Source organism: Calliphora vicina, chromosome 1, assembly GCF_958450345.1.
Source record: "Calliphora vicina chromosome 1, idCalVici1.1, whole genome shotgun sequence".
Taxonomy (NCBI): Eukaryota; Metazoa; Arthropoda; class Insecta; order Diptera; family Calliphoridae; genus Calliphora; species Calliphora vicina.
The window spans coordinates 148,928,254-149,047,542 of NC_088780.1; the positions used below are offsets into that span (position 1 = coordinate 148,928,254).

General features: G+C 29.8%; 8 protein-coding genes across 10 annotated transcripts; 4 read left to right on the forward strand and 4 right to left on the reverse strand.

Moving 5' to 3' along the window:
* Positions 1-221: 221 nt before the first annotated feature.
* On the forward strand, positions 222-88,219 carry spg (dedicator of cytokinesis spg). Of its 2 annotated transcripts, XM_065516122.1 has the most exons (13): positions 222-1,390; positions 45,540-45,781; positions 45,865-46,013; positions 80,018-80,138; positions 80,200-80,440; positions 80,543-82,285; positions 82,361-83,181; positions 83,254-83,363; positions 83,592-83,609; positions 85,501-85,707; positions 85,785-85,959; positions 86,021-86,242; positions 86,306-88,219. In XM_065516122.1, exons 1-13 carry the CDS (start codon positions 1,357-1,359, stop codon positions 88,217-88,219), a joined length of 5,997 nt encoding a protein of 1,998 aa, XP_065372194.1. In that variant the 5' UTR covers positions 222-1,356. The 2 variants fall into 2 exon arrangements, with proteins under 2 accessions (XP_065372194.1, XP_065372195.1); XM_065516123.1 differs by lacking the exon at positions 83,592-83,609.
* Positions 46,027-55,223, reverse strand: Inx3 (innexin 3). Its single transcript, XM_065516125.1, has 5 exons — positions 54,940-55,223; positions 49,354-49,562; positions 48,825-49,285; positions 47,216-47,369; positions 46,027-47,147 (listed from the first exon to the last, which is right to left on the reverse strand). Exons 1-5 carry the CDS (start codon positions 55,100-55,102, stop codon positions 46,938-46,940), a joined length of 1,197 nt encoding a protein of 398 aa, XP_065372197.1. The 5' UTR covers positions 55,103-55,223; the 3' UTR covers positions 46,027-46,937.
* Positions 88,220-88,330: 111 nt separating the features above from the next.
* LOC135964065 (uncharacterized histidine-rich protein DDB_G0274557-like) lies at positions 88,331-92,531 on the forward strand. The gene has a single exon (XM_065516126.1). It carries the CDS (start codon positions 88,331-88,333, stop codon positions 89,207-89,209), a length of 879 nt encoding a protein of 292 aa, XP_065372198.1. The 3' UTR covers positions 89,210-92,531.
* Positions 92,532-92,983: 452 nt separating this feature from the next.
* On the reverse strand, positions 92,984-98,629 carry RpA-70 (replication protein A 70). Its single transcript, XM_065516124.1, has 6 exons — positions 98,433-98,629; positions 98,130-98,365; positions 93,999-94,955; positions 93,679-93,934; positions 93,300-93,494; positions 92,984-93,234 (listed from the first exon to the last, which is right to left on the reverse strand). Exons 1-6 carry the CDS (start codon positions 98,469-98,471, stop codon positions 93,121-93,123), a joined length of 1,797 nt encoding a protein of 598 aa, XP_065372196.1. The 5' UTR covers positions 98,472-98,629; the 3' UTR covers positions 92,984-93,120.
* Positions 97,721-100,706, forward strand: LOC135964066 (pre-mRNA-splicing factor ISY1 homolog). Of its 2 annotated transcripts, none has more exons than XM_065516127.1 (4): positions 97,721-97,729; positions 99,697-99,720; positions 99,781-99,941; positions 100,004-100,706. In XM_065516127.1, coding segments are annotated over exons 1-4 (822 nt in total). In that variant the 5' UTR covers positions 97,721-97,727; the 3' UTR covers positions 100,639-100,706. The 2 variants fall into 2 exon arrangements, with proteins under 2 accessions (XP_065372199.1, XP_065372200.1); XM_065516128.1 differs by lacking the exon at positions 97,721-97,729 and adding an exon at positions 99,621-99,638 and having other exon boundaries at positions 99,698-99,720.
* A 1,964-nt stretch (positions 100,707-102,670) lies between these two features.
* On the forward strand, positions 102,671-106,497 carry LOC135964058 (BTB/POZ domain-containing protein KCTD3). Its single transcript, XM_065516119.1, has 4 exons — positions 102,671-102,919; positions 103,198-104,435; positions 104,877-104,996; positions 105,076-106,497. The coding sequence occupies exons 1-4, from the start codon at positions 102,864-102,866 to the stop codon at positions 106,014-106,016; spliced, it is 2,355 nt and encodes a 784-aa protein (XP_065372191.1). The 5' UTR covers positions 102,671-102,863; the 3' UTR covers positions 106,017-106,497.
* A 210-nt stretch (positions 106,498-106,707) lies between these two features.
* Positions 106,708-108,663, reverse strand: LOC135964059 (uncharacterized). Its single transcript, XM_065516120.1, has one exon. It carries the CDS (start codon positions 108,514-108,516, stop codon positions 106,723-106,725), a length of 1,794 nt encoding a protein of 597 aa, XP_065372192.1. The 5' UTR covers positions 108,517-108,663; the 3' UTR covers positions 106,708-106,722.
* Positions 108,664-110,592: 1,929 nt separating this feature from the next.
* LOC135964060 (serine-rich adhesin for platelets) lies at positions 110,593-117,841 on the reverse strand. The gene is made up of 9 exons (XM_065516121.1): positions 117,425-117,841; positions 116,922-117,059; positions 116,734-116,864; positions 115,872-115,987; positions 115,482-115,806; positions 115,255-115,395; positions 114,502-115,181; positions 114,104-114,437; positions 110,593-112,693 (listed from the first exon to the last, which is right to left on the reverse strand). The coding sequence occupies exons 1-9, from the start codon at positions 117,550-117,552 to the stop codon at positions 111,678-111,680; spliced, it is 3,009 nt and encodes a 1,002-aa protein (XP_065372193.1). The 5' UTR covers positions 117,553-117,841; the 3' UTR covers positions 110,593-111,677.
* Positions 117,842-119,289: the final 1,448 nt, after the last annotated feature.

Below are 119,289 nucleotides of genomic sequence, written 5' to 3' on the forward strand. Positions count from 1 at the left end.
TTCCTTATAATAAAAAAAGTTAAAACGGATATGATAATAATTATAATCCTTAAAAACTCAACCCTGCAAATGTTTTTTACGGTTTTCTTTTCTTATTAGAATTCTTTTTTGTTTACATTTCTCCTTAACTTGACATTTGGCAAATTGGAATTAGTTGTGCTGCCCTTATATGTTGTTGTTTCCACGAATGAAAAAAACGGCAATAAACAAAATATTGCTGCTCCCCAATCAGTTATATTTCTCAGCTCGTGGTGTATAGACGTGGAAAGCGCTAGTGTGGAGTCAAATTAGTAATAAAAAATTATACACAACTCTGTCAAGTGCAATATAAATATTTTACTCACATACAATGAGAAATCAGTGATTCTTGTTCAAAAAAAAAAGGAAGTTAAAAGTGTTGGAGTGGAAGAAGGCAGACGGAACGACAAACACAACAAAGAAATACGAATAAAAATAATAATAACAATAACAACAAGCTGAAAAAGAGGAAGTGTGCTGTAATAGCGGCAGCAGCTAAACTGCACAGCAACGTTCAAAAGATATTATTTATTACCAGAGACAAAAACAACAACGACAAAAACGACAACGAACACAACTGAAAAAAAGCTGACTGCTGCAATCGACTGCTAACTAAAGTGAAATATAAATGAAAGAAAAACGCAAAAAAACAACAACTATAACTAAATCCTTATAGGAAAATTAAAGGAGAAAAGACATTCATTTATCGATTTTGCGCGTTTCGCGCAACGCAGTAGTTATAGTCAACTAAACGACAGAAGCGGTTGTGAAAAATTTGTATAAATACAGTATTTTTAGCAACTCACTAAACAAATCAAAAAAATATATGCAAAAATGCTAAAATTAAACCAAACAAATTCTATATTAAATAAAAAAATCAAAATTCTTAAATAAGCAATAAAAATAAATTAAAAACAAAATCAAAGTGAATTTTTCAAACAAACAAAAAATAAGTCTGCTAAAATATTAAAAAAAAATAAGGAAAAAATTTCATTGTAAGAGAAAAAAGGCGTGTAGTAGTAGTATATAATATAAGTAAAGTGAAAAGTAAAAGTGCTAAAATAGTGTAAAAAAAAGGTGAAACAACCAAAAAATGTAGTTTGTCTTTTTTTGAAGTAAAAAATAACAGTTTTTCCTTAAATTAAGAAAAACTGTCAGCTAAATTGAATATGAAATGAAGTCTTTTAGAGTTAAATAAATTATTAAACAGTAATTACAAAAAAAATTTATGTGTAACCTTTTGCACATTGTTTAATTGATAGAAAACAACAACAATAATATTACTTCACATACATAATTTTTAATAGAAATACAGAAGAACAACAACAAATAAACAAAATGTGGATACCATCAAACAACAAATACGGTGTCGGTAAGTATCATGATGATGATTCTCCTCTATCTCTCTTACAAGAAATACAATAAAAACATCGTCATTATTATTGGCATCATTATTGTCAATATAGTATAGTTTATAATAAACAAGCATTTTATAGCGCACGATAACTAACCATGAAATTATGACAAATGGGAATTTAATATTCATATTTTTTTCCCTTATTTTATTCATCAAGTCGACTAAGCAAATATTTAATTTGTATAACAAATTGTTGATAAAGCCTATTTTTTTGCAACTGCAATTCGACGTTTGAATACTAAAAATTAAAAACATTTAATTTTGTGGACGAGATTAGTGTGCTAAAATATGGTCACTGATAATGAACTAAAGCAGAGTATAAAGAGAGGGTTTCCAACGTTATTTCGTCAGCTTTTTATAATTTTGCCAACCGACTTTTAACTCCTCAATACTATACTCAATAAATTTTTTTGGGTACTCGATACTATTCAATACTTTGAAAAGCTGAATTTAACATTAAATTTTCTTTTTTTAAAAACAGGGTTGCATTTTATAATTGGCAAGTATTAAAGTTTTGGTGTTGAAAATACCATCTACAAACCATTTTGGAAGCTATCAACGCAACTTTAGTTCGGTTAACATCCATAATAGACCCATTAAAGTCCACATTTTTAATGAATTTGTGGGCTTTTTATTGGAGCTATGATCAATTATGGACCAATCGACATAAAATTGGTAGGATTTTTTAGGTATTTATAAAAGTTATTTGAGTGGAGTCTATTTCAATAACATTTTATAAGATACATTTTTATAAGAGATTTATTCACGTAAAAGTGATGCGGGCCTTATATGGGCGCTATGTTCAATTATGGACCAATTTTTACAAGATTTGGTGGTGTAATTATTACTAACATAAGACTTATTTACGTTGAATTTTATTTCAATACTGTCATATTTTTTTTTACCAGCACTCAGGGATGACCCTACTCATACATTGCATTGTGGTGAAATTAGGAAAATAGGTAATGGGATGGAGGACTAGTATTTGTGGACATTTGATTTGAATTTTCCTATATTGAAAGTGACAGGGAGGACTTCTGGAGGAATTCTTATTATTCCAAATACGGACAGTAGGGGTAAAGAAAGAATTTTCCCTTTAATGTGTGATCCACTGTCCAGTCGACAACGAGTTCATAAGCCCTTGCTGAGGTACGTGTGTTGCGTACAAAACTACGGGTTTCGGGAACAAGTTCCCTAATTTCAGCAGAGCACATACCATTGTAGGGGTAAAAAAATAATTTTTTTCCCTGTAATGTGTGATCCACTGTACAGTCGACAACGTGTTCATAAGCCCTTGCTGAGGTACGTGTGTTGCGTACAAAACTATGGGTTTCGGGAACAAGTTCCCTAATTTCAGCAGAGCACATACCATTGTATTATCGGTAGAACAGTGAAATACAAACTACATTGCGACGATGTTCCAGTGAGTCAATAGAGGTGTGTACTCTACTGTCACCAATAAGCACCTACGCCCTCTTCTGTACGCGGTCGAGAGACTCCAAAATAAACTTGGAAGCAACGGCCCACACATGAGAGTTGTATTCCATTTTGGGCCGGATATTAGTGGTGTAAATAGTATGGATATCAGATAGAGTGAAGTGTTATGTCCGGCGGACATCGCACTGAATACTTTGTGTCATTAAAATCGACTCTATTCACACAACCCCATTCAGAGATTGTCACAATATCTTGTTAAAGGCTCGGTCTATAATTGAATATATAAGAATGGCAAATGCGCGTCCGCGAAAGAATATATTCGGCATAGTAACTGATACTCTTTCGAGCTCGGGTAGTGGTTGGTTGCTTTCCGGTAAGTTCGAATTATTTGCAAATAATTCAGCCAGAAGGTTAGCTTTAAGAACCGGGTCAGTGATTGAGTAGCCATCTCTTAAAAGAGTAGCATTATTATCCTTTTCTCTATTAATGACCAAAAGCTTTTACTGCCTTGATACTTACTTTGGCTCGGAGGCGCACAAAGATCTCACCCTTTTGCGCAGCGAATCAGTTTCGGCATAATTTCTATCTACCTTTAATTTATATAATCGATATTTCACGTTATTCAGAAAATGATAACTGAAACCCATATTTCAAAACTCTAATTTCAGACGAATCTTGCTATGGTCTGAATTAAATAGTGTTGTACTGTTTGCACTCAACATCGTACACATTTTTTACAATCATTTTTTGGTTCGTTTTTTTTTTCTCTTTACAAGAGTGTTTGCATTTCGAATGTGTATCTTGCTGAATGATGCACATGTTTTTCGATTTTTTTCCTACTTTTTGCCAATTTTTATATGTATTTATTTAGTCTTTCCCATATGTAGTATATCACCACTACTAACATCATATATATTTCAAGAGTCTATAATAATTTAATGAGCTTCTTTTTTATCTTGAAATTTAATATTTGCATTAATAATTTAAATTGTTTATAGTTTTTACTACTGTTTCTGTTTGTTTGTTTGTTTATGTACATTTGTTTATATTTTTACATGCTGTTTAAACAACTACCCTTATTATAATCACTTTTAATAATTACTTTTTATGATTCATATAATTTTCTTGGTCACTCATTATAGATACGTATAGTCAGTGTATTTTATGGCGATAATTTTATCTGCCCACTAAGGTTTGTGTTGCTTTGAGATAAATATAGTAAATAAAAGTTTTATTATTTACAATAAAGACCTTCCAGTTGTATTAAAATTTCATAAAAATCCCATGCTGGAATAAACAATAAACTGTACGTACTTAGTTTTATAAATCATTATATTTGAATATTTTTAATAATATAGATATAGTTAATTCTACATGATACTTACTTTTGAAATGGTCAAAAATAAAGTTGTAACCACAATTAATTCGATTGGAAAAGAAAATCATTCGAATTTGTATGCTTTATACATCGAAATAATAGAATTAACAAAAGTCATGAATATCCTGCCTTTGGACATGCGGAAGAGGTTTTACCTGTGGTATATGTCGAAAAGCGACTTCGCATAATAATTTTTGTCTTAATATCCAGTCATCGGCCTATCTTACAATTGAACAATTTCACAAAGTTATTCGTTTTGTTTTATACCTATTTTTTTCTTGTAGATGTTTAAAAGTTTCCATTGTTTTGCCAATGCTAATAAGTATATCCACATTAGGGCGGGTCGATTTAAAAATCGACCAAATGACACCGAAAATCGTACTCTAGTGATCAAAATAAGAAACTATGCCCAAGGAACCATACCATACATGAATTCTGATGTTTCTTATTTTGACCCAAAGGTCAAATTTTGAAAAATCCCACTTTGACCCATTTAAAGTGCCCCAATCGAGTCTAAAAGTATGACCGACCCCCACTAACTTTGGAGAGCCGACCCACCCATGCTAGTGGCACACCCCTTGCAATCCCCTGGGGGGTTCCCCATACAAAAATTTAAAAAAATCACCATTTTTGTCACTTTACATGAAGTATGTATTGTGTATAAATTTTGTTTTAGAGCGTATGATAAATATAACTGTGATGTGGTAATAAATAAATAATATTAATCATGCGTCTATGAGAATCAGTATAGCTTTATTTTTAACTTTAAACTAACATAACTATTGCTCGCAATGAGCGAAATGATTAACGCGAATAGTTTTAGCGTGCTTAAGTAGTGGAGTATTCAACAAGCACAAAATGGCGTCCGTGCTACCAGATGAATTTGGGAAAAAATCGTCAATATCCCGATAAAAAAGAAAAAAATCGTCATTTTGAATTTTAGAAAACTTCAAAAAAATCGGAAAATTAAAAAGGTCAAGATTTCTAACAGGAATTTAAAATTTCTATTTAAAAACTGAACGAAAACATATTACATTTATCAAAAAATATTTCTTAAAATTTAAGTTTATAAATAAGGGATCACTAAAATAAAAAAGTAAAGCTAAATTTAATTATAATATAAGATTTCATTCAGAAGTTTTTTTTAAATAAAACACATAAAATAGAATTTAATGTCTAAATCTTTATTATGACCCGAAAGAACAATCTCTGACATTACTTTTTAAAGATAATTTCATTAAAATATAGCACCACGCAATAGGTGGTCAATTCGAAAGGTATTAATGCCTGAGATTAAAGCATAAATTCGAGCTTGGCGGCTTCAATTGAAATGTCATTATATTCTGAATAAATTTTGTCAAGATAGAAAAAGTTGTATTAGAATTTTTTCGTTTTATTTCAGTAATTTATTTACAAAAATTGGTTTAAAATCTAAAAATTTTAATTGACAAAATTCAAAATCTAAATATTCACCAACAAAATGAGAAAATTCTTTACCTATTTCATAAAATAGTACCATATTTTCATAATGCAGAAAATCGTCATATTCGAGAAAGAAATCGTCAAATCGTCAAATTGCTATTTTTGAAACCAAAAATCGTTAAATCTGGCAGCTATGCGTCCGTGTCATAATAAATCAAATTTTTTTAAATGTTCTTATGTTCTTATTCACCTAAATTATTTTACCATAATTTTAAATGTTAAAAATTAATACCCAAAAAAAACCTACAACCTACACAAGGTCATCTTAGAAGCATATTTTCTATGTCACACCATGTTATTAACATAGATCATGTTTAAGCAATTTATTTTACCAACGTTTTATTTTAATAGTCTTGGCCCCTTTCCCACAAAGGGTTAATCGCAAAGAAAAAAACGTGAAAGTCTTGCTTTTTTATTGTTTGGTCAGTACCAAAGAATATAAAGTATAAAGAATGTGCATTTTAACATAATTTGGAATATTTTTCAAAAATATTTCATGATGCGGGGGGAAAGATAGAAGGAAAGGATAGAGAAACAATGAGCGTAAGAATTCGTGGCTCTCATCGTTCGTACTTCTGTATATTTGTGAATACTTTAGTATGCGTGTGTGTATATGCATTGATAATTTTCGTTGCTTGATCAAATATTTATTTCTTTTTGTAAACTTAGTCTGTCGTCAGCTTTTAACAAAGAAGGGTGATAGCGGATGTTTTAAACTTTTGTGAACGCAGATGAATTATATACATATGTATATTTTTTTTAATGCATTTTTATGTATGAAATTTTTTGTCTTACTATTAGCTTCATTAATATATTTATTAAATATAAGTATTTATACAATATTTGTATTATTTTGTAATAAAAATTTATACAAAATATTTCGCAATGGATGCGAATAAAAAAAAAAAAAATTCTTTGCCATCAGGCGTAAAATGTTGCATAAAAACATGCCAAAAATCTAAACGACAATTTAAAGGTTTAAAAATGTTTAAATTTCCTTCTTCAGACAGGATGCTAGGACAAATTTGGCGGGAGAAATGTCGAATTCCTGAGAAGGATTTCGATAAAAATCTTTACATATGCGATAATCATTTTTCGAGTACATATGTTGGGAGAAAAAAATTAAAGGCGGATGCCATTCCAACTGAAAACATGGACGCAAATGACGAGGAATCGGAAGATCTTACCTTAGAGTTTCGTTTTTCCCCAAAAAATGTAGAATGTAAAAGTGTTGAAGCCCCCTTTTGCACAAATTGCGAAAAACAAATGCAACTAGTAAATCAGTATAGAAAAAAATATTCCAATCTCCTAAAATCTCTTTTAATTACTAAAATTTTTATTTCTTAAAACACAAATAATAATTAAAAAAAAAAGAAAAAAAAACAAACTTAAAAATGAAAACATTTCTAAAATAATTTTTTTTCATTTTTTATAAAAAAAATCTCTATCAAAACTATGTTTTAAAAAAAATGAATTTTTTTTATTTACTTTAATTTTTTTAAAAACTCCATTTTTTTTCTAAAAACACAAATAATAATTAATTAAAAAAAAACAAACTTAAAAATGAATATACAGTACGGGCTCGATTTGCGCAACCGAAAGGAAATCGGGCTGGTTGCAATCTTCAAAATGTTGCAATAACCGACCACCAAATATAGTACTATTTTGATATATTTTTACCAAAAACATGCACTTTTCTTGATGATTAAGTAATCAATTATTTTAATTAAAAAGAAAAAGTTCAAATAATACAATAAAATTAATAAATAACTCAAAAAAATATTTGATATCAAATTTAAGGCAAAATTTCATAAAATAATAAACAAAGTCAAAATTAAAATTTCCCAGTATTCAGTATAAAAATTTTATATTTAAAGAAAAAAGGGAATAAAATGAAAAGAGAACAAAAAATAAGTTCTAAATAATGTTTTATTTGAAATAAAAAAATTAAAGTTGCACTTATCACGACTTTTTTTTTGAAAAAAGTTGCAGTTATAAAGACTGTAATGTTAAAAAATAGGCTGTTGCGCTAATCGGTCAGTTGCAATAATAGGTAGTTGCACAAATCGAGCCCGTACTGTATTTCTAAAATAATTTTTTTTTATTTTTTATAAAAAAAATCTCTATCAAAACTATGTTTAAAAAAAAATGAATTTTTTTATTTACTTTAATTTTTTTAAAAACTCCATTTTTTTACTTTAATAAGCCTTTATGTGTTTTGAACACTTTTTTAAAAAAAGGATTGTTGATAAATAAACAATTTTTCAAAGATTTCCATTGAAGCAGAAAATTTTCTATTAAAATAAAAAAATTATCAAAAATTGTTCTATTAAAGAAGAAAATTTTTCAACAATTTTCTATTAAAATAATGAATTTATCAAAAAAAATATATAAAATAGAACATTTTCTATTAAAATAAAAAATTATCAAAAATTTTCCATTTAAGAAAATAGAAAATTTATCAAAAAGTTTCCATTAAAATGGAAAATTTATCAAAAATGTTCTTTTAAAATAATGAATTATCAAAAAAATTCTTTAAATAGAAAATTTATCAAAAAATTTCCATTTAAATAAAAAATTCATCAAAAAGTTTGCATTAAAATGAACATTTTTTAAAATAAAAAATTTATCAAAAATTTTCTATTAAAATAAAAAATTATTAAAAATTTTTCATTTAAATAGAAAATTCATCAAAAACTTTCCATTAAATGGAAAATTAAAGTAGAAAATTTATCAAAAATTTTGCATCAAAAAGAAAATTTCCATTAAAAAAGAAAATTTTTCAAAAATTTTCTATTAAAATTTATCAAAACTTTTCCATTAAAATATAAAATTTATCAAAAATTGTTAAAATATAAAATTGATCAATAATTTTACATTTAAGTAAATAGAAAATTCATCAATAATTTACCATTAAAATTGAAAATTTATCAAAAAATTTATACCTATTACAATAAAAAAGTATCAAAAAATTTTCAATTAAAAAGGGAAATTTCTCAAAAATTTTCTATTAAAATAGAAAAATTATCAAAAAAGTAAAATAATAAAAAAGAATTTGTCAAAGATTTTTTATTAAAATGGATAATTTATAGATCTTTTTAATTAAAATTGTTTAAAAGTTAAAATAATGAAATTAAAAATTTATCAAAAATTTTCTAATAAAATGTAGAATGTATGTGTCTATAGTTTTTACAGAAAATTTTCGAAAAATTTATTTTTTTATAGAACAGTTTTTTTTATTTAAAGAATATTAATATTTTTAAATTGTTGTTCAAAGTTCTTTTAGACAGAAATACAAATTTTTCAAATACTAAAAGAAGTTATTTTTTTCAGCAACCAAAATGATCAAAGAATATACACATACAAATATACTGACATAAACAAATACGTACGATGAGAGCCACACATTGTTACGCTCATTGTTTTGGCTTCTTTTCCTTCTGTCTTCCCTCCCGCCAGGAGAATTGTTTTTAAAAATATTCATATAACATACATAATCGTACAAACGTACGATGAGGCAACACATTGTTACGCTCTTTGTTTGTGTTTATTTTCCTTCTGTCTTCCCCCCCTAATCAAGAAATGATTTTTAAAAAAGATTTTGGTGAGAGCGTCGTAATGGTCGTAAAGTTAAAACCGGCCATAAGAAATTTTACTTCTACATAATGCGCATTCTTTATATCCATATTCTTTGTCAGTACCTATGTATTTAAAATTTCTCTTGTTTTTTATGTTTTTGCATCTATCTATCCCCAGCATCATTATGATGTCTTATTTTATTTATATTTTGTTTTTGTTTGCCAATTTATCACTTGAATAAACATAAGAATAAGCAAAAGAAATGACAACACAGAAAAAACATAAAACCCAAAGAAATCACACAAATCAACCAACTAAAAACATCAATTCTCTTGAATAAACACATGACACTCTTCTCGAACAGCAGCCAGTTGCGCTCCAATTTGAACCGAAAAGAAAACAAATGAAGAATTAGACGATGATGATGATGAAGATGATGGTACGGGTAGAGTTGAGATGGAAAATAAATGCCATGAAAAGAAAACAAAAAGCTAAAACATCATCAGCGACAAGAATAAAAACAAATGAAAACGTAAGTCAAATGTATGATAAAATGAAATGACAATGAAAATACTATACGACAATTACAACCAACAACTTTAACTTCAACAATGATACAAGAACAACAATAACAATAGCAACAACAAATAAAAGAAACAAATACATAATGTAAATGTGTCCACAGGCATATCAAAACGTTGATGGAGATTTACGAGTTCGTACATATGAGGATTTCGAGGGAAACTTTTATATTTTCAAAAGAATGTATTTATTTATTAATTGTCCTCATGCCTATTTACAAAATCCAACAGTTTGATTATTCACAGAATAAAATTAAGACAACGATTTCAAAAGTTCGTTCACTTGACATGAAATCCCCCATATATAAAAATGAAATGGTCCATGTATGTAATGGAATCACGTGAGAACGGCTGGAACGATTTGGCTGATTTTTTTTAAATTAGATTCGAAATTTAAAAAATTCGGAAATTTTAATTTTTTAATATATTGTCTCCTTTTCACTTCTCATTTTTCTTAAGAGACATTTTTTGGAGAAACTTGAAGAACTAACATTAGTAAAAAGCTACCGAGCGAAGCTAGTTTTGAATAACAATTGATTCGATAAAAGTAATTGTCAAATACTTTTTCTTTCATTCTGTTTACAATAGAATTGTCATCCGAATATTTGGAGCTAACATGTAAATATTGTTTTGGATCGAACAATTTTATAATATTCAATATAAATGCCAAAGAAATGCAGATATAATGTCAAAAACTTTCAATCTCATTAAAAATCTCTATTTTCCATTCTATATATATGAAATATGTTACAGATATTGGTATTTATACTCTACACCACTGTATACCACCTTAAAGTATATCAATATGCTCAGAATCTGTCCGTCTGTCTGTCTGGCTGGCTGGTCATGTAAACCTTGTGCGCAAAGTACAGGTCCCAATTTTTAAGATATTGCGAATAAATTTGGCATATATAATTTGTTCGGCCCAAAAACCTAGCCCTCATACAAATGTCTTCCCGAAATTGGACTTTATCGGTCATAAATGTTAAATTTATATCGATATCTACACAAATTTCACTCCAAATAAGTTTTATATATATGGAACTCATGTCACCTAATTGTATGATGATCGGACCGTAATTAGTCATAGATCCCATATAAGGCCCACTTCCGAAAATCATTCGCGAAAATAAGTTACTGAAATTTTAAACGAAAAATGTTTTTGCTAATTTACTTAGTGTAGGGTATCACATGGTTGGGCTTAACCTACCAAACTTTCTTACTTGTTTTCTTTATAAACTACGTTGTTCTAAATATGTTATACCCATTAAATCCCAAAGATACTTTAAATATCGCCAAGGAAATTATCTCCAAACGCAATTTGTTCAAAAGCCTTATAAATCCTCAAGACTGGCTACTGTTTATTTTGAACTCATTTCTGAGAATTTATTGGCGTTGGTGTTGTGTTTGTGTAAAAAGCCGATTAATGTTCGTGCATCGAGGCTGTGTTTGGTTTTTATTGATTTTCATAAAAATGTTAGACATTCGTTGTTCAAACTTTATTGGTGTTGTGAATAAACTAAAGGTAGGGTCACACATGACAAATATTTGATGAAAAAGACGTAACCACTAAATAAATTACATTCGAATTCTTTGATTTATTTTAAAAACATATTTTAGGATGATTCAAAACAAAAAATTTAGTTTTATTTTATTTGATGCTGTTTGATCTTACAAAACACTTGTAAGAGTAAACACGTCAAACAAATTTGTGCTAAAGAAAGTGGTTACGGTTTTTTGAGCAAATATTTGCCAAGCGTGACCCTGCCTAAGAGCCTTATACGAAGTTGAAATACATTGGAAACTTATTCGATCAAATTAAACTCGAATAATTTCCAAATTAAAAAAAAAAAAACTCCTCCTTTCTGTTTAATCGATTTTATTTCGATACTTCTCTCTATCTAAATATGTTGTTCATGATTATGGATATTTATTGGTTTTTATTAATTCAGTTATAAAATGGAACTGTAGTGGAAAATTTTTTTTTTAAATTTCATAGCCAATTTGTCATTACTAGCAAAATTTAATTAGTTTCTTTAGTGTTTCCATATGTTATCAATGAAATGATGGAGAGTGCCAGGTGATTTTGTCACATAAAACATAAGTAAATATGTCCTCATGATAAAATTGTAAAATTAAAGTTGAAAGCATATAATAGCAACAATGTACATACCCACAAACCTTGTTTGCACATGTGTGACTAACTAATGCATTTAGAACAATTGTGTTCTAGACTATTTGCCATTTTACCAATGTTTGATTAGTTGGGTTAGTTGTCACACACCCAAATCCAAAACATTTTTTAGTCATCGTCATCATCAACATCATCTGTTAAAACAACTTTAGTTCTTCAGTATCATTATACAACTGCACGTTTTACATCACAGCGGGTAAAATAGATAGGGCTTCACTTTGTAGGCCTTATAAAAGACGTATATACCAAAAGATGTTCTTATAGGAATTTACTCCTCCTTCTTAAATCAAGTTTAGTCTTTAATAAAATGTTGTATTGTAAAGTCGCGTGATGTAGTTTGTTTTTTATACTTCTATAAAAATGCACAGGTGATTTAATGCCCTTAATGCCCTGTTAAAAGTATTATTGTTGTTGGGTAGAATATAAGCCATATTTGGCAATGGGCTTGGTTTTGAATTTAAATAAATAAATAAAAAAAAAAATAATGCCCTTGTTTAAAGTGAATACTGAATTCATTAAGAATATTGTCCCTTATAGCCATTTTGAAAGGTTTCCTTCAGCATACCTTCAATTAGGCTTTCCTTTTCTGTTCTTTATTAGGAGATTCCGTGGACAGCCACTCTTCAAACAGCTCTCTTGGGTTCATTCATAATGCTGATTCCGTTGTGATACCCAAGAAGTAAACAACATTTCCCTCATTCGACGAGAAGGAGAGGAAGCTTTCAAGTATACGCATGTTGTCCAGAGCCGGGCAAAGGCAGAATAGGTGGGTCACAGTATCCTCCTCCTCTTCGCTCTGAAAGCTTCTACAGTAATCGTTTATTAGACATTCTACGAGGCATACAAATGGCAAAATCTTCATAAAAGTTGACCTTCTATCAGCCATCTAACACGTAACAAAGCTTTGTACTCAATGACACGGGTGTGCCTTTGTCTCCAAATTAAGGCATTTAAGAAGGCCGCTTCACTGCATATATTTCCCGCTGGAATACTCGTACACACACACACATTGCCTTCCATGTCATCTTGACTGCTGAGTGACTTGCCTTCTATGTGACTGTGACTGTGGTATGTCACATTATGCCTCGGGGTTTTGACATTGTACAATTTGCACATTTTATTCAAACATACTGGATAAATGTTGATCTATGTTGTCACATTTGTGGCACAAGTTGTACTCGCTTCGTTAGCTTTTTATTCAACATTTCTTTATTTTGCTTCTATGGCTTGGAATTTGGAAAAAACGATTTTGTGGTAAAAGGGATTTACTTTAAACCAATTTTAACTTTTTCCCTTTTTTTTCTATTATTTTAAACGCAATTTTAGGGTTGTTCAAACTTTGCAATCTGGCTGTCTGTCTGTTGTGTAAAGTGAAATGAAGTATTTAACAAATAGACTGTTTACACTACACAAAATATAATGGCTTCATTTTGATAGCTTTAAATTTTGAATTATGAAAGATTTTGTATATGCTGAAAATCTAAATAAAGAAATATGGAATATGCTGAAAATCTAAATAAAGAAACTAATGATATATGAGTATTGCATTCCTACTTTATGCTAGTGTGCACAAGTTATACATAAATTCGTTTTGAATGTGAAACTCATTTAATTTAAACTATTGTTCAATTCCATTATTCTCTGAAAATTAAGCTTTTACATTTAATTGCCTTTAACTCATCCACCATCAAACACGTTCCCGTCATTTTTGAACCCCCATGTAAAGCGGAAGTCTATTTTGTTCTCCCACTCTCTGAAAATTCTATTAAATACAATCAATACGCTCCAACTTATTCATTCAAAAGTTTTTCGCTGCACTTTTTTTTTTCAATTTTATTTTAAAAATCTTTGTGTGTTTTTTTAGTTGCACCCTTGATTGTCCATGCCGCAGTTGCTGATGATGCTGATTCCAACAGTTGCTATTGTTGTCTTCATTCATTTGGGAATTTTCACTATTTAAGCTGATTATGTTGAACATGACAAATGTTCATTGTTCGTTTGTTCATATTTACTTAGATGAACAGAAAAGAGTAGTATTAGTAGATAATCGTATAAAGATATTTTTAGTGTTTTTTTTCCCATTTGGGGTTGTTGGTTGGTTGCTTGGTTGGATGGGCCGATTTGTTGTGGTGGGTTGGTGTTAAGTACGTGATATTAAATGCATTCAGTTTTTTATTGTTTCAATTTAAATTGATTTATGTTTAATGCCATTCATACACATATCACAGTGCATTATGTACAAATTTATATCTACATACATATGTATGTATTTATTTATAGGGAGAACATGTTAATACATACATCCATGCGTACGCATGAAACTGTCATCAGTCTTGCAACAGTTTCCTTGTTTTATAACTTTATTATGGAGTAGCTGGAGGTTCAAACTGTCAGGTCAGGGTTAAAATTATTACTCAATTATATTTATGTGAATAATAAAGTAATAAAATTGTAATAACATTTTATTGTGAAATGAATACTACATTTTAACAATATGAATATTTAGTAATCTTGAAATAAATAAAGTGCTAAAATCATATTTAAGAAGCAATCGTGGTTGAAAGTTGAAATTAATATTATCTATAGCTTTTTTGGGGATTGCAGGGTCGACTTAACGATCTTGATTATGCAGACGACATTTGTCTACTGGCTCACAGCTACTCAGATCTCGCGACGAACTTACGAAGCGTAAAGCTGGCAGCGGAATCAGAAGGATTGAAAATAAATGTCATGAAGGCAAAAACTTTACGTATTAATGCAACCTGCAGAGATGTTTTTGCAATAGATGCAAGTCTAATGTAAGATGTCAGGAAATTCTGCTATCTTGGGATCGGCTGAGGACATCGAAAAATTGCTTGTAGAGCTTGTAGCTTGAGTCACGTCAAACATTCGGCCGCCTAAAACCTATTTGAAAATCACCCTCTTTATCTCTGCGTACGAAAATTGAAATATTCAATGCCAATGTAAAATCTACCCTTCTGTACGGCTGCGCAACTTGGAACGCTATAGAAAACGATATAAGAAAAATGCAAGTATGTACTTATTTGTGAACCGCTATTTTCGCAAAATCATATTCTGAAAGGAGAGGGTAAGAACAAGCTAACAAATCCTTGCGATTAAAATATGGAGACGAAAATGGCGTTGGATCGGCCACACCCTTAGATGGCAGACTAACGACATCACTAGAATTGCTATAGACTGGTACCAACAATGGAACAGAAAAAGGAGGAAGACAAATTAAGGCCGAAGTAAATATCAGTGGCAAGAGTTGGGCTGAAGTGAAAGCATTAGCTCAAAATAGCGAGATGTTCATTTTATTGAGGCCCTATGCTCCTTGTAGGAACGACGTGAACTTGCGGACACAGTGATGCCCGTAGAACAAGTGAGATTGCAAAAATCAAAAATTTCCTATTAAATAAAATAAATAAACCTATTTTACAGTAAATTGTCCAACGATTTCAAATATGCTACTCTTATTACTTTTTGGTTCAGAAGATATAGCCCTTCAAAGTTGACCGATTTTCAGTTTTCAATAAAAACAGACCATTTTTAGGTAATTTGGTCCGCTTTCAGATAAAATATATCGAAAACTATGTAACGGATCGTCATTATTTTTGATTCTATTGATAGATCTATTTATTAAGAAAAGAATAAAAAATTGTACTGTTTGCTTTGTATTTGTCCATGTAAATCGAAAATAAAAAAACTACCAATTTCTATATTTGCCATATTTTCCAAATAAGTTCTTTGATTATTCTTTTACCTAATGCAAAAATTTCCTGCTGCCCGTCCTTGCCCCATTTTCGACAGGAGGTAAAATTTTGGAAAAAGACCTGGTTCCAAACGATATTTACCAACTATACATTTTTACAATATTTCTCAACTTTGATGGAAAATAAAAAAATAACTATTGATAAAGATACATAAAAAATCAAAAATTTTAAAAAAATATTTTATTATACTTCCCATAAAATATATTTTTTCACAAATTTCTCATTTGGTTCAAAATTTATGATTTTTGCAACGAAAAAACTCAAATGGCGCAACTGTGCAACGGTGCGGTTTGGTTAAGGGCCGCAATAAAGGTGGACAAAACTTTAATTTTTTTCTAAATTCTTTCTTTTGCAACTACTGTATTAAAAAAGGAAAATTTAAAACAAATCCCATTTAATGTGATAATTTTTCACATTTAGAAATGTTTGGCAAAAGATTGAATTTACCAACTGGGATAACAATATAACGCAGTAATTGATACGTTCGAATATACAAATATTTATTTTTAGTTTAAAATAAATTAATTTTAGAACCTATTCACAGTAATATATACCTATAAAAGAAGAAATAAATAAAAATAGAAAAAATCAAGAGTTTTGGTATTTGCTAATGTTTGTTATTTCCGCCACTACTCACACTCCGAGAATTTAAATAATTGTTTGTTTATTTTTTATAAACATGTGTTCAAATTAAAATTCCAACTAATTTTCGTATGCCATTTAAGGGTCGCTGTTTGAAGACCCCCTCCTAAATTAAATAAACAATATTTTAGAAATTTTGAATTCTTTCAGTCAGATAAGTACGAGTATGAGTATCAAAATGAAACTCTTTTTCTTTAAGCGGAGTTTTTTATTTATTTTGTTTTACTCGCAAGAAAGACTATAGAAGTAAATAGTTTATAAATAAATAGTAATAAAAAAGAAGAATTGATTCATTATTTAATATTCTTGGCGGTATTATTTTATAAATACACAATTTCATTCATTTAAATATAAATAATTTTTTTTTAAAGTCACTTTAAAATACATACATACTTCATGCCATTGGGGTACAAATGTACTTCACGGGTATTCTTTTAATGGACAAGTATGTACATAACTATGTATGTACATAAGTATCTGTGTATATTATATATATATGTATGTACTATATTGCAGTATGTATGTAGATGGTAAGGAGTTCCTGTGTATTTTACATATGGAATTGTTTTTTATTATTTTTATTTCTTTTTTTTATATTAAGTTGTGAAAACAAGTAGTATAGTGTAGGTAGGTAGAGTTAGTTACTCGTATTGAAAAATATTGAAATGTCCATGAGTTTTGTGTTGCGGTTGTAGATACTACTACTAAAAGTTGTGTGTGGAAATGCCGGACGTACATACATATGTATGGTGCTGTACACACTCTTCTTCTCAGAAGGTCTATAGAAATTTATATTTTACTTTTTTATTTTTCTGACTTTGAATAATTTTACATAAGTACATACTTTGATACTCAAACTCACAAATGCTGAAACCAACAAAGAAATAAAATCATTAGTGATTATTGAAGCTACCGGATGAAGTATATAAAAACAAAGAATGAATAAAATTTCTATAAAAATGTTTTCTTTAAATACAGGGTTCTTTATTGATAGAAAATTAAGCTGTACGATTTAATTGGCCATGATGAATTTAACTTTGTATTATAGAAGGACTAATAGAAATCTTACTTTCTAAAATTATAATTTATAATAATAAGAGTTTATCAACAAACATAATCATAACACATTTAAAAATCTTTACAATATTAAGTACTTTTTGCTCGTGTATTTAAAATGATATCTTATAAGATCACCCTGTATTTGCAATATCTACGAGTTACTATTTATTTATGGTTATTACATGCACTTGCCTATTTGTCAAATATAAATATTTGAGATTTTTTCGATAACACCGTAAATAAATATAACTATACATGTGCGATAACAATTTTGATATAAATATTAATGCATATAGTATGTACTTAAACTGCAGTTGAGTTGAGTTATTTGAACATTAAGTCGACTTACTAACGTAAAATTCTTGAACTTTAATTACATACTACAGTTTCATAATTTTTCAGATGTGAAAGTATCGGTAGTAAAACTTTTTAACTCTTTGCGATTTAGTGGTTACTTTACTAACCACCTTTTCTATAGTCTTTAAGACATAGTTTATTGGCAACTTTTTCCGGAGGATTTCCGGATAAAGTGGATAAATTTATAAATACCGAGAACAAATTTATTAAATATTAATATTTAATAAATTTGTACAATATTTGAATGAATTTACATATTTTTGAGAATTTTTATATTGAACGGTTTTATTTAACTTAATGCAAGTAAACGATTTTTTTTTGGCTCACTCATTATACTATGAAATCAAAGTATATACAACTTATAGCTTTGAAGCTAATTTTATAATTTTTGGGACATTTTATTATTTTCCACAATTTCTTTATGATATCGGTATCCCCACAAAGTTAACTATAAAATTGTGTAAAGATCGTATAAGTCCCCTAGGTCATACATAAGGCCCACTTCCGAAAATCACTGAATCAGAATCAAATTTAGCTTTGTATGTTTTATGAGATGCTGTTTAACCAGAGATCGAAAATAACTCGTCCATATAGCAAAAAACCCAAATTGTAATTTATATTTTTGTGATAAAAATAAATCACTGAAAATAACAGTTATAAAATGATTTTTATTTAAATGGTTTGGTATGTCTTTTATTTGTTTTTGTTGTTTTTTAATGTTTTGATGTGAGATAAACAATTCAATTATTCTTGTTCTTAATAACTGTTACTTTCTCTTTTATTTACATACAATAACATATTATTAGTAATTTTTTAAAAAATTATGGAAATAATATGATAAATATGAAGTAATGAAGTCTGAGTAACAGAAATGAGAATTTTTATTAATCTTTTGATAAATTATATATATTTAAGCGTTGATTTGCATCAAATCCATTTTTGCCATTTATTTTTCATGTTCGCAAATAAAAGTCACAAGCTGACCTTTACGAAAAAAATAAATTATAAATCACTCATCCAGATTATTTGTGTTTGTTTCTTTTCTGTTTCTCTCAATTCCAAACCTAAAATGTTCTCGAATAAATCACTCTCTCAGTGATATATCACAAAAAATTAATTTTAAATGGCTGCGAATAAGAATTTACCATTGAAATGAAAGTGAACCCGTTATTTTCGGTCTCTGATGTAAACACAAATTATCGGACCATAATTAGCTCTTATAAAAAACACTTCCGATTTTGGGTGTTTTAAATACAGTGAGACCTCGATTATCCGTAATGGTCGGTACCGGGAGCATTCTGGATAATCAATTTCCCCGGTTAATTGAGTACAAATTTTAAGTAGTTTTTTAATACATATAGTTTTTCGATAATGACATTTACGGCTCTATATTGCACCCTGATCCATCAGTTGGATCAATATCGTCCAATTTGTTGGACAAACTTTCACATAACGTTTTCAACATTAAGGCAAACTGCTCTCAGGTAAACAATTTAAAAAAATGTATGTTTTATCTCCATTAACTCATTGGTGAGTTTTTTTATTGATATGAATTCATTTAATTTTTTCACGAAAATTGTAGCAGCTATATAAGCAGCTGAATATTTTTCTCCTGCTGCATTAAGTTTGTCAATACAATGTCGCTTTTTTATTTAATTTTGAGTGAAATATTTTAGCCTTTTCTTCGCTGTTAATCCAGAAATTGGAGTTCCTTTAAATCTTTCCTTCCGGGACCATTCATAAACAGCAAAATCTACTTTTGGTTATTCAGCAGTCTTTAAAGATGTTCGGTTTCGGTAATGTATAATACTATTAATCCGTATATACAGTGAGACCTCGATTATCTGTAATGGTCGGGACCGGGGGCATTCTGGTTTCCCGGTTAATTGAGTACCAAATTTGAGTAGGTTTTTAATACATATAGTTTTGATAATGACATTTAAAGCTTCATATTGCACCCTGATCCATCGGTTGGATCAAAGTCGTCCATTGTGGAAAAAAATGTACAATAACGTTTTCAGCATTGAAATCCTGCACGTCTGGATGTGCTGGGATATTGTCCAATAGCAAAATGATTTTACTATCATCTTTTAGACCGATTTTCTTAAAATTCTCTCTCACTTCTGGAACAAAATTATTGTTAAACCATTCTAAAAATATTTGCTGTGTTACCCAAGCTTTTGTATTGGCATTACGGAAATCTCATGGACATTTTTGAAGCCCTTGCACTTAGCACGTTTTCCAATAACTAATGCCTTGCACGTGTTTGTATCAGCAGTATTAACGCAAACTAATGTGGTTAGTCTCTCCATTGAGACCTTGAACCATTCAATGAAATTTCCATTATGGCAAGCCAAAATGCTCTCAAGTAAACACTTCCAAAAAATGTCTGTTTGTGGTTGATTGTTCAAAAATAATCGAAAAAAATGTTGCTTATAATCCCGGATAATAGAGGTAATCGATGCAAAAAAAATTAAAACGATCCAAAAATATTTTGTTTTTCTTTCCCGGATAATTGGTGTTGCTGGTTAATCGAATCACGGATAAACGAGGCCTCACTGTATATGTATATGCTTCCGAATCATCGTATGCAATAGAGGGAATTCCCCTTTTTCGTTTTATTCACATTGTTCAAATTGATTGTTCAAAAATAATCGAAAAAAATTATGCTTATAATCCCGGATAATAGAGGTAATTACGGTTAATCGATGCAAAAAAATTAAATCGATCCAAAAATATTTAAATTTTCTTTCCCGGTTAATTGATGTTGCCGGTTAATCGAATCACGGATAATCGAGGCCTCACTGTATAAGTATATTTATTTCTTTTACTTCTGCAACAAGCTTTGGGCCACAACAAGATTTTTCAAATAAATACGATCATCCTCCATACAAATTGACCGGGCTTAATATACATATTAGAGTGTCCCTTATAAGCCCAACATTTTTTGGGGAATTTTGGAACGGGTACCCTATATTTTTTTATATACATATATAAAACTATAGTTAAATATGAAATTTTGTCTTTCTATCATGATTGCAACCCGTGCCGACTTGCGATTTAGTTTTGAGGTGCATTTACAAGGGGACAAAAATTAAATTTTTTCAGTTTTTGTAAAAATTTTGCCATTAAATAATTACTTTTGCAATTTAATTTAAAAGAATCGAAATGTGTACGTAATTGTCATTCCAATAAGATACAAAAGACAAAAATTGGTTAAAAAATGTTAAAGTTATTAAAAAATCACCAGGCCATTAACATGTCTCAGGCCACTAGAACAAGAAATGTAGGAACAAAATTAACATATTTTGAGAAATATTAAAACAAAAGTTTATTTTTACTTAAAATATATCCATATTTACTTGTATAAGAATTTTTATCTTCATATGATACAGTTAACCTATTCGCAGGTATAACCAAAAAAAAATATTTTTTTTAACGGCAGTTTCAAAACTCCAATTTAAAATTTTCAAAAATTATGCTAAACAAATTTCAGAAATTTTTTGAAAAAAGTATGACAATATCCCCTATAGTTTTTCCGTAACTGCGATTTAAATTTTGCGATTTTCGAGAAAAACAATTTTTTTGGCCATATTTTACCAATTTCCTTACTGTTATTAATTTTAAGTTAAATCTGTTCAGAATATTATAGTCCAGGAAATTTTAAATACCTAAAATCGGAAAATCGCACAATACTTGTGCGTGTGTTTTAGGTATCTATAAAGATTTATTACATTTTATATAGTGTAATGACTCTTAAGTATTGTTAAATAACTATAAATTTCGAATAAAATAAGTAAGTTTTTATGTATTTTGGCAGTAAGATCATAAAATAATATTGTCTCACATATTCCAATAATGTAGCACATTTGTTAAGATGTAATGTTTATCTAGCAATAGTTTTATGCCAAATAATGATTTAGAAAATGCACATAATTACATAAACATACATATGTATGTAAGTATGTAGAACATAAATATACATTATTAAATACAAACATGCATGCATACATATTATTTACTCTTAATATTTATTGTATTATCATTATTATTTATTGTTGTTTGTATGTAATACACAATTATTTATGTTCATATATACAAACATATAAATTAATAAATATTTTATTAGGCACGTGTTAGTGAATATTATAATGAATGTACTAGTATGTCTGGTATATGTATCAAATATCACAGATACTTTTGCATAAACAAACTATAATGGAACTTTGTAGATATATTCATACATATGTATGTAAATAAATACTTATAAATTTCTATACATACAAACAAACATACATACAATATTAATAATAAATAACATTCGCATAAACAAAAGAAATATGAGATGATAAATAAATATTTTTAAAATGTGGGTCAGTAGGACAAAAATTAGATAAGTTTATAATATGTATATTAAGTATATGAAATCCTTTTTGTAAACGCACACACGTTCCAAAATACATTGGCACTGGCACTCCTTTTTACTCCACTTATACACACATTAATATCAAGAGTTGTTTCTATTTTATTGTAATTTGGCAAAATTCCCAAATTAATTTTACTAGGAACATTTCGTTTTAATATTAAAAAAAAAACTATTCAACATTTAATAATGACAACAATATTGTTCCTTTCCTTTTTACTTTTATCTACACTTAAAAAAATGCCTTCGAGTAAAATATGGATTTAGGTTAAAATACAGTGGTTAACAATACAATGGAAACTTTTCCAAATATTTACCTAATCGAACAAAATTCTTATGAAATTTTTATTTTTTTTAGTATTTAATTAATATGAAGTTTTATTGGCTATCCCGAATTTTATATAACAAATTGTAGTACTTTAAAATAAAATTTTTAAATAATTTTTGGTAACAAAATTTAATTTTTTTTTCAAAAAGATTTTTTTTAATTTTTTTTTAAATCTATAAGAATTTTTTTTGGTGAAAAAAAATCGGGATAAAAACTATTTTTCCCGATTTTGGTCTATTGTAGGTCCAACTTACTAATATACGTCGTTGCAGAGGACTTTGAAATATCTGTCATTAGATATCGATATTGTCTATATTAATGAATGAGTAATCCAGATATAGATAAAAAATAAGGCAAAAATCAAGGTTGTCCTAGATATCTCAGTCATTTCGATTTTCTCGATTTTAAATAGCAACCGAACCGGTTATATATCTGATATATTGATGTATGAATCATGTATGTAAGTTACAATATACAGACGGATATGGCTATATCGACTCCGCTATCTATAACGATCCAGAATATATATACTTTGTGGGGTCGCAAATGAAAAATGTAGAAATTATAAATGGAATGACAAACTTATATATACCCTTGGCACTCATGGTGAAGGTTTTTGCTTGTCTGCAGATACACCAAGAGCCTCTGGCAGGAATCGAACCCGCAACACTCAGATTGATAGTCCAGCACAATAACGCCTAGTCTATCGAGACACCCATCCAGTCTATCGACCATTGTCGTGATGGAATCTTCAAACTAGAGGCATATTTACCTCAGCGTATAGATACATAACATCGTTTAAAATGGATATGTATCCAATTCCAGTCATAGTATATTTTATGATATGAATTGGACCAATAGCTGCCCTGAAAGACAGGCCTATACGATAATATTGCCCTCGCCAAACTTGACTGTCTTACTTGTGTAGTTAGGTGCCAATATCTTTACATTCGACCGTTTTACACATGATATCCCATCGCTGCATCTAAATTGTAATTGGATTCGTCCAAAAAGAGAACAGTATTCCACTTTTGTCTCGATCAGTTTAAATATTTCTTGGCAAATTGTATACGAGCTGTCCAGTTTTTTGAAATAAGACGCTTTATCGCGGCAGTAATTTTTGGGACTTTCTTAAACTCCTTTGCAATTAAATTATCTTGTCTTAGAGTAGTGTTACGATGTCTTCATCCCATATATGAGTTGTACAGTATCTGTCTCACGAAATTTTTTAAAATTTTTGCAACTGCTGATTTATTAATTGAATATTTATCACAAATAGTTTTTTGCTTTAATGTGGCATTAAAATCGTTTTTATTTTGGTAAAATTTTGTATGATAAATTCTTAATTTTATTGATAAATTCACTGAAATTTATTGTTGGAGGATAATCTAGTTCCTATGCGCATTTCACTGGTTGCTTAGGCTAGATCATCAGGAAACCTTTTCCCAAAAGGCTTTAGAAAAACTAAAGATATTATACAAATAAAACTATAGAATGATTAAGAATTACAGACACTCAAGCTTTATTTGTAAAAATATCAAAGCTATTTTGGTTTTTAAATTTTCGCAAATCTTGAATCTAGCCATTTTTACTAACTATTTAAATAAATATGCATTGAAACGAGGGTAAAACATGATGTTTTTTACATCGTTTTTATACATATTGTTACGAATTTGCATTAGTGATTTGAATTTATCGGTCTGTAACGGCTGCTTGCAACATTCATCATATTTACAAACATTTCCATCAGTAGAAGCTTCTACTTATTAACCCTCCGTTAGTCGCTATCATTTTCAATCGAAACTAGTCACAATGTATCAAATTGATATCAATAAAAAAATGCGCGTTTGAAAATAATCTCTTTTTATTTCGAAAACATAAAAACAATATTAAATTCAAAGTATTTAAAAAAAAAATGCAGTAAAAATATATTTTTATCAAAAAATAGCTTAAAATTTAGAGTGTTTCAAAAAATTTACAATAAAAATTGTTTTGCCTGTCAATTAAATCTGTTGCGAGTAAAGGAGAGTTAACAATGTTGATAGCACGCAGTTATTAGCATTGTTTTAACATTAACATTGAAGCTGCCAAAAGCTCTAGAATTCGAATATTGTAGTTTTGTTCGTTAAGATCATTCTTGAAGCTACTAGAAGAAAGATGACGCTGTATAAATAGTGGCAGCGGTTGCAATCGGTAGTCAGTTTATCATAGGCGCTGTTAGAATTAGCATTAACTGTATTTACATTGTAAAGTGTAATTTAAGTGTATATATATGTATAAGTTTATGCAAAGTCTTTACATTTACAAAATTTTAGTACTACCGTAAAACATGGCTGTGGGTCTTTGATGGTGTGAGCTGTATGTCAGCTGCAGGACCTGGCAATCTGACAGTATATAGAAAACAATTATGGTTTTAGTATAGGCTGGCCGTTTTTGACATTGACTCCCCAGAGTCAATTTCTGACTTTATTTAAATATGATAACCGGTATATCCCCAGAAAGCTTGTCGAAAGTACATAATTAAATAATTCCTAAATTTTGTGTAAAAACCATAATATTTATATGCATTCAAGATATATAAAAGTAACTCAAAAACACCATTATTTTGATACCAACAGAATCAGACTTTTTACATATAAATCATATAAATTCCATAAAATTTAATAATAAAATTATTTGCTTGAGTGTACATACCATATATTATTATTTGTTTTTTGCCATCAGAACTTGTAAATTTTAATTAACCTAATTTATGCGGCTCGTTCTACTACGACTTTAACTAAATTTAAATTGGCATGCCCCTTAAGTAATATTGTTGTCAGTCCATGTCATTGCTCATTAGTCAGACAGTCAGTTCGTCTGTCCGTGTCTATGAGTGTATGTCAGTCAGACCCTTCTTCGTGTAAATACACTTGTATTTTTGGTTGTTGTTTGCCGTTGGTTTTTCGAGTGCAAACTTTGTGTGCGTTCCTAATTAAAAAACTAAAAGAAACCGCAGTAACATCAGTGCGGCATAGTTTTCCTTTATTGCTGTTGTTCTTTTGCCATTTGCAGCTTACTGAACGTTATTTATTACATCAACACATTTGTAGTGAAATTCTATGATGACAAATTAACATTGTTTTAATGCCAACAAATGACCGACTTTCTTAGCTTTGAAGCAAAATTAAATAAAAAAAAAACAACAGCTTTCAGAAGTTCAAATGTTATTTAAGCATTACAGAAGCAACTTTAATTAATGTATGTATGTTGATTTTATAAAACTTGTTTATTTCCTCTTTTATTTAAGTAACAAATTTTAAATGATTATTTATATGAAGACGATTATATTATGTGGACCGATATATGGATGTAATAAATGGGTATCTTAATTATCACAGACGTAGATCAGAGTTGAACAGAATTCCCGATCTATAAGGATCGAAAATTTATATTGTGAAAATCTCAAACAATTTATGGAATTACCACACAACTCAATGAGTGTGATCACGACATCCTGTCCCGTGTCTCATATAAATAATTCAGTATTTGTATAATTAGAATTCCGTATGTCAATAAATGAAAAGTGCATTCACAAATCTTTTTTCTTTTCGCGGTCCAGTGGGCTGCGACAGTAAGCGTTGATGGGAAGACAGAGTCTGATTACATATTAACACTTCTATTAGCTTTGATATGTCCTTTAGATTCCTATTCAAAATTTGTATACTCGGTTTCTCATCGAATATTGCGCCACCTGCTGTAAGCCTTCTAAAGTAATGACTGATGATTTCCCTTTTAATGGTTTCAAGCACTATTGCAATAGATAATGCATCTGCGACATTTAAAGCGGATTCTTCAGGACAGCTTGCCTATCTGATCATTACCATATTAGTCCCAATGCTCAGGGATCTTACCTAGAGTGATATCAGATAGACGACCTAGTCATTTCAGATCTTCCTTATACTGTCTAACTGAGGTAGATATCGTAGTATACGACAGAAGTGTCTACTGTCTGTCGCAAAAAACTCAGTTCTTCCACGAATATTCCTTTCGTGTAAAATGCCTTTCTGATCGGAAATATCTCAGCCTGAACAAGCTGACTTTACTTCTCTTGGAACTATCAGTGTTACACTCTTAAGTAATATCCATAAATCATGTTAAACCCATTTAAACATCCTATCAAAGTCCGCGAGGAATCTCATGTAATCAATGTATTGGTTTTGGAGCAAAATAAACAAACTTTATGTTCATACGTTTTGGATCTCCAACATTCAGTGGCAGATAGTCTTATAGTGTTCAGAGCCTCTGAATGACTAGTGATACCGATGCAAGCAGATTTCTGAATTCTGTACAGTTGGTTCATGACGTAATTCCTATTCATTGTGGTCCACCAAACAGATATCCATTAGTCAGTGTACATCCTTTTAACCGGCTCAAACTCCATTTAACATCTAACATAAAATTCATAGGTAGAATCTTACAACAATTTCTAGTCATTAGCTGTAGATAAGCTAAAATAGAATTTATATAGGAATTTATAATATAGATATTTCAGATAGCGAATACAATATGCCGACCTCATTTAAATACAATTGAAACTATTCTAATTATACTCTATTATGCTTTTAAAATTCCATTTTATGTTAAATTTATTATAACCCAATTTTTATTAGTTTTTAATTACAAAATTATTTATTAAATTTCTAAATTACATCATATTAATGTAAGAAAATAATATGTACTTATAAAAATGTGTTATGTCAACTTAGCGTGCACGTGCTCTTGCAAAAGATGTCTGTAAATTGTTTGCTTTTAATATTATTTCTTATTATAATCCTGTAAAATGTTCCTAGTTTATTGTGCAGTAAAACATTGTACTCATATCCTGCTCATGAAGTACTATACGTGTGCTAAATAGAAACATAAAAAAATTTTATAATAAAATTATAAAAGCAATTATTTTATAGATTAATAGTAAATTGTGACCTACAATTTCATAAAAGTGCATGAAATACAAAAATTTTATTAAAATAAGAAATTAATTTTTATAATCTCAATCATTTCCATTTGGGAGAAGTACGGTGGGACGGAAATCTCATTTTTCCATTTCCGATGTCCAACAATTGTTTTGAGAATATCTTGCAAATGCACACGCATGTTCATCGATAAAGTTCGGCTTCTGTAGCTTCATTTCCAGTGAAATGATGCAATTCTGTGGTACATTTGGCCTTGAACTTAAAAGGTGGTTATGAAGCCGACATTGTTTACGATATAAGGTGTCCCGAATTTGAACGTCATTTGAAAGCATGAGTTGTACTTTCGGATATTTTGAAGGAACTGCTTGGAAATAGGAGTGGCGCCGGAAATGAAATTTTTAAGCGACTCAGGCAGAACAGCTTTACCATTCGAATATATATATGATGAATTCATATCGTTATTATACCCTTCACCTTCGTGAGAAGGGTATATAAAGTTTGTCATTCCGTTTGTAATTTCTACATTTTTCATTTCCGACCCTATAAAGTATATATATAGATAGCGGAGTCGATTAAGCCATGTCTGTCTGTCCGTCTGTCTGTTGAAATCAATTTTCTGAAGACCCCAGATATCTTCGGGATCCAAATCTTCAATAATTCTGTCAGACATGCTTTCGAGAATTTTGCTATTTAAAATCAGCAAAATCGGTCCACAAATGGCTGAGATATGAGGAAAAAACCAAGACAACCTCGATTTTTGACCTATTTTGACCTATATCTGGATTACTAAGACATTAATATAGACAATATGGATATCTAATGATAGATATTTCAAAGACATTTGCAACGACGTATATAAGACCATAGTAAGTTGGACCTACAATGGGTCAAAATCGGAAAAAAAAATTTTAACCCGAATTTTTTTTAACAAAAAAAATTGAAAAAAACAAAAAAACATTTTTAAAATTTTAAATTTAAAAAAAAAAAATTAAAAAATTTTAAATAACAATCGAAAATTTTTTTTTTCCAAAAAATGAAAAAAACAACTGGAAAAAAAATAAAATTTTGTTTACCTAAAAATATTTAAAATTTTGAAGTATAATTTGGTGAAGGGTATATAAGATTCGGCACAGCCGAATATAGCACTCTTACTTGTTTTTTATTAAAAGTGGAATGCGGAGAGTTATTCAACATATTTTTTTTATGGATTTAAAATTTCCACTTGATGTTTTTTTCCTTGAGTGGGGCTCTAGAAAATCAATTCTTCACTTTTTTGTAAGTTGTCTAATAAAACTCAATTTAAATCCTCTTCAAATGAAATAGATTTTATTTTCAGATGTGGAGCTCGAACAAAATGAAAATATTTCGATTGCTAAAAGGCTAATAAAAGATAAGGTACTGTTTGTAAATTAGGCGGGGTCGATTTGTATAGACGATCAAAAAGTAAAAAATCGTATAGCAGAAACGCAATCTACGGAAAATTCTAAGAAAGTTTCCTCAAGAAACCATAGATCTTAAATCAAATCGTATCTTGCGCATTTCGTCTTTTATCCAATAAAAAAACTATTAAATTAAAAAATAAATACTGAAATATCATTGAATAAAAGACGAAATGCTCAAGATAGGATTTGATTTTAGACCTATGGTTTCTTGGGGAAAATTTCTTAGAATTTTCTGAAGAATGCGTTTCTGCTAACTAACCAAATCCCGAACCCCGGGATTTTCAAAAATCAGTCCCGCTTAGCATCTCTATTCAGAGTACACCAATGTGAAATAAAATTTCTAGAATGATGTTAAGCAACGAAATGAAAATTCGAATTTCAACTACCACCCGATCCTAGTATATAAGATAGATGAAGAGAGCCATACGACTGTCAAATTTGCATCCGCATTTTCTCTCAATGGCAAATGATTTCATTACAAATTACGTTGAGACGATCACATTTGTATCCATCTACACAACAATTCGACAAATCGTGGGACAATGTAAACGGGGCTTAAATATTCACACTTGTGAGGTGATAAAGAACCACTTCTTTTTGAATTTGCTGGTTAATAAATACGTAACCACTATTGCTATTTACACAAACTTATTGAAAATTATAAAGAAAGTCAGCAAAGTACATACTTCAATTGGCTTACAACTTAAAATTGCAACATTAACTTTTCCTCAACACCAGAAAACATAACTGTTTCACAAATAGAAAAGATATGCAGTTTTTTTGTTTTAATTTTAAAAATTAAATATGCAAAAAACAAACCATAATCTACTCAAAAACAATTAGCCTAATTCAAACTCCTCCTATTCATGTATTTAAACTTCGCCAAAAGGTTAACTTCCATAAACACATCCACGCACACCACACCACACACAGAGATACAAAACACACCGCAGCACTGAGAGAGTGCCTCGAGTATTAATTGCATAAGTTTTATTATTTATTTTTTCACTTTTTTTCCATTTTTCTGAAGAGGCAATTACAAAATGGTTTTTAATTCTAGATTTCCCTACCACTTAGTTTTTGCTACTTTCTAAAATGTTGAACGAAAAAAAATAAATGCGAAAAATAGAGTAGAAAAACACTATGAATGAGTGTGTGTGTGGATGGGTTTTTAGTACGAGTGGAATTGCTTTTACAATTTATGACAACTTGAAAGAGCAAGTGGCAGTTGTGCGCCACTTGGAACACATGAATATAACCAGCATAAAAACTATAATAAATAGGTCAGTCACAGTGTCGTTTTAGAATAAAAATACTAAAATAAAAACAAACAGAACAAGATGAAAAAAATATTTATGTAGCATAATAAAGAATAAAAATAAAGGAAAACTAAAGGCATAATAAAAATATATGAATGAACGAACACATTACATTCGTAGCATATAGAATGGAAGAGGCTTATAGTATTTAAATGTTTACAATTTACTACACCCCCTTGCTCCCTTCCTGACAGCAAGCAGCATTTTTTATTTTAAATATCTGCTCATCGTTTGCAATGTATGTAGGTATTTAAATAATTCATAATGAGCATTTAATGTCACTTGGTGTTTTCTTTATATGTAGACTTAGGACTTAGCGTATAAGAACATACATATGTATATGTTGAAGGATATAGAAAGTGTTGTTTATAATTGAGAGTAATGGCAAAACAAGTACTTAAAAAGTTGTACTTAAATTTTTTTAATTGGCGTTTTGGGCAGTGAAATTATCGAAAATAGTATATGCTTAACATAATCTCCATTAAATCTACATATCGTCACATAAAATTCAAAATAACGTAACATCACTTTTCATAAGTTTATAGGAGAAGCAAAAAACGTCATAAAATTAAATCTACTTGAGATATTGAAACAAAATTTTCAAATCTGACATACAATGAAACGTTTTTTGAATTATTGTTTTCTAAAACCAAAATAACGTATTAAACTAAAAAAGTTACTTCACTCAATTTCCATAAAGCCTGCAAAAAAACATTCAATTGCAACAAATTTATTAAAAAATATTAGGAAACTACTTTAAATTAGGTAAAATACTATCTATTAATTAATTACTCAACACGTACATATACGTAATTTTTTAAAAAAAATCGTGCACTTGTTGATACGTTGTTTTAAATGATTGTGGTACAACCATATTATTGGGTGTATGACTTAGAAATGCAGGGTCGCGTATCTTCTGAGTCATTTTAACGATCATAAATTGCCTAAAAATTTTAGTATATACACATGCAATTCAACAAAAATAACTTTCATATGGACATAAATCACACGACCTAATATCTTAGCGATCGGTCAATAATTAATCATGGCACCCATATAAGTACCTCTTTCGAAAATCATTCACGGAAATAAATTACTGAAATTTTAAAAGAAAAATATATGGCTTGACCGACCATATTTTCTTACTTGTTTTTGCTTCGAAAATGTTGAATTTTTTGTCAACAAAACGTCATATGCGGGACGTTTCGCTTTACTTCTTTAATTTGATAAAAAGTACCGCTGAAGCCCACCGATTGCTCACCGAAGCTTATGGTAGAATTGAAGACCAAGAATTGGAGGCATTACTCCATGAAAATTGTTGTCAAACTCAGCAAGAGCTTGCAAAATCAGTGAGAGCTACTCAATCAGCAATTTCAAAACGTTTGCAACAAGATTCATCCAAAAGCTGGGAAATTGTGTAACATGGGAATTGAAGCTGAGAGACCTTGAAAGACGATTTTGTATATCAGAAATGCTTCTTGAACGCTATAAAAGCACCGAATCATTACACAAAGATAACCCGAAGTGTAAGAGATCGCATGTGAAGCCCGGCCAACCAGCCGAATCGACACCAAAACTAAATATCTTATGCCGAAAAACGGCCAGAATATGCGGCCAGACATGAAACCGTAATATCTCATCATGACAACGCTCGGACACTTGTTGCAATACCTGTTATAATCTATTTAGAAAAAGTGGTTGACAAGTTTTGCTTCACCCGCCTTATAGTCCAGACCTTGCCCAAGGCCGAACGCTCTCTCTGGAATACGCTTCACATTGAAACAGAATATTCGATATTGGCTTAATTCGTTCTTGGCCTTAAAAGATGAGCAGTTATTTGGCTCGGAATCCATATGTTGCCAGAAAGGTGGGAAAGGTCATAGCTAACATTGGCCAATAGTTTGAGTAAATTTATATTGTACAAATTTTTCAAAATCTGTAAAAGCTAAAAAACACCATTAATATTGAACCATACATTTGATTATATTACAACCATAAATAAATTATTATATCAAGGGATAATCCGAGAAAGTGCTTTATTAACAAAAAATAATTATATAATCCAAATTTTCACGACGTTTCAAACCATTTTGAGGAAGAACTGATTAATAAATCTTAAACATTACAGTGCTAATATCAGATTTTATGATGTTCTACCGAAACCGGGTTTTTTCAGGCCGAAAAAGAATCGAACATAATATTTGACCATTTTAAACTAAAATGTTTTGTTAAAGAACGGGTTTACTCAATGCTTAGACATTTTACAAAAAAAAATACGTTTTTTTGTTCTATTAATAATATTCTTTCCCTTTTAAAAGATTCAGTATACTGCTATTATGTCGATTTTTTTGCCTAATTCTAAACCCTAAAAAATATTTAATTTTCTAAAAAAAGATAAATATTTAAAAATATTTTTGCTCAAACACCTCCTTTCATTAGCAAAGCAGAGTAGAAAAGTATGTTTAAGATTATGTTAACTTAAAAAAGAAAACTTTTCATAAACAATATGTAAAATTCGCCAAATTAAAAAGTTGCTTTAAATTCACTCCTTCGGCGGATGTTGTATTCATTATCTATTCTACATTTTATACAGTTAAATATGAAATTTTCTACAAATAATTATATTTTAAACAGTTAATTTTCTAAATGTTATTTACTGCACAAGTCTTAAGCACACTGGTGGTATATGTAGGTACTGTGTTTATAATTAAAATAAATGAACTAATTACCATCATTTTATAAACATTTATTTATGTGCAACATACATTTCTACACAGCTATAGTACATTATAAAATCATATTCTAATTTTCTAAACAATTAACAAATTTCCTCCAAGAAACTTTGTTTTCATGCTTTTTGGTTAAAAATTGAAAAATTTAAAATTCAAAACATTACTTAGTCAACTTCCTGCTGTCGATGGCAATGACAACAATGAGGAGTACGACAACAACAACAACAATGATGCCACACTGCTGACTTTTCACAATTATGCACAAAGTATTCTACTCTTACATACACACACAAACTTACTTACATTACGACAAATAACAGCTTTTCTATTAAAAATACTTTCACTTTAAAGGAAAACCGGTTTTCTATATTTCCCAAAAACATTTCATTCATTATAAACAAATTGTATACCAGTAGTAGATACAACCTACAAAAGTTCTGATTAAAAGTTCATGATAATAATCATCATCGTCGTCAACAGCAACAACAAAAACAACAACATTAAAAGCAGTTCCAGCTACGTTGTAATTATTATTACAGGCGTTGTTGTAGCGTCGTTAAAGTCGTCATCATATAATTTGAATCATACAGAAAACACTTGCACACATAGTTACTTACAGAATTCACATAGATATTCACACATACACTCTTGTACAGCCAGTAATGCAATATCATTAGCAAGTTAATAACTCGTAAAATTGTAATTTAAATAACGAGTTGTTTTGTAAATGCACATGTACAATAGACCAGTCCTTCGGTATAGGAGAAGTTTTTGCAAAGGACTATTCTTAATTGGTCAAAACATATTGGACAAAATTCGGGTTACAACTTTATTTTTAATGAACTTGCCTCATTTATAGCTTGAATATCGATGTGCCAAATCCCGATTTACTTTTCACTTGACTATTTCCCATAAGATTTCTATGCGGTAAAGGTCAGGCTACAGTGCTGGCCACATTAATGCATTCCTGGGGTGTTATTGTGTAATTCGATTCGAAGAAATCATTTTCAAATTTCCATTTATGTTCAAATCGATTACACAATAACCGTAAATTGCGAATATTTTTTTAGTAATTAAAATATATTCTAATGATAATATGATTACTTTGAATCATAATATGATTACGTTGGATCATATTATGACTTCATTGGTTCGTACTATAATTAATTTGAGTCATATTATGATTGCTTTGGATCATTGTCAATCATGAAAATTATATTACTACTATTTTTGATCATAATATGTTTGGACTACAATCATAACAATCTTTACCACAATCATGTTTTTACTCTGCGTGTGAATACAATTGTTTCTCTATAATACCGTAAATTTGTGTAAGGGTCCTATGCTTTCACCGCCTTTTTGCTTAACTGTTCCAATATAGTAAGGACCGAGATCGAAAAATTTTTAACATACTTATGTATATGTTAATAAAAATGAAACCACTAAACTAACAGTTTTGAATCTTTTTTTATTTGATTGAAATTATTGTTCTAATTAAAAAAAATATATACATATATATTTTTATAGTTCTAATCACTAATGATGAAATTTTGAACCTTTTTTGAAAACCCTTCCATTATGGTTTTTATAGTGCTTTATGTCACATTGCTCGAACAGGTTGTCCATCTCCGTTTAAAATCTACCACACTTTTGGACACCTTTTTTGTGCTCTTCAATTTTCTTTTAACAAGAGCCCAATATCTCTCCATTGGCCTTAGCTCCAGGCAGTTTGGAGGATTTGCCTCTCTTGGAACAAATACCACATTATTGTTCTTTTAGCACTCAAGACCTTTCTTACCATAGTGACAGATGTAAAATCCGGTGGACACATTAAGAAGTATTATGAATGGAAACATCCTTTTTTGTAAACATTCCTTGATGTAAATTTCGGTATTTATAGAGCCCTTTGTAACAAATATTTGGCTTTTTTGCCGCAACTGCATATTGCTTGCCATACCAAGAACTTTTTGGAAAATTTTGTCTGCTTTTGGGTCCTAAACTTTTCTTCAACATTCCCTTGAGCATCTGCAACATAAAAAAGATGGGAAAAAATTTCCAATACGTACATTTCGTCACCCATTATGCAACAGGTATATTTTTTGTATAAATTTTACTTCAATTTCCGTGCTCTGTCTTTGGCATCTAAATTTTTAGCAGAGTTCCTGTCAGGAACTTTTTGAGCCTTGTATGGTTTAAACCTGCATTGGCTTTAACTTATCGTACCAAATAGTCCGAGTACTGACCTAACCGGACTGCTTTCCTACCGGAGGTGTTGGAAGCTCTTTTGAAAATGTTTTATATTTTTTTTGGCTTTAGAAACATCATGTGGACAATTCCTTCTACCTTAACCAGGTTTTCTTTCAACGGACAAGTTCTCCCGGTACTGTTTAATAACATTGGAATCACATTGACGGCGACCATTGATTGTTTGGCCAACTTTTTGCAGGACCAAGTTGGGTTTTGTTGAAAATATTTAATAATTTTAGTACGCACTTTTATCTGGTCACTCATTTTAATCAGATTAACAACAAATGAACATAATTGACATTAAACATAATAACTGACATACAAAGGTAAATTGATAAAAAAAAATCTAATAATACTTGGGTTAAAAGTTTTAATGAAAAGCGTGTGTAAAGAATTTTACGATCTCAGTCCTTATTTGGGATTTAGTCTGGTATGGACATGTCGTCGAACTGTTTTCATTCCACCAGAATCCACTAAATTATATATAGATTCATCGCAAAATAAAACAGTATTTCATTGTTCAACAATCCAGTTCAAGTGTTTTCGAGAAAATGTAAGTCTAGCTTTACGATTTTTCTGGTTTAATCGGGTTGTATGACTTAAAAATGCGGGAGTTTTTCAAATGTTTAGCTTTCATTTTGAAACATTTGTAAAATATAAATTAAATCAAACTATTGACCATTTTTTCCCATCTTTCTGACAACATATGGATTCCGAGCCCAAAATAAATGCTCATATTTTGAGGCCTCGAACGAATCAAGCCAATATCGCAACATGTATTCCAAAGTGAAGAGTATGCAAGACAGAGCGTTCTGCATCGATCGAAACAAATAGTAGTCGAACGGGGCACGTTCCGGACTGAGGGTGAGGCAAAACTTTCCAACCACTTCATTCTGAATACTTTTTAACAGGTATTGCAACATGTGACCAAGCATTGTCATAATGGAATAATACGGTTTCATGTCTGGCCGCATATTCTGGGCGTTTTTCGGTCAATACTTATTTCAAACGAATCATTTGCTCGGTACAGGTCCCAGTGATGGTCTGTCCAGAATTCAGATAATATATAGGACCCTTTTGGTTTCTTTTTGGTGTCTGGCTTCACATACGATCTCTTACCTTTCAGGTAACCGTAATGGATCCATTTTTCATTTGTTTTTCATACATAACCAGTTTTGTCTAATTTGTTGTCCCTATGGAAATAGTATAGAAGACATTTTTTCGAAAAATATATATTTTCAAAAGATATCTGTTATAGATTTTATAATAAGGTGACAAAAAAAGGTACTATTTTTGCAAAAAAAAAAAGAATTTTTTATTAATTTCAACATTTAGTCGATTTTTGACTGTTTACATATCAAGTGATTTTAGGGCAGGTCTAATGTAAAATTTGTTATCACTATTAGTGTGTATGTGTATTTGGTTGTTTAAGCATGTTCTTTGTGCTGTATTTACACTTTGCTAAAGAGACATTCGTTGCTTGAACAATGGTCAGAATATAGTAGTCATTCAAGTCTTCTGTCATACGATGGTTGTTTTATAAATCTACAAAGAAGTAGCAAGTATTTCATATGTCCAGAACATGACTCAGAATTCTTGAGATTCATCCAACGATCAGTCTATGCTGTACAGTATTTGATAGGGTATTCATTCGACTAATGATCGTTCGATTAATCGAATAATTTCTTACTAATAATTCTTCGAACAATTTAAAAATGGCCATTTTCGAATAACGATTAATTCGAACAATTCATTATTTTTAAATTTATTAAATTGCTTAAAATTTTTCATAATTTCAAATTTAAATAAGTAATACTGACTCACAAAAATTGTATTGTTTCTGAAATTCGACAAATAACTAAGCAAAGATTCGGCAACGTTGATAGAACTTGATGTATAATACAATTTGTTATAAATAATTTAGAAATAGTGACTACTAAAGAATTAGTTACTCAATTTAAAACTCGAATTAATGAACGACATAAAAAAGTTCTTAATACGTTTATATTGTATTTGAATTCAGGATCATGTCCACCTTGCACAAATTTTTTAATAGCTCCAAAACGGAAACTAAAGGGTTTGCTAGTCAATTGTTTTGTAGATTGTTCGGGAGTTAATCTGATCAGAATATTTCTGTTGAAAATTTAATGATGGACTTTGTTTTCAAATGTTTTTTAATATTATCAATACTTGAATTGTTAACATTAACTTTAACGTTAATTTTTGTTTTTCTTTAACAATAAAATATTAAAAAATCGACATCAAAACTTCATTCATTACTTTTTTAAAAAAATTTAAATAATTCGATTAATTTTAAACGTGTGATTGAAAAATATTTTTAACAAACAACGTTTCGTTTCCATATTGGACATTCTGCATGAGCGATTTGAGGGCATGGTTATCTCATGTGAAGGTAATGAGAACTGACCACTGACATCGTATGAGTTGACCCTGTTAGACATTTTCAACATTATCCATGCCATCGGTCAAATTCAGTCTGATTTATACGCCAGAGTCATGTAAAATTGGACATTTCGGATACAATACCAATAAGTATCGATATGCCTTTCAAACGAATAAAAACTTTCGATGATATCTCACACACACTTTGTTTTATTTAAATTTAATGATAGAAAGCGCTTAATGAAAGACCCTTTGTTTTTGGGTCATTTGACACTTTGCTTTTTATGGAGCAAAGAAAAGTCATTTGGTTAATTCATACATCCCAGGTAATCTAGAGTGAAGTCAATTGTCACTTTAGTGTCTCTAAGTAATTTAGGCTGAAGTCATTATTTTGTGACAGTCACCTAGAACTTTTTGTATTTTATACCAAGACATGAACAAATAATTGTTGGCAAATAATTTAATTAAATCGTTCAACATTTTGCTTTAAGAATTGCAAACTTATCTAACAACCCTCATTTAAATATGAATGTGTACTGCCTTTATACATTTAGTTAAATTAAATGCTTCATTTTTTTCATTCCTTCATTTTAATTCATTTGTTTTTAGTGAGTTTGTAAGTTAAATGAATAAATGCATTGTGAGTAAATGTCTGTATGTTCAGATACACAAGTAAAATATACACATTATGCCTTAGATTCCTTTACCTAAAATATACATTCATATGCACATAAACAGTTTTTTTCTTTTTTCCCTGCTGCTGGTCGTTTAGATTCTATCGTTAGGACACAAGAGATGTTGTGCACACGTAAGTCTGCCAGTATCTAATGATTCCACAATTAGTTAAATTAAATTTTATATTTTTCCTGACTTTCATGTCGTTTGCATGTGTTCTAACCATATCATCCGTGAAAAGAGTTTGCAGGAGAAAGACGGCAGACATAATGTATTTGTGATTAGGTTTTTTAGTCTTTGTTTTCGAAATGTTGCCTTAGGGCGGGCTTATGACTCGTTTAAATGTAAATATGCCAGACAGTAAGCGAAATACGTTTTACATTTGTGACATTTGCCCTTTAATATCTCGAGAAGTGGATAAGTGATTTTTGGTGGTCCTATTTAGAAAGCTCCGCTAAGTTTTGTATCTTTCATTCCGAGATTTAGTTATTTGTTCAATCCACAGTGGGGTCAATCGCAAAAAAGTGGTAATAAATCTGAATTTTCTAAACTACTGGACCGATTAAAAAATGATGTATGACCGAATCGTAGATGAGGTCATAGGCTTTTAGATAAGTTACAGGGTGTCAATGTCGATGACCTCTTGTTAGAAAAACTTTGTACAACTTCCCAATTTTTAATCGGATTAGTAGTTTAGAAGATTCTGATTTATTACCTCCTTTTTGCGATTGAAATCACTGTACAACAATTTTTGCAGTGTATATGAACTTGTGTTGTTATTAGGGTATTCGATTAATCGAATAATTTCTAACGAATAATTATTCGAACAATTTAAAAATTACCATTTTCGAATAACGAATAATTCGAACAATTTTATGTAGAATAATCGAATAAAATGAATAAATGTACATATAAATTTAAATTTGTTAAATTGCTTTAAATTTTTCATAATTCCAAATCTAAATAAGTAATAATGACTTACAAAAATTGTATTGTTTCTGAAATTCGACAAATAACTATACAATTAATCGATTATTAACCGTATAAATCTAAACCCTGATTAATTATTTGCTCGATTAACCTATTAAAACAGAAACCATATTAATTGAATACCCTACTATTTATACTTTGTTTCAGAACATTATATGAATTCTACCAGCAAAGTTTCATTAATAACCCGACCTACCGATGGCTTTCTTTAATTATTGGAACTTGTATTTGTTTCAGAACATGGTGTATCATGCATTAGTCTACAAAAGAAATTATATTTTCTTAATTTTTAAATAAAAACTGTAAATTTTATACCTTAATAAACTCCCATCCTGATTTTATAGTTTATTTTCGTTCATATCCTGCTTAACCTCTCTCTCCTTCCTCTCTTTCGCTTCCTATAAATTCAATTTTAATTGTGAAATGTACAGTAGCATTAAGTCAATCTGTATAAAGTCATAATCCTAATATACATACTACATCCTTTCCATTAAACTATATATAATTCACATTTAAATCTTTCCATTTTAAATTAAAATAAAAACTATTTTAGAAAAACTAAAAACAATTCCTGCATGTATATCTTTAGTATAAAGAGATAAAATAAAAAGGGAGGGGGTGTAAATAGTCTGAGTGAATCTCTGTTCCAAAAAGGAATGTAGTAGCATCTATTCCATTTAGTATTAGTTGCTGACACATAAGTCAATGTCGTTTGAACGTGCTCTGTTTGTATGATGCACACATTACGTCAGGCCCATATATTCTCTAAATCTAAACGACACTACGGCACCGACTGTCGTCTGTATGGAAAACTTTATTTAACATTATTTTTTTATGTTTTATTCTCAATACTGTTTGTATTTGTATTAACTTGGCATGGTACGGCATTCTGAGTCTGATTCTTGTTAGTTTTAGTTTTAGTTTTTTTTTATTTTCTTTCATTCTGTTTTCCTTTTCATCTACAAACATTTATTACTTAAATGCAAGTAAAGTTCCAAAACAGGAAACTTATTCTTACTTTTTTACTCTTTACTTTAGATACTCATTCTTCTATTTATTTTTCATTATTGTTGATTTTTTTTATTTTTTTGTTGCAGATATTTTTTTTTATCACTTTATATGAGCACAAGTGCATTTTGCACATGTTGTATTATTCATTATGACATTGTTTTCCTCTTCTTCTGTTTTCCTCTCCCTGCTGCTGTACTACTACTGTATTTCTTCAGATGTCGTTTTCATCTCATCTATGGAGATTTTATAATCAGTCAGTAGTATCTTGCTCTGTATTCAGTGGCATTGTAAAGCTGTATTTTAGTATTTTACTGCTTTGAAATCGTTTATCTGCTTCACTACACTTGAATTAAATTGCATGCCGTCGTAGCATTACTTGCTGCTGAATTTCTTGCTGCAACTATGTGCTGGTAAATGCCTATAGAGATGTCTGTCTGTGCTCGTAGGTTGTGCTAAAAGGGAATACTTTTGGGTTATTCTGGAATCGAATTTCCAAGCCATGATTTATATTGCTAAGCTGTATTTGATATGCATATTGTATATATACATGATTTCGGGTAAAAAAATATTGTATTTTTCCAGAAATTTACCCATTATTTACCTTAAGTATACCGATCGACTCAGAATCACTTTCTTACTTGTTTATTGCTTATATCTTTGCCATTTGTGGGCCGATTTTCCCGATTTTAAATATTGATTTACCAACCTTGTTTGAATGTTACATATTTTGGGGCTTCAGAAAGTTGATTTCAACAGACAGACTCCGCTTTCTATATGGATCCAGAATATATACTCTCAAACGGAATTACAAACGTATATTTATATAGCCTTACTCACTCATAGTAAAGAGAGTTTCGTAAAGGACGGATTTTGTGGTAGTCATAACTCAATTTGGAAGGTTTCCAAATATGGATTAGAAAGTTGAATCATCACTCTATAAAATCCTATTTCTCTGATTATTTGGAGGCAACTTTAAACTAATTAAGAATCGAAAACATAAAAAATCCAAAAAGTTGCAGATATAGTCAAAGTTTTTATGTTGCTGATGCTCAAAGAAATGGTGAATAAAAGTAGGAACTACAAAGCAAACAAACAATTTCCCAAACAATTCTTGGTATGGCTGAACTGAACTCAGTTAAATTGTTAAAAAAAAACAAAAATAGAGATGGAAAATCTGTTTTCAAAAAACTCTATTTATTCATTAAAATTGAGCATCATTGTGGCACAATAGGATCACCCTCATATTTTGCATTCAACACACTGCCGAATCCATCAAGACGGCTTGCTTTCGCATAATATTAAGGTTGGTACTTGAATTCGACAACGATGTGTTATGTAGCCACTATTTTTTAACATAATGTTGGATATCGTCATGACTCATGAGCCATTGTATGCCAACGATATATACCTTCTACCCCATTGCTATCTTGACCCATTATTACTGGGGACTTCGCCGATATTTTTAACAGAATAAAAAAAGGCCAATTTGGTAAAATAAATATTTATAATTATTTTAAAGTTGTTTGCCCTTAAATCATCTTTTAAAGAAACCTATGGCATGAAACGTATCAAAATGGGAATTGGATCGGACTCACTCTCGCTAAAGAACCACCAGATATTGTTAAAAATGTTATTGAATAGTTTTGATGAAAGTGGCCAAGTCAGTTATTGAATTTGGGTTGCTTTTCAAGTTTCTGCAGCAAGCTCTTCTTGAATTTGAATTTCGAAAAAATACCAATTTTTGAATTTGAATAACTAATTACCACAATAACTTCAAACCTAACCACGCAGCAACTGTTGCATTATGTGCCATGAATTAAATATTTGCTACAAAATACACATATACACACACACATACCAATCGATTGGTGTATTGAATACTTATACTTGCCACTACATACAAATATTATATCCTCATTCCTTATCGACATATAATGGTCTTTTGTTACATACCATGTTAAAGCCATGTGCCGATGATTCCTTTTGTTTTCAAAGTTCCAATAAAAAAAAAATACAGCAACAACAAAAAATCAAACAATAACTTCTTGCTAACTCTCTTATTGATAATCTCCAAACCCTTCACTTCAATTCACAGTATATTGCCACACTTTAATTGTACTTTACTCTAAAGTACATATTTTTCTTCCTTCTTCTTTTTTTTCAATACTCGTAACAATTTTATCAAGTTGAAATTGCAGTTGAAGTAGTTTTCAAGTACTATTAATAGATTAAATATTTATGGGAGAACCAAAACAAAAATGTATTAAAATACATAAAAGATGTTCATTTTTTTTTTCATTTCAGTTCACATGTTGTATTTAAATATGATTCCCTTGATCTTGGCATTGATTGCTTGGGAATTTAATTGTTTTTCGTAAGAATGTATTTTATTGAAAATCCTAAAGCTAAATCAATAACGTGGAAAAGTTTTTCAAATTATATTATATCCAAATGTGCCTGCATATAGTAAATATGTATAAGATGTACTAAGTATTATAATTTGTTTAAAATATAATGAGGTTTTCATGTTTTAAAACAATTAAGCCAGTGAGAAAATATATAAATGTCAACAAAAATATTATTGAAGTTGAATAATATGAATTTGCTTGATTTTAAAGCTTTACGAGTTTTAGTTGATACAAACAAAAATTTTGTGTCACGTGACTGTGATTAAATTAGATTAAATTTATTTAAGAAAACCTTGTTAGTGATTCGTGAGTAATTAAAATTCAATACCATCACGAATATGTACATTGTGTAAAGAGAACAGATCTTCGCATATATTAAAATTAAAAAGTATCTCTAGAATAAAAAAGTACCATAATGTTCACCTTCTGTGGATTCAAACTCAGGATCATATTCATATGTATAATTGCATGTTTTTAGGTTCATTGTTATATAAATTTAATTAATTACAATTATATGAAACTCATTCAGGATAAAATGTGTCTAAAACAAAATGTTTCTATTACAAAACATTAGTTCTTAAAGGAATACTTGAGATGTTTAATATTAAAAGTTGTAAGGATAACACTCTGCTACAAAATGACACTTTTTGTCAGAACTTGAAAAGCGACCTAATGGGCGTTATTGGCCTAGGTGAGGACATACTAAAACCGTTTTCAAAGATTTTGAAACACCCTCAAAATTTTGAGTTTTTTTGAAAAAACTGTTTTAAGGTAGGTCGTAGTACTTTCATTGGTTAAAGCCCCTCCAGACTCGCATCTGCCCACCCCAGATATTTTTTCTTTATTTTAATTGCTGCCTTATTTTTTACATTTTTTAAGTGTAAGTGTATTGATAATTTTCAATAGCCGAATTCATATTCCTTAATTCATTTCTTTAAATGTATGCTTTACATAGATTGCGAAATTTTAACAATATATAACATAGCTGAAGAGGAAAGTTTGATTTTCTTTTTAGGAAGGGGGTGTACTTGCCCACCCCAGAATAATAGTCTAGATACGCTTATGAGTACTTTAGTACCTCTACGCACACATTTTTGACCGATTTCAAAATTTTAAACAATTATGAATAGACAATGAATTAATCTTTGAAATTATTTAAGTTTTTATAAAAAGTTAAAATTTTTTTTTATTTTCTTCGTCATTTTTCTATGAAAATCAATTTTTTTTATTTATTTTTTAGTTTTAAAGACAATTTTATATAGACATAAACGTGACATTACTTATTAAACTCGGTTTATATTTGCAAAAGTTATTAAACTTTTTCGAAAAAAGTTCAAAAAAATTTACCTTGTAAAATAAAAATTTTACAAATATTCGTTTTTGTATAGTTTTTTGTTTTTTTTTATTCATATGCGCTGGGGTTCCTAATTTTCCGGACTTTTTCCTAAAATACTAAAAAAGGTATTAATGAAAAGTTGAATAACAGTTTTCATCCGATTTGAAAAATTAAAACCATGTCTTGTTAAGAACTAAATTTTTTTATACATTGATATACATTTTTATAAGCTTTCATATCAAAATAATCAATGAAAAGCGACTGAAATCAAAAAAGTTGATAAAAATTTGTTTTGTTTTTAGATATTCTTAACAAAAACAATACTTATAAATTACAAATGTATCAATAAATGCATGTCATTTTAAAGCGTAATCAGTTTTTTTTTTTTTAGAATAACTTCTGAATTTGAGGGTGTTTCTGAACTTTTTTGACACAATTTGTAATGCACTCAGCAGGACTTATAACCCACGTTAGGTCGTTTTCCAAGTTTTTTCCATCGTAGGGGTGGTAAATCTGCTCTACGGAGCCTTGATCGAGTTTGGCTCTGCACAAGTTATCTTGCAAGCAGGTTGGGATAGTTTTGCAGTTTTACAATATATTTATCACGAACTTTCTTGAATTCTTCCTTTACTAATGGCACTTCCTTTACTAATGGCACTTCCAAGTCCCTGTGGATGTTTTCATTTCTTATATACCATGGTGCTCACGTCATGGTCCCCTATAATTGAATTCCATTTGTCCAAATTCGTTTGAAAACGGTCTATATACAGGATGACTTTATATTCAAGGCTTAATTTTTATTGATCACTGTTTATCCAAATAAAGCTAGAGGCTTTTAGTTGACTGACTGCAATTTTCTGTTACTGTTTATATATACAGTGCCATCTTCTAGTAGTTTCATGAATTATCTATCTTCCGGACAAAACTAAAATGTTTTATTTCTATAGATTTTAGCAGCTTTAATGTTAGCAGCTTTAATAGTTAATGCTGCCATACCCACAAACAGACCGTTAAATTCAAATCGTTAATGCAACTCGTAACAATATCTTATAAATGTCGATAACGACTAATTTTTTCACACTATCTAAGTTGGAATTTTAAACATTAGATTAAAATCATCTGAGCGTCCAAAAACCACCACCTTCGTTCTAAAATTAAAAAGCTATTTCGAATCAACTGATGGACAGATACACTGACTGAAGCGTTCGAATTGTTCAACTCAGATAACGTAAAGTTAACTCAAGACAAAGCTTGCTTATAAATTTAATATATCCATAATTTCTTTTTAAAACTTCTATTAAATATTGAAAAAATAGTAAACAAACATAATTTTCATTCTTCTTTTTATAGCTATACACAATTGGCTTGGTGATGTACGTTTTGGTCTTCCTTTAGATGTTGGAGATTCGGTGGAAATCTTGGAAGAATGTCCAAAATGGTTTCGCGGCACCTGTCCACGAAAATCACGAGCTGTGGGATTATTTCCCAAAACTTATATACACATAAAAGACTTATCAAAAATAGATCCAGTGGTAGCCGAATGTACACAGGTGTTAAGAGAATGGTCGGAAATATGGAAGAAACTATTTGTGGTTTGTAGAAACGCGTTTTTCTTCTTTTTTTTCAATTATAAAACATAAATAAGAATTTTTTATATAAAATTTATCATTTTTAGGATCGAGAAACTTATAAATTTCTTACATTACGTAAAGTAATGCTATCGATATTGGAAAGTAGGCGTGAATTGTTGGGAGCCACTTTGACACAAGATCAAACAATAGAACTACAAATGACAGTCGTTTCAAAAATAGACTGGGGCAATAGGTAAGTGAAACTATTATTTGTTTTAATTTTATTATAGTAAAATATTTATTTAAGGAGCATAAAAATGTAGCTTGTTTTCTTTTATAATCACAATACTTTTTGTTTATAAACAAATTTCTAAAATTTTATAAAAAAAAGAAAATTATTACTTAACTAACATTTAGAACATGGAAAATTTGTCTTTTTTATAGTTGATTTTTTTATATAAATTTATAATTTAATAATTTTTTATATATATATGTATTTATGTTTAGGTATATAATCATATACTTTATATGCTTAAAAAATTATAGTAAATTGAAAATTTATTAAAAAATATATATATATTTGTTATATATATTTTAATATTATGTATTTGCAAAAAAAAAAATTACTTGATTTATTTCGAAAAAAAAATATATAAGAAAACTTAATCATAGTGATGGCGGTTTTGTAATAATTATAAAAAATCTATTTTAAATATTGTTGATGGTGGTCAAGTTTTATTAATAATTTAGTTATTATTAAAATATTGTTTTGTCACTCATTAAGGGTTTTATACAAACAAAATTGCACGGATTATACACTTAAACAAATTTAAAATTTTAACATTGAAATATATAAATTTAGATGTTTTTAAAAAAAATTTTGACACAAAACATTTGCTGGACAAAACATTATTGTAATAGTACACATATAATTATACAATAAAAAATTTATTAAAATATATATAATTTTTTAATTTGTTTTAAAATTTTTCTGCCGTAAAATTAGGTTTAAAATAAATGAGAAATCATTTGTTGCATCTATCGTTCTTCCACTCTCTCTAACTCTCTGTCTTTTTTTCAAAGATTGCATTGTGTTTTTTTGTTGTTGTGGTTGTTGTATATTTAAAATAATTTGTTTAATACGTTGACAAATTATTGAAAATCCATATGTATGTATTTATGTTTCGGTTTCTTTGCCAAAGGCTTCTTTACCAAATGTGTCTACCACCTGGGGATATATAGGATTCATGGGATTCATTTCCAATGTGGAAGGAGCCGATGGTGTCCTTGAGCTACCCAAGAGATTGCATAATTCCTGTATCATTTCATTGTAGGATTTTGTATTGACATTCTGTCCCAAGAAATGCAAAAGCAAAAAGTCTCCAATCTATAATGAAACATTTTGTTTAAATTAATAAATCTGTTTGATAGTTTTAAGGGTGATTAAAAAATTACATCCAAACGTCTGATCAAGCTGGCAATTTCCTTATTTCTTCCGGAGCGATAGGCACGCTTGATGATTGTTTCGCGTGTTGTAGGCATGGTAACCATCATGAAGGAGTAAATCAAAGCAACACCGGAAATTACAGACAAAATGATAAACCAGAACCTGTAAGAAGAAATCAAGAGGAAATTAATAAAATAGTACCAATGTTAATTACTTTTATATTAAGCCTTAGCTTAAATTAAATTTGTATAAAAGGCTTCAATTAGTATAAGTGATCGCAACCAATAAAAAGCCAACATTTTTAACACATTGGTCGAAATTTGTTGGACTTTAACTTATTGTAAGTTAGATAATATTGATTTTGTTTATTTTGTGATTACAAAGCTTTAATAATTGCAACACTTCAATATGGTCCTTCCAAATTTTATGGATTTAAACTTATTGTAAATTATATAAAAATAATGACAGTGTGTTTTTACTTTTCTGTGTTTTCAAAGCTTTAATTATTTGAACAAAAATTATTTTAATTGACAGTATAACTATAAGTTAACACATAACCAGACTTTGAGTTTATGGGGATAACAAGGAAATTATATATTCTTATTTTAACTATGTAATATGTTTTCTATTATTATCAGAAATAATACTGTTACTTTAAGAAAAAAAAGTTTAAAAGAAATTCCAAAAAATATTCACGGGACACTTTTCCAGATTTTTAAACTCAACTCTTCATATTTACTTTGTAATTAGGGTTTGAAAAATATCGTTGAAATTAGAAACACTATTTCCCCGGTAATTCCCGGGAAAGTTATTAATTACACAAATATACATATTAATAACCAGAATAATTTTTAATTTATTTGAGATCGAAATTTACATAAAATAATCAATAAATTTGTAATATAAAATCCGATTATAGACGCTTTAAATAAAATATAGTTTATCTAAGAGCAGTTTAATCTTCACTGTAAATTTTCACTTAATATGTGAACTAGACAGACTGAACGATCTATCTGTGTGGTTTTTGGAACCAAATTGTGTGATCTTGTGGGATACCAAAATGGTGTGGTCGGTGGTGTAGTCCAAACGAAATCGTATAGATTCTATTTACCACGTTAACTAACCAAGAGTAATATGTTTGAAATAAATGGCAAAGCAATTAAATCCATAGAGAAACATAGAGCGGAAAATAGAAAAAAAATCAAACAAAAAAATTACTGAAAACAATCACACATACGAGATTTATTTTTGTTTTCACATAGTTTTTTCTACTAATACATTCTCACACTTAGGTTTCTGACAACTGAGTTAGGTCTTTGACAGGAGTGTTTCCTCTCTATGTCTATTCTCTATGATTAAATCGTATATCATATGACATCATAGTGATCACGTCAATTTTATTGAGCTACTAACAGTACATATTTTCTAATGAAAACAAACATTTTCCTAAAATTGTGGGAGACTATTTACATTATAAGAAACATTTTTAGTCAAATTTCCGTAATGTAATTTCATGCAAACAATCATAAGTCTCAATTTGAAACAAAAGTGTTTTGCTCCTAAGTTCAACCCCATTTTAATTAGTCTTAGTTTAGCTTATAATTATAATGTACTCACCACAAGAATATGTAAATTTTCTCATTCAAAATATTCAAAGCCAACACGCACAAAGTGTCGTGTCTCTGTGGAGAACCACCAGGACCAAACTTATGGAAGGTGCATTTCGTCAATCTAGGGAATATCTCAATCATGGGATCGTAACGTTTCTCTTGATCCATATTGGAGAATTTAATGACATCCGTGCCATAGGTCATGAAAGCACCACCCAAAAATTTATCCACCAAGAAAATATTTAGAATAACATTGACAAAATTCAAAGCCTCGCACAAGAAATAGGCAAACGAATAACCGGCATGTGAGTTCAAGCTATCAATCAAATATTTAATAATGCGATGTTGACGATCTTTGCGATAGTCTTCTGGAATAGTAACCATGCCACGCAGACCATCGGTAATCATGCGCATTTTGCCATCCTCAAGATTTTTCCAAATCCAATGGGGTATATAAAACATAAGACCCTAGAAAGAAAGTTAAAGTTAAATTAAATTTTCTGTTTTTTTTTTAATTTGTATTGTTTAAAACTTACCTGGAAAAATAGCACAAATGGCACCCACTGATAATAGCTGTGATATCTTTTCTCTTGACCAAACTCATTGCCCAAACCATGACTGGCCACATCAGTGCCAATTTGCCTGTGCTGTTGTCCCGGTATGGTGAAAGTGTATGTAATCCAGCAGAATGTATTGATAACATGCATGGGTATGGAGCCATCGTTAATGCATGAAATTGGATCACCTTAAATTAAAAATAAAGAATATAAATCAAATTAAATTGTCTATGTTTTACGTGTTTTGTGAATTTCTAGCATAATTGAATAAATTGAGATCAACCTAATTATGTTCTCTCATTGAATTTGCATACACATTTTGCTCATCCATCTATCAGATGCAAACATAAATTTGTTTATTTTATTTATGTAGATGCAAGTAGATGCATAAAAGTTCATTAACATAGATACATACATTTATAAAGTGTTTACACTGTATGTAAAATGAGTTTATATAAATGATTCAATTTTAGTCAATATAAATTATTAAATTAGGTCTAACTGAATTTTAAACCAGTTCTCGTAGCACGAATAGGCTAAAATTTAGCATTCATGCGTTCTCCTGGTGTTAATACAATATCTATTATGTTCGAAAATTCGAAATCATGTTCGAAAAATATTTAAAGCTGGTAAAAAGTCTAAATCATGCTTAAACCTGTTTCGAAATTAAATTCGAAAATTCGAACTTATGTACGACAACTTTAAAAATCTGTTAAAATAATCTCTTAATAAGGAGGATTGTTAAAAATATAATTTTAGTTTCATTTGAGGCCAATTTATTACATAATCCAATTTAGAACTTAAACATTTTGAAAAAAAAAATTCAAAACGTTCATGAATTTTAAATTATTTCCAATGTAGTTTTAGAATATAAGCTTTTTAAGATATGTTTGAAAATTCGAAATATTTAAGGTGCTCTAAAAAGAAGAATATAAACTAAATTTGATAATTTTATTCAATTTCCTTTAAAATGTGCTAGTGTGCACATTGATTTCTTCAATTGTACATACCTAAGTGTATCTAGTTGAACAATATCTTTTTGTTAACACAAAGAAAAACCTTGTTGTTCAAATGCAAAAATCAACGTCATTCAAACCGAGTAACATGAGATTTACACGTATTAAGTTCATATTTAACCATGAATGCACTTTTTTAATAGATACAACAAGTATTGTAGTACATATCTAAAATAAAATAATATTGAGGAGAGTAAAAGCAAAAAAAAAAAAAGGAAAATAATGAAAAGTTTTTGTTTGATATTTTGTTCATTGTACTCTCATACAAAGTTTCAATGTTTCAAATGTGGGTGTGTTCTACTATAGAGCAGAAAGATGATGCACCACTGTATTGTAAATTGTAGCGAGTACTTGAGCGATACTTTTGCAAGTGCCTCAATATTTTGTAATGAAGCATTTTATGTTTGAAAGTACATACTTATACTGGTACTTGTTTGTTGGTTTGTTTTCAATATAGTACTTTTTTGGAGTGTTATAGAAAAAGTTTTGCATTTGTTTGTTACTTCATTTTATTCGGGATTGACTATTAAAAAATAAAACTTTTTATTGTTTTATAAAGTACACTTGTTGTCTTTCTTTGCTCTTCAATTTTGTATTTTATTTTCTTTTGTTGAAGAGAGTTTCATTATCCGTACATTTTTTAATAGGCTTTTTTTATATCTTTTAGTTGATTTGTACGAGTATAAATATTTGTGTTTTCCTTTTTATTATTCATCATTTACCTTAGTCGTTAACAATGAAAGAATTTGGCCGGTTGGTTGTTGGGTAAAACCTTGTCTGCATCGTAATCATGTCTTGGTAAAGAAAAGCATTAAGTAAACAAACAATAAAACTACTGATGCATTATTGATAAGCAATCAGAATTTTAAAAATGTTTTTGGGAGTGTCCAATTTTATGAATTCTGGTGTTGTGTTTACATTTTTTTTCAGAAATTTTGTTGTGTCAAAACTGGTATTTGATGCATGCAGGTTTTCAAAGACTTTCAATCGGTTGGAAATTTGAAATGAAGTTTTGTGGCATTACACATTTGATTACAAATGACTGACTGACTGTTGCTGCAAGATTTTGTTATTATCTAAAAACAAATGTTTAAATCTAACGGTTTTAAACATTTTCGAACTCCAATTAATGTAGAGATATTTAGATATTTATGTATTGAGAACTACACCATTTCCAATTGTATTTCAGAATTTTTTTTAGAAATTTATTTATTATTTTTATTTCAGAAATTTACAATTGAAATTATCCATTTGTATTTCAGAAATTTTCAATTATTCTTCAGATTTTTCTGCTTGTATTTCATTATTTCAAATAATTCCAATTGTATTTCACAATTTTTTAATTATATTTCAGAATTTTTTTTTTATATTTCATAGTTATCCATTTGTATTTCATAAATGTTCAGTTATACTTGAAATTTTATGAATTAAAAAATGTTAGCATTTAAAGGTTTTGTCAATTTATAATCAAGAATTCATTCCATTATGAATTAATTCATAGAATTCTGTGAATTTGATATGTTGGGAATAATTTTATGGTATGATTTGCTACAATACATACAAATAGAAGTTTGAAGTTCTCAAAGGAATTATTACGAATATCACTTCTAATGATATGATATTCGTATATAGAGAAAATAATGGCAATAATACATTTGAATAGGCTTAGATTTCAATTTGTTAACTACCCCGGTTTTTAGCCGAAAAACAAGGTTGCACAAATCTTTAGTAATAACCTCAATTCGAGTTTTAAAAAAGCTATGCCATAGACTATCAACCTAAATTTATATTTTGTATGCCATTTCTACGATTTTTAAACCAAAAAATATGCGAATCTAGCACATTTTTCTTAACACAAACTAAAACATGTTGACAGCAACAAAGTTGCCAATTAAATGTTTACAAACATTTTGAATCAAAACAGATTTTTACCACATGGTAAAACAAAATAGTCATGAATGAAATGTTAAAACAAGAAAAAAACTAATTAATTAAAAAAATACTATTGCCAGCCACTTTTTTCAATATCGTACATCAAAATACCATAAAAAATCTATAAAATGATGATTAATACATTCAATAAATATTTAGTTTTTTGGGCAACTTGCCCAATGTTTTTCCAAAATATTTATAAAAAGAAACAAAACACTTTCCCCACTAAAACACAAAACACTATTTATCTGTCTGTTATGTCTACAAAATTTAATGTTTTCCTTTAAAAAAAAAAACCAAAAATCTCTTAAGTTTTGTGACTGTGATTCATAAATAAATTCATGGAAATTTCATAGAATACTGGGAATTTCATTATTATTCATACAAACAACACTATTTTGTTCGTGCTGTTTGGGAGCTTTGTGGTTTGTCTGAAAATGTACATACATATCAGGCCAAGAAGATTGAAAAGCACAGACATCAAAATGAATTGTTGGTTTACCGAAATAAAACACAGAAACAATAAAAAAGCCATTGACTTTTTTTCTTTATTTTTTTTATCTGTTTCGAATAGGATAGTGTAGTGTGAATGTTTTAATACATATTACAGGTAGATTCAAATTACAATTTAACGTAGTATTGAGGTTAAAAATGTTGTGCACCACAAAACAAAAAGTGATTATTGTTACAAATTTGTTTATTGTTGGATTACTGTTAAATATGAAACTGTCATAATGATGTGTACATAGATATTAAATAAATAAATAAAGCGTGACAAAGTATTTGGGAAATTCCAACAAATATTTATTTGTTCACTATATGACCAAATATGGTGTACGATTTTGAAAAATAAAATTGAGGTTTTAAATCTAGTTTTTGTGGTCCATTATCCTCATTTTTGAAATTTCATTTAACAATTTTTTAAAATTAACTTAATTTTGTGAACCATTTTGTAAATTTTTTATGGCAAAAATATTGCACTTTTTCTGCCCCTTGATATCTTTTTTTTAATGCCACGAGGATAAGAAGTTTTAAATCTAGTTTTTGTGGTCCATTATCCTCATATGAAATTTCATTTCACAATTTTTTTAAAATTAACTTAATTTTGTGAATAATTTTTGTAAATTTTTTATACGAATTTTTTATGGCAAAAATATTGCACTTTTTCTGCCCCTTGATATCTTTTGTTTTTTTTTAAATACCACGAAGGCAATGCTAAATTTTATAAACCCATTATTGTCTTAAAAGTTGAATTCCGAATACATATTAACATATTTATTTGCATTGTTATTAATATGTATATTATCTAGTTCATATGTTGCCCTTTTTCTGCCCTTTGCCTTATATACCCACAACCACAACATATTCAAAGCAAAGAATCGAAAGAATTAATTCTTCGTTCAATTTTAAAAATCAAATTAAATTTTTTCTCTTAAAAATTACATTAAAGAATTCATTATGAATTAATTCCTATGCATAATTCCTTAGTACAGCAAACTTATTGCATTCAATTCCTTGTAGAATTAATTCCTTATTGAATCATTGAAGTCTTCTTTAATTCAAATCCATTACAAAATATCTTAATCAAATTTATTGAATGATTACATTATTCTTCAATTCAAATCTATTACAGAAAGTCTTAAAAAAAGTTGTTCAATTCATTTTGATTAAAAGTAAAATAAAACTGATGGAGGAAAAAAAAAATGTTCTTAGATTTAAATTATCAAACATTTAATCATTCAATGGTTGATAGAATGTTATTATGAATTCATTCAGGGAAGGTTTTTATGGAATTAATTGCTGAAATGTTTAATTCTGAATTAAGATTTTAGTGAATTAATCATAAATTGAATGAATTAATTCGAAGTTCTGATTCAAAGTCACCTATAATGAAAATTTGTAAAATATTTATAGAAAACTTTTTAAACATTTTCTCTAACTATTGTAGAGTACTTTTTTTCTATAACTTGTACATAAATCATATAAATAAAATTTCATATAACTGTGATAAATCTCATATGAATACAGAAAGTTGACAAAGGCAATTATTTAGCACTTTTTACTTAAATAAATTTGATCGCTAAATGTTTAAAATTTCTATTTACAAATAATTCAAACCAAAGAAATTAGTAAATATTGATTTTGTAACCAAAAACATTTAGATTTTCCAAAAAAAAATTAAAAATATGTAAATGTTAAGTAAACAAGATCATTGACTCTATACAATTTAAATAATTTACATATGGTTTCAAATTTTCTGTTTACCAAAGTGTTTATATGCTAAATACATAACAATGCATTTCATATTTGTTAGATAAATTTGTACCAATTTCAACTGGTCAATATGTTTTACCATAAGTGTTAATATGTTAACAATAGCAACAATTTATGGTGAAAGCTATTTACAGCTGTGTAACCGCACTATACGAGTAAATGCATACATACTACGATGTAAACGTTTTGTGTTGTGGTGTTTTGTATGTTGTTAACATTTGTTTAAGAACTCGTGTTATTTAATGAATAAATTAACATTACATTAACAATTGGTTTATTTTTTTTTGTGTGTTTTTTTTGTTTAAATTGTATAGCTTATGTAGTTTATTTGTTAAGTACTTACCAATTAAATTGTTGGCTGTTACTATAATACAGCAAACAAACAATATGGCTGTTGTTATTCTATAATGGCAACGAAATACCATATTATCTATTACGGCTTTGTCCAATAAATATCGTATCTTTATAAAGCCGGATACGGCCGAAACCATACCAAACACCGCCATCTTTGTGGTAAGTGTTTGAGATTTTTCTTTACGTCTCTAATAAATCTATAAAGATCACAATGAATCCTCTCTCCTTGTCGTTTCTTAAGTCTTAAAACTTCTCAGAAGTTGTTTTTTTTTTGTTAAGCTGCAAGTAAAATAAAATAAGAAAAAGTATTTAGTATTTGTTTGCTATAAATTTGATATCTTATGAAAATATCTGTTACAATTATTTATTTATTTCCAAATACATGTGTAAGTTCTATTTTTTGTTTGTTTATTAGTCATATTTCTTTAAAGCTTTCATTATTTTCATTCATTTCATCCCAAGAATGTTATGTTGCAAGTCTGTGTTTGAAAATCTGGGTCTCTGCTTGAATATAATCTGTGTTTTAACACGTAATGCAATACTTAATTATTCTTATCGCTGTAGTATTTTTATTATATTTCAAGTTTTGTTTTCTTAAAGTAAACATTGATGTTTCCCCAGAAAATCAATAGCAATAAAATTTCCCAGCAATAAATTATGAACTTACTTTAGAAATCTTTAAAATATTTTTACTCATCACCCAGCAATACATATTATTAATTGTGACAACCGAATTTGTTGCGAATACAATGATTTGATTGTTAGATAGAACAATTTGTTCCGTTGTAGTAACAGAATAGAATTACGCTTGAAACTTCAAAATTGTTGTTGTCTATAGTGTAATCACAACTGAAAAATTCTGTAGTTAAGACTGAATCATTTGATTGGGAACAAATTCGGTTGTAACAACTAATCTATATGTATCCAAAATAATAAAACTGATTCAATGTTAATGGATGTCAATGGATAAATTACAATAAATTTGCTGGTAACAATTATTTTGTTTCCTATATTAAATAAAGTTTTTTTGAAATTATTATTTATAAACAAATATATTCTCAACATTTTTCTTTTGTTTAGAAATTTCTAAATTTATCTATTGGTCCATTAATTTCTAAACTTTCATTAATCTTAGTAATTTTTTTCCATATCTGTTTCAACTTTTTCCAAAATTTTTTAAACCCACAATATTAAATTTTAAAACGATCATACCATGTCCGTCTGTCTGTTGAAGGATCACTAAGGCATTGGGGAATGGACCTGGGTGATATAATTTTCTAGAAAATTTTACACAAATAGTTTTTACTAGCCATTGGCTTATGTATCCAAAAATTAACAAAATAAGTTGAACTTGAAAAAAGTTTTGGACCAAAATATATGAACAACATTATTCGGGCTTACAAATTTTTTGTTCCCGATAACATCCAGCCAATATATAATATAAATAAAAAATTAAACAAATTGGGTGAACCAGACTATATACTAAATATATATTTTCCATAATATTTAAATGAATGAATCTAGCAAAGTTAAATTTATCACTGATAAATATAATAATAATACAAAATATAAAATTAATCAAATCGAGCGAACCAGTTACATGTTTTTATACAAAATTCTCAAAAATAGGGGCTTGAATTATATATATGGATTGAAAGTACTAAATTATTTTAAAACTCAAGTTCTGTTTAATAAAAATATTAAAAAGCAATAAATATTTTTAATATTATTAAAATTTATCAAGATTGGCCAACGTTTCGAAACAGTAATTTGGATTATTTCGGTAGCGGTATTTTTATTTCGGTAACGGCATTTTAATGATAAAGGTAATTTCATAATGAATTAATTTGTTAATAAAATGTACAAAAATTAAAAATAAATTGACAAAGGTGGTGTTTATTTCATTTTAAAATTTGTGAATAGCGGTAACGGTATTTATGATTATATCGGTGACGGAAGTTGCAACTACTTCAGTACCACTAGCGGTAACGGTAATTGTGCTGATAGGGTATTTTAGGGGTAATGGTAGCAGTTTTGCGGTAACTGTAGCCAACTATGAAATTTAAATATAAAATAAAAAATTTTTGGTCATATTTGTTGCTGGGTTAGAAAACAATCTAAAACCATATACATACATACAACTTTTACAAGTGATTTGTTGGCCTTGTTAGCTATTTCAATTCAATGTTTAAATATTAAAAAATAACCTACATGCACTCTAAAGTCTACACACAATTTATTTTTGTTTTAGAAATCTTACAAATGACAGTTTAAAAGTGAAATATGAATCTTGTAACTCGAATTAAAACTTTTTCATGTTCATATGTACAACATTATAATTTATTTGTAATTAAGGTCAAGGACTAACTAAGATTTAATTGTAGATTCGAGTTACTACTATGCACTATAATTTTTATTTTAAAATCTGTGATATAAAAAAGTTTTGAATATAAATTTAAAAGAGAAAATATTTCAATAAAAAGACCGGTACAATTTGTAGAACTCTTTGTTAAATCACTGATAATTACTTGATAATTCGTAAAAATATGCTTAAAATTAAAAATTACACATCACAGAATTGTAAACAACTGATTGGAACAGTAACTAAACTCAATAGAAAACTAGTATTAATGGAAAAATATTATTCAATAACGCAAATAATAAATAATATTTATTTAACTAAAATGTGGTTTTAAACCATAAAGACACAAAAAAAAAAACACTTGTACTAAGTAGTATGATGTCCACACGTCTGTTTTTAATATTAAAAATTTACAATTCAATAGTATCGAATTTTTGTATATATTCCATTTTTTGAATTTCATCATGTTAATAATTTTTGTCAATATAAATAATTTAAATTTATACATTTATTCCTTGTTTCTTATCTCGAATTGAGAGGTTTCATTTGGTGATTCTCTCTTACTTTAAAAACTCTCTTTTGTTAATTTTAGAATTTTGTATGTATTGGAGGGTATTGGTAGTAATTTATGCTTTACTTTAGGGAGTTTGTTTTGTACATTTTGTTTTCTCTGTTTTAAAACACGCTGTTGCCAGATTTGGCGATTTAGCTCCATTCAAGATATAACTTAAAATATCTAAACCTGAATTTCGTAAAAAACGTTAATAACTTCTTTTTAGTATAGTAGACTTAAATAGGACGCTTAATAGGCTTTTTCTATATTCTAGATTTGAAACCAAAAACGGTCCATTAAGAAGATTTGACGATTTCTCTCAAAATATCCAAACCTGATTTTCGGAACATATCAATCAACATTTGTTTTACTGTTAATAACATCTTTTCAGTACTGCTTTCTAGATTTAAAACCAAAAACGATCCATTAAATATTTAATGATTTCTTTTAAGATTTTATTACATAATAATTATACAAATAACTTAGTGACATTATTGTAGGAAAATCCTAATTAAACTAATTAAGTGTTACTTCATTTCGACCATTTCGAAAAGTAAATTTCACAATTTTGAGGAATTTTATCTGGCATCTATGGATAAAAGGGAGAGAATAAATACAAACACGACAACAAAAGCCACCACAACTAACTTCACCAGGACTGCAAAGAACCAGTACAACTTTAGGTACTTTTTTCAGTACAAACATACAGAATTAATAAATTTAGTACCAAATTTTTGAAACCATTTTTCTATTTCAAGTTATAACGATAGCTCTTAACAAATATTATCCGAAATAATTTCATTTATAAAATATGTAGTACTTTTTACTTAAATACCGGGATATTTTCAGGAAAAAGTTTTTTTCGTTTAAAAACTTCTTAATTTACTTCTAGCCCCGAAACTAAATGTTTAATATAAGACAGACTATCCACATGTGTTCTCAACATGTTTAGTACCAAAAACACAAGGTTCAACTTAAACCAGAAGTACTTTTTTTGGTACCATCCCTGAACTTCACGCACTTTAAACATTATTTTCTTTTTTTATGATTATTTTGTTTGTTTTCTGAGTTTTGGTCTTCTTTATCTGCTTTTTTTTGTTTTTTCCAATATGTATTTTAATTTTATTGCTTTTATTTTCGAAACTGGTTTTAAGGTATTTTTTTCGTTAAGTATGTGACTCTTGTTGCTCTTGGCTTATTTTTTTGTTACTTTAGAGAAGAAAAAAATTAATATACACATAGAAAAATTAATTGAAATTAAAAAAAAAGAGTTTTAGATACTTAATGTGTAGCTACATAAAACATAATTTGTATTCAGTTACAAAACAAATCTCACCTTTATATACTTTTTTTTATTTTATAAATATTTAACTAAATTTGTTTAAGCCATAGAGTAGAAATGAGATAATTTGTGTTTGAGTTAAATTTTAATTATTTTTTTGTTGTTCGTTTAAATCACGTTTTAAAGCATTAAATATTAATTTGCTGCTGTTGTGTTTGTTGATTTTGTTTTGTCTTTTTGCTGTGGACTTTTTTTCGTTTAACGAATGCACTTTTTCATGCACCGTTGCACTTTAAAATACGTTTCCTGTCTACTGTTGCAAATATGTCTGATGCTACTTAAACTGCTGCTGGTTGTACACGTCAGATGACGTTCACAATACTGATGATGGCGTTGCTGGTGCTGCTGCCAGTAGAAATGGTGGTTGCAACCAGAGTGTTGTTTGCCACCGAGTTTCGTTTGCAAATTATTTTCTTTTTTGTTTGTTCTAAATTAAACATTTGCCAAACATATTAAAGCAGCTTTTAATTTGCTATGTGTGTCTGAAGCAGTTCTTTTTTATATTCAAATACAATGTTGGTAGATATTATTATTATATTGTTTATTTTCTTTTATTGCCAAGTAAAATAAATAAAACACACGATCTTTAATGCGAGGTTTACTTGAAGTATACTACCGATCTTCTCGCCGTTTCAACTCGAACTAATGTATAAAAATTTTAAAATTATATTGCTGAACCGCCGATAAAACTAAGTTTTGAAAATAATTTACATCTATGTATGTACTTTACTCTCTTGTACTCTTTTAAAATGCACTCTAAATGCTCTTACATACATTTAAAACTCTCTTACCTGAATCAGTGCTTAAACCTAACCTAAACTCGTTTAATTGCATTTGTGTTTAGGAACTACATACATACTTTAGTATATATTGCATTTTAACAGTTAAACTCATTTTCAATTTTCTTTATGCGATCATCAGTGATATCAAGTGAGTCTCTCTCTCACACGCACACACACACACTCGCCCATGTTTATTTTCTCTGGTCCGATTTTATGTTTAATGTTCGTGCAACTATTGTTTATTTTAAGATAAACTTCATTTTGTTTAAACAACAAAATTCAACAAATACCCTTAATGAAAATTTCAGTTTCTTTTTTGTTTTCAAAAGATTTGTTTAAACTAAAGCGAATGGGGGAAAATAAGAACCGATCCAATAAATCTCATTAATTTCAAATATTAATCTAAACCTGTTGCTACCTGCTCCTTTATTTTATATATATTTTTTCCTTCGTTTTATTTACTTATGATTCCTTTGCCATTTTTTGTATTTTATTTTATAACTCTTGTGTTTGGTCTTTTTTAAACGAGGGTTAATTGAAAAGTTTTATGAAATATATAATTTAATTATCGATAATCACAGGAAACGTGACAAACAAAATTGTATTCAAAATGTAAATCATAAATATGTCAGTAGGGTTTTTTGAATGATTAAAGTTTTGTTAATTCAAATGTAATCGAAATTGAAAAGAAATTTGAAAGATTGATTAAGGTATTTTGTAATGGTTTTGAATTAAAGTGAAATTGAATTATTCAAAAAGGAATAAATTCTATAAATAATCAGTTCTTAAAGGAAGTCCTAAAATATTGATCCTATAAATAAATTAATTCGTAATAAATACTTTAATGGAGACATACAACATTTATTTGATATTGCAAATTGTATTAAAAATTAATTCTTTCAAACCTTTGGATCCAGTCTATCTCACGAATATCACAAACATCCATAGTAAATTGTTACTCATCAATATTGGTAATGATATTCCCTGGATATCAATGGATAAATAAACGATTACTGGAATGGAAAACAAATTATTTATTTCATTTATTGAATGTAACAGGCCAAAGACTGATTACAGGCACAATTCAAACTTAATTATGTATTTCTTATTATTATTATTATTATAATTTTATATAACTGTTAACTATTTCCTAACACAAATATGGGTCTATCTAAACAATAATGTTTAAAATTATATTTTGGTGATAGCAATAAAACTCACAGAGAAAAAAGTATTTTGCTACAATCTAGCAACTCTTAAAGGAAATGATCTCTTCATAAACAACAAATTAAAAGTAGGTATTCCAAGTCAGCCAATTCTTGCAAAATTTGAAAATTCAAATCTAGACGGTTTATTATATTGAATTTTTTTATAGAACAAAATGTAATTCATAAAATCAATTACATATTGATCATTAGTAATTGTTTCTTTTAACCCTGGAGTGAGGGTAGTAAAAGTAATAATTGACATTTACCTCGAAAACTAGACGTGATGTTTGCAACATTTAATCTATGACTCATTACCTATTCATTCCAGCTAACAGTTAAGAGGGTACCAAAATCGTGTAACGCAGTGTTATCTTTCCCACTTTAATTGGACTTATAGGAGCCTAAACCACTGGACCGATCCTCTTAAAATGTTTACTGTATGTTTCTCTATATCTGGAAGGAACGATTTCAAGTGGGCGTGGCACTTCCCATAAAAAGTATATAGTTGTAATGGAATATCTGGTGAACTATAATTGTGAAAGCCGCAAAACTTTGCGGAATTTACTTCGGTACCATTGAAAATGGGCGTGGCACCAACCATATCAAGTAAATAGTTATTTTCAAATATCTGCAGAACTTAATACGAATCAATTTCTCATCAGTGCATGAAGTTTAACCGAAAATGTGACTGATCGGAAGAGGGAGTGCGTACCCTCCCATGCAAAGTAAATAAGTCTTAAAGCTTTGTCCGAATATCTCACATATTATTGTATATAGTTGGATGAAAATGCAGTATTGTATTAGTGGGCGTGGCATCTCCCATACAATGTAAATCCTTAATTTCGAATATCTGAAGAACTATAATCGTAAAAGTATTTAAAATTTGTACGAACTAATTGCTTAACAGTATACGGAGTTTGACTGAAAATTGGAGGGATTGTCACCTATTATACAAAGTAAATTGTTATTCTCCAATATCTCGAGAACTATAAAGTCTTTAAATTAATTTCGTATCAATGCATGAAGTTTAACCAAAAAATGGCTGGGATCGGTACTGAGGTCAGTCCCATACAAAGTAATCAGTTATTTTTAAATATCTTGAGAACTTAATTACGAGATTATTCAAACTTTGTCTGAATAGCTCTCTCATTTTACATATATTTTTTAACTCTAAACTTTTGATTTCATTACGATACTGGTAGCGAAGCTCACCGGGTATTATCTAGTATATAACAAAAATAATTGATGATAATTGTTTATAGTTCAACAAATTTGTTTATTTGGAAATTATTACATTACCATTCTTCCGAAGGAGAACTTAATAAACTACCCTCGCAACAAGATGGTATACATTTTTATTGCTTGTGCTAAACCTGGTTCATTCGCACCATATCCCTGAGGATCATTTAGCGTCGATGATTGATCTAAAACACGTATATTTGCATTTTACTGAGATTGTCATGTATCGTTAGTTAACTTCACTCTGTACGTGTATTAGTGCGCATGCGCTCCAGCAGTGATACACTGAGAAAAAACTACACAACGACTCATGAGATATAAAACCATAAAAAATAAAAAAAAATATGTAATATACTTGTAGCATTATGCTACAAAATTCACAAATTTGTATACGATTATTTGGTCATAAAATCGTATGGTTGGTTTTTCGAAGGGGGGGCCTATAATAAAACAAAACAATTATAAATATTTATATTATACGATTTCAATTTTATGGCTTAACCTACCAAGTTGTCTACCAACATTTCTCGGTTTGGTTTCTTTCTGTCTTAACGACAACCTACGCAAACAAGCATCTTTTCTTATTTCGTTAGTTCAGATACATTCGACTTGTATCGACTGTATTGTATAAATATATTTCTCTTTTTTGGATTTTCTCTAACAAAAGAATGTACGAGTATTTGTTTGACAAAAGATCGTTTAAAATTCTAAATAATTAATCGATATCTTAACATTTTTTTTGTAAAAAAGAAGAAACACTTATTTTTTTAAAAAAAAAAGTCGCTTTATGTTCTATGCGACAAATGTAAGGGAAAAAATAAGAAATTGTGTATTGTGAGAACACAAGTTTTGTGAACTTAAAATTTATGGCTTTATAAAAAACCTGCTTGGCTTTTCATTTTATTTTAAGTTTAAACTTTAGAGTCACAAACAACTGAGACGAGAAAAAACTATAGTATACAACACGTACATAAAACGGCTACAACAAGCAGCAACAAGTATTCTTTTCAGTAACAGCAAACATTAACTCACTGACTGACTGCTGGCCTGACAGGCTAACCGACTGGTTGTCACACTGTTAGTCACATTGTCAGCTATAATTCTGGTCAATATATGCAGATATTGTGCTGGATGTATCTTACGATACATACTGCTTGACTGTGTTGTGTATCTCACTAGTACGTGAATGCTGTCATGAAAGATAAACTCAGTTATTGAAAGAATGCATTCATTTTCCAAAATTTTCTAATTGGTAATTAACCCTCTAACCCGCAAACTTTAAAAACCTAAAAAAAAGTTGTCGAATAATTTTGTTTAGGGTAATTATGACCCAATAAACTCAGAACGGCCATCAGAAACTAATTTGCAAATTAAGTTTAGGAACCAGGTGCAAAAAGGTGAAGAGTGCCTCAGGACATTATTGCCGGTTTAGGTGTAAAAAACAATAATTATGACACGATTTTATTGAAAAACTAATAAAAAAATATTTCGAATAGATCGGGTGAGTAAAAATTAGTAAAATTTTTATTAAAAATAAAATAAAATTTCACGTGCTAAAATTATGACATCACTCACAAAACAGCTGAGAGAACAAAAACTAAAAGTCAGAATGCATTTCGACCTTCGAGGAAAATGTTAATAAATCTGTAACTAAAGTCACAGTTAAATTTAAAAAAAAAATTATTACTATTATAATTGGTATTTTGTTGGTTAAAAAAGTCTTGTTAAAAATTTACTAAAAAAACTCAATATATTTATTTGAATCGAAGGGAAAAACTACAATATTTAGTACTAAATATTCCGTGCTATTTAGAATTAGCTTTTAGTTAACAAAATCCAAAAGTTAACTAAGAAAAGTGTGATATTTCCACTTACGTGATTTGATACATGAATTATCTATGCATCACTGTATTGTGTCTTCGCTAACAAATTGTGTCTTAGCTAAATCTCTTCGAATGCATATACAAATAGGTGATATCAATAGCACAGCATTTCTTGTAAATATAACTAAAAAATAAAAAAAATTTAGGACCTCTTTACAAAACAAAATGTCTACTGATTGGGCCTTTCATATTCGCAGATTGATTGTCATTTTGACGATTTTTTACCTCATTTACCTTATGAGATCTCAAATCAAAGCATTTCAAACGGTTCGAAAGCCATTGGAAAAACCGGACAAACTTATTTATCAAGTTTAATTGAGGCTCCTTTTAATTCACAATATTATGATTAAAGTATTTAAAGGTCTGCTCTATATGTAGTAACATAGTACTGCTATCTACATAATCTCACATATTTCTTTCTGTTTGCCATGACACAGACACAATGAGACGGATCTTTGAACAATTTTTTTTTTATATTTCTACCAGCACAAAATACAACACCGTCCCTTTAAAGTACTCATAGTCTACACTGCCACAATTTTCTTGTAATCCACAAAACTTTCTGGAAAATATTTTTCCAGCTACATCCGCACAATTATTTTGCATACATTATAAATGAATGTACATTTTTATGTCTGTAAAATTTGTTCTATAAGTTGTTAAATTAGTTTTATTTATTTTAAAAATTAAACCTTATGTATTTATTTAAATTTTCAGTTAACATCAAATAAACTGTTTTAACATTATCACAAATCTGATTTAAATGAATCACTTATAATTATAACGAAATTTTAAAGCCTGCAGCTAGTTTACAATTATATATGTTATACATTTAAGTCAGTGGTTGGCATAAAGATAACGTGGTATATGGATTATAATAACCTGTTATGCGCTTTCTTTCTCTGATGTTTTTTATAATTTTTATGAAGTTTGTTGATATTGGTGTTATTTACAGGTAAATAAACGATCATATTCCGATCCTGGTGGATATGAGTGCCGATTACTGATTTAAATACAGATTAGACAGTTTTATTTTTTAGATTTGTAAACTAATTACAGTTATTTGTAAACACAATGTCGTGTTAATATTAAATATGGAGATTAATTGCTCTATATCTGCTTTCAGTTTGCATTAAGGTTGTTCACGGTTGCCTGGTTATCAGGTTATCTGATTATAAAATTAAAAATAACCTCTGTGCACCGTGAACACCCCTTTAAGTTGGTTATTTTTAATATTGAAATTTAGTTTATTGAATGTATGTAATTTGATCTTCATTAGACGCAAATTTTAAATGTTTTCACAGGCTTACAGGAACTGGCCTAATTCAGCAGTAAATCGGTGACTTTTCTCAGACATTTGGTGAGTTCCGCCAACGAATTTACTTCAATAAGTTTCATATTGTGGGTAGCCCAGGAAGCTATCACGATTCCAAAGTATTTATTTAGTGGGGAAGAATGGATTACAACTGATTCCGCATTCCAATCTCATTTTCGTTTTAGTTTTTCATTACAAAACTAAAAATAGAATAAACATGAAATAAAAATACAAACAAATAAATAAAATTTAAATAAATTTTTATTATTTTCCAACACTAGAAATAAGCAGATAACCACATAAGCTGTAAACATAGGAATGGGCTGCTTATATTTTTCAATGAATTTTTGTTGTTGTTGAAATAACTAAATAAGCACATAACCCGATAACCAGACAACCGTGAACAACCTTATTATAAAATGGGAAAGTTAAATTTTCTCTGGTTGATATTTCATTATATCTATGAAAGTACACAAATCGAGAGTGTATTATATTTATTTATTTATCATGTATACAAGAATTTCGTAACTGACATGAAATTATGGTGATCATTCTTCCGGCCATTCTCCAAGTATGAAAAAAATTCGTTTGTTTAGAGAGTAAAAACTCTGAAAAAAGTTCAGATAGGATCAGAATTGTCTTTGGTTGATATTTGAAAGACATGCAATTTTGGTCCCGGAAATTCGAGTGTTTAGAGAGTAAAATCTCGATAAAAAACAGATCAGAATAATCATAAACGTCATGTGAAAGAAATTCGAATGTTTGGAGAGTAAAAACACCAAAAAATTATCTTTTATGTTCAGAATTGTCTTTGGTTGATATTTCAATGACATGAAATTTTTGGAATTCGAATGTTTAGAAAGTAAAAACTCTAAAAAAAGGTCAGATCAGAATATACATTCAATTCGGCTCTGGTCCTTCCGGCCACAAGCCAAGTATGAAGGAAATGCGAATGTTTAGAGAATAAAAAAACTAGATTGTTTATATACAAACATGAGATTTTGGACCTGGTCCTTCCGGAAACTCGACAAGTATGAAGGAAATTCAAATGTTTAGAGAGTAAAAACTTCAAAAAATATTAGATCACAATATACATGACATTTTGGCACTGGTCCTTTCGGCAACCAGCTAAGTATGAAGAAAATTCGAACTTTAAAAAAAGATCAGATAATATCAGAATTGTCTTTGGTTGATATTTCAATAACATGATATTTTGTGCCCCTTCATCCCGGCCACCCGCCTGTTATGAATGAAGTGATTAACTGAATGACTGAATAGTTATGAAGACATGAACTTTGTACCCTAGTCTTCTTGCCCAATATTACCATTACTATTACCATTTAGATTGTTTAAATATAAACCATTTTACTCTAAAAGAATTACCGATATTAGTATCAGCTTTTGGTACGTTTTTGATCTAAATTAAAAAAGAAACAATCTATTAGAATTTCTAGCACAATTGCTAATGGTATTATTAGAGCTATTAGTTGTCTAATGAAATGAATCTAACATTGAAAGTTAATTAATGGTTTGTTAATAAAGAATCATTCAAGTTTAGACATATACTCCTGGCTGGTAATCTCGAAAAGGACGTCTTACTGGTAATTTTTTTATTTTATAATACTTTTTTAACGGAAACTTAACAACATATATTCCTGTCAAAAATTAGATAAAGATTCTTTTTTTCTTTTAACCATTTCGGGACTACTGGGATTACATGTCCCAGCAATTTTCAAATGCAATTTCTTATCTAAATAACACCTAAACCATGTTTAAGAGTTCAATAATAATATTTGAATAAAAACATTACGGTACATGTCAGCGTATTCATGCAGCTTGAAAATGAATTTCATAACATTGCTGAAATTTGAGCAGTTTGGAAGTCGGCCGCGCAATAGTATAGAAAAAATATAGAGGAAAATAAATCCGTAACTTCTAAACGCTTAGTCCAATTGCGCAAAGAAGAAGTCTTGTCGAGTTCTAGTATTGAGTTTGGTCCTCATGGACCCACAAGGCGCGCGAGCAGGGGATCCCAAAGTAGGTCACTTGTTTGGATTCCGATTTCAAAAAAATTAAAAATAAAGAATCTCCTCGTCAAGCACTATAAAAAAACCTTATCGTATCTATCAATTATCTCTTATAGCCTAGGGGATATTCGTATTTGAAAATTAAATTTTCAAAATTTTTACCCACCTTGCTCCAGTTTTTTGATATCAGAAGGTCCAAATATTTCAGCATTTTTATTTTATTAGACCAGTATGCCAGTAGAGCATCCTGGTCTTTACTTGGTATCGAAAAGTGTACAAAGATGATATAACAGGTGGCGCAAAAGTAAACTTCCGATGTTTTTGGCTGTAATTAACAAAAAAATGAAAAACTTTGATTCTTCTTGTGGATTATTTTTATTTGGTCTTTTAATTTTTTTTACATCAAGTCGAGAATATGATGTCATGTAAATGGCCGCCGCCACTGACCAGAAGTGACATTAGGGGCAAAATTTATAGCATTTTCTGATAGGAGGATTACTTTTGCGCCACCTTGTATATGCTCAGGCTGCAACAACGCTTTGTGTTACTAGTGTTTTGGACCATTCCACAAATTAAATCGATAATTACATTTATAAAATGCTATAAATAAGCAAATAAATGTGTATTTTCATCTAAATTTAATAATATTCTGATGTTTTATTAATTTTTAATGTCGAATCACCCATCAAGAACACTGATTGAGATTATATGTCCCACTTAAAATGCTTATTGGGATTATATGTCCCAGGATAAAAGGACAATTTCAGGATTTCTGAGTATGCAGAACATAAAATTTGTTCCCCATCTTTTAGAATATGCAAAAATTTCTACCATATATATTTTGGTTCTCAAAATAAAACTCCGTCCCGAAAGGGTTAATGGTATCTTTTAAAAGCTAGCAAATGCCTCAGGGTGAGGTAACAATCCAATTACTGTGGACTCATTGCTACTTTTTGTTCTTTCCGTGGATATTTCCTAATTTCCAAGACATTTTCCATTCTCGGGAAACCATGAGTTTAGAATGTTCTTGATTTAAAAAAATTATCATTAAAAATCTATATTAAATGTTGGTCCTATTGATTATCGAGTTTTTATAATCCAAAAATTGCATTTTCATGATCTTATCAAATAGCTGTGGACTGTCTAAATACTATCAAATCTGTTTTAAAACACCTATATTGTTATTGTTACAACCGAATTAAATCTGCTTATTCCCCGATTGTAAAAAACCTTTAAAAGTTATTAAATCATCAGAACTTTATTTGAAAAATGTTGACCAAATGTAGAGTATCTTAATACAAATACTAAAAAGTAACGAATTTTATATAACAAACGTTTTAACGTTGCATTTTTTATTATTACTTCCATTTAAAGAAGCTTGTTACCATGGCCTTTTTTACATATGATTCCAAACTGTGATACAACATTCACAAAGTGAAAAAAATTAAAAAAAAAAAAAAAAGGAAAGAGAAAAAACGCAAGGGTGCAGCAGCTCCACTCCACTATATAGCATTGCATTATTTATAAAAGATATGACAGATATTCATTTAACAAACTACGAGTAACAACACATCACCAAAGAAACATATTGCTTAAGCATTCATTCATCCATCCAACCAACCAACCCTACCTTCTTTACTCGTTTGGTACTAACTATGTATGTATGTATATTGGTAGGTTTGATAGCAACAAAATCTAGGAACAAAAAGAGTTGAAATTCTTTTGAAACTGCATTATTATTACATTTTAATTTTTATTTTTTCATCTCAAACATAATGAAATGTTTGTTTAGTTTTATCACTTTCAGAAAATTTCATTTCGTTTTAAAAATTTACAACAAAATCCATCCAGCAATAAAATAGTAAAAATAGTGAGTGCGAAGATAAAAGAATGGGAAAACCAACCTGCTGAACATACTCAGACATTCCTTTTATTTTCATATTTCGTTTGTTACCTGTGTATCTAAAGAGATGTTGTTCTAAAGACTATTTATTGCATTAAGATGTCGTTTTTGTTTAAGAGGTACTATGGATATTATTTTGTTTAGGAAAAATAAGAATTCTAGGTATCATCACTAGGTACGTACGTACAGGCATGCAGATAGATACTAATGCAAGCATACATATGTATTTCTTTATGTACACAGATACATTTTGTATGTATATACATTAGGGTGGCATGTTCCCAACTAAGAGGAAAGTTTAGTTTATTTTAGGAGAATATTTCTCAAAATGTTTGTTGTGGAGTCAGTATTTGGTGAGATGGATCAAAGGATAAAAAGGTAGATTTTATAATATTTTTCACGAGAATTCAGATAGGCGCCTTTCAAAGACCATTCACTTGATACCAATATTTTATATGTTTTGTTTGAGAGAAATATGAAAAAAAACCTTATAAACTTACGTTCATATCCTGTGATCCAGCTCAGCAAATATTGACGCCAGGACAAATGTTTTGAGAAATGGTATCTTTAAATGAATTAATTTTTTTATTTTAGTTGGGAAACGTCGCAACTTTTGTTGTGTCCACCCTAATGTACATACATATGTAATATGTAGGGATAAATGGATGTTTATATTAGTTAAACATGCAGACTTCATAAATACAAGAATATAAAGCTATTGAAATGATATGTATGTTTATATATTTTCCTCTGTATGAAATTACAATATTGTTATAAAGTCATTTGTATATCGATGCTTTAATATAAAAAGTCCCTAACTCATGTTTTTTTTGTAAGTCCAGATTTAAGTTTATTTCGATAAATGGTCCGATCATATATCATAATTAGCCAAAAAATCTCGACACGAGTTAAGGCCTTTTTATATTAAGTTATCGATATATGTAAACTATGTATATTTTTTTCGAATAATTCAAATTACATATTTTACCTTGTTCTAATAATTCGATTACACATTTAAAATTAATGGAATTATTTGAATAATATACATATTTTTTAACAATGATCAAATCATAAGTAAAGTCGTATCGTCTAAAGTAACCAATAAACTTTTCAAAGAAAATCCAATATGGACTTTCAAAAAAATAGCAAAAGATCTGAAGTTTCATCGTCACATCGACTTGAACATTGAAAGAAACCTGGATCAGGAATAAAAAAAAGTCGAACAACTCTTTCGAAGAACACTTCTATCAGAAAAGCAGATAATGCTCTGATTCTTTTGTTAGCAGAGCAAAAGTTAATGCTAGATTGAAGTCGTATAAGGTTCACAAATTTTCAGATCACAATGCGGCAAAGATCTTAGAAGCAAAAGAACAAGCTAAAATATTGAGGTAAAATTTTATAAAAAAAAAATACACCTGTTCTGTGATGGATGATGAAACTTATGTGCTGGCAGACTTTTCACAACATTAGGGTCAAGATTTGTATATAGCTGATGGACGAGACAAAAAAATAAACAAAATTCCCCAAGTAGTTTCTTGTGTGGTAAGTCATTTGCAGTTTTGGCAAAAGAAGCCAATCATTTGTGACATCAGGTACAATAAATACAGAAATATGTATATTAGAGTTCGTTTGTGACCAGGTCATGTCATTTGATTTTCGGGTATCATCATTTGTCTGAAGGTCTTTGCGCAAATAAAAATAATGGCGTCCTTTTTTTTGAAGTGGTTCAATGGACGCCATTATTTTTATTTGTGCAAAAACCTTCAGAAAAATGATGATACCCGCAAATCAAATTTTTGAAATTAACTCTAATGTATATATTACGAAGTGTCGAAGTGTTTTTTCTTTCTTAAAGCAGCACAAAGTGCCTTCATATTTCTGGCGCGATTTGTCATCATGCACTATAGAAAAAAGGCCCTCGAGTGGTATTCAAAAAATAATATAAATTTTATACCACGGGCGGCAAATCCCCAACTGTCCAGAACTTCGGCCTGTGGAAAGCAATTGGGCTCTTGTAAATTAACAATTAAAGAACACAGGAATGGTATCCCAGGACATGTCCGATTTTAAGGATAAGTTGACCTCCTCGTCCACTTACCCTTAAAACTATAAAATCTTTAATGGGAGGATTTCCGGAAAAAGTGGGTAAATTGACAATATTTTAATGTTAATGAATTTATTTTTTCTGGCTCACTCTTTATATAAATTATAAAATAATTTTGTCCTCAATAACACTTTCATTTTCAAATCAGTCAATCTTCTTTTTACTAAATACAATAACTAAAATTGTTCATGCGGTAACATTTATATATTTGTAGAAGGAGCTATCGGACCACTTTTCTTAACTTCAGAAGTTTGTTGGATTTCAAAAACAATATAATATTTTCGTTCAAAATAAAAATTTTCAATACAATAGCTTCTCTAGTCGGCATTTTTAGACTTCTGCTACACAGAGAAAAAAGATTCGTAGCAGCACCCGAATTTTGGAAGGAGTAACAAAGGTTTGGTTGCTTCAACCGAAATTCATTATTATTAACTTCCACTACGAATCGGTTTTATCTGTGTATTTAAAAATGCTGTCATACAAAAATAAGAACAAATAGGTTATAAAAAATTACATTTCCATAAGTTAAACGTAAAATGTTTAAATAAATTTATTGTTAGAAAATTTTGAAAAAATTATAGATTAAATGAATTATTTTTATTTTTAGATTAATGAAATATTTTTCTACATAAAATTATTCGAATTATTTGTTATTCGAAAAGGCTAAATTTAATTATTCGTATATAATTCTTGGATTATTCGAATGTCTACCGTACTAAGTATATACATAATTACTATTCAAATATATATAAATTAGGATTGTCCTTTAATGAACTTGTTCTTGTTTCCAAAAAAAAAAAACTAAAAATATTCTGATTTTTCTATATTTGTTCCAAACAATTAGTATTTAATTTTGGTATCTTCTCATTTTTTCATAAAATTTTGGTTACAAAATAGAATTAATTTTAGTTCAAATTTTAACAGAGATTTTTCTTTAATCTCATGTTTGATTTTAGTTGTGAACATCAGCAACCATTTTCGGGGCCATCCTAACATTCATATGTACGGATATACATAAATGGTCACAGAAACTAAGTACAAAAGTCACAAAGACTGACACAGACATATCTATCTAATCATGTTGGATTTTTTTATGATACCTTTTAAAAATTAAACACACAAACAAAACTTAACAATACCCTGGTACTCTGGTAAGAAAAAAGTGTATAAAGTCAAAATGAACTCCACAATGAGACAGATATCTTCTCATACAACACTAAGAAATTTTGAAATATATACTTAGAGCTAATTAAATATAAATATATATTTTTTTTTAAAACAAATATTAAATAAATTTATTTTGTGGACTATTAAACATCATCTTCATTAAACTAAACATCCATTTCTGGATAACCATTACACTATTAATTGAATAGTTTATTTCAAAAACCAGACAAGCAACAAAAAATCCAAAATTTGGTTATTGGGCGATTACTAAATACTGATTCCCTATTATGGTGAAGCAAAGCCGAGATGTCCGTCTGTTGAAATCAACTTTCCGAAGCCCTCAAATAACTTACTTACATTTCAAAGACCTTTGCAATGACGTATATAAGACCATAGTAAGTTGGACCTACAATGGGTCAAAATCGGAAAAAATATTTTTTAACCCGAATTTTTTTTTCACCATATGAAAAAAAAAATTTAAATTTAAAAAAAAAAATTTAAATGTAAAAATTTAAAAAAACAATTCGAAAAAAAATTTTATTCCAAAAAATTAAAAAACAACTGGAAAAAAGTGGCCACTTAAAATCGGTACGAATTAAAGCGAGCATAGCTTTTAAATGAAACAACGTATGTTAACATTTTATACATGAAATTAAAGGTAACTATAGCTTTATGTGTCTTTATTGCGAATAAATTGTCAGGCTTTTTTTATGGCTCCCATTAATAGCTGCACAACTTTTCTTCTCACTTCTACTGTTATTCCAGCATATTTATTCCACTTTGCTCTCATCAAAATCTGGTTATTTATTTTACCTGCACTCTTTTTCACTTGGCTAAAACTTTGTATCAGATGTGTGATGTCTTATAAATGACAGCAATCGCTTTTCCAAACTCTCTTTTTATATATAATTCTGAAAATTCATTAAAAATATTTCTGAAAAGCTTGACTTTTCAAACCGCAGCTGCGGATTGCCTGCCAAATTAATATTTTTGTTCAATTTTACGTATTCATATTTAAAGGCCACACAACCTCGAACTGCCGAGACGTAAAATTTTTGATCTGATATCTGATATTTTTGGTCGGCGCAGGTCTTTGCTGGTTGGTTACGACAACGCAATAAACATAGCATACAGAGTAGTATTATTTTAGGACATTTTTGGTTTGAAAAGCAATAAAAACATTTTTAAACCATTGTGAAATATTAGGACATTATGACAATATGACATGATAAGAGACCTTGTGAGTTGACCATATGTGTGGATATATTATATGACAACCAATAATAAACTAATTAATTTTGTATTCATGTATATTTCTCACACTGTATATGACATATACTAAGTACTTCTTGTAGTTTTGTACATATATTTTATGTTACCTTTGCTTATCGACGTGTAAATAATAATTTGTTGTTAGTTATCTTTGTTGTTTTAATTTTTTTCTATCTTTCTTTACTTTTTTCTCTAATGACACTTCAAAAGGTACGAGTAAAACGAAGATATGTTTCAATGATATCTCAAAGTATCTTTTATATCAATTGTACTATAGCATATACCATGTATTTATGTATGTATGTCTTTGAAATGCGTTTTTTTTTCTTATTTTTTTTCAATTTGCTCTTAATTTTTTTTTAAATATTTATTTAAATATTTCACAACATTATTTTATAATTTTTATAGCACTTTTGTGTGAGATAAAAATGAAATTTGAATTTATTTTTTATTATTTATTTATTTTTCATTTTCGTGTTAATTATTTTTAAATTTGTTTCATTTTGCTCGTTTGCTCGCTTAGAGTAGTTATAAACACAACACTGGCGGCGTATTGGCCGGGCCTTAGTCGTTGTCGTAGTTGTTGTCGTTGTTGTTCGTAACACAGTAATAAACATTAACGGCAGCACAACATTATACCATCAGCAACAAAACACCACCACCAGCAGCCAACAACCAACCACACAACTCAAAATAACACTCTACTTAAAGGTACTTAATTAAAACTGACTTAAAAAAGAGTTCATTACTACTACCAGCTACTGTGGGTTTTTCGGTTTTTTTTTACAGCTTATAAGTTTGGTTTATTTCTTAGGCCTCCTTCTGACTTTAAACTGGCGTTTTTTTTTATTCGATATATACTTTGTTAGCTCTCCAATACGGCCGGCCAGTCGAACTAAACCACTTTACTCTATTATGTATGAGTGTTGGACGTGCCGCGTTTAAACTTTGGTTTAGGTTTTTTTGGAGTTTTTTTTTTATTTTGACATGTTTTTTTTAGTTTGTAGTTATTATTTTATTTCATTTATGCCAACCATGTTGTTTAGTTTACTCTCAATTGCTGGTATTGTTGGCTGCTGCTGGTGTTTAACACTTATACATTTACAATACTTAGTTCATCTCATTTGTATGGAGTATTTTTTGTTGTTCGCTTTTGTTTTGTATCCCAGTTGAACTTGTGACGCATACATCAAAAAAACAAGTTTTGAGATACGAGTACTTTGAATATCAACGATTTCTCTTATTTTTTTCTGAAATATTGAAGCAGGCTTGCCAAATGTGGGAATATTATCCAGCTCAAGGGTAGAGAGATTGTACCTCTGTATATGTATTTCAGGCAGAGTATCCTGACAGACATTTTAATTTATCAATAGTCTGTCAGGTCTCCTGGAGCTATAGGTTATAACTAGATTGGTAACTGAGAGCCAAAAACCTAAGTCTGTTGTCCAACACCTAACTCATGTTTTTCATTGACATTTCTCTCTCATTCCGTTCTATGTATTTTTCTATGTCTGGAGCCTTATATTCGACGATTGTCGAGTTATATCGTTTACAGGTTTACTCATACGTATCAACAAGTCTTGATTTGACTAGCCAGAATATTCTCCCTGAGGCATAATACTCCATCCGCGACTCGATATATTCCATGCATCACAACACGGATTTCAAGTAGCTATGGAAAACTTTAACTTTAGCGTGGGTTGAGATATTTTGCTGTCTTCAGAATTTACTGAGGGTTTCATTGACTTGCTTTGCCTTACATAGTCTACTTTGTATATCCTCTTTGCTGCCTTGACTGCCAGCTTGAACAGCATGGAGACCCCACGAAATACCATGCTACTACGTAGACATTGAGTGGTTCATGACAAAGTCAAGATGAATGTTGAACAGTAATGCACGCAGAGATAAAATATAGTTGTGCATGTTTACTGTAACCATTTCAACATTTTTAGAAGTTTTCTAACAATATTATAGTCTCAGTAACTATATATATGATTATAGTAACCATAATATGGTTAACTTACGATTCACATGATTGTATCAGTCATATATATGGTTCTTCAATATTTCGAAAAAAAATTACGTTTTTTTTTAGCAAAATCAAAAACTTTTTTGACTTTTTTTCAAATGTGATTATTATATTGTTACTTTGTTACCTTTTAAAAACGGGGGTTTATTTCATTTAAATTAGATAGCTCTATTTCTACAATAATCTTGAAATATTCGAATTCTAGAGCTTTCGATGTTAATCATTAATCATTTAATGTTGTCATACTTACAAACAATGCTTAACTCAAAGCTTTTATTCAAGTTTGTATGTTCCACAGCTATGTTAATGAGATATGTTTAACGTTTTAGGAAACAGATATGTTTAACGTTTTAGGAGCACTGCTGTTTGATAATGCCTCTCAAACAGCAGTGCTCCTCAAACTTTAAACATATATTTCTGTTAGTATTAACATAGCTGTGGAACATACTACAACATTGAACATTGAATAGCTTAAAACCAGCCGTTAAATCAGTTATATTTAAATTCAAGTACAATTTCGTAACAATATGAAGTAACTTGTTTTATAGTTGAAGCCACTAAATTTAAATTTTAATTAAAATTTGGAGCCACTTTATTAGAATGGCATTGGAGTTCTAGTTCTGAAAACAAACAATGATTTAAGTACTGTAACGCTACATTGGAACAACTTTCTGTGGAAATGATCATACATATAAATAAAATAAATGTCGAATGTGGTAACCCTACGTAAATTTAAATATTTTTTATCTCGTTTACCAAAAAACACCAAAAGTTCTCTAACGCTAAGTTTAATAAACCACTTATCAATGGTTTCAAAATGAATAACAATATTTAGAAATTTCACTTAAAAAAATCAAAGAAAAATGTTTAAGGAATAAAACTATTTTTGCACATTTTAAGAGAGTGTTAAATGCTCTTAAATCTTCTCATTCTGTTACAAAACCTTAAATAAAAAATTTTAAAGCTTTATTACCCATATATACTCATAAACTTAAGTATTTTTCTTTTACAATTACCATATATATACAGATAGATACCTTTTGAAACATTTATGATGATCAGCAGCAGGAGCAGCAGCAACAACATCTGAATTTGAATTGTTGTTGACTACTTGCTATCTCTGTCTTTGCGTAAGACAGGTAAACAACGCCAGCGTATAACCAGCAGCATTTCGAGTCAAACCAGTAACAAAAAAATTATTAAAAACAAAAAAAAACGAAACTGCACGGTAGTTGTAGTGGTAGCAGCCAAACTATATTCAATATACGATACTTGTACGATATTCATATGTCGTCCGACGTCTTTATACTTACATATTCTCAGCTCATATGCTTGTATGTTTGATTATTATGGGGCCTGGTTGTTTGGTATCTATACCGGTAAAACAACCAACGGTCGGACGGACAGACGAACGGTGGGTCGGTCGGTCGTTCGTTGGATCGGTCGGTCGGTTCGTTCATACAATTCAATAAAACATACATGTATTGTGTATGGCAGTTACTACTGCTGCCACATTATACATATTAGTTAGACCAACCAACTATAGTTATAGTATAGTTATTGTATTGTATCGTATAGTAAGTATATGGCAGCTGCTGGCTGTGGTAATATACCAAGTTTACATTGATATCTTTGGATGTACAGCATATACGACTATGTATCTAGATACATACATACATATATACATACATTTTTGCAGATGCCATGACTTTTCTTATTACGTTTGCTTCTGCAATCATATTATAATGATTATGATGACGATTTTTGTGTTATTTGGTTTTCAATAGGGATTTAGATTGGTTTTTTTCTTTCGTTTTTACACATTAAACAAGAACTGGATATGCATGCATCATTTTTTGTGGTGCATTATCAAGTTCAAAGGGGAATTTTTTTATAAGATTTAATTTTTTTTTTTAATATTTTTGTAATCAAACCAGAATTCATTAAAATGTTTGTGCTTGAATATTTATCTTAACACTTCAATGACACAACATACATATGTTTTGAAATATTTCATAAATAATTAAAGGCAAATTATGGACGAAAAAGACATAACCTTTAAATAAAATATATTTTAATTCTTTTATTTATTAAAAAGCTCTTGTAATAAATAACGTCAAACAAATTTATGTTAAAATATAAACCTTAAGAATACTATTGATTTAACACATAAACATAAAATAAAACAGTTCATTTGTGTTAATATTCGATTCAAGGTAAATAGGATTACAGGGTTTTGAAATCAAGCAGTTTCTTATTTGATTATTTTTTTTCCAATAAAATTAATGATTTAATTGAAAACTGCTCATTTAATTATAAAAAAAACATGATTGATTGCAAAAAAAATCGCAAACGGCGTCAAAAGTTACTTAAGCTTCCAGATGATTGGTTCCAAAACATTGCATTAATTTTTCATCACAAGTAATGATTCGGTGCTAAAATGATTTTCTTTTATAACATTCATTTTGGACATGCAAAATCGTCTTTCAAGATCTCGTATGGTGCCCAATTTCCCTACTTTTGAATGAATCTTGCTGCTAGCAAACGTTTTGAAATTGCTGCTTGAGTAGATTCCAATGATTTTGCAAGCTCTTTTTCAGATTGACAACAATCTTCATGGAGTAATGCCTCCAATTCATGAGTTATTAGCAATAACAATGTACCAAATTTCCAATTTAGCATATTTTCAATACCAAACATATCTGATGAACAGGGAATGTTTTGTCCTTTCCTGCCCTATCCTCAACAGACAGACGAACGGACATAGCTATATCATCTTAGAATTTTGTATGGACCCAGAACATTTCCATGTGTTACAAACTCAATATACCCCCCCTCCCCCTATTCTTATAAAATACGCGCGAGAATCGGTACACACTTTGTGTCTGTAAGGTAACTGGTTACATTTAAGGGTTAAAATTTCTTCTTCCATTTAATCTCTTTGATTAATTGTTTTTTTTTGTATGTAATGATTTTCAAACTCCATTGAAACTTTTTTTTTATAATTTTTTTATCATTATTTTCTAAAATAAATTACACACTCTTACGTACATACCTTATGGCCATTATCTTTGGTTTTCAAATACCTTTTTGCTATTCCAACTCGTTTCATTTGTTACTTTGTTAGATCATGTTTAGGAATCCTATTAGGTTTTAATGAGTAACATGTCAAAATATTAGATTTCTGTGGTTTTTTAAGAAGTGCTGCTTGTGGTTTTATATTTAACGAATTTCCAAACGTGTTAGTTTACAAAATAGTTCATACTCGTACTGGTGGTATCTATTTTATTTCCTTCACTCTTCTCCACGATTTGTGAATGTTGTTTTGTAGATAAATGTAGGATGAATGGATGTAAATATGTAAGTTTTTTTTTTTTTTTGTTAAGTGTGGAAAATTAAAAGTTCACACATAATTTATCTTTGGTTGCCGGGGATATACATATATGTATACGTTACGTTATAAATAAATTTATTACTATGTATTTCTCCACACTCCAAAATTAATTGTACATTCTACTAAATCATGTGAGTAATTATATAAGCTCTATATTATGTCATAAAGACTCAAATGAGATATATTTGAGAAGTGTGAATTTATATTAAAGTTCGCAATATAAATTATTTGTAAACTATATTACGGAAAGAAACAAACAATTTCGATAAGGCATCGGACCTTAATCATTCAAATTTCTTTACGATCATACAAAATTTGAAATTGCTCTAACATTTTAAATTCCTTTTATTTTTTCTTTTTATCGTTTCGTCCCTTATATTGTAAATTTTGTTTTAATTTTTTTTAATAATTTTATAACTTTAAAATACTTTATTAATATGTTGCAAATAACTTCTTATCAAAATTATTATGCCTTTTTTATTTCTAGAAAGCTTGGCCTTGACTTAGTACCCCGTGTGGGACCACTAGCAGTAGATCCACATAATATTGGCATAGTTGGTTTACACAATGTTCATGTTACCAGTGCAGATAATGCAAAAGCATCATCGGTAAGATATTAAGATAGTTTTCGTGTACTAATTTTCTTAATTAAATTTTAATCCTTCACAGAGTCGTGGTACATTACGGCGTAAAACGCAACGAAAAATTCTCACACACCATTTGTATTTTTGCATGCGAGATTTTGGTTATCGCATTGCGGGCGGCGATGACGCAGAAGTTTATTTTTACTTATATGATTCCAACAATATGAAGGCGTTGTCTGAACGATTTTTAGTAAAGATCTCTAAAGATGGATACCCCAATTATATGGAAAGGATGAATAGTAATTGTACTGTGTTCACAGATTTAGGTAAGACGACAGAAAAATATTTACATACATATAAATTTGTATTCAAAATAATATTTGCAAATGTTTAATACTAATGGAAAACTGTTGTTTTTATTTCTAAAGGAGCGGCTGATTTAAATGATGAACTCTATTTAGTGGCTGTGGTAATGCGTGTTGGCAAGATTTTACCTTCGGAACCCGTAAAGAAATCAGAAAAATCCAACAATAATATCTGCTGTAATGGTCCAGCCTTGTATAGGCGACCATTTGGGGTGGGTGTTTTGCCGTTAGGAGATTTTTGTCATTTTGATAGCACCATAGAAACGGAAGAAAGAGAGCACAATATTAAATTGGTTTATAATAATGATGAAAAGGATTTTCATCAATTACCTGAACTGTTAATTAAGAAATCAAGCAGTAAATACCAACCGATTAGCACTGGCAGTCAGAGTAATCAAGGCGTGATGGTATCTCTCAAACTGTTACATGGTGGCTTGGGGCAGGCACGCCAAGAACAACCCTTGCTCTTCCAAGGTAGTACCATTACAAGGAAAATGGGTTTCCCAGATGTCATAATGCCCGGAGATGTACGTAACGATATGTTCATTACTTTAGAGCGGGGTGAATTTGAAAGAGGTGGTAAAAATACGGCTAAAAATATACTTGTCACTGTAGTTGTATTAGATGTTGCTGGCAATATCCTTGCGGAATGTTTATGGGGAGCTTCTGGTATGGATTCACAAAATTATTACAAGTCAATGATTCTGTATCATCAGAATGCTCCCTGTTGGAATGAAATGTTACGTTTAAGTGTACCCATTGACAAGTTTTCTACCGCTCATGTGAGATTTGAGTTTCGTCATTGTTCGACGAGAGAGAAATCAGATCCAAAATTATTTGGATTTAGTTTTGCTCGTTTAATGGATCCCAGTGGTGCTACATTGGCAGATGGCCAGCATGAATTGTATGTGTATAAATGTGAAGACTCATCAAAACTAACGACAGCCAACTATTTGATATTACCATGTAAGCCAAAAGATTCACATGCCAAAGTGGAGTGCAGTTCAATATTCCATAGGAGTTCTAAGGAAGTGTTCGTAATGAAGTCTTTATTATGTTCCACCAAACTTACGCAAAATGTTGATTTACTGTCACTGCTGCAATGGCGTGCTCATCCTGAAAAGATACAAGATTCCTTAACTGGAGTATTGCGTTTAAATGATGAAGAATTGGTGAAATTTTTGCAAGACGTTTTGGATGCACTCTTTGCCATGTTTTCCAATGAGGAGGGCAATAGCACGCAACATTCCGGTTTAGTATTCCATGTTCTTGTGAGCATATTTAGCTTGTTGCAAAGCAATAAATTTCAACATTTTCGTCCCGTCATGAATGAATACATTGAAAATCATTTTGCCGCTGCTTTAGTCTACAAAGGTCTGATAACATCTGTGGAGCATATGGCCGTTTTTATGACAAAAGCAGAACATCCGGATCCCTTTCAGAAATGTTTTGGTTCTTTAGAATATATTTTCAAACTCTTGATACAATCTAGAAAATTGTTTGCTCGAGCTACCGGTGGCCAATATGAGGATTCATTTCGTAGAGATTTACATTCATTATTCACTGCTTTAAATGGTATGCTAGCAGTACCTTCGTATGACGTCATTATACCCACTCAGGAGGCTTTATTAAGTTCGACTGGTGTTGTTTTGGAACAATTAAAAGATACACTTCCAGCACCCGAATTAGGTATGCTGGCTCGCAATATGTTAGATGCCATACCAAGGGATGCTCCCATACGTTTGGTGCAAGCAAAACTTCAAGCTGTAAAGGATTTAGTATCAGGAGAACTATTTCACGAGGATGGTAAGTTAATATTAATGAATAACTTTAAAATTAAACTGGTTAGCTTTAGCACCACTTCAATTGTTATTTTTTTAGATTCTCGCACTGTTATCCTATCTGTGGCATGTAAACACTTACGAATGCATCTAAGCCGTCGTGATGAACTAAAACTTTGTGCCGAAATTCTGTCGGAAATTTTAACACATCTCTACGATTTACAAAAGGAACAAAAAGACAAAGTCACAAATACCTTACAACATGACTTGGACTCGTTGTGTAAAAATATTTTGGGAATTTTAATTAAAACTATTAGTATCATTTTGGAAGGATCTAATTCTGTGCTACCTCAACTTGTAGCCTGTTTGTTGGGCCTCCTACAGCTCTTAGATGAAACACATTACAAACGTTATTGGGACGAATTAAGCCCCAATAAAGATCCTCGAGATCTGAAAGAATTTTTAGCCAAATCATTGTTAGTATTCGAAGAACTACTATCACAAGATTGGTTGGTATATCCGCCGGACTGGTTAATCATGAAATTAGCCTGCAATGATGTATTACGTAAATCCTTGGAAGAGTTTGCTAAACCCTTGGTATATCGCTTCTTGGGCTCGAAGTCATTTGATTCCCAGCTGTGGTGGACGTACTTTACTTTAGCTGTAACATTCTTAACTCAACCCTCACTACAGTTGGAAAAATATCGTGAACCAAAAAGACGCAAAATTTTACATTCTCATGGTGATATGCGAGTTTTAATGGGTTTTCAAATACTGAGCATGTGGTCTCAATTAGGAGAACAAAAATTACATTTTATACCTTCAATGGTGGGACCATTTTTAGAAGTCACTTTAGTACCCGAACCGGCTTTAAGAAAAGCTACACTAACAGTATTCTACGACATGATGCAGTGTGAGCAGGTATAGATCACATCTTTAATTTTAGCTAAATACATAAATTACACATTCAAATTAAATAAATTTATATTTCAGAGTGCCCGAGGATCTTTCCGTTTAGTTGAAAGTGAACTTATTGATAAATTAGATTTATTAATAAGTGAAAATAAGGGCGATGATGAATATCGTGAACTTTTCAGCACCATGTAAGTGTTTAATATAATTTTTGTACTTAATCTAGCAATTACATAAATACATACTATATACAAAATTTGTCCGTTGTAAATCTTATGTTGTTTTGCAATTGTTTTATGTTTTGTTCTATTAATAAAAAAAAACTTAACAATTAATAGCTTTTTCATATATTCATTGCTAACTTTATAAAAAACAAATATACCATTTTCTATAACCATAATGCTTTCACAAACAAAAAGGGAACATCTAAGTTTAGTGTAAGTTCAATTTATTATTAAATCATCATTTTGCTTTGTAGATTTTAAACTGCATTCATCGCTTATTTTATTTATTTAGTTTTTTTTTTGTTTTTTATCACCTACATTTTATTTAGTTTCTATTGTTTAATATTAAAATAATCAAATACATACATATCTACACATATTAATTATATAATGCATATATTCTGGGTTTTGGATTAAAAATTCAATTATATCGGGAGGAAACAAAAATTTTTGACAATACAAAATTTTAAATTACGGTTATGATCACACGGCTTTAAATCAAAAATATACCTAACAATTTTTCTAAGTATACTCTTTAGACAATCAATAAAGCCTACCGAAGTACCAGATACGACCTCTATGCACTGTAAAATTAGCAAGCTATCTAACAAGTTTAAACTTTGTCTGACATAAAGTCTAGTTAATGTCAGATATGTTTTTTAGAAAGCCTATCAATGTGCAGATTAACCCTCCGTTAGTCGCAATCATTTTAAATCGAGACTATTCGCAATGTATCAAATTGATATCAATAAAAAAGGTGCGTTTGAAAATAATCTCTTCACTTTTTATTTCGAAAACATAAAAACAATATTAAATGTAATGTATTTAAAATAGCAATACAAAAAATTGCAGTAAAAATATTATTTTATCAAAAAAAAAAAAAATTACAATAAAAAATTAGTTCCTGTATCAACCAGATCAGTTGCGAGTAACGCAGGGTTAAATTTTAAGCTGGAGTCAATAATAATGCCAAGGCATTTGAAAGAGACAACACTCTCAATAGTCGTGTCATCAATGTTAATTGTAGGATTCTAGAATAATTTTTGTATTATTTAAATTTACACTAAGATCACTAAAGTTCATCCAATTAAGGATAACATTTAAATGATAATTAAATCTAATCTGGAAATTATTTTCTATTAAGCCCGTACTAAAAAGAAGAAAAATACCATCCGCAAAAACATATGATTTGCACATATCGAAATAATTGAGTTTAAAATGTTTGTGTTAGTAGACATCTAGAACAAAAGTAATATTTCAATTGATCTTTTGATCCACTTTGTGGAAGTAGAATTTCACCAAATTTTGACCACATTTGAATCAGTTATGTAGATAAAAAAACTAATGGAATACAATCATTCAAATACATTAAAAACAGAATTGGACAATTTTCTAGAAAGAAAAACTTTATCTTACGATTCTTTAACTTTATTATGATATCAAAATCTAACTAACAGTTCTAATGTTATAAACAGTTTTATTTAGATATATCAAATATATATGTATGTATATCTATATCAAAAATAAACGAAATTCTGGAGAACTTTAAATTTTGTATAATAATATCGAGCTTAAAAATATCATTTCTTATCGAAACTAAATTATTATTTTAGTTGGAATATCGAATATTGTATTTAAATTTATTTTATATTAGAACTTGTATTTATGTTTAATTTGATTTTGCTGTAAAGTTGTGGTAGTTGTCAAATTAATATATTTGGTAAACTGTTTAATAAAAGGGCTTGCTGCAATAACTCGATAAGCCACAAAATATAGACTCGGTTGTTGAAAAAATAAATAAAAATAAAATACTGAGAATTAACAAATAAAATCAGTGTTCACATTAGTGTATCTTATCAAGTTATTGCAGCAAGCAGTTATATTGTATACAAGTTCTTATCAATAAGTATGAATATTAATTGTGAACGTATGAAATTTTAAAAGTGAAATGTAACCACAGGAAGTAATAAATTAAGTTAATGATAAACAAATCAGTATTTTAAATTTCCAATAAATAGTAAATAGTTTACTAATTAGTCCAAATTTTTACACATTTTAAACATGTATTTAACCTAATAGATTAATATAAATTTCTTTTATCAAGTCTTCTTGAAAAAGTTCAAAATGAAAATCCAACTTGGAGGGATGCTGGTACTGCTTTTATAGCATCGGTAACACGTCTACTAGAACGATTATTGGATTATCGCAGCGTCATGCAAGGTGAAGAGAATCGGGACAAGCGCATGTCCTGCACAGTCAACTTGTTGAATTTCTATAAAAATGAAATCAATCGCAAAGAAATGTATTTGAGGTAATTCAACATTATTATTAAAATTAGAAATATATTTTACATGTGTATATGTATTAACAAAAACATAACCATTTCAGATATATTTACAAATTACATGATTTACATTTACAAGCTGAAAACTATACTGAGGCAGGTTTTACTTTAAAACTATACGCCAATATGTTAGCATGGGATCGTGAGTCAATGGTGATACCTTCCAATGATACTGTAGCAGAACCGGAATGGCAACGTAAAGAAAAATTATATCATCAGGTAGAATTAAAATTCACATTTTCCAAATGTTTATGTTGACAATTGGCTTGTTTAATTTTAGATACTCAAATATTTTGATAAAGGTAAATGTTGGGAAAAAGGTATTCCTTTATGCAAAGAATTGGCTTTGCTTTATGAGACGAGACGTTTCGATTATAATAAACTAAGTGAAATTTTAATATTAGAAGCGAAGTTTTTTCAAAATATTTTAACTCAACTGCGACCAGAACCAGAATATTTTAGAGTTGGTTTTTATGGCTTAGGATTTCCATTATTCGTAAGAGTAAGTATTAGTTGTCATTTAAAATGATAAACTTATTGATAATATCCCATTTTTTAATTTCAGAACAAACAATTCGTTTATCGTGGCTTGGAATATGAACGCATTGGTGCTTTTACACAACGCTTACAAACCGAATTTCCTACCGCACAAATTTTAACTAACAATAGTGCTCCGGACAATTCTATCTTAACTGCTTCTGAACAATATATACAAATTAGTTATGTTCGTCCTGTAGCAGATGCACAAGCTTTAAAAACTGCCATGGTTACAGTTCCCGAGAAAATTGCTCGTTTTTATGAAGTAAATGATGTTAGTCGCTTCATATCAGATCGTCCTATTTACAAAGGTACTGTAGATAAAGATAACGAATTTAAGTCGTTGTGGATAGAACGCACAACCCTTGATATAGCCTGTCCATTACCTGGTATATTGAGATGGTTTGAGGTGAAACATAAATCAGTGCAAGAACTGACCCCAGTCGAATTTGCTTGCGAAACTATGAACAATGTGGGCAAAGAACTGTGGGATTTAATAGTGCAATATCGTAATGATCCTAAACGTAATATAAACCCATTCTCTATGCGTTTACAGGGCATTATAGATGCAAACGTAATGGGTGGTATAAGTAAATACCAAGAGGCCTTTTTCACTGAGCAATTCCATAAATCTCCCCAAGGTCAGGGACAACAGGCCAATGTACAAAAACTAAAGGCCTTAATTTTGGAAAAGATACAAATTCTAGACCAAGCTCTCGAATTACACGGCCAACTAGCACCCGCAGGTGTGCAACCGTTGCACAATCGTTTATTGGAGAGATTTTCACAGCTGAAACAAAGTCTTTCGGGTTTGGGACGTCTAAAGAGGCAACATTCTGAAAGTATTGTTAATACTCCACTACCACCATTGCCTACAGAGAAAAGAACCATGAGTTTAGGTACCAACAGTGGACCCACCTCACTGATATCAGCCTCGAATTATTATGAACACGACGAAATATATACTAGGCCTGGTGAAACTTTAAGACCAGTCGAACCATCTAGCTATAACAATTCCTATCAAACCTTGAGCAAAGAAAATTTATGCATTGTTGGAGATACAAGAGTAGAACCTCAGAATGCCCCTCCTATACCCAATCGTCCTCGATCTCAAAACTTTAGTTCAAACATGTCATTAGATGGACCTGAAGTTCCACCCAAACGAAATATCAATTTGCCGGGATCTCCTGGTGCACCTCCTTTACCACCTAGAGGCATAACACCCGACAAACGAGCCTCAAATCCCATGATATTCAATGATTTTTCAACCGATTCGCCGGTATCAAGTATGCCACGAAGGCCACATTCCACATCACACCAACATAATCAAAAGTACGCTGTTGTCGATATCAGTTTTGATGATCCCGAAGCTGATCAGGCTCCACACTCTCTAACGCACACTCATAACTGTCATAATTCTGACTTAAATCATTTAAATGTTACATATGCTCCCAATGATTTTAGGGATTCGGGCATATCAACTGCCAGTGCACATGAATTGAATCATTTAAATAATCTAAGTGAAGAATCTTCCTCGAATTCCTTAAGTACGGTACATCATCGTGATCATTGTCGCATGTCTTCGAATGGCAGTATGGATGGTTCATATGCCGTCAACTCATTAAATATCAATCAACGGGAAAATTCAGCCAGTTCATTTGATTTGGAGGAAGTGCCCATGCCGCCACCACCGATACCTCCAAAATCATTAAACATCATAGCCACGCATGAGTCATCCATTGAATCGGGCCCATCCACACCACCATTATTAACAAATCAAGCTCAAAACGCAAATCATTCCCATTTACATCATCATCATCACCACCATCTACATCAACAACAAAATGGCCACAATGATGGCTATGTATCACCAAAAGCCACACCTGTGGCCACTGCACACGACATCAATGAATCTCAGGGTGATGTTGGCAACACTTTTTGAGTTACAATATGTCGCTGCCATCAATCACCAACATCCACATCTAGCATAGAAGTAAACACGACTACAGAGACATCATCATCGCCCACAACCTCACCACCACCTACTAGAACCATGTTCACCGAACAGGCAGTCGTACATGCATCCCAATCACTTACATCTCTGACATTAAATACCAATACCACACAATCACCCAATCAAAATCTCACTCACCAAAGTCAATATCAGCCACCAAAACAACAGCAACAAGACAAATATAACTTTCATTACTCTCATCATCACCATCATTCTCCTCATCACTCTTCATCCTCTCAGAAAAATGCTCAGCAGCAACATCATCAACAGCACAATCACAACTATCGACGGCAAAACAAGCAAGTACATACTCTACCCTCATCTCTACCCACTTCTATGGAATCATCAATTTCGCGTCGAAATTCCATTATAGAACATTGTTCCTGTGGTCTTACATTTAAAATTGATAAAAATACAAATAACATTATAACATCATCCACCTCTCTTCTAACGCTCAACACCATATACAATGAGAATCCAACATTGATTGACCAAACAAACAACCAAGGGTCCCTAACACAATCGCAAAATATATTGCAGGATGCAAAACACCATCAGCATCATCGTCAACACCAACCACAGCAACAACATCAGTACATTAATAAATATATCAATAATCACCATCATCAACATCATGCGCACCACTGTCACCATCAGCAAACTACATCGTCAGGCGGAACAGCAGCAACTGCGACCGCTCCTGTAACAATACCACGTTACAAACCATCCGAACCACCGGAAATTCACACTCATGAGTACTTCTCACAAGAATCTCAATCCCAAGATCACACCACAACAATCACAAATACAACTGCATCATCCGCATCAATTAATGCTTTTGCATCCACACCACACTCACATGGTTGTCGTCATTCACACGTTCATGCACAAACCGATTTCTCATATGGCCAGCGATGACATGCTTAAGGAATTAAACGTCTGTCTTCAAAAAACAATAGCAAATAAGAAGATATACACTTATGATTGTACGTAAGTAAAGGTATAAACCTAGATATAAAAAGAATAATCTTTCTAAATACATATAGTACATCTAAAATATCTAAACTCAATTGAACTATTAAACAAAAAACAAAATACAACAGGATAATATATAATCATAAAAAGTAGGAAACGTTCTAAAAAAAAAATAGTATATTGCCATTCTATTGATAAAGTTTACAAGTCAAAGCTCGAGCTGATTCCTCCTATAATAAAAGTTTATGGAATTTATATACATATTTTGTATCTATGGATTGGATGGAAGTTATTGAAACTAAATACTTTAAAATGCTGCATTCAAAATTACAACATTTTTCTACAGACTATAAACATATTGAAAACACTCTGAAGAAAGAACACAATAAACCAAACGATATTATAACGATATGTGATAATCGTTCTCGAATCATTAACGATAGTATTTACGGACTAAAGTGTAGTAGCTTTCCTTACGATATAATTTTTCCATGAATTATGATATCTTTTTCGCTTATAATTTCCAAAAATATCGATAGTATCTCCATGCTATAGATTTTATTCTGTATTCTATAGAAATTATTTCGATAAAATAATCCGAAATCCTGAAAGAAAAGAAAATTTAACAAATGTTCGCGTATTTATTCAATGAAATTAAATTTGATTTTATTCAGCTTTCGTATGTTGTTTGAAAAGTTTGCTTGCTAGTTTTACTATTTTCCAATATTTTGTTTACATTTCCAAAGCTAGTAAAAACTAGCATGTAATAGAACAGACTGTTAAATTATTTTTCTTTTTGAAGTTTTTTAAAATTTGTATCTTATTGTGCAAACGTACTAACTCCACTTTATATGAAAATTGAGATTTTAATACAAAACACTAGAATGTTTACTTAAACAAAGTTTACAATTATTTTGTTGTTATACTCTGGTATGCTAAATTCCATTTTATTTTGTAATAATTGCAATATTATTATATCAGCCAAATGGAAACAAAAACTAATTTTTAAAATTTTGTTTTTACTTTCCACATAAATATCACTTTGGTGACGTGATTTACAAAATTAGGGCCTAAAACTTCCTCTAAATCATATTTAATATGTAACCAAACTACATTAGCAGATTAAAAAAATATTAAAAATCAATTACATTAGAACGTTTTTTGTGTCTCCTACAAAAATTGTGAAAAGGGATTTATCACTTTTGCATACTAAGCTAACGAAATGTTTATGCTTCCTTTATTTATTTTATTGGAAGCAAAATATTTGCTGTGCATTATAAGATGTACATACCAAGCCCATATCGTATATGGCTCATATTGTATCAATCACATATAATTTATCCTAGGATATCTCAAAAACGGATATATTTATTTTCTTTTTTATAATTATTGTATGAAAATTACAAGTTGGGATTCCAATGGGTTCTAAAGTTATGGTAGTTTTTTAACCATAATCTTTTCTTAAAATATAGATATGTAATGTACTTTTAATTAAATTAAATATTTTTAAAAATAAAACTAAGTCCAAATTTTGTATAACTGAATGACGCGTTCCAAAGTTATTCGATCCTAAACATTTATATTTTTTTACAATTGTCCGAGATCTCCAACCTTAGATGGCTATAAACTATATACGATATGGGTTTGGTTAATTCGTCCTATAATGAGCATTTAAAAGTAGAAAACTTGATTTGAATTTTAACATAATCAAGCGAGTGAAAAATTTAAAACTTCAATTTTGGTTTGATATATTTTCATATTACCCTATGATAACAAAATATGATATCATAATCGCCCCCATAAGGTAAAATCGTTTTTCTATCATATCGTACTCTGGTTTATTATGAAAGCGCTATTGCTTTTTCCACAATTTACCGAAATTTTAAATACATTTTTAGAACTTCCATTAGCACAAATATTAATTAAAATGCTAATTATATACATATGTCTCTAAAGTTGTATATTTTTTAATAAAAAAATTAAGAATAAACTCAATTCGCAAAAGTATTGAAGGTATTCACGTCACTGTTTTTTACAATATTTTACAAATATTTCATTCAGTTGCTTGATGTTGTTGCCGATAATTTATTTAATTTATACATGCACAAAATTAAATGCCTCTATGTATTTTCCTACCAAGGGTTATAATTATTGTTTTAAGTCCATTAAAGTATAAACATCCCAAATATGTATATGCCAATTATTTTTTAAGCTCGATAAAAAAAAACTTTGTTACAAAATATATAAACATGCATTAGTTATGTATATTATTTTCCTATTATGCCAACGATTACAAAATATTCCAAATCAAGTCATAGTCTTCGCAAAAAGTCTTCACAAACATGCGTATATTAAGAAATTTTACAGAAAAAAAGTTAAGTAAAAAAAAATACATAATATTTATACTTTGGAATTGTAACTAAAATTTAAAAAGTTACTAAAAAAACAAATAATAGACATAAATTTAATTAACAAATTATTAAGAAAACCACAGTTTAATCAAAAAGTTTCTATTCCTAACTCAAGAAAAATTGTCAACAACAAAATATAATCCAATCAATAATTAAGTATCAAAATATTGAAAAATATAATCGAAAGTTGTGAAATTCGTATTGAAGAAATAAATCTAAATCAAAAAAAGTCTTTAAAAACGAAAATATTATAACACCACAATTTTTTATATAAAAATTTAAGTAGTTTACATAAAAATTATATATAGAATTAAAAATCGAAATATTGTGCAATGCAGGCATTACTTTATAATCATAAAACTCATGTTAAAATAGTTTAAACAAAATTTTGTATTATTCGTACATGAATTTAAAATTATGTATTGCTAATAAAAATAAAAACTAACGAACTTTTTTTTATATATTTTATTTTAGTAGAAGAAAACCAAACAAAAAAATGTAAATTTTTTTTATACCATAATATTAATTTGTTTCTTTATAACTATTTTAGATTTGATAAAATACATACATATGAAAATACCCTATGTTAAACATTTTATTTAAAAACTTACATTCTAATATCCAATATATATTGATATCCCACTAGTCAGTCAAATATATTTGAAAAATTAAGTGAAAAATAACAACACAAAAAAATGCATAATTCCAAATATCATAGTTTTTACTTTTAATTGCAATAAAAAAATATTACCTTAAATAATTTTAAACAATGAAATTCACATATATTAAACCTATAGTAATATGCATATTAATATATACATATATAAATAAATTAAAATGAAAAGTGTTCATAACTTGATTTTATTAACGATTAAAAAATAATGGTATAAATTCACCAAATAAAACGAATGAAGAACAATTTTAAACTTTAACGACTTGCAAATACATACAAATATTCTGGCAATGCTATTATTGCGCAGTATCGGTAAGTATGGTAGCATTCTTTGGTGCTAAAGTATTGTAGCATACTTTTAGGCGGTATAGTTTAAATAAATTTAACGCCATCTATTGGTTTTACATATTCAATTTAAAAAATTAAAAAAAGCGTTTTAAAAGTCTGGCAATACTCTTAAAGAATTTGGTATACCTTATAAGTGTTGCCAGACTGCACGTAACTGCATAGCAAAATCCTTACAGGAGATGCCATATTATTCAAAATAAAATTTAAAATTGTAAATAAAAGCAAGCCGAACAATAGATGGCGCTAAATTTATCTTAACAAATAAACCTAAAAGTATAAACACAATTATATATTAAATTTAAAGATATATTTTATTTTAGCAATGTGATTATTTCCTGTATATAATAACAAACATAAAAATTACTTGAAATTTCATCAAATAAAAGATACAAACATATATAATAATAGAAAAATACTTAAAATTAGGCCTTATTAATACCAGTTAATTCTTTCAAATTATTTATCAAATATTTATTGTATTCCTTGTAGTTAATGGGGGTGGCCGACTGAACTGTCAGTTTGTTGCGAGACATATCCTGAAGGAGAAATATAAAATGATTATAGAATAAACCAAATCAAACAATAACAGATTGCTACTCACTCCATATGTTTCGACTTTACAACGTATTTTGAACATGTATGATTGGAAATTAATGGAACTGAATATTTCTTCTGCTTCAGTGGGATTGTTATCCATGGCATCACCGATTTCCTGAGCTGAGCGACCCAAAAGCTGTTCAGCCAAGTCACTGAAACATGTAACCCAACGATTTGAAGTCCAATCACCAATGCTCATCTAAATATATATTAGAAAAAAATAAAAAAATAGAAACTTATAAATAAAATAACGATATTCGGTTTAATTTTTTGGATACACTTCTATTTGGCTAATGATCTTTAAACCTCATAAGGATGTGAAACTAATATATACTGTCACAGAGAAATATACATAGTTTAGGTAATAATTCAAAAATACTTACATTAACCAAAAGTCTATATTTAAAGTTGGGAAATACAGCATTACATTTTTCGCAACGATAATGTCCATTGTTTTCATCCACAACTTTTTTATTACATTCGGGTTGAGGGCATGCTTTGTAGTAAGCATTTTGACTCTTTATAAGATGTACAACTGCTTTAGTTTGGAAAAAGTCTGGTTTATCACCAGTACCCAAATTACGAGCCTCATGGAATGTACGCCATTCAGTGCTATAGCCTCCGCCACCAGCACCAGTTCTGAAATTGAATGCAAATTAAGCGTAATTGAAATCAATACTTGCAATTAAATAAAAGAACCTACCGTGCCGAAACAGAATTTGTAATATTTTCGCCACCGCCATTATCAAACCATCCACGCAATTTATGGCACTCTGGAATATCTGGATTTATTTTCATAACAGAACCATTGCCTAAACTTAAAGTTTTGCCGCCATTGAATTCACTGACCCTAGCCCCCTTTACGAGTATAACGGGCTGAACATGACCATCAAAATTGACGGCATCATCACCCCATATAGTCAAGGTAACCGCAGCATCACTGGTGTCTACCAAGACCAAATCGCGCTTTTTGAATTCTTTATTTGTGTTCTTTGAAGTGAATACTTGTAGATCACTAACTTCTTTGCACACACCAACACAGTCAACAGCGACCTTTGGTTCTAAATTGGCTACTTGGGATATGGGTACAAAGTCGTACTTAATCTCTGGTATACCAGTATCATCTTCATCTTCACACGCTTGTATTACTGTATCACTTGAGAATGTCATTTCATAATCATTCTTGAGTGTCGAATATTGTTTATTGGCCGGCTTGAGTTGGCATTTGGATATGAAATATACCTTATCCACTTCCAAAAAATCGTAATACTTATCGACTTGTTCACGGAATGCCGTAGCACGTATCTCACCAGAATCGTCCATTAAATCAACGTTAAATAGTTTGCCCTCTCCTTTAGCATTACTCCAAGTACGTATTTGCGATTTTGACATAACACGAGCTTTAATGACCCATTTATTTTGATATGGACTCAAGCTTGCAATGGGATGAGTTAAGCCGGCATTTAGTGTTTGATCCATAGTATTATTATTGTTATTGTGATTAGTGTAGCTTTCTTTTTTGGCAACTGGTGCTGCAGCAGCTGGCTTTGGAGCTGATTTTTCCTGTGAAGCTTCCGTGTAAGAGATAGGTTCACCAATCTTATGCTGTACTTCATCACCAGAATTTAAAACGGTCATTTCCAGAATAATAAGAACACGTCTACAAATATTCAATAAATTATATTTATTATATACACACATGGACAAAAGTTATCGTCATATCACTTATTTTTCGTTCGATGAACTACCACGTTCAGAAAAAAGTCAGAAAAAATTAATCATAAATAGTCCTTCATTTTACGACACATTTATTTAATTTTAGTAAAAACTAAATTTGCAAAATGTTTATATACTACTAAATAAATAGCTAAAATCAAATGTAGGTTGCATTTAGTGGGGACAAAAGTGTTCGTCACTTCACTTGTTAGTGATATTTTAAACGCTTTTATAAGTAGGCTTGTTTGTCAAATTCAAAATTAGTCTTCTAACTTTTAAGTTTCGTTAGATTGATCGTAAAAAAGAGCTTTAAGTCAAAAATGAGCCAAAAAAGAAAAGAAACATCAATCGAAGAGCGGAAAATTATAATAAATGCCCACAAGCAGCACAAATCAATTAAAGAAATATGCGAATTAGTGGGTCGGCCCCGAACTACCATTTGTAGCATTATAAGTCGCCACAAAAATGATCCGGAGTGTGAGAATCGTCCAAGAAGCGGCAGACCTCAAAAGTTGTCAGTTCGTGAAAAACGTGAAATAATAAAAATTATAAAAAAAGAACCTAAAACACCATCTTCGGAAATTGCAGCAATATTAAAGGAGTCCTCAGGAAACGAGGTACATCCTCGTACTATACGCAGAGCGCTTAATGTGGAGGGTTACAATGCCAGAGTTTGTCGAAAAAAGCCTTTAATAAGCAAGGTGAATCAAGAAAAGCGACTTTCTTTTGCTAAAGAATATTTAAATAAGAAAAACGAGTTTTGGGACAAAGTGATATTTTCTGATGAAAGCAAATTCTGTGTATATCGGTCGGATGGTCGCTCTTTAGTCTGGAGACGGGAAGGAACTGCTCTTCAAGATAAAAATATTCAAACTACAGTCAAACATGGGGGTGCTGGAGTAATGGTATGGGGCTGTATGTCTTCGGGTGGGGTCGGTGAACTTGTGTTCATAGAAAATATAATGGACAAACATGTCTATTTAAATATTTTAAAAGAAAATTTGGCAAAAAGCGCACGTAAACTTGGCATTGAATCAGATTATTATTTCCAGCAAGATAATGATCCGAAGCACACTGCCGATATAGTTCGCTTGTGGATCTTATACAATACCCCTCACACCTTAAAAACGCCTCCTCAGTCACCGGACCTTAATCCGATTGAACACCTTTGGGACCATTTAGACAAACGAATAAGAGAACACCATATAACATCAAAGAATAGACTTAAAGAAGTACTAAAAGAAGAATGGGTAAAAATTGCACCACAAGTTACTAAAAAATTAGTACATTCAATGCAAAACCGTCTACGAGAAGTGATTAAATCGAAAGGAAAGCAAACAAGATATTAACTCTAATGTTTTTTTATGCATAACTGCAATTGACGAACACTTTTGTCCCCATGAAATGCAACTATTTTTTGTTTTTAGTTATTTTTAATCGCCATAATCATTTATTTTAAGTTTTTATTCAATTAAAATGAAATAAATATGTTCTAAAATCATTCCCAGTTCTTAAATTTTGTGTTCGAATATTTTTCTGCACGTGGTGGACCTCCAAACATAAAATATGTTAGGTGACGATCACTTTTGTCCATGTGTGTACATACCTACATACAATTTTTGTTTTGAATTGTTAACTATTTATTAAGTTTAATATGTCTGCAACAAATTTCATAATTTAATGTTATGGTGAAATTTAATTCAATTTGATTAAAGTAAATTGCTGATTTGACGTTTTGCAGTAACCAACAAATATTTGCTATAACTGCAATTTAATGTATTCAAACAAATTATGTTGATTGTTAAGTTAGCTTTGAAAGCGTTAAGCTCATTTTATTTGCAAACGTTCGTGGTCACTTTACAAATTTTAATAATATTGGTTACATATTTTTTGATATTGCTGTTTGTATAAGGATAAAATAAGTTTTGTATTTTTAATGTTTGTGTTGTACATGTGACATTTAATTATGAATTTCATTATACATACAAGGAATTTTCGTGAATTATAGTTTGTAAAGATGCGTTTAATCGAAAAAAAATCAATCTGCGATCATTCATTTCTGATTAAAACACAATATATTTTTTTTAAATAATTTTAACTCACAAAACACTTTTTTTAAATATTTTAATCGGGAAAGGGCCTCAAAAGAAATTAAATTTTGTATGAAAAACTAAAAAAATTCAAATTGTTGTAAATACAATCACCCTTATCGTGGTTGGCGTAAACGTCATACGCCTACGACAGTTTCGTACTAGATTAAAGAAACAGTTTGCATTTTATATTTATTCTAATACGAAACAGTCGTAGGCGTATGACGTTTACGCCAACCACGATAATGGTGAATATTATTCGTGGAAGTGGGCATAATCTGCCATAATTATTCAAATTTGAGAATAAATATATTTTATAGGAATATTTTCAAAAATATTAAATGTTGGAAAAAATGGGTGAGTTCCAAAACATCATACAACTTTGCAGTGATTGCCATATCCATAGAGAATTACAGTAGCCCAATAGAGTCTACATACATGAATTCAAATTAAATTTCTTTCGTTGAAAATCGACATAAGACATGTATTATTATATATCTCATAAAAAAAAAACTAAAAAAAACTGCTTTAAATTAAAGTAACATAATAATTTTTCCTGTATGTAGACTTTCTTGGGCTACTGTATACATAGAGACGAGATACTCCGTTTTGTCAAAGAAAAAAACATAACACAAATAACAATAATATTTTATTGTTGCGAGAGTTAGGTTTTCGACAACAGACTTATGGGTCGATTATGGATGGTATTAAAGGTGGCAACTGACAGAGATATCATTTCTGTTGCCTTTATTTTTGTTTGACTAAAATAAGTGTTTTGTCTGTATGTATAATTCTCTATGACCATAACATTATAGTTACATACATATATAATATAGATATGTTCATTTTGGGATATGTGGAAATTCAAAAATTGTAAGAACAAAAATATCCCATTATCCGCTTTTATTCCGAAACATTAAAATAAAAATCGCACAGGGACGTCTTGATGTGTATGTACAACGCCAAATGATTTTGCTATGTATTTAATACTCGTATATACATATATATGTATGTATGTCTATACTTACTTTCCAGCATCACTTTTATTAACCACGGAAGTAATGTACTTGTCAACTCTGACAATGGAGTTATCCTTAAGTTTGCCATCGCCAAATGTTACATTCAATTGCGACGCCAGCATCGCAAAACTATTGAAATATTGACTGTCTGAGATCAATAAACGCAAGCGGTCAGAATCTCTGATTCGTTTGGCACACAGGATTTGTAGAACCGGCGAATCGACCTCCTCCCCAGCCATAATGCGCTACAAAAATATATAATATAAATTTATCACCAAAATCAATATACAACGTAGAGAATAATAAACTTACAGGAATGACGCCTTTAGAAAGAGAAGCTATGCCAGGCATTTTCGGTTTACAATTATTACAATCTTTGACAAAATAAGAGTTAAATTATTTAATTTTGTATTTAAAATTCTTACAATCCACAACGAATTAAGTTTTTTAGTTATTTTTATTTTCTGCTGAATTTCACAATCTTTCCGTGCACTTTTTTGTTTGGTAGTTTGTTGTAGAATGCGTGAAAATTTCACGAATTTTTGCGACAAATTAAATCAGGCGGGAATCAAATGTATGGGAAATTTTTTAATGAATGAAAAATAATAAGAAGAAGAGCCAGAGATGCAATATATAACCGGTATTATCTACAAAAAAATTTGTATATTGCAATAACTTATTGATCCGTGTTACATAACTCGTAAACTAAAAGAGACCTGCCAAAAATGTTAACGTTTCTATACTATATTTCTATAACCAAAAAAAAAATTTATAAAAATAACCAAAAACTTTTTCAAAAGCAACTGTTTTATACTAATAATTAATTTGGTTAAAAAAAATGTTTGGTGATAAAAAAAAAATTTATGGCAAAAAAACATATAAAAATCAAAATTTTGTGTCACACAAAAACATTCATGGAAAAAAATTGGAGAATAACGTGTGAAAACGGTGAAAACAAATCGTTGATGAGAAAAAAAAATTGTTAGCAAAAAACAGAATTTTGGGTCATTCACACATTTTGGTGAAAAAAATGTAGGTTAAACATTTTTTTTGCATATTTTAATCCGAATTTCTATGGCGTTATTTAAGACATATACATTAAATGCAAATTTCATATACATATTTAAATAATATATTGTGATTAAAAAGATTAAATTACTAATTCTGCAGATTTTAGAGAACATTTATAAAAGAATGCATTTTGATTATTTCCAAAAATGTAATATTTAAATGTAAAGTGCGAGCTTTATACATTTTTTACTACCCATAAAATATAGCAGAGTTTTAATTAAATTCGTTTTTAGTTCAATAATACCTAAATTGCAAATATAAAATCGATTCGTGATATTAAATTATTTTTTTAATTAAAATTTAAAAATTCTTTGTTGGGAAATGGGATATTTTTACTATCGGTAAAGCAGTGCAACAGTAATTGCAACACTGATTATATTTCAGCTGAACATTTTGTAAACAAAACGTTTTATTAAAAATACCACAAAGAAAAAGAAAAAAAACATGGTAAATATATTCAATTTTATTAATTATGCTTTTAATAAAACTACTTTACTTTTTAATAGGCTCGCAATGCTGAAAAGGCCATGTAAGTATTGTCAGATTAATAATAATAAAGACGTTAAAATTAAACCAAAACTTTAAATAGGACCACATTGGCTCGTTGGCGTGCTGCTAAAGAAATTGAATCTGGTGAAAAAGATCGGCGACCGTATTTGGCTTCGGAGTGTAGTGACCTTCCAAAATGTGAAAAATATCGTTTAGAAATTATTCGTGAAATTTCTAACAAAGTTGCTCAAATACAAAATGGTTAGATTTTTCGGATCCATTGATATGCAAATAAACCAATCTTATATTTTTACTACTTGCAGCTGGTCTTGGTGAATTCCGTATACGCGATTTAAACGATGAAATAAATAAACTACTTAGAGAAAAACGGCACTGGGAAAATCAAATATCGGCATTGGGAGGGCCACATTATCGGCGCTATGGTCCCAAAATGTTTGATGCCGAAGGCCGTGAGGTTCCCGGTAATCGTGGCTACAAGTACTTTGGTGCGGCTAAAGATTTGCCAGGCGTTCGCGAATTGTTCGAACAGGAACCACCACCGCCTCCACGTAAAACCAGAGCGGAACTCATGAAAGATATAGATGCTGAATACTATGGCTATAGAGATGATGACGATGGTATTTTAATTCCAATTGAAGATCGCATTGAACATTTGGCTATTCAAACAGCGGTTCGTGAATGGAAAGAAAAAATGGCTCGTGATGGTCATGCTGAAATGGATGACGATGACAATGATGATGATATTTATCCACTATCAATACCTGCTCGTGAAGCAGCAGAAGATGCAAAGGACTCTCGAAGGGAAGAAAATCCAATGGAATTACTTGCACCTAAGTTCACAGCTCATGTTCCCGTTCCAACTCAAAAAGATATAGAAGATGCTTTACTTAGAAAACGTAAACAGGAATTGCTAGAAAAATATGTCGGTAGCTCGTGAAAGTAATTAAAAGAAAATAAATGATTTCCTTAAATTTTTAAAGTAAATTTTGCTACATATAACTAAAATTTTAGTTTATCCTTCCAAAAAACAAAAAATAAATACATACATACATAATAGTATTAGTTGAGGCAGTATATGGCATTGTAAACCATATTTCAATATATTGTAAACTATAGATATAGGTATGTATATTAGGCTGGGTCGATTTGTATGGACGATCAAAAAGTAAAAAATCGTATAGCAGAAACGCAATCTACGGAAAATTCTAACAAGCAATTTACACGATGATTTTCGCGCATTTCGTCATTTATCCAATAAAAAAAAATATATATACTGAAAAATCATTGGATAAAAGACGAAATGCGCAAGATAGATTGCGTTTCTGCTATACGATTTTTTACTTTTTGATCGTTAGACCTATGGTTTCTTGGGAAAAATTTAATTTTCCGTAGAATGCGTTTCTGCTATACGATTTTTCGTGAAAAATCTACCCCCTAATGTATATGCATATTGGAGTGACTTACTTCGTATGGAGAGGAAATATAAATCTTGGTTTTATGATGTTTCAGTTTTTTTTTGCAAATATTTACATTTTCTCCCAAGACAACACATACAATTTGGGTTATCATTTGAAAGGACTTTTCAAGTCACATCTAACTGCGTAAACGTTATGTCTAGTCTGGCCCTTAATATTATTATATTCCACAATTTATTATATTTTCCAACGATTTTTTAAGTAATTTCAAATATTTAAAAATTTACTTCAATTGAATCGTTAATTTTATTTTCAATATTCGCAATAGTTCGCGTGTTATAGGACATTTGGGAGAAAATGTAAATATTTGCAAAAAAACTAAAATAAAAAGGTCCAACTCACGAACGGTTATTAACTCAACATAATTTGGGATTTATGCTTCATAGGTTTATTTTGAGGGGGTAACAAAATCACTTTTTTCTGTGAGTCTGTCTAATAAATTGTTAAATTTTAATGAAAACAATGTATGTAAATAATACTACATTTCCCGTACTTGTATCACAGAGTATAACTTTTATTTTAAATATTTCGATTTCAGTATTAAAATCGAAATTTATAATCGATCAGGAAAGAAATTTGTTCGGGCTCCGAAAATCGATGTCGATAATAATCGAATTACAATAAATTTACCTGGCAACATTCTTATTTCGTCAGTAAAGTCAATGCTGTTAACTTTTTCTTCTAAAATCGCTGAAAATAATATAAGCAATATTTGGACCAATGGGTTTGGTTTTGAATTTAAATAAAAAAATTAATCAATTTTTAATTCAAAAGTTATGTTTTTCAAAATAATAGTTTTTTTTCGAAAATAATGTTATTTAAACAAATTTAATTTAAGATCTTTAACGTAACAAATTATTAAATCAAATATTTTTAATTAAGTACTTTTATAATTGACATTTAACAACCACATTGTTTTTCTTTCTAGAAACCTGATATTTTTGATATAAAAATCTGGTTTCTAAAGTACACTTTATGCTATGTAATTTTGATTTGTTGTTTTCTAAAACCCAAATAAAAATTTCAATTAAAAAATAAAAAAATGTAAATAAAAGTATATTTATTTTTTCATAAATAAAAAAAGTTTAGGCTTTTTAATTTTGTTATATTTATTTTAATTACTAATAACTATTTATGTAAACTAAAAAGGTTACTTCATTAAATTTGTATACTGTAATAAATGTCCTTAATATATGTATATGCATGTTTCTTTTCACATCTGCAATAACTTTTAGTTTGATGATATTACCTTACATTTTGGTTATAACTTGGTTGTTTTTGGTAGCAGGTAAATGGTAATAAATGAAAAAGTAAATTTCGTATTTTCTGATGATACGTCATTTTGCATTTTAAGTGACGATATTTACATTCATCAAAGTAGCTATATTGTACGAAAAATCGCTAAATTACCACCACCGAGTAAAATGCAACAACGTCAACAACGTAGGAAACATTGATTAAATTATTTTTTCATATGTGGATTTCCAAAAATAAAACAATTGCATACTGGAAGTTAAATGTTTAGTCATAATAAATTTATTTAAATGCGAAATTCATTTACATATTAGCACTTGAATAAGAAGATTGAAACGATTAGCGGAGTAAACAAAACAATACGTACGCAGAGTGAGCCGAGCAGAACGGACCCCATACAGAAGCCACAAAAAAGTGGGGACAGTTAAGAGAGATGTCCTACTTTGCTCATAGTGGTGATTTGGTTAATCTAAATGTAGGGGGTCAGAGGTAATGTAGAATATGTAATTTATGTTGTTTATTGTTTTTATTACTATGTATTTCTAATTTTCTTGATTACGTTGATGTATTGTAATTTGTGTGGTGGAGAGACCTCAAAAAATTACGATAACAAATTGTTGTGTTTTGTTTATTTTGCGTGTACTATTTATTATTGTTTTGAGTGAAGAAAAGTGGATTTTAGTTGATGATGCACTTATCACACAAAATAATGATGTATGTATTGTGTTCTTATTGAATTACTTTCTTTTATCTAATTGAAATAATAGATTTTCAACGTCACGTCAAACACTTACCTGGATACCAGATACATTTTTTACCGCCTTACTTAGTGGCCGCATATCAAGCCTGAAAGATGAAACTGGAGCAATTTTTATAGATAGAGATCCATCATTATTCTCCATAATTTTGAATTATTTACGAACAAAGGAAATTGATATAAAAAACTGTGAAATACGAGCTTTACGCCACGAATCAGAATATTATGGATTGACCCCATTGGTAAAGCGTTTGGCATTATGTGAAGATTTGAATCATTCCTCATGTGGAGATGTTTTATTCTATGGTTTTCTACCAGCTCCTGCTATACCGCCAAATGATAATATTGTTGTTAATCAACAACAGGGATGCTCTTCCATTGACTCTAATTCTCCACGTAATAATGCGGTATCATCATCTGCTATTCCGGTACCCCTGGAACAATGCTTGCCATCAACTTCATCGGGTGTGGCTGCGGCAGGTTCAAATGCTCGTCCAGGTTCAATGGTGCGTGTACCAGAACCTTCAAATGTGGTTTCTAATCGCCATAGCACTCATTCGCGAAATTCTTCATGGGATTTACGATTGGGTCGTGGCAGTTCGACTTCACAAGACAGCCGCTGCTGGCCGGCTAACAATCGTGGAGAACATTCTCGAAATCCTTCATTAGATTTTATGCGTCATTCTCGAAATTCATCAGCTGACCTAAATAAACTAATCCGTAACGATGTCGGTTTAGTATTCTCGCCGACTCTCAGTTCAAATTGGGTTGATCCCCTGCGTGTGCAAATCATTAAGGCTCATCAAAATTGGTTTGCAGTGGCCTATGCTCATTTTGTGGCCTGTTATCGGGTCAAAGATTCCAATGGCTGGCAATTGGTTTTCACTTCTCCCTACATAGACTCCACAATCGAACGGATTGCTATAAACTCGAAGGTTAATATGTCTACGGCTGAACCCATACCCAGTAAAATGGTGGCTATTTCTTATGGCAGTCAGATACGCTTGTGGAGTATCCATGAGGGAGGGAATAAAACCGATATCGGTACATTTAACTTGAATGTACGAGTAGAATATTTGTTTTTTATTGGTAGCCAATTGGTAGCTTTGTCATCGTCGGGTAAAATAGGTGTTTGGCATGCAATGACCCAACATTGGCAAATACAGGATTTGGTACCAGTTCTATCATTTGATTCGGCTGGTTCTTTCTTACTGTTGGGTTGTAACAATGGTTCCATATATTATATAGGTAAGTTAAAGAATATTTAATTTCAATCTAACTCAATATGCAAAAAAGTAGTACATTAAAATTTATTGCTATAATTTTTATTCAAGTATCTAACTCTTTCAATTAAATATATGACGTTAACGTCATTCACATTGCTTCGAAAATTACATCTTCAATTAAGAACTTTTCCCAAAAAAAAACATGAAACTTTCAACAAATTATGTTTTTATGAGAATAGGTTGAAATCATTCTCTATTTACAACAACTTTTTAAGTTTATTCGAAAGGATTTTAAATTTTAGGTGCAGAACATTCGCGTCATGATTTAATTTTTTGAGAAGAAATATTAAACAAAGATTTTTTGATATATAAACGTTAATTAAACAATAATATCATTATTAATGATTAAACAACATGTTTAAGTAAGTTTTTTAGCAACCTAATGATCACATTCGTTTTACAGATATGCAGAAATTTCCCTTGCGCATGAAGGACAATGATTTACTGGTTACTGAACTATATAAAGATCCAAATTTAGATCCAATAACAGCAATTTCTGTGTATTTAACACCAAAAACTTCAAGTAAGTTGCACATTTTTAAGACGTATTACAGTTTTTTTGCTGTATTTTCAATATAATGTTGTTTATAATTATTATATAGGCATTAGTGGCAATTGGATTGAAATTGCTTATGGAACAAAGAGTGGTGCCGTACGCATTATTGTACAGCATCCCGAAACCGCTGGTCATGGTCCACATCTTTTCGAAACGTTTACAGTTCATCAAAGTCCTGTAACAAAAGTTATGCTCTCTGAAAAATATCTGGTATCTGTGTGCAGTGAATACCATCATGTGCGGACCTGGAGTCTAACCAGATTTCGTGGTATGTTATCAACACAGCCTGGTTCAACGCCGGAGGCCTCCTTTAAAATCGTGTCTTTGGAAGCTACTGAATCGAATTATAGTTATGTTGCTGGCAATGATTTCGGTCCTTACGGTGATTATGATGAGCAAATATTTGTGCAAAAGGTTGTACCCGAAACTGATCAACTTTATGTGCGTTTGGCTTCGAATGGTGAACGGGTCTGTGTGATCAAATCGGTTGACGGATCGTCGATAACATCGTTTTGTGTCCATGAGTGTGAGGTTAGCTCACGTATGGGTTCTCGTTTCATATTGACGGGTCATTGCAATGGCAACATACAAATGTGGGATCTCACAACAGCGCTGTCGTTATTTTCCAAAAAAGATGAAAGCCAGGCGCAGAAAATCAATGGCGGACCCGATACCAACGAGCTACTCCGCCTACTTGACCAGTGTGAGATCAGTAATAGCCTCTGCTCAACGCCTTGTATGTCACCATGTCTCTCAGCTTTTGGAGGGGTGGCAAATACCACTATAGCGCGCATGAAGGCCAGTAATTTGGCCTTACTCAACCAATCGTTGCAGCAAACATCGTCAGCAGCCACCACATCTTCATCGGCACCGGCATCATCGTCGTCATCCACAGCAGCATCATCTTCAGTTCAACATCATCATCAACAACCTGGACAATCTCAACACAATATGCCTCATGGCAATGGTGGTAACATAAGTGAATGAAATACGGTAGCGACGTTTGCAGAGGCGGCGCTAGTCGGGCGTATTTATTCACAACTTTCATTTTGTCATCTTTTTATTGGTTTTAATATTTTCTGTAAATTAGTTCGCGTCATAGCATGTTGTTTGTTTTATATTTGTATTTTGATGCTATGTGTCATAATCACTCCCTGATTGCACCACGAAAACCACCCTAAACTAACCTTGAAAAGGTAAAACATGAAAATATTAAATTCGATTAGAACTATTTGTTTATTATTACACATTTTTTATACTTTTTTTCACTACACATACTACTTATTTATATATTTTTTAAATAAATTTTCTATATACACGTAGATATTTAATTTTACTACAAATTCTTTAAAAGAGTTAAAAACTACATACACATTTTTATTCCATAAAAAAAAACAAAAATGTTTTAACGAATTAAAAATTATACATATTCAATCAATAAATACATATAGACAATATTAAATGTGAACATTTTGTAGATTTATTTGCCAGAGTGTAATAGGATGTTACGGATTATAAAATTTTGAATACAAAATTGTACGACGGAAATATTGTTTCGCCTTTTGCAGTAATGTTATCAATCATAACAAAAACAAGACTCATTTATTTTCAAAAGTATAACAATATTCTTTTATTAAATAAAATTATTAGAACAATTTATTTTCATTACAAGACAGCAATAAATACAATAAATTTAAAATTCAAGTTGTAGTTTTATATCACTAGATAAATTGTTAAAAGTAAATTTTAAATGTTGTTGGCAAAGATCTAAATGTTTTTCTTTTAAGGCTAAAGCATGTTTATTTAAATCAAATGCTTTGGTTTCTAAGTATATTTTTAAAATTTCCTCGAAATCTGAATCTTTAATGTCCACTGATAATTGTCGAAATATGGAACGAACATTATGATAACTATCGAATAGTTCATGTAACTCTATCTGATCATCTTGTATTTCGACTAGGCCTTGTTGGGTTTGTGGAATGTATAATGACTCCAATGATTTAAACATATGTTGGATATTCGTAGAAATTTGTTTTATTTTCAATTCAAAATAGCGATTGAAATATTTTTCACGTAATTGGCAAATTTTTCTAAAGCGTTCATCTATTTTGCGATACCAACCACTTAGTGTATTAAAGTCCTTGCTAGAATATGTATTGTCACACAAAGGCTTACTAATTATAGTGTGATTAATGTTGTAAGGCTTGGACAAAGATATTCCTTTGATTTGGCGTTCCATTAGCAGTGGTAAAGATGAGCGACGTTCTTTATTTTGTTTCGTGTTAAGATTGTTGTTTAAGTCTTGTCCTTGCTGTGGAAAAATACATTTTGTGCAATCGTTCGAAGACAAAGACATACGACGATTAAGATTGACGTTGTTGTTTAACAATAAATGTTTTCTTTTCCTATTTGTAATCACACTATGAGCCATTTGCAGCATTTCTATTGTGTCGGCGGTCATTTTAATATTGGTTGGTACATCAAACAGTAAAAGAGTATTTTGACTGGATATTCCTTCAATGTGACCCGACAGGCTTATGGTCAAGCCAGAGTGTATAAAATTACAATCTAGACCTTGGCAACCTTCCCCCATATGATCCATATAGTGGTGCCAATGACTACGATCATTGGTGTTCATCAAATCTAAATAGATATTGAAGAGAGACAATTTAACTTTAAAAAGATTTTGATGATGGTCGACTATGGAAAATGTAAACAGCAATTTTTCATGTCCTTTATTATCAGAAAATTTGTAATTATATTCGTTTAATAGCCACATCAGTAAATCTCTGGTGGAACGAAACTCATTTTTAGCATTTCTTGTTAACCGAAACGTTTTATCATTGTTATTGCAATCATCATCGCTATTGTCTCCTAGACCAGCTAGATTAGCTCTCATTGCAAATCCCTTTTCTGTGGGTGGATTTTTCGAATTTCCTAGACTCGCTGCTATGTCCAGACATTCTAGCTTGACATATTGTAGTTTATACTTCTGATGGTAAATTCTCTTATTAAGAAACGTAATGAACAGATCAAAGAATATAGTAATATCCATTTCTTGCTTAGTTGCAAAACGCATTATACAAGAATTTTTGTGCTTCAACAGTAGATCATCCATCACTATAGCCAATTCACATTTGATCATTTCAACGGTTGAGTGACTAACATGATCAAAATGCATTTTGTGAGAGATGTTCGTGTAAGGACCATCATCATCTTCAGTCGATAATAAATTTAATTGCAAAGATTTGTCATCGATTAACAACACCTCGGCCTTCGTATTATCACATCCTGGGTTATCATTTAAAGATTGCAAAGTACGTATTGGTGGCGAAGGTGGTACCACATGTCCATTTATATTACGTTTCATTCCAGCCTTGCCTCCGCATTTAGAATTTGTGTTTCGCATACTAACATTTCGATCCTCAAGATCTTGTTCATTAATATGAATAACAACACGTAAATGATTTAAAGTTTTGGCATTCATTGTAATAAATAATAGTAATTTTTAAATATTTTTTTAATACGAAATTATTTTTAAAAAATTATGATTTTATGTCTTTTCTTTGCGTTTTCTGATTAAATAACGGTTTGACGATGCGTAGGAAAAGATAAACAAATATTTTAGAACTTATGTATATTAACCCATGTTGAATTAGAAAAGTATAATGTGTGACAAAAGAATAGCCGAAAAGTTTTTCTGTATATGGTATCTATTTTATTGAACAAATTTTAAATCAATTTTAATAAATAATTATTGCATTTAAATCAAATGTTAAATTTTGAGGGCATATATTTAAAACTACCCAAACTAAATTGTCCACAAAATTAATTATTTAGTGGAAAAATATATACATAATCATTTGTGTTCAATTTTTTTTACTTGTAGATATTGATTCGAAATTAATGTCAAGTTACCTGTAAGGTAATCTGGTAGATATTTCACACAATATGAATCTGTATGTTGAAATTACGGTATGTTGAATCCCGTCAAATTATATGGTAAATATAATATTTGGGGTATGAACTAATTAAGATTTTTTAATGAAGATCTATCCTCAACTTTCCGTTCGTTCGCTGAAGTACATATAAAATATGGCGTTATGTTTTAGATTTTGCTTTAAAATTTTCAAAAATATATTTCTTAATATTTTAAAATAGTTTTTAGAAGTAGTACTTTACTAGAGCAACAAAACTCAGTAGATATTTGTTTAGTTTCAAGCTTCTCTGAAAGGATAACTTCAATAAGTGTTTATTTAATATGTCCTTTTGAACTTTTTGGCGAATTACATCTTTTTGTATTTTATTGTTTCGCCAGGCAATTGTATTTGCTTATTGAGCTTGTTAACATCATTCTTTGTTGGTTCCAAAATTGCATGTTCCCACAGCCAATCTGAATTGTTGTAGTTGGTTGTAAGACTTGGGAATACTTTGAAGACAACGTCTTGAATATTCATTTGCATTTGGCAGAACGAAATGAAAATAAAAATTATCCAGTAACTTTGATTTAGAGCGTAAAAATAAATTTACTCTCATTCTAAAAAAATATCCAAAAAAGTAGGCGAACAAAACGTTTGTTTTTTGGTATGTATTTTACTTATTTTCTTTGCAAGACTTGTAAATTGGGTTAATTTTCAACTTTTTTGTTTTGTTTACATTTGCAATAATTTGTTTTAAATATATTTTTCATGTTGATATTTTTATACCCTTCACCATGAGTGGCAAGGGTATATATAAGTTTGTTATTCCGTTTGTAATTTCTACATTTTTCATTTGCGACCCCACAGTTTCATTGATGTGAACATTTTCTTAACCATATATGAATAAAGAATTAGCACGCGTTTTTCCCCTTTCCTATTATTCTTATTCAAATTCAATGGATTTTTTTAACCCGCCAGTGGTGACGCAAATTTTACTTTTATAAATGGTGACCCCGGTCTAATGTACTAATAGTTACATTTTTTTAAATGTATGTTTTTTGACAATAAAACACAGATGTTTAATCAATTTAAGATCTTCTCCTTCAATTTTAAAATTCATAAAATTTTTTAAAAACATTAACGGAGAATAAATTTATTCGATTTTTTTAACACATCCGCATTCGATATCGAGTAAATTCGATCGTAATTTTCTGATTTGAGATTACGACATTTGATATCGAGCACGAAATTTAGTACATTTTGTTATAATTACATATCGAAATCATTTTTCGATACGATAGTTCATTCGATCGCGAGTGCGGTAATTCGGCCCCCGGTCTCACAGACATATAGGTTATATATAATATAATATATATAACCCATTGGCGGGTTAATCATAATATTTGCTCAAAAAAGCGTAACCACTTTTCAAAACACAAATTTGTCTGATTCTGCTTGCTCTTACGGGCGTTTTGTAAGAGAAAACATATATTTTATTTAGTGGTTACTTGAATTTCGAAAAATATTTACCATGTGTGACTTGGGAATTTGTAGAAATTATTTTTAAATAATAATAAATTATAAAATAAATAAAAAACTTACCAGTTGTTTTACACTACTATTCAATACAAATTAAAAAAAAATTTTTATTGTATAGGCATATTATAAAAGGCCTTATTTATAATATATAATTTTATTTCATTTTTTATTTTCTGAAATAATAAATAATTTAATAAAAAAATAAACATACATACAAATATTTAATGCAGTTGTTCTTCTTCTAATCTAAACTTTAGATAGCTCTTAGTATCTATATAAACAAATTAAAACTAAAAAAAAATAATAATTAAATAAAAAATTTTATGTTTTAACAAAAGTGCATGAGTGCGTTCAATTGTGCATGGTACTGTATAGTTTAAAGAAAAAAAAATGAATAACTATTTTTAAATACACAGTAATAAAACAAATAAAAATAAAAACAACGTTTAGCTGCATTTGGTATCGCAAAGTGACACTCAAAAATGGATAAAACAAAAATTAAATAAATTTAAATAAAAAATGGGGAAGAGCAGAAAATCTAACAAAATATAAGTAAATATTATAATAAAAACAAATTTTTAAATAATAATCATAATAAAAAGTATAATAATGTACATACATACAAAGTGCACATAGTACGAAGTTCCATTTCCAATTCATTGCAAATCTGTAATGTACAGTAAATATTTACATATTCCCACTTTTATTTGTTAAATGCTGTTATTTAATTGTGCTTTAAATAACTTCATATGTAAATGTTTTTAGGAAGTGAATGATAAACAACCTACAATTTGGCTGTCTTCAATATACAAATTATTCAAAATAATTTAATAATTTTACACTTCCAATATATGTATATGTATATAAGAAGGGTGAACTAAAATATGGTGCAATAGAATTTGGAAATGGTGTTTTATTTTTTTTTAGTAATGTAAATCGAACATTTTTAAAGCTATAAACAAAGATTCTTATAAAGTATCATTGAAATGATATGTGTGCAAATACTTAATGATGGAGATTGCTAAGCAAAGCCTTAAAAATATGTATTTTCCCTATAACTCTCGCTAACTGTGTCACTACAACAGCACTATTAATTTATTTGTTTGTATATATCTATATGTATATATAAAAAAAGTCATTAATTGGTTAATTAATGGAATCACTTTAGAGTATGTACTTAAAAAGTTGTTTATACTTGAAAATAGTCATTGACCAAAATATCTGCATTTGGATCAGCTGTCAAATTTATTTTGGAACCATTTGTTGCTAATGTTTTGGTGGAATGTTCTGGTTGGGTTGCCGATGGCGTGTGTGCTGATGAGCTAGTGTTTGATGTAACCGGACTTAAAGGTGGCGAGCTCAGTTGGGTGTCATCAGAGAACTCGGTCTGCAGGCGTTCGTAAGGATTTTCCTGCCCAGATGTATTCAAATAGCAGACGGATTCATAGTTGGGATCGGTTTCACTGCCTGTAAGGGATTCATATTGAGAAGAGGAGGTAGGTGTTTGGCGTGAACTTATTGTGCTAGTGGTGGTCAGATTAGTGGATGTGGAATTAATGGAACTAGTGTTTAAGATGGAGCTACTAGTAATGGATGTTGGTGATGTTATGGATAAATCGGCGGTGCGTGGTGTTAGTAACTCATCTACCATTGATTTGTTGGAATTGCTGAGAGGCAAATTTGGTGTAGTCGGCTCAGTTTTCTCCGCTATGCGGGCATAGTGATCACTATCAGTTTCGTGGCTACCATCTGCACCTCCTTTTGCTTCTAAAATACTGGCATAATTGTGATTGGCATCGGGTCCCTTAACATCGGCAATAGTACTATAGCCTCCTGTAGTAGCATTTCGCACATCATCGATCTCTTCTCCCTTCACCTTGCTGTAACCGTCAATTGAATCTTCATCGATATTTATACGCTTCTTTTCCAGTACTTTGGCATAACCATCATCTGATGCACCTGCTGAATTGATGCTAGTAGTAACATTTGGCCCTTTAAGCACTTCATAATTTGGATCGTAATCGGATGATTTTTTTTCACTGTCATCAATTAAGGAGGAATTTATTTTTGGTTTTAACAATGTTTCATATCCAGGATCATTTGATCTATTTGATAAGCCGGGATTAGCAATAGTTTCATAATGTTTATCGCTATTGTTTAATTGTACACTATAGACGGTAATCGGTGGTTTTGATGAGGTATGAACTAAATTATTTGGGGGGAATACACAAAATACAAGAGCATTTAAAATAACTTGTACAAAAATGGCAAATAATAAAAAACAATTAAACTATGTTGCATTCATGGGTATAAATATAAGTAAATAGTAAATTTGAAAGTGCTAAGTGAAAAGTTAATGATAAATTATTAAAAAAATAGAACATTTTCGTATATAAGAGTACCTCAGCATGAAATATATAGTTATGTATAAGTTTGTCATTCCGTTTGACACTTTTCTTGCTCGATCCATAATCGGCAAGAAATTCTTTTTGGTGGAAAATTTTTTTTTTTGGTAAAAACAATATGTTTTTGAAAAAATTTTAAATTGTGTTCCCGATTTGACCCTTTGTCTATAGATTGATTTTCCAGAGTTTAAATAACAACTGAATAAAGACCATATAGCGGATATATTGTTGTATCAGTCATGTATGTATGGGTTTAAGAAAGTTAATGCAATAGACATTTCTACATCGACTGCGCTATCTACACCATTTCAAATTGTATTTCAGAAGTTTCTAATTAGAACCTTCCTGGATTCTATAGGCAGTTACAAAGTTACAGCTTTTATACTCTTAACTATTATAAGGGTCTCGCGTCAGTTACTATGACTATATTCGATGTATGATTCGTGTTTTATTAAATGTTTAAGCCGAAATAGCACTGATTCTTGTGCAAAACTGTATTAATAATTTATTTGAGTTTGTAATAAAATAAAACTAAAATTTTTAATAAAGTAAAGTCCTCTCCTTTTCCCTAATCTATTTTTAAATACATACATCAAAGGTTTATAAAACAGATTTTGTATGGACATTTTGTTTTATAAACCTTTTATAAATTTAAAAGTTGATTATGGATATGGGGATAAATAAAAAGCTTCTATTAAGAAAATCTAATTATTTTCTATGTAAGAATATCCAGAAATGCTGTCTAAAAAAAATATATTAATTTAAAAACAAATTAACTTTTCACTTTTAAAAATTAAATGAAATCATTACAAAATCATTGTCATGCAAATACGAGTAACAAGCACGAATTTTTAAGATACTAACCACTGGTTCCAAATTGAGAAATTCGTTGTATATTTTAATTTTACGGTTTAGTTATTTTTTTGGTTTTTGGTATTTTAACATTTAAAATGATATTGGAATTGTATTTTTGTCTCATTTTGGCAAAACTAAATTTATGTCATATATATGTATGTAGTAATTTAAATTGGGGAAAAAAGGAGTAAAGCATAAAAGCGTTAATTATTTTTGGAACAAAGAAAAAGTGTGTAGGAAGATATAAAACCATGAAAGAGGAAAAAGACACATACATATAAACAAAAAATATATATAGATATTTATATGGAAAAAATTGTTTAGATTAGTGAAAACAAATATAAAAACTACATACCACCCTCTCGTTGGCGTTCCTTTTGCAATATATGCGTATAACAATCAGATTTACGATTTTCAATGACACCATGTGACGAATTTGATCTCATAGCATCAGCTGGTATAGTTTCATAGCCATGATCCTTAGTGGCACCATAGCTATTGCTGCGTAAACGACTTCTATCGCCAGTGCTTAAAATTGTAACATTATTCTCTAAAAGATCAGCGGCCATAGAATCTAAAGGACTTAAGCCCAAAGTAGCGGAAGTATGTTCATCGTTTTTGCGTGGCAATACTGGAGAATTATTTTGGGATGAAGGTGAATTGCGTGAAAATTTATTTTTCTTCATGACCTGTCGCACAAATTAAAGCATAAATTCAGTATTTTTGATGGATATTATAAAATTAATAACTTACCTTTGCATACATTCCCTCGATATCTTTAGAAGGACTTAAGCTCTTATTTCTTCTCTGCGGTGAACCATCTTGCTGTGATAATTCTCCTGAGCCCAACTCATTCATCTCACCCGCACATTCAATCACAGAAATTACAGAATTACGGCCAGAAGTCAAGTTGCTGGTGGAACTCATTGCTTGCAGTTGAGTTGTCGAGGAGAGATTTGACTTGGGAGTCGGTGGTAGTGGTGAATTGGCCTGGCGTTTTTCTGGTTTTGGTGAACCTAAATTGCACAATGAAGAGCTATTGTTAGACGATGCCGAGGCCTGCCTCGAATGCATTTGGGCCCGCAAGCTATCGACCGGTGGTGGTATTGGTGTATTATTCGCATTGTGCTCTAAGCTCGTCCGTAAGGGACCAATAACCGAACTGGTAGAATGTTGAGACGTCAATGAAGTATTAACATGGTCGCATGATAACAGTGAACTGTTATGAGCTGCACCACCAGTCAGCGTAGAGTTTGATGATGCCAAAGTTGATGTACTGGCATTATTGATTTCAACTGAAACTACTATAGAATTGGGTGATTGCATCGGTTGGATCTGGGCATACGTTTCAGAACCACTGGTATAAATATCGGTCGTGGTGTTGGCATGTTGTAAACGTGTGTTGGGATCTTCAATGGCAGCATAGGTTTCGTCTGTAAAGAATAAAATGTAGAAATCATTATTTTAAATTCATGGTTTTTGTTTGTCTAATATTTCTTTACATACCCGAATCGTCTGAGACTGTGGCATAATGCGAATCATTTACATCACGTGAATGTGTAGTGCTGCGTATTTGTGTTTGAGGGGCTGGCTGCTGAGCTAAAATATTCGCCAAGGGTTCTCGTACACTAATACTCGTATAACCTTCTGTGAAAGAATAAAATAATGATCATGTAATAACTCGAAAAGTATTGTAATTAAGCAAATAAAGAAATTTCAAAAAATTCACTTACTTGAGGAATCTTGTGAGTCACCACTAAAATGCTGATTAGCTATTGGTGGCGTCATATAAGGTAAATCTTGACTGGCCGATATCATGCCAGCGATTGCCGAAGCAGCAGGTATTTCAACCTGAGGTGCAGGGGTTTCATTGTGATTTTGTGAATTATCACTGTGATGAGATGTACGCTGCTGATGTTGTTCATTGATAGTAGACACTGATTGAGTACCTGTGCTTTGAGCACTAATATCCACATGAGATGTTGTGAGTTGGGCATTAACTGATTGAGATGTTGAAGGCGCATTTAACTGAGCATATGGATGTTCTGTTGGCCTTACCTGAAATTTTATGTTTTTTTTTTATATTATTATTTTTTAGATATTTCATTAATATAAATACATACTTTAGCATAATCGTGTGGTGAGTTTTTAACTCTTGAATATGGTGAACTAACGTCGTCAGCTTGACTTATGGAACTATGTTGAGAAACGCTTATTTGCTTCTTTAAACTGGGTGTAGCTAACACAAAACAAAGAATAATTACTTTTTCAATTATTTGCAAAAACAATTTGTATCATATAAGGTTAAATTCAAAAATTAAGAGTTATTTTATTGTTTGATAAGAGTTTATTATTATATTTATTCTTGATTCATCACAATCAATAGTCTTTGTTCAAGTATTAAACAATTAAAATGCCATATAAAGTGAAATGTTTTATTTAATATTTTATGGATAATATAATGAGGGCAACGACTAATTTTAAATATATTTAAAATTATAAATATAAACTAAACATGATAATCAACTATAACTTTCATAATTCTTAATTTTAATTGCATTAAAACTTCCAGAATATCATATTAACTTCATAAATATGTAATACGTACATATGAATGTACATATCCTTTGTTAAGCACTAATGCAAATATTGTGCATTACTTAATAAATAATTTAAAAATGTGCTAATAAAGAATGCTTTAGAATCAAAAGATTTTAGCAAACAAATATTAGGCAACTTTTTGCAACAATGTACTTATTATTGAATAATAACATAATAAATATGAGTCATGTGACCTTCTAAAATTAAATAAGTGTTAAGCAAAAAAAATCAGTTTCCTATGAAACTAATATTTACACCAAATAGATTAAACAAAAGACAATATTAAATCTATGTTAAAATAAATATGAAAATGACCTAAATTTTTCAATTATGTAAACTTTGATAGGTATGTATATTATTATTATTAATTGAATAAAAACTTACGACTTTTGTTTTGATTTTGAGATTCCAATAGCATTTTATCAGCTACAGTTTCGTACAACTCGGAGCCTGTGTCACCATTAACATCAGCTACCGGTATGTCGGGCAAGGAGCGGTGGGCAGCTGTACTGGCCCTATTAATATAACAAATTTAATTACACACATTTTATATGACAAAAATCAATAAGTACCTTTTCTCTGAGTCTCCTTGGGATATTGTAGAATTATTAAGATCCACATGCGATTCACTGGTGTTTAAGGTGGTAATAACTACAACTTCATCAGGATCATTTAACTTCACTTTACCCTCAAGACCCATTAGGTCATTTCTATAAGAAAATAACAAAAAAGTTAAAATTTCTTATAGGTACATACAAAAAAATATATATTAAGCGAAGCATAACATAATTAAATAGCATCACAACATTACAGCAATATAATTATTATGTTGCATTATCACACAATATGTTATGGTAAAAGCTTAAAATCGTTTGGTTGTTTTTTTCTTTCTTGTATCATGATGCATTGGTGCTGGCTTGACTTTCCCCGTGAATTCACTGTTTACTAAGTATTACAACAACTACAATAACAATATCATCAATACATAACATCTGTGGTTGTTGTTGTGTTGTTTTTAGAAAGGTTTCACTTAGCTCCAAGCCACAGTCAAGCAAGCTCCCTTGTTTGTACTTACTTTGGCATTTTTTTCTTGCAACAGAGACAGGCTGCCAACATTACCACCAATGTTATAGCGACATTTGCCGACATCAACAATATAAACAAGAAATTCTCCTTTTTATACTCCTCCTCGTCTTGTAACATTATTTATTACAATTTTCGTCGAAATTCCTCTTAAATTAGTAATAACTGATGTGTTGGTATTATTAATATTTGCAGTGGAATGAAAGCCAGAGGCAGTAAAATTTTGTATAAGCAACTAATAAAATGTCTAGTAGACATTGGACGTATTTGTAAATTGTATAAAATCTATATAAAAAAACCAATAACTGCCAATGATTATTTATTTTTACACTTTTCTTTAAAATCTTATAGCATTTTTCACAATAATACACAATTAAAAAAAGAATCCACACAAAAATACATAAACCGAGGTGGAGAAAAAGTCAAATAAAAAATACATTTCACTTTTGACATTAGTCAAGAGAAAAAATAACAAACAAACTGCAGCCAACTTCAGAGCGAACATTAATTTCACCACAGGCAATTAACAACAAGAATGCCAGACTCTCAACAAAAATGGCCGTTACAAAAGAGTTTTTCTCTTTTTATTAAAAATCTAAGGCCTTAAAAATCAAATTAATTAATAAAACTGTAATAGTTTGTATTAATCTATTAAAATATTTATAATTTTTTAAACATATCTTTATATATTTCAAAAACAAGGTACTGTAAAAATTTCGTAAAGTTTGGTGTTGCCATATTTAGTAAGTTGTATGTTTGTTCAGAAAACAATGTGGCAATTAACAATTTGACAATTCATTTAGTATTTTAAACATCCGGTTTTGTTAAGAGCCTCTAAATTCTTGTACGTTTTTTCAATAATTAAAATAAGAGTTAATAGTGTCGTCCGGCTTAAACATTTATGTGAAAAATGTTATTTACAATTGTGTTAATAAAGTTCTACAAAAATATGTATGAATATCTATGGGGAAATGGTGAAAATATTGCACACAAATTTTGCGACTCCATATTATTTAAATGTAGCTCTAGGGCTCCACTAATGTTTCGCATGCATACTGCATACATTTGCTAAGTCATTGCGATCTCTGTTGTTATGTTTGTTGTTGTTGTGTGGTGTTTGTTGTGAATAGTGTAAACAAGAAGAAAGTGCAACAAGTTAAACTTTAGTGTCATGCGTGGAAAAAAAGTAGAAGTTCAAAATAAAAGAAAATAGTAGTTTATGAAAAGTATGCAATAGTTTTGCATTTTTGTTTTTGTAATTAGCGTTTGTTTTTTTTTGTATGGACGTGTTGTTAGTGTTATATTGGGGTAAATTAAATGGCGGAAATGTCGGAGTGTTAGCTAGTGTTTTTTTTGGATTCATAAGTAATTGAAATAAGTTTTTCGCTAATTAAAATAAAAAATTCAAAATAAAATAAATAAGCTTTCGTGTAAAAAAAGTGTTAAATTAAATCAAATAAAGAAAAATATATGTAAAATAAAATATATTTCAAAAAAATAATGATATAATGATATTTGCTAAATTAAAAATCTGCTAATTTGGTTTGAAAGTGTAAAAATGTTATTTTTTTATAAATTTAATTAAATAATGGCAAATAAAATTAAAAAATAATATAAATTATTAAAAATTAAAAATTAAAAATATTCAAAATAAATTTAAATTAAAGCTGTTCCTAAGGTGAGATATTTTTCAAATTACATATGTAGGTATTTAGGAACAAATCAAGATCCCAGTAACAGTTTATATTTTAATAATTTATTTCTGTTAATATTCATATTTTCTATTGGACGAAGGGACTTTAAACTCTGGTGTGTATCGAACACCGATTTCGCTAAAATCGCTTTTTATGTATATCA

Bases quoted from the DNA above. Each gene is read 5' to 3' on its own strand.
- spg (XM_065516122.1), top strand. From the start codon at position 1,357: ATGTGGATACCATCAAACAACAAATACGGTGTCG. The intron at 45,782-45,864 runs GTTTGTAGAAAC...TATCATTTTTAG, and splicing joins TATGGAAGAAACTATTTGTG to GATCGAGAAACTTATAAATT. The intron at 46,014-80,017 runs GTAAGTGAAACT...TTTTATTTCTAG, and splicing joins AAAATAGACTGGGGCAATAG to AAAGCTTGGCCTTGACTTAG.
- Inx3 (XM_065516125.1), bottom strand. From the start codon at position 55,102: ATGGCGGTGTTTGGTATGGTTTCGGCCGTATCCGGCTTTATAAAGATA. The intron at 49,563-54,939 runs GTAAGTACTTAA...TTTTAATTTAAG, and splicing joins AACAGCCAACAATTTAATTG to GTGATCCAATTTCATGCATT. The intron at 47,148-47,215 runs GTAATTTTTTAA...GTTTCATTATAG, and splicing joins GCTTGATCAGACGTTTGGAT to ATTGGAGACTTTTTGCTTTT.
- LOC135964065 (XM_065516126.1), top strand. From the start codon at position 88,331: ATGTTCACCGAACAGGCAGTCGTACATGCATCCCAATCACTTACATCT.
- LOC135964066 (XM_065516127.1), top strand. The intron at 99,721-99,780 runs GTAAGTATTGTC...AACTTTAAATAG, and splicing joins CGCAATGCTGAAAAGGCCAT to GACCACATTGGCTCGTTGGC. The intron at 99,942-100,003 runs GTTAGATTTTTC...TACTACTTGCAG, and splicing joins AGTTGCTCAAATACAAAATG to CTGGTCTTGGTGAATTCCGT.
- RpA-70 (XM_065516124.1), bottom strand. From the start codon at position 98,471: ATGCCTGGCATAGCTTCTCTTTCTAAAGGCGTCATTCCT. The intron at 93,495-93,678 runs GTAAGTATTTTT...ATATATATTTAG, and splicing joins AATATAGACTTTTGGTTAAT to ATGAGCATTGGTGATTGGAC. The intron at 93,235-93,299 runs GTGAGTAGCAAT...TTTCTCCTTCAG, and splicing joins GTAAAGTCGAAACATATGGA to GATATGTCTCGCAACAAACT.
- LOC135964058 (XM_065516119.1), top strand. From the start codon at position 102,864: ATGTCCTACTTTGCTCATAGTGGTGATTTGGTTAATCTAAATGTAGGG. The intron at 102,920-103,197 runs GTAATGTAGAAT...TTGAAATAATAG, and splicing joins CTAAATGTAGGGGGTCAGAG to ATTTTCAACGTCACGTCAAA. The intron at 104,997-105,075 runs GTAAGTTGCACA...ATTATTATATAG, and splicing joins TTTAACACCAAAAACTTCAA to GCATTAGTGGCAATTGGATT.
- LOC135964059 (XM_065516120.1), bottom strand. From the start codon at position 108,516: ATGAATGCCAAAACTTTAAATCATTTACGTGTTGTTATTCATATTAAT.
- LOC135964060 (XM_065516121.1), bottom strand. From the start codon at position 117,552: ATGTTACAAGACGAGGAGGAGTATAAAAAGGAGAATTTCTTGTTTATA. The intron at 115,807-115,871 runs GTATGTATTTAT...ATAAAATTTCAG, and splicing joins CACCACACGATTATGCTAAA to GTAAGGCCAACAGAACATCC. The intron at 115,182-115,254 runs GTATGTAAAGAA...TATTCTTTACAG, and splicing joins CACAGTCTCAGACGATTCGG to ACGAAACCTATGCTGCCATT.